The 144,179-nt window shown below is 39.5% G+C and overlaps 8 protein-coding genes across 14 annotated transcripts in view; 2 read left to right on the top strand and 6 right to left on the bottom strand.

Annotated features, from left to right (window-relative positions):
* Nucleotides 1–2,361, bottom strand: part of LOC137817478 (RNA-binding ASCH domain protein) — a 2,944-nt gene extending 583 nt beyond the window's left edge. Inside the window, 6 exon segments of the mRNA XM_068620769.2 lie at nt 452–952; nt 1,030–1,089; nt 1,512–1,562; nt 1,652–1,719; nt 1,802–1,945; nt 2,047–2,361. Coding sequence (XP_068476870.2) covers nt 452–952; nt 1,030–1,089; nt 1,512–1,562; nt 1,652–1,719; nt 1,802–1,945; nt 2,047–2,176 — 954 coding nt within the window. The 5' untranslated portion in view covers nt 2,177–2,361.
* Nucleotides 2,362–5,712: 3,351 nt separating this feature from the next.
* Nucleotides 5,713–13,928, top strand: LOC137817476 (serine/threonine-protein phosphatase PP1). The gene is made up of 4 exons (XM_068620766.1): nt 5,713–6,246; nt 11,684–12,243; nt 12,587–12,802; nt 13,571–13,928. The coding sequence occupies exons 1-4, from the start codon at nt 6,072–6,074 to the stop codon at nt 13,592–13,594; spliced, it is 975 nt and encodes a 324-aa protein (XP_068476867.1). The 5' UTR covers nt 5,713–6,071; the 3' UTR covers nt 13,595–13,928.
* A 58,086-nt stretch (nt 13,929–72,014) lies between these two features.
* Nucleotides 72,015–73,644, bottom strand: LOC137823372 (phosphoenolpyruvate carboxylase kinase 1). Its single transcript, XM_068628476.2, has 2 exons — nt 72,608–73,644; nt 72,015–72,514 (listed from the first exon to the last, which is right to left on the bottom strand). Exons 1-2 carry the CDS (start codon nt 73,383–73,385, stop codon nt 72,468–72,470), a joined length of 825 nt encoding a protein of 274 aa, XP_068484577.1. The 5' UTR covers nt 73,386–73,644; the 3' UTR covers nt 72,015–72,467.
* A 1,948-nt stretch (nt 73,645–75,592) lies between these two features.
* LOC137823373 (putative serine/threonine protein phosphatase 2A regulatory subunit B''delta) lies at nt 75,593–91,849 on the bottom strand. 3 transcript variants are annotated; one of them, XM_068628478.2, is made up of 13 exons: nt 91,308–91,849; nt 90,479–90,712; nt 89,741–89,846; nt 89,400–89,496; nt 84,600–84,705; nt 84,269–84,359; nt 81,353–81,494; nt 81,092–81,239; nt 80,802–80,911; nt 77,084–77,240; nt 76,720–76,845; nt 76,461–76,612; nt 75,593–76,263 (listed from the first exon to the last, which is right to left on the bottom strand). In XM_068628478.2, the coding sequence occupies exons 1-12, from the start codon at nt 91,455–91,457 to the stop codon at nt 76,472–76,474; spliced, it is 1,608 nt and encodes a 535-aa protein (XP_068484579.1). In that variant the 5' UTR covers nt 91,458–91,849; the 3' UTR covers nt 75,593–76,263; nt 76,461–76,471. The 3 variants fall into 3 exon arrangements, with proteins under 3 accessions (XP_068484579.1, XP_068484580.1, XP_068484581.1); XM_068628479.2 differs by having other exon boundaries at nt 75,593–76,258; XM_068628480.2 differs by having other exon boundaries at nt 75,593–76,208.
* Nucleotides 91,850–92,754: 905 nt separating this feature from the next.
* On the top strand, nt 92,755–94,921 carry LOC137824409 (Pentatricopeptide repeat (PPR-like) superfamily protein). Its single transcript, XM_068630046.2, has one exon. The coding sequence runs from the start codon at nt 93,048–93,050 to the stop codon at nt 94,758–94,760; it is 1,713 nt and encodes a 570-aa protein (XP_068486147.2). The 5' UTR covers nt 92,755–93,047; the 3' UTR covers nt 94,761–94,921.
* A 1,382-nt stretch (nt 94,922–96,303) lies between these two features.
* Nucleotides 96,304–100,662, bottom strand: LOC137826151 (Pentatricopeptide repeat (PPR) superfamily protein). The gene is made up of 3 exons (XM_068632018.2): nt 100,421–100,662; nt 97,992–99,935; nt 96,304–96,619 (listed from the first exon to the last, which is right to left on the bottom strand). Exon 2 carries the CDS (start codon nt 99,829–99,831, stop codon nt 98,062–98,064), a length of 1,770 nt encoding a protein of 589 aa, XP_068488119.1. The 5' UTR covers nt 99,832–99,935; nt 100,421–100,662; the 3' UTR covers nt 96,304–96,619; nt 97,992–98,061.
* A 2,551-nt stretch (nt 100,663–103,213) lies between these two features.
* Nucleotides 103,214–106,340, bottom strand: LOC137824261 (RNA-binding (RRM/RBD/RNP motifs) family protein). Of its 5 annotated transcripts, XR_011083226.2 has the most exons (9): nt 106,021–106,340; nt 105,735–105,912; nt 105,518–105,615; nt 105,383–105,429; nt 105,248–105,305; nt 104,013–104,109; nt 103,632–103,717; nt 103,461–103,540; nt 103,214–103,310 (listed from the first exon to the last, which is right to left on the bottom strand). XR_011083226.2 is itself a non-coding variant. In XM_068629819.2 (7 exons), the coding sequence occupies exons 1-6, from the start codon at nt 106,240–106,242 to the stop codon at nt 103,487–103,489; spliced, it is 735 nt and encodes a 244-aa protein (XP_068485920.1). In that variant the 5' UTR covers nt 106,243–106,340; the 3' UTR covers nt 103,214–103,310; nt 103,461–103,486. The 5 variants fall into 5 exon arrangements, 1 of the variants encoding a protein (XP_068485920.1); XR_011083224.2 differs by having other exon boundaries at nt 103,214–103,540; XR_011083227.2 differs by lacking the exon at nt 105,248–105,305.
* A 9,092-nt stretch (nt 106,341–115,432) lies between these two features.
* Nucleotides 115,433–116,869, bottom strand: LOC137825141 (uncharacterized). Its single transcript, XM_090304774.1, has 2 exons — nt 115,823–116,869; nt 115,433–115,720 (listed from the first exon to the last, which is right to left on the bottom strand). Exons 1-2 carry the CDS (start codon nt 116,867–116,869, stop codon nt 115,433–115,435), a joined length of 1,335 nt encoding a protein of 444 aa, XP_090160900.1.
* Nucleotides 116,870–144,179: the final 27,310 nt, after the last annotated feature.

Genomic DNA, 144,179 nt, shown 5'->3' with positions numbered 1-144,179 from the left:
AACTTTGCATTCAGACACAAAACAAAGTAATGAATGCACAAATGAGCAGATTTAGTTTGACTATTCCATAAGATGATTCAAAATTAGATACACAATGATGCAAGAAACAAAATGGAAGGTGCTAAAAAATTAAATATAAACTGTGTACATTAGCATAATAAAGGCAGAGCCTCAATAAAGATGGCTCTAATGGGGTAGATGACAAAGGCACCACAAAGCCACCCAGCCTTATAATTTAAGTATTGGATAATCTATCAATCTATCATATGATGTAAGTGAGTGTTACACCAAATGAAAAATTCCCTCTTTTCTCTTTTTCTTGAGTATTTATTTCCACTGTGCTTGCTTTAGTTATTATATTATATAATAATAATAACTACAAAATGGAGCTGAATTTTCTAACATTAAGTTATAGAACATATATATTGACACCACTTCCAGAAAGAGATACCTTAGACGGAGCTTGGGGATACTGTCTCAAATCTGCTTCTGCACCGGTAGAACGATTCTGCCTACTGCTCCCCTCACTATAGTTACTACTTCTTTTCTTTTCACGATATAATGGGAAGGTCGTATCGTCAAATTTCATATCTAACTCGGTGGATGATATATTGTCATTTTCCATAGACCTGCCATCTGATCGTAGATTATAAGATCTTGCAGTATCTGTGACCTCATTATCAGCATTCATTGTAGCAGGTGCATTGTTTCGAGCAGTAGTACTATGGAAATTTTGATCTTTCTTTGAGAACTGAATGGCTGCTGCCTGTGCCCCAGCTATGGCCAGACTTATACTGGATGATCTGCCCACTTCAGTTGCTTTTGATTTAGGAGTAAATGCAGAGATGGAACCTGGCTTCAAGGAAAATGGATCTCGTGGATCTGGAAGTGGAAATTTCACTGGCAAGGGACTATTAACTGGGGACAGCCCTCTAACTGCAGCGTCATAAATCTTCAAAAGAAGTAGAAAAATCAGCCTTCATTCCCAGAAAAAACAGAAAGCAAGACAACAATTTAGAACCACAATACCTTTCTTTCCAGGTTATAAACACCTTGGTACCCCCGCATCTCAAATGGAATCAACAATTTCTGGATTAACCACAGAAAAACACTTAATACTTGTTCAGCATACACACAAACAGTATAAGGCTCGGATACACCTCTTTATCGTATGACATATATCGATGAAGTGTCCAATTCAAAAAATATTTATTAGATTTCTAACAATTCTAGCACCCAATTTTAAAAAAGAGAAATACTTTAATTTTCTAAAAACTCAAATTTATCATATAAATTGTTATTATAATTATAAAAATAAGGAACAAAAACTTAAAGATATTTGTACACATAAATCTTTATTGTCAATTTATATAATTCATAATTATATAATATATAGATTGTGTCATAATTATACCTATCTCTGTATCCGTGTCATAGAAGTATATGTGTCTATGCTACAAAGTGTCTAGCTACAAAGGGAAAATAACACAACAGGAGAAAGACATACAAACCTGAGGCCGTTCACACAGCCAGCAATAATTAGTCTGTGCTTCCAACCTTACCTAAGGAAAACAAAAAAATGGGCTTAAGTCAAGATAATGTGCACAACTACGAAACAAAAGTTAACAAAAAATAGTAATTGGTATATTACCCCTTCAGGAACCATCTCCCAGCATGCTAGCTCATCACGAGTTAAGCAGCCAACGACTTCAACACAGCCTGTGTATGAATCAATCATTCAAATGAAGTGAATTGACAAAGGAGAAGGTTGTGAATTGTGATATTATACTGTAATTCATACCCAAAAGCCTAGAAACGGGGTAGTGTTGAGGAAATTGGATATCAGTGACGCCATTGAGCGCATAAATCTCCCTGTAGAAATATTCCATTGCTTTGATAGTAGACTCATCCGGAACTTTACTGGCGGCATGAATCCAAAGACGACCTTAACAAGCAAAAGAAATAAAGAACATCAAACATAGGACATGGGACATGGGATGTGATTGTTTGATACATAAAGATTGAAACGAAGGAAAAAAGAGAAACCTTTGATTGGAGAGGGCCATGACCTGCCCTCGACGCGCTTGATCCCATAAACAAGAAGAGAAGCCCAAGGCTGGTGCATCGTTAAACATGGATTCCGGTAATTGCCGGAGTTAGAATGGTTTCGTCGCATCCTAAGGCTTCACCTCGATCTTCCTTGCTTCTCCCACACCAACAAGATTCTGTCCTGCGTATGCGCAAATACCTCACTACAACGATTCCCTTCTCTTTCTGCCTTCTTCAAATCTAATCAAGTTTTAATAAATCTTTTATATTATCTTCTAATGTTTAAGAATTTTTACAAAATTATGAAATTTTGTAATCGCTGTTATGCTAAACTCATAATCTAATTTATAACGTCAAAGATGATAAGTTAGACTACAAGCTTCTCATAAAAATATTTGATAGACTAAAAATATATCAAATAAGATAATTACATAAATATTATTATATAAATATTTTGTATTTTATAAAAAAAATATTATAATGTGATTAAAATTTTAGATTTGTTGAAATAATTAATTTTTTATTTAACTTTTTAGTGATTTTATTTATTTTTTAAAAGTTATATATGTTTTTTTAATATGTACTAATTTGATTTTTCATTATTTAAAAAAATTATTTCTCAAGTTAAATTAATTTATGTTCATTTTTTTTACGATTTTCACTTATATTATATAATTAAATATTATTTATTTTAATTTTTAATATTCTTTTTTATTCAAACTACATGGAAAAATAAAAAATAATTCAAGAAATGTTATAAGTAGTGTAATTGGTAACTTTTTAATTGGTTGATACGGGAGAAAACAAGTTTCTGTTGGTATAAAATTAAAAATAGATAATAATAGGTAAAAAAAATTACAAATTTATTAAAAACATAATATACAGGTATTTATTTTAAAATGATAGAGAATGTCCAAATAAAATAAAATAACTTAAAAATATAAAATATTTTAATGTTTTCCGTTTGTTTAAATATTTAAAAGATACGATGAAATCTAATCAGTTATTTTAAATGAAAATCTTCAAAAATATGTTTAAATTAATGTCCTATTATTTAGGGATTTCCCGATATACATGATAAGTTATATTATTTATTACATCATGAATTATTTCCAGCACTTAAAAAAGTACTTTACATAAAAATGTAAGTTTATTTAACTATTTAAATGATAAATTTTATCATAAATATCTATTTATGTAAGATATTATCACTATTATCTTTTGTTATTTTCTCATTCGAAATTGTAAAATGTTAATGTTTGGATTATTTTACTGCTATTGATAATTTGACATAATATATTCTATATTTGTAATGTAAATATAATTAAATGGCATGATTATTGTAAAGTTTATTAAAGAAACATTACTTTTTATTTAGCTCTCCAGTTAAAAAAAATTCAATTGTTAGTCCTCCAATTTTAAGAAAGACTATTTTTTTATCTCCAAGTTTGATAATTTTATGCCCTGGTGACATCTTCTATGTCATTAGAGATCTCAATATTAATAAAAAAAAATTATTAAATTTAAATTCAATTTCATTAGGTCAGGAACTTCCTCAACAATGCTTTTTGTTATTGAGATGTTTTAATGACAAATGAAGCTTTTTCAAAAATTTTAAACAAATTATCACTTCAGCAAAGACTATGATTGAGAGGAAGATCAAGATAATAACTTTTAGAAAATTGAAATCAAGGATACCAAAACTACTTCTACATTTTTTTTCTACACCCTACAACTTTTAAAATACCAAAACTCTTACTAGTTTTGTTTGAAAGGATAACTTGAATGACTTCCATGGCAGGGGTGGATTTGCTATAGTGATCGTCCGCGTTAGTACAGGGAATGTTGAGGTCAGCGGAACTATGGTGGAAGTGGTGGTGTGTTTTCTTAGGCTTTGTTGGTGGTTGGAGGTAAGAAATGAGTTGAGTTGAAGTGTTTTGGGTGGTTATGGGGTATGAAGATTTTTATAATTTGGTTTTCAGGAATGATTTTTGGAATAGGTAATTTGGAAGAGAAAAAAATAATTTTGAAATGAGTAATCCGTATGGTAGCAAAATGAATTATGAAAGGAGGTTGTTAAGCCAATCTTTTGTCATAATAGAAAATTCAGAAGACAAATAAAACCATTCTAGGATGTCCCTTTTAGAACACTTTTTAACTATCGAAATTCAAAAAATGTGTTTTGAAAAAGGCATCCTATAATGTTTTTGTTTGGCTTCTTGATTTTTTATTCCGTAAAAAAGTTTGTTTTGTTTCTCATAATGTTTTGTTGGAATTTTGTGGTAACATGTTATTTTGTAGGAGTGGAGAATATTGAAGGATTTGACCAAGGGTTATATCATAAGATTGATGTGTGTGAGGGTGTAGATGATGCTGATATTTTTTAGTCAATATCTTGTAAAATATTAGACAATATATGGAAGCCACATGAATGTAATGATACGTTTATCACAAATAAAGTAAAGGTTAAGGTTGAAAAATATGTTTAGATTGTGTATTATTTAGTAAATTAAATATGAAGTTGTGATAACTTTTTGTAGATTTTTCTTACTCAATATGAGCTTTTGACGTGGACTAAAAAAATTATGTTTCATTTTGTCTTTGTTATTGTCATATTGAAATCGAATACTTCAAATGACAAACGAGAAATGAAGACATATGCATTATTAGGTTGTGAGATATGAGGTAATTACAGACGATATAAAAAGGAATTACAAGTGACTAAGAGTGAAAGTAGAAAATGTGATTGTCTTTTTAGATTACTAGGAAATTCAATAAAAGGTGGTGAAAGATGGATGTAGAAATTACCCTATAATAAAACTTTATTTTTACATATTTAAAAAAAACATAATTTTAATACATATAAATTAGGTGTTAAATATTTTTATTGTAAGATATACTTTTTTTTATAGAAAGACATTCCAATAATATAATTTACGTGTGAGATTTACATAAAATTAACAATTACAAAAATTAATCGTGTATAAATAATATACTTGCATACTTGTGAATTTTTTAAACCAATTCATAAACACCTTTCTCGTATTATACTTAATATTCATTGCAATTGATCTTCTTAAGACATTATAGGTTGACTTCTTTATGTTTCGTGGCGAATTCAATCGTCTCACAAATCCAAAAATTTGACAAATCCTCATTCAAATGAATGCCTCTAACCTCTCTAATGTCAACATTAAATTTTTTTTCAATTACTTATCTTTTTTACTTCACTCATTCGTCTATTTTTGGTACTAATGTAAAAAAACATTGAAAAAATATATTTTTTTCAACCATCTTTTGAATGAAAGAATCACACGACATCTATATTTAACAACAAAATAAAACAATTAATTAAATTATAAGTTAAATTATTAAAAAATAAAATTGTAAAGTGGTAGTATAAAATTATATGGTCGACAACAAATCATCACTTAAAAATATTTGTGAGATCATTTAATTTTGAATATGTCACTAATTAGAATTAAAATTTAAATAAAATACATATACTTGTTACTCGTTTGAAAGTTCAAGCGATAAAAATCAGAAATATGAATAAAATAAAAGCAAAATGACTAATTTGACCGTTTTTAACGTTGGCATTTTAAAATTATTTTTGACACAAGTTACATTGTTTTTATTAACTAAAGTTGGTTTTGTATATTTGAAAAGCAATTTGATTTTTCCGGTGGATGAGCGGAGTAATTAATTTGGTAGGTCAGCGAAGGAAGCTTATTATGAAATGAAATGTGTCTGTCTTTCTCTCTCTTCCCATAACCTAATCAAATTAATCCCTCTGCCCTCTTCCCAATTTCGCCCTCACCAAGCTCAAACCAATGTCTGTAAACATCCCACGGCGGCACCCTAAAAGCACACCCTTTCTCTAGTAAAACGACTGCGCTCCGGTCGTCTTCTCCACCGAGGCATGTTATTCGCTCACTGCCTCTACTCTTCTCATATCACTCACCATCGTATTAGCATCAAATAGAGACGTTGACTTCGTGCTTCTTCTGGAAGTGGAACAAATGGACCAAACACTTCTTGACGACATAATCAATCGCCTTCTCGAAGTTCGCGGCCGACCGGGGAAGCAGGTGCAGTTATCGGAGTCCGAGATCCGCCAGCTCTGTGCCGCTTCCAGAGAGATTTTCTTGCAACAACCTAATTTGTTGGAGCTCGAAGCACCAATTAAGATTTGCGGTAACTTCTTTCTTCTTCTCTTCCAACTCGCTGTTGTCGCTTTCTTCTTTTTTTTAACCCTTGCATCACCCTCCCGAAACCGCGCCCTTTCGTGTTTCGGCAAAGGAATACCTGTACTAGAACACGGTATCTGGCTTGGTCAACTGCGAGGGTTTTATGCTTGCGCTTTTCTTATGATCCAAGTGCTTCGGGTCTGTTTTAGTTCCTTGCCGACTGATTTGCTGTCTGTGTGCTTGGTTGCAAATTCGTCGCATGCGTCATTATGTTTTTCTGTTATGTTGTGCTAGGTTATTGGTAATGGTAGTATGTTATAGAGGGGATTAGTGGTGAAATGTATGGAAGATAAATTTGGTCAAAGTTTTCCTTGTGTGGTCCTAGTGTTGTATATGTGTCTATTAAGATTGTAGATTAGTCCAATGTTAGTACTGATAACCTATTAATGGACATGTAGTGTTAGCTCATGTGTAGTGGAAAAAGAAATGGACATAACTTCATATACCATTCCTTGACCAAATGCAGTTGTTGTCTTGTGTTCTCATCCCTGTTAAAAGTTGAGGTATTGGTGGCCTATCTTCTTTTCATTCTTTTTCTGTTTAAATAAAAATGATCAAATAATTTAATCCTTTTTTTATGTTCCTCTATCAAGGCTTATTGGATCAAGATCTGCGTGTGTCATCCCTAAGATAGTTCTTTGCTCAGTCTGTTACCATGGGATAATGGTTGGTGGTTGATGCTGCGAGAGTGTATAATGCATGAAAATAAACCCAAACCTTAAACTCAACATTTTTGCTCAAATAGCTTACTACCTTAAAAGAGTTCTGCTGTTTTGTTTTAACATAATATTGGAAACAAAGGCATATCAACAATGCTCAAAACTATAATTTCTAACCTAAACAAATGGTTTATACTGAAATGTCATGAAGAGAAAGAGCAATGATACTGTGATAGGGAATTGTTATTATTAGGTGCATAAGCCTCACATTGAGTAGTAAGGGATGTTTGATGGAGTATTGAAGTGTTTGGTTCTCTACCCTTTTTGCTAGTATTTGAGAGAGTTCTCTAACTGCTACTGCCTCTTAGTTTCTAGTTCCTAAGTCACTATTCTTGTATATGAGTAGCTCTTATTATAACCCTTCCTCTATTACTCCAATTAACCCTTTTACCGAGATAGAAATTTTCTCTCAAATTCTTTGTACATACCCCACATCTATTTGGGTAAAGTCTTCAATGGATGCAACTTCAATTCAGCCCATACCAAACATTCGGTCAATTCAAGATAATCTCTTTAAGATACTCGGGTCCTACTCCCTTGAGTGGCCCGTCATACAGTTCAAATGGCTCCCTTTCAGTGATATCAATGATCGGTTATGGCGGCGCCATGGTAGAGAGCGGTGGCATGTTTTTTTATCATTGCCTTAACATGGCAGTGGCGATACGAGTTTTCCACGGCAATCGCTTTTTGCATCACAGAATGCTAACGATGAACAGAGATAGGCAAAAAAGGCGGAAAGAATGAGGCTTGTTGCGGCGGCGCAAGGTCTGATGATAGTGATGTGCAAATCTGATGATAAATTGCGGTGGCGGCTGACAGTGTGCGGCGATGACAGTGATGTTGTTTGTGAGTGAGGAACCCTAACAATAGCTGACCTAAAATGAATTGGGCCACATAATACCCGACCCAATTGAAAATATTAACAATAATCCATACAACTGGCAGCATGACTTATGGTCTACTAAAAAACAAAATCTGCAACAACAAAAATCTAAAAAGAATTGGGCCATATCATACTCCATCCAAATAAAATGGTATAATGCTAACTTAATAACAACACTCAATTGTTGTGACTGAACCTAATAATTGCAGAAAACCCTAAATTAAATTGGGCCATGTTATACTCGACCCAATTAAAATATTATAAGTTAACCTAGTAATATTCTATACACAACACAACAACCTAGTAATATTCTAAACATAATATTATTAGTTATGGTTTCACAATGCTTCTGCCATAACCCGTTATGTTTTTCGTTATAACTTTATAAAGGATTTTTAGGGTCTTCGATATTTTCCATTATCCGATATTGATAACACTGCTCCCTTTAATGCTCCACCGAACTGGTTTGCTTGAGGCTCATCAATAACTCATGTGTTTTGGGTCGTGGATGGTTGACATCGCCCATTGAGTGTAGTACGAAAATCCTCCCACAGGGAATCTAGAGTAGAGCACAAAACTTGTGACATTGGTACTATGCCAACACCTTACCATCCACTGTGACGACCATTGTGGCTTGAAGTTTTCTGCATCGAATACCTTTAAATCGAAATATCTTTCAATCTTGCTCGCCCAACCATAAGCGTCTTCACCTGAAAACAAGGGAATCTTGAGCTGACACCATTTATCCCCTCAAAGAATCAAACCCTCAAATTGACCTTCATTGTTGGTGTTACTCCCCACTAGTGGTGTGGACATGATGACCTCTTCTCTTCAATGGTTTGTTGAGGCTTTGTGGTACTTCCTTAAATTGCGTATGACTTTTTTCCCTTTCCTCTTGAAGAACACACCTCATTTCTTGTTTGCTTTCCTCACGAGACTTAACTAAATTCTCATGCCTACATTCCAAAAATTATAGTCTTGTCTCCATCCTTTGAGTATGAACCATGAAAGTCTCTCGGGATTAATAGCTCAAATACCCATTGTTAGAATTGAATATATATGTACAAATATTGTGTTAAAGATAGCCAATTTATTAATTATCTCAAGGAAATGTTCCAACAAAGAGAGAAAAACATAAAAAGAGAGTATGAGATCGATAGGAGTTCAAATGCCTAGTCTCTCCCAACCAATTACCCACTGGTTAAATGTCCTGCCTTTCATTTTATTTTCCTAGTTATTAGTTGCATAGAGTCTAAACCTATGAGAAGTAGAGACATGGATATGATACGCACATGGAGATATGGTTAAATTGAAAATTAGAGGACACATGACACGACATACATACATATATATATATATTATGTTATTTAAGGTTATTTTATATTTTATAGTATAATATATTCTATTTATTTTAGTATAACATATTATATTTATTTAAGGTTATTTTATATTTTTTTCATTTTAATATGATTATTATTAAAAATATTATCTTTAATATCTTTTTCTTAAGTAAAAGTTTAATATTATCTTAAAATATTAAAATTTTAATGAAACTTTAATTTACTATTTAAAAATAGATTTAAGTTATTAAAAATAATTTTATGTTTGTAATTTAAAAATAAAGTAAAATAAAAATATAATATTTAAATTATAAAAAATACAGAATATTATATAATTATATAATAAATCGTATTTTAATTTAAATTGAAAAATATAAATTAAATAATAATATTTAACTCAAAATAAAAAGTCACTGTCCTCTTGTCCCTCTCTACCTCACCTCTAGCCACTGCCGCCACCACCACAAAACTTCCCTCCCTTGCAGTCTTCTCATCGCCCATCTCCAAGAAATTTCTGGAGATCGTTGATGTTGCCCTGTGCAAAACGACATAGTCACTGCAGGGGTACATCATGATACTGGAGATTGTGGAGTCTTCTCATCGCCCATCTCCAAACAAAATTCTGGAGATTGTTTAACCCTTTTTTTAATCAAGAGAGCTTTAGATAAATGAGCATTAAAAGTAGTTAATTTTAGGAGCTTTTGACTTCTACATCTCCTTTACCTTTTTTATTTCAAGTCCCAAAATCCAAGAAATTTGACTTAAAAAGTAATTTTAAGTTTAAAAAATTATCAAATTACCAAATATCTTTAACTTTAATTTTGAAGCTATTATTTTTAACTTAGCATTTAAGTCTAAAAGAATGGGTCAAATGCTGTCTAATGTCTCAATTTTCCAGTGTGATCATACTTGAATGAGAGTTGTCTTTGGGACCTAGGAAGTCCTTGTGTTGCAGCTTAAATTGGCCAATGTTTTTGTCTTAGGCCCTCAGCAAGTAAAACTCGACAATATATCAAATTTCTTAATGAGATAATAAAATATATTATATGAGAAGTTGTTTCAATTGTCCTTTAGTCGCAGTCTTGTTAGAATCTACATTTAAAATGAATGCATCATAATCCTTTCTTTCATTGTCCTAAGTTACCAATTTTACTGTCTCATAATCAAGGTACACCTTCGTAAGATTGTCAAAATTCCACTTGTCAAATTTTTTTTACACAATTTATTTCTTCTCTACAAGAGATCTGAATTTCATAATCAAGGTACACCTTCGTAAGATTGTCAAAATTCCACTTGTCAAATTTTTTTTACACAATTTATTTCTTCTCTACAAGAGATCTGAATTTGTTACCTCAAACCATCTATATATCATCTATGATTGGCCAGTAAAGCCAGGGTTGTTAATTTATAAGCATAAAACAATATTAGAGATTCGTTCTCAAATAGAGCTTCAGCTCAAATTCTGTATGCTTGTACTTTTTAAAGGTTCACATGAGCAAGAACATCATCTGTTTGATGAATCCCAACTACTAACGAGTTCCTAGACATGAATAATAGGGTAAAATTAAACTGAAAAAGCTATTTTGTTTGCAGCTGTAAAACTTACACTTAATAAGTGAGTTTATGCCTAATTCAACCTCACAAAACCGGCTTTAAGGTTAGAATTGCATTTCACTTATATATTACAATAAGGCCTAATTCTTAGTGGATGTGGGATCTCCAACACTCTCTCTCACGTTGATAATGAACATCTCAAGCGGGGATTAGATTGTGGATGGTCTAACAGGAGTTCGATAATGGTGACATAATAGCCCTAAAGAAGTTGACTAGGATAGACTTTGAATGACTTTGGTACCATCTTAGTAAGTGAGTTTATGTCTAACTCAACCTCACAAAATTGTTTTGTAAGGTGAGGATTGCACCTCGCTAATGTATTATAATCTGACTTTATTCCGACGGGGATCTCCTACACTTACCTTCAAAGTAGTATAGATATCCGGTATCCATGTCAAACCAATTGATGCAGCATTAATGATTGATGACTTTATATTCAATTATTTGTACACTATAATAATAATTCTGCTTGAAGCAGTTATTTGAATTGAATTTTTTTTAACAAAGACATTCAGTATTCATGTAAAATAAATTACTTGGCATATGGTGAGGGAAGAATAGAATCCATGAATCAGAATAATAATTCTGCTTGAAGCAATTATTTGAAATGATGAAATTTAACCAATGTCAAATAGGTCTTAGCAATATCAAATGTTCCTTTTTTGGCTTGACATTGTCTGGTATACAAATTTGCAAAGATCTTTGTTCTGGTAGACATGATTCATTTATTGCTGTCCTTAGTATTGCTATTGCCACATAGTGCTTTATTATGGTTTACAGAAAAAAAAAGTTCAATGATTTCTTATTATCCTTTTTTTGATCTCGCAGGTGATGTACACGGTCAATATTCTGATCTATTAAGGCTTTTCGAGTATGGTGGACTGCCTCCTGAGGCTAACTACTTATTTTTGGGGGATTATGTGGATCGAGGGAAGCAGAGCTTGGAAACAATATGCCTTCTCCTAGCTTATAAAATAAAATATCCTGAGAACTTTTTTCTTTTGAGGGGTAACCATGAATGTGCATCTATTAACCGTATATATGGATTTTATGACGAGTGTAAAAGAAGATTCAATGTAAGGTTATGGAAGACATTTACTGAATGCTTCAATTGCCTGCCTGTGGCAGCACTGATTGATGAAAAGATATTGTGCATGCATGGCGGCCTTTCTCCTGATTTACATAATTTGGATCAAATTAGAAATCTACAGCGGCCCACTGATGTGCCTGATACAGGTTTGCTTTGTGATCTCCTCTGGTCAGATCCAAGCAAAGAGGTTCAAGGTTGGGGAATGAATGATAGGGGAGTTTCATATACATTTGGTGCTGATAAGGTCTCTGAGTTTCTTCAGAAACATGATTTGGATCTTATTTGTCGTGCTCATCAGGTTAAACTCCAGCCTATAGTGTTCAATGTGTTATACCAAGTCGGGTTGAGTTTGTATCTCCATTTTAGTTTTTTTTACTAAAAGTATTGAGACATTTCCAGCAATATTTATCTATCTATCAGGATTATTACATTTGCTTTACTTCATACAAACTTGGAACTACTATTTTCCATGTAAATTCTTACACAGATTATTCATTGAGGCAAAACTTTTCCCTTTCAAATGCCATTCATTAGTTTGAGACTTCTTTTTTACATTTCTGCGTTTACATTGAAGGATATTATCCATCAAGCAGACATGGTATTAAATTTAAATTTGGATTGATGTCTTGAGTTTTGACCAGGTGGTGGAGGATGGGTACGAGTTCTTTGCTAACCGACAGCTTGTAACAATATTTTCGGCACCTAATTATTGTGGGGAGTTTGACAATGCTGGTGCTATGATGAGTGTTGATGAGACACTAATGTGCTCTTTCCAAATATTGAAGCCAGCTGATAAAAAAATAAAGCTCAATAGTACTACAACTACTAAGCCAGGAAACTCCCCAGCAGGTGTAAAGGTATGATATTTTAATATCTGTTGATGCAATACGTACACGAAATCAAGTGGTAAAGATTTTATGGCATGTGTGGGGAATATATGATATTTATGGAATTTTAACTTTTACAGTGAAAATTGGCAATTTCGTGGAAGCAGTTTTTTTTTATCTGTCTCAGACTTGGTTTGTGAATCTTTTGCAGAAATTCACAAATAAGATTATGGTAGTAATTGCCAAAATCTGCTTTACTTGTCTTCTATTCTTGAAATAGCTGCTTGTCATGAATAGAATTTGTAGGGAAGGTGTCTTGTTTGTTGGAGCAGAACTTCAATGTGTTCTTTTTCTTTTTTCTAATAAATATTGTCCGGGTGCACACTTTTGGTAGTTTTGTGGATTTTATAGATTTAAACCATTCAGGTGTAATTTAAGATTGTTGAAAACCTGGAATGATCTGATTTTATGTGATAATCATTTAGGAAATATTTGGGAGATTGAATTAACTTTAACAATGGACATAGAGTGCAGTTTTTCAATTGAAACATCACTATGTCAATCTTTTGTACTGTTTTGTTGTTCAGGTGTAATTTAAGATTGTTGAAAACCTGGAATGATCTGATTTTATATGTGATAATCATTTAGGAAATATTTGGGAGATTGAATTAACTTTAACAATGGACATAGAGTGCAGCTTTTCAATTGAAACATCACTGTGAATCTTTTGTACTGTTTTGTTGTTCACACTCGATGCATTCTACCAATATTTTCTAAATTTCTCTTGTTTCCTTTCAGTCTTTCATGGGTAGAAGAGTATGAAATTAATTTGGGTGAAATTGGTGCCGCAATCGGTCAGCCAGGAAAGAAAAGAGTTCCATTTGGTATCCTATGATATTTTGGAAATGTAAAAACAAAGGGAAACACATCATGAACTATGTAGACCGTTGTTTTCCTCTGGTACAAATTTGCATTTTGAGGTGGACAGCCATAATTTCCTCCCTGTTTTCTTTTGTACACTAATAGCCGCCATATGTTGTTCTGAGTTGTAAGGTTCTCAAGCATTGATGTGTTCTGAAAACTAATTAAAATGTTTTACAGTCGGTGTATGAATGACAGTGAAACCGCTAAAAATGGTCTTGTTAATTTTTGTTAATTTTTGGGTTGCCATTTTCACTCTGGTGAAAATCCTGTTAGCATGTGCAGGTATTTTATGATTCGTTGGTGCTCAGAGACAACGACACAGCATACTTCTCACGCTAAATAATTCGCATATGGTTTCATTACCATGTGCTGGGTAGTTTCTACCATGCGTTTTTCTGTTGATGTCCTCCGAGAATTTCTGAAGCATTTATACGTCGTACAATCGAAAATCTTGAAATAAAAAATGAATTGCTGGATGTATTACTTTCTTAAAATTTTAAAATCTGTTTCAAAAAATAGTTTTTGAAAAAAATTCCAAGAAAATATGTATTAATAAACTTGAGAGATTTATTTTAGGTAAATTCTTCCTGCACCTCCTTTACTTACTTTACTGATTGGTCCTTGGGCGTTGATTGATCACTGAGAATGTTGGTACCACGTAAGCAGGTCCCACGGGCAGCATAGGTCAGTATCTTGCAAAGTATGTGCATCAAAAAGCCAAGAGTGGTCAGACATCAGTCATTAGGATGTATTAACGTGCCACTAGACAATGTGGAGAGATCGGTCATCGAAAAGCCAAACATTAGAGCTGGGCCATGAGAGGTGGATCCCAGATCACACGTCCCTTGTCAGTAAGGGAGAAGCCTAGATCACGAGGGTCCATGCATGTAGAGTGGATGACGCGTTCAGGCGTAACACAAAGTGTAGAGCCATTGGAAAGATATGACTCATAATGGTCGTGTTTCACGGGTGAGCTGCATGCATGGCACATGAACAGCTAGGGCAGTCCCAGAGGCGGGCGACCCCAGAGATCAGGTGCACGAGGAGGCACCCAAGTGACCACCCGCCAGAGGTCGCACTCCAGTTAGGGACCCCACGCGCTACGTTATCCTAAGAATAAGGTAACAACAGTGTTGGGTTCGTCCCATCAGAAAAAGCCCATTTCGGTAACAACAGTGTTGGGTAACGAACTTGACAAGAGAGAATTCTCTTGCGCAGCTAAACACAGTAGCAAGATTATATAGTTTCGGTGTTTCCTAGCACTAATACTGACTTGAGCGTCGGAGTGCAAACGGTCGCTAGGGCGCCCTTTGTCTTTGTGTTTTCAGGTGTTCATCACAGGAAAGGCACATACGAATGCAAGGACTCTGAGCGTGAGAGTGACGTAGGCGCATGAAGGAGTTTCGGGTCAACCAGTAGGAACACTTACAATAAAATTACACCTTTTTATCCTTTATAAACCATGAAGTATGAAAACCCTATTACTTACAATAAATATCCTTTACTAAACCCTAAAATATTAAAACCCATTTCTCTATTTCCATCCCTTCTCTTCTTATTGTGTGGCACCTCAGTTTGTCCATTTCTCTTCATATAGTATCCAATGGTCCATTGCATTTTCGAGTGGTAGTACCTATGGTCCAAGACAAGTTGCATTTTTTAGTGGTAGGCGAGGCTTGCAATGTTGAAAGAAGTCTAGTAAACGTAAATTCTTCTCTTCTGAATATGCACTCACCATTTTTGTATTTTCTGCCTTTTTTTCGTTTTGTTTAAGTGCTAGAATGTATAGACCGGTGTACAATTTTTATTAATATACTGCATTTCTGGTATATATTAATAGAAAATATATACTGGCTTGAATCGATATATTAATAGAAAATGTATACTGATTCATATATTTCGCTATGTATCATGAAAAAAAAAAAAACTGGGATAAAAGCACATAGGATTCACCACAGGTCACCTTCACCACCTACAGCCACAAACACCAGCAGTGAAGGAGGGAGCTCAAAGGAAGAAGTGACCCTAAAGTCCAAAGGATCAAGGGTATATTTGCTATTTTCAAATTATGGGGAGGTGCAGGAAGAAGACATTAAGGTGCACGGAGAATTGGCCAAGCGGGCCTGAGGAACTTGAACCCAATCCCAAATTGTCAAAACAAACTTTAACTGGTTATCATGATTTTGTTAAAGTTCATCGTTTGCTAGGCTTGATCTGATTTTTTGTAATAAAATATAATAAGGTTTATTCAATGAAGTATGTTGTAAGGAAATCCTAAATAATTATACAATCAAACTTCCCCATCTTTTTTTCTCCCATTTATTTATATAAATACTTCCAATCATAATAAAACATGATGCCTTTATTTCTTGTTTTTAAGTCTCTCCACGCTCAATACAACTTTTACTTTGGTTTCTGATTTTTTAGACAAAGTTAAGCCTCTTAGCCTAAAATCGAATTCGACATTTATTTTTTTAAATTACTTTCACAAAAATTTCCAACATCTTAAAGTATTAGTATAAACAGGGATATATATATCACTTGATATGAATCTTTCGTATGCTATCTTTAGTTCGAGTATTCAATATATAACTGTTTTAAATACTAAGAACAAGATTTATCTTCAGAGATGATAATCACAAGAACTAAGAACATCACAACTAAATGTGGCTTCAGTGAACTCCTTTCTGTTAAGCAATCTTATTAACCATAATTGAAAAAGGTTATCCATGCTTAAACATTCTACATGTCTCCAAATAGTAGAATTAATTTTTTTTTTTTTTTATATCTCACATTCACTAGAGATACGAACATTTTATAATATATAAGTGAGTGCAAATCTCCCCTTATAAATCGATTATTTAAGATTAAATCAGGTTTAAAGTTCATCGGTGGTGTGTGCAAATGAGAGTTTTGTTTGATTATCATGAGTTATGGGATATCGTTGATAGTGGAGTGTATGCATTAGCTGCTAATGCAACCGAGGCGCAACGAGTAGCGCATTGTGATCAGAAGAAGAAGGACAATAAGGCTTTGTATCTCATCCATCAAGGGATGAATGACGAGACGTTTGAGCAGATAGAAGGAGCAACAACTGCCAGTGAGGTTTGGACAATTTTGTCAACCAATTATAAAGGTGATGACAAGATCAAGAGGGTGCGTCTTCAAACCCTAAGACACCAATATGAACTGTTGCAGATGGAAACCACAGAGACTATTGATGTCTATATAAATAAAGTTCTTGCCTTGACAAATCAGATGAAGACCAATGGTGAAACACATTCGGAGCAGGCAAAGGAGGAAAAGATTTTGAGATCTTTAACTCCCAGATTTGAATATGTTGTTGTCGCAATTGAAGAGGCCAATGACATTTCAAAAATGACAGTAAGGTTATTGTTTGGTTCTCTACGAACGCATGAGCAGCGGATGAATGATAATAAGATTGAAAAACCAATTGAACAAGATTTACAAGCACAAGCCTCAATTGGTAGCTCCTATCATAAACATGGTAGCAATTTCAACAAAGGTTGTGGTGGCCAGAATCATGGAGGCGCTTGGCGCGGGGAACGTGGTCGCGGAGGACGAGGAGACATTTATAATAAATTAAATGTTGAGTGTTATAATTGCCATAAACGTGGCCATTATGCAAATGAGTGCAGATCAAAAGGTGATAATCATGCTGCCAATTGTGCTCAAGAAGAGAGTAATCACGTATAAGATGAATAGGATCATACAATACTAATGGCAACCACATCAAATGAAACCCCAAACAATCAGACTTGGTATTTGGATAGAGGTTGCACGAATCATATGTGTGGTAAGAAGGAGTTGTTTGCAGATTTGGATGACTCATTTCGCACAAAAGTGAAATTCGATGATGACTGGTTCATTCCGGTGACTGGAAAAGGGCGAATTCTTATCGCATCGAAGAATGGTGATCACAGGTACATCTATGATGTTTTCTATGTACCTGATATGAAAAGTAATTTGTTGAGTATGAATCAGCTGGTCGGGAAGGGTTATATGATGCACATAGTTGAAAATAAATTATCAATTTTTGATAAAAAAAAGGTAGTTTGATTCTTAAATCCTTTTTATCAAAAAACCGCATGTTTCTAGTAGATATTCATATGGGTGATTTCAAGTGCTTGAATGCAATAGTGAATAATGAATCGTGCTTATGGCATTTACGCTTTGGGCACTTAAATTTCCAGAGTTTGGAAAATCTCTCCAAACGAAATTTAGTAAGTGGTTTATCCCATATTCATCATCCTGATCAATTGTGTGAGGCTTGCATTTTTGGAAAGAATCACAGGATACCATTTGTTAAGGAGTCTTGGCGTGCAAAATTTCCTTTGGAGCTTGTTCATACAGATGTTTGTGGCCCAATGAACATATCATCAATTGGAGGTAATAAGTATTTTTTTAACCTTTATTGATGATTTTTCAAGGAAAACTTGGATTTATGTATTGAAAAGCAAGGATGAGGTATTCCACTGCTTTAAAATATTTAAAGCATTTGTTGAAAGAGAGAGTGACAGACAAATTAAGATGGTGCGTAGTGATGGAGGATGTGAGTACAAGTCTAATGAATTCAAGAGGCACTGTGAAGAACTTGGGTTGCAACATAACATAACTTGTCCCTACACACCTCAACACAATGGAGTTGCCGAGAGAAAGAATATAACAATCATGGACATGGCGAGGAGCATGCTTAAAGCGAAAGGTATGCCAAATTATTTTTGGGCTGAGGCCGTAACATGTGTGGTATATTTGATAAACATATCACCCACTCGGAGTGTTCCTAACATAACTCCGATGGAGGCATGGAGTGGATTCAAACCCAATGTGCAACACTTGAAGGTATTTGGGTCAATTACTTATGCTCATGTCCCTAAGGCAGCAAGATCGAAGTTGGATGATAAGGCAGTGAAGACCATTTTCATTGGATATAAGCATGGGGGATACAAACTGTGTACAATCCAATGACAAAGAAAGTGATTATCAGTCGTGATGTTACATTTGCCGAAGATGAGGAATGGCAATGGAATGCAACAACTGAAATGGATTAAAAAAAAGATATATTTATGTTTTGAACGATGATGTGGAAGATGGAGTCACTGTTGAAGCACCTGCAGTTCAACCTGAAGCACCTACAGTTCAACCTAGAGCTGTAATTCAACCTGAAGTTGCAACTACAATTGCAACTATGATGGAGCGACCAAGAAGGCAGCAACGACAACCTGTACATCTTCAAGATTGCGAAGTAAATCTTGATGATGAAGTTGATGACAAAAGAGATTTGATTCACTTTGCTTTTCTTGCAGAATCAGAACCTGTGAGACTTACCGATGTCATTCAACACCCCAAATGGCAAAAGGCTATGAATGAAGAATTGATGGCGATTGAGAAAAACAATATCATGACTCAAATTGGGAAGATTGTTCCAAATCAGAACTAAGGGAGGATGTTGGTTATTAATTCAGATTTTATTATTATTAATTCTGATTTTATTACCTTTAAACTACAGGGGCATGTTAGTATTCCTATTTTATAGAGTTTCAGTAATTGTAATTATATATATGATTGAGTAAATCAAAATGAATAAGAGATCAGTTTTGCAATTTTGTGCAATTACGTTCAATTAGTTGCTACAACTTTTTGCCTTCTCTTATTTCCTTCAATTAGTTCCTACAAAGATGATATCAAAGTAATTTAGAGTATATCATAGTAAGAGTTTGTTAGACTTATCTTTCTTAGACTTATCGTGTGATCACTCATAGATATATAGTCTCAAACACAAGTTTATATGTCTCGGCACAAAATTACATATTAACTGAAAATAAAAATATTTAATAGTATATAAGTAGTTACAAACCTCACTTTATGAACTGATTTTGTAAGGTTGAGTTAGGTTTAAAAGATTATTTAGTTATAATTAACTTTAGGGTTTAGGGTTTAGGGTTTAGGGTTTATAGTTCACTTTTTAATACTCTTTTTCAATTAGATACTCAAACTTTATTTCTTTTTCTTTGAAAATACGTTTGCCTTTTGGAAAAGTTATTTTAACATTTTATCAGTTATAAACTTTCAGATCAATAACGGATATTTAAAATATAATAAATTGAAATAAATTACTTATATTTATATTTGAGTCCAAAAGCAAAGCATCAAACAGATTTCACATTTGTAATACCTTAATTATTCTCCATATTTCAAAGAGTTCTGAAAAGGCAATTAAGAAGATACTATTCTACGGTTATATTTTTTCCTACTCAAGAAATTTATTAATTCATTTATCTCTTTAAAAGTTAAAAATATAATTATAATATTTATAATTATGTTTTGCTACATGTTAGAAATAATAATGAAGGGCATGCTAAAGGAGTGAAATTAGTTTAACATTAACATAAAATATAAAGATACATATTTGTAATTTCAGAGGTGAAACAGAATAAAGAAAAAGAGAAAGTGACCGAAAGCGTTGTGAATGAGACGGTGGACAGTACTAAATTTAAAATTAGAAAAAAAGTGCATGGTTTTCTGAAGCCCATGGTTTCTGTGACGTAATTTATATTCTTATGATGACTAACGACTATTTGTTTAATATTCTGTATGTTGTCAATGATGCACTGAAATTGAAATTGAAATTAAAATTAAAGTTGAAATTGACGAGAATGAACAATGTGTCTTCTCTCTGCTACGTTGGAGGTTTTAGGAGAGTACATATATGCAACAATTTGAGTAATGAGTGGGAAAATGATAGGTGTTTGTGTAGTTTGGAGAATATTAAAAGGTTGATGATGAATGAATGAATATTATTTATTAGCAAGAAACGTGGAGACATTAGCAACTTGATGAAATAGCTATAATCCAAAGCATGTGAGGTTTTCACAGTCTTACTTGTTGGTCACGAGAAGAACAAAGCATTTCAGAAATAGTAGCCAAACCTAAGATGTTGAGTGTCAGGTTTGTTAGGGACCCATAAAACTGTTCTGGTGTTCTTCTTATTAATCCTATCCACTTTGGTTGGACTCAGATACTTCTCTCATTACAACCACATGGGTAGGACCAATGTTAGTGGTTGCGACATGTGGTGGGTTTTGCTGCAATTATTGCTACAACACCTAATATTTCTTTAAACATTCTTTAATACTAATAACTGCCACATCGAATCTTGCACACCAGCCCAAACAATCAGATAAAAAATTGGTTCAATTACTTTCAGTTTGAGGCACCCGATGTGCTCACACCTGTTTAGGTTTCCAAGATTCGCATCTTTTTGTCTTCCTACAACTGATTTTTATTTTCTTTTAGATTTTAAGTGAAAAGAAGAGAGAACTAAAATATAGTTCATGTGCATATATGGCCTACAGGTCATATGGGCCAACACTATTTTAAAAATCTAAAACGAAAATTAAATGAATAATATTAAATTAACTAGATACTTTAATTATTTAATACTGTCAGAATAATCTAGAAAGTTGTGATACTTCAAGTTTATGTTGAATAGTAATCTCACTTATCTTTACAAATAGAACAATATTAAAAAATTTGATAGTATCTACAAGAAACATGACTAATAGACACAAGAGTAATCAAGACTAAACACATGACTTTACTTTTGACTCTTCAAAAATAGATGGTTGAGATGAAATAAATGAATACTAAAAAAATTTATGTCCTCAAACAAGAGAATGAGAAAATAAAAAGGAGACTGAAAGAGACTCATTCGTCCCAACATCAAGAAGAAGAATATCAAGAACCAATGATAAAACTAATCATCGACAGACACTTCAATAACATTGGAGAATACTCACTGACACCCCTTTATTGACAATATAATGATCATCGAGCTCCCTTCCAATTAGAAGGTATTAAGTATAAATCAATATGATGGGATGATTGACATTGATGAACATGTTGATGTTTATGTTTACATCTCTGACGATGCAACACTATCGTGTTTTCCCTACATTCCCGAAAGGAGCAACATTATGTTGGTTTACCCGCCTTTCATCATTCTCTATCGACTACTTTGAAACCTTGGTAACAAAATTCAGAATGCAGTTCACAACAAGTCAACCACGCCACATGACATCAATCATCCTTGTTAATATCTAATAAGAGAAGGGATTATCATTAAGGCTTTTCATGGAGAGGATTGGAAAAGTAGCCTTGAATATCTGAAACTTCAACCCAGAGGTGACCTTCCATAATATGATGACAACATGGAGACCAAGGTCATTCGTAGATAGTTTATGCAAAAAGACTAGTTGTCGACCGCAATAAGCTGAGAAGAAGACCTGTGAAATTCATATAGCTGGAAGAACTCCGCAAGTTCTAGAGTCAGGTTTGAGCTGAAAGCAGGACCGAGAAACCTAAGGAAAAAAAGAGATTGTCATACCACAACCATCAAATAAACCTAGGGAAAATCAATTACCTAGGTTTTCTCATTAGACCCCTTGAATGCTGAAAAAAGCTAGATTCTAGAAGAGGCTATAAGTGTCAATCCAACCCCTCAAAAGGTGCCAACGCCACAAAATGCCAACACAAGCAAGCGATAAAGATATCACTGCAACTTTGGCCACACATTCGAGGAATGTTTGACGTTAAAAGACAAAATTGAGGAGCTAATCTAGATAGGACACCTTCAAAGGTTCATCAGACAAGAATCTCATTCACCCAGAAGAAGAGAGGAACAACCCTACCAAGATTATGAAAGACAAGACACTCGAGTAGAATCCTGTCAAGATGATGAGAAGTCAAGGCCGACTTAACGCGCTCGCACTGACCGAGAAGGATAGGCTAGAGAAGCTCTACTAAGGGGAGTCATTAATACGATGGTCGAAGGTTTTGTCAAGGGAGGGAAATCGACCTCAACGAGAAAATGACACCTCCATGTAATACAATCAATAAATATGGTCGCATCCCTAATTCAGCAAAACATGTCCCCTTATCACCTTTACCAATGCCGAATTTAAAACATTGATCCCTTACAAGATGACCTCATGGTTATAACTGTCAAAATAGAAAATTTTGCAATGATAAAAAAACTCTAGTTGATTAGGGAGAACTTTAAGAAGCTTCAGGTACCTCAAACCAAGATTCAATCTTACAATGATCAGGTTGTAGGATTCTCTAGAGAGCGAGTTAATACTAAAGGGTATATAGATCTCTTCAAAAATTTGGAGAAGGAAGAATACAAAGTTGAACCATCAAGATACTGTACATCTTTGTCGATGCCAACACGTCATACACTATCTTTTTAGGGAAGTCATATGTTAACCTGTTGGGGGCAATAGTTTCTACCTGACATTTGGTGATTAAGTTCCCTTCGTCATTAGGCCACATCATCACCATACACGTAAAGTAAAGGACGACATGCGACTAGCTTGAAAATTGAACCACTAAAGCCTGTTTGGGATCATTTGGTCTACCAAGATCAACCAAGTCCAAGAAGGGATTGTACTATCGCATTAACAGACCTGGATTCGGGGATAAAGAAGGTCCAAGTAGAACCTAGAGAAGAAATTACCTCGTTGAAATTATGGGACAGGAGCAATTACACCTAAATTAGGACTTCACTAAGCACATAAGACATCAAGAAGATACACAAAGTCCTTACACAAAACACCGACCTATTCGCCTAGATTGTGGCCTATATACTGGGAGTGAGTCCCAAAATCATTACATATCAGCTTTTGGTCTACGAAGAAGCTATAATAGTATCCTACAAAAAGAGAAAGTCGAGAGATGAAAAAAGAAGCACAACCAAGGCAAAAACTAATAAGCTACTCGGAGTCAAATTCATCCGAGAAGCTCAATACATAACATGGTTCAAAAATGTAATCATATGGTAAAAATAACCAAATGGAAAATGGTTAATGTTCATGGACTACATTGACCCTAATAAAGTGTGTCCAAAGGATGTTTATCCTTTATCGAGCATAGATCGACTTGTCGGTGGGGCAGTCAGGCACAAGATGTTAATCTTTCTTGATGCATATTCTATATATAATCAGATTCACATGCATCTAAAAGATAAGAAGAAGACGACTTTTATGATGGATGATGAAATTTATTATTACGAGATCATGTTCTTCGACCTCAAGAACGTCAAAGGCACTTACCAGAGACTAATGATAAGGTTTTCAAAGGTCTTATCGAATGAAATGATGAAGTATACATAGACGACATGGTTATTAAGCCTAAATCATGCGATCAATATGTGTAGGATCTCGATAAAGTTTTTTTCACGCTTTGAAAAAAGAATGAGATTGAACCTCGAGAAGTGTGTTTCGAGGTGGAAGACGAAAAATTTATTGACTTCATGCTAACTCATAAAGGAATAGATAGAGGTCAATCCTGACAAATTTCAAGCCATTATCAAGATGAGAAACCCCAAAAACTTGAAAGGGTTCAAAGACTGGGAAGACTCATTGCATTATCTCAGCTTTTGCCAAAGCTTGTCAAGAAGATAAAATCGATCATCCAGTTGCTAAAGAAGGCCTTTAGGTTTCATTGGAGCCCTAGAAGGATGGGAGCTTCCAAGATGAGTGGTGAAGAGTCGTCACTTGGAGTATGCTCTCACAAGATAAGACCCAAGAAATTTAGGAGAACCAAGCTCACTAAACACTCAAGTAGAGTTTATTTTCTATATTCAAATTCAAGTTCCTTTACAAGAGAGGAGACACCCTATTTATAGATATGAGTGCCTTGGAGAGGAAGAGAGGGAAAGGTATGGGTGTAAATGACTACAAGCTTCTAGAATTTAGGTCAAATGTGAGCACATGGGGGAGTCTTCTAGAATCTAGGTCAAAGGTGAGCACATGGGTGACACATGGGTGTGTTTCTAGAAGCTAGGTTAAGGTGTGTTTGGCACAAGCCCAATATACTAAGTACATTATATTCTAACTTATTCTTCTAATTGAAACCCAAAATGAACCCAATTTATTTACTTAACTTGTCTTGTAAGAAGACTAGAAGGAAGAACAATTGGTATTTTGGTTTATGTCCGGTTCTCCCTCTACTAAGGTTCTTTTGAGGTTTGGTGGGGCCTTGTCTTGTATGTTGAGATTACTGACCTAGTTGTGAAGAGTTTGTGGTGTCCTTAGCCATTTGTTTGTCGAGTTGGGTTGTATCATGCCCCCCAAATTGGAAAGAATTCAACATCGAATTTAGAACTCCTGTAAATAACATAGTTAGTTTGTTCACAGGAAAGATAGAAACATTTCTAGACTTGATATGTGAAGCCAACTTATGTTCATTAAGTTTTGGGAGTTCGTATGGGTGAGTTCTACATACAAGGCATGTTTGAAAAGAATATTTGGGGATGAAATTATTTGTTTGTGAAAATCCTCTTAGAAGGTGAAAACCTTTAAGACGTTTTTGAATGTCATCCCCAAACTTCTTTGTCAAAGATGTCAAGTGGTTAGAATGATTAGGAGATGAGAAAGATAAGATAGAAAAATACATATGAGGTGCATTATGTATATTTGTACAGGTCAACATTATTGTTTTTACTGCGTGAGGTGAGATGATGATACATGTTTTGTCTTTTATTTCTTCATCTTTTTCATTTTCTCTTTGGGTTTTCATTTTTACTTGGTCCTCATTAACTTCTTTAGGAATGAGGGGTTTTAATATAATCTTATGCCCTTGGAAGTTGAAAGAAATCTTATTGGTATGACCATCACGTAAAATTCTTCTATCATATTGTCAAGGCCTTTCCAATAGAATATGTGTTGCTTCCATTGGCACAACATCACATAAAACTTCATCTTCATATTTTCCTATGGAAAAAGTTATGAGAACTTGTTTATTAACCATAATTTCACCCTTTTCACTAAGCTATTGTAGTTTATAGGGTTTTGTATGAGAGATAATGGGTAATCCAAGCTTCTCCACTACTCTTGTATTTGCCACATTAGCACAACTACCCTCATCTATGATCATGGAACATAGCTTGTTGACAAGGCATCACGTGTGAAAAGTATTTTCTCTTTGAGTTTCATTCGCCTTACCACCAATAAGTCACCTTCACAAGGTATCTCACATTCATTGTCACTAGGGGTTTTGGAATGGGTAGGGGAGGTAGACCTAAAAGATTGATCACTATGGTCACTTACTACTATCCCCCCTTTTACCATCATGGTTCTTTTGTTAGGGAAACTTGTTGCGATATGACCAAAACCTAAACATTTGAAACATTATCTTCTTAATCCACTCACAAATCTATCAATCTTTGACTCTTGACTTTCACGCATATTAATCTTAATCAAAGTTACTTCTAAATCTTTGAAGTATTCATCTACACTCCTAGGTCCTTGATGAAACCGTTGAAGCTTCAACAAGAGTTTCTTCCTATAGTGAGGAGAAACAAACTGCACGCACATGTATAACTGTCAATCACTCCAAGAGACCACAATTGGCCTCTTGTTTAGCCCAATGTCCTTTACAATTTGATGCCACCATTTCATGGCATAATCCTCAAATTCTAGGGAAGCTAACTAAACCTTTAGGTCATTTTCGACCTCATACACATTAAAAATTTGTTCTACCTTAGCTTCCCATCCTAGATATAAATTTGGGTCACTATCTCCATTAAAACTAGGTAATTTTTTAAAATGTAGGGTCTTCTTTGGTTCTTGATGTTGGTGAAGATGGCGCCTAGCTTCAAAATTTTGTACTCTCCAATCTTCTTCTTCTTCTTGGCTTCCATAGTGCATGTAATGTCTTGTAGCTCTTTTAGGCTCTCATCTTCTTTCTTGATTCTGTCTCTTTTGAGTATCCTCTAGCCTTTGCATTCTTTCCACTAATTGACGCATTTCCTCTTCTTTTTTAACCAAGTTCCTCTTGGTCTCTTAAAGTTCCACCAAAAAGTGTGCCTTTTGAGGAGATGATGGTTTGGAAGATTCTCCCAAAGACAAATGAGGCATAATTTGCACAAATAAAAGCAAACAATTTGAAAACACAATTAATGAACCCCTTATGTGTATCACTTAACCTTTCAGAATAAACAAAGATGAGAAGATAAGTTCACCCAAGAAAGGTTTTATCAACACTCCAAAGGGTCTACAGTTGGTAGCAACAGTTCAAGTGAAAAAGGTCAAAACGTTTAAGAAAAAAATTAAGGACAAGCAAGAAAGGTTGAAAGAAAGAAAGCTAAACCAAAATAGAATTTAGATGATAATAAAACTTAAGCAAGGCAAACAAGAAAAGCGTGTTTAAGACTCAAAGAAACTTACTTGACTTTTGACTATGAAGTTTGATTTTCTTAGGAATTGTAAAAGTAAGAAGGATAAAATTCCACAAATATGAAAACAATTTTCCATATAAAAAGAATCCATTTAGCAATGTAAACTTGAAATGTTAATTGCATTTGTACCGCCCTGGTAGTCGGGAGTGATGACGTGGCATCCTGCTACAGTATAGGCGTGTTGACAAGGCGCCAGGTTGGCAGAAGGGAAGGAAGTCGGGGGGCTCATGTAGTCGCCAGTTGTTAAATTGGCGTGTTCCGATCTCCAGCTTACCAGAATCGGCGATCACCAGGTTAAAGATGAAGTCGCCAGATGTAGATTCAGGCGACCTAGTCATTGGAGATCGCCAGAGCAAGCGCATCGCCAAAGATGAAGGAGAAGCAGATTATGAAGGCGGCCGGCGAGACCACAGGGAAGGTGTATGAAGGCCCCTAACTCGCCAGTTCCAGTAGAGATCGCACTCCCAAGTTAGCTATGCACTGGGCAGTACCATGCATAAGTAACTTAGCCAAAATGAGAGTAGAAGCAGCGCCAAGTCAAGGAGGCTCCAGATGATGGCACGTGTACGACTGGATGCGAGCCACGTGTCCAGGACTGTAACTGCCAGGAGAGAGAAAACGACCAGGTATATAAGGGTTCTCAACGAACTTTCTGAGGTACGCACGTTCAGATTATACTCTTTACGCTTGCGAGTTATAGAGCTTACTGTGAGAGAGGATTTGCACGGTTCTTGTTCTCTTAGTATTTGGTGATAGCGTCACTCACTTGGGCGTTGGAGTGCGATCGGCCGCAGCGGCGCCGCTCTATTTCTTTGCAGGTTCTTGAGGTGGATCTCGAAGAGGAACGGAGGTTTGAAGCGGTGCACACGTCGATCCTTTGACGAGGCAGTTTCCAGCGTTCCGGTCAACAGGCAGGATCATCAGGCGCCTACCGTGGGGCCGTGTAAAACTTGCTCCCATCCACAGCGTGAGTTCTTGGAGGTTTTCGAAGTTTTCTGCGTGGTTGTGTGCTGGTGCAACCATCGCTCGCTGTTTGCTTGAGTTTCGTTCGGTGAGTTCGCGTTTTATACCGTTCGTTTGGATTTTCGATCGGTGAAGTGAGGTTTTACTGCTGTTTGCGCGTAATTTGTTCGGTGGAGTTCGAAGTTCTTTCGCTCGTTTGGTTGTCCGTGGGGAAGCGCTGGTTTCTGGTGAAGTTGTGGTTTTCTTTGAAGGTTTACGGTGTTCTTGAGTTTTCTTGCGCGGTTTCGCACAGTTTTCTCCGACTGATCGCTGAATCGATCGTGGTTGAGGGGTCGTTCGCTGCATTCTGTGATTCGCTGAGTTTCATGAGAAAAATGAGAAGCAATCGCTCAAGTCCAGTTGCGCCCGTCGCTGCCGAAGGCGCCGCTGCCATGACCATGGCGCAGATGGCAGAGATGATGCGTTCGTTGCAGGCAACTGTGGAAGCCAACGCGTAGAGCAGGCGAGAATGCATGAGGACCTGGTCGCCTCTCGCGCCAGGAACGAGGAGCTCAGCAAGGTGACTGAGGAGCTGCGTCAAGCTCTTCAGGAGCAGCAAGGGCGTTCTTCTGCTGAAGAGGTGGCGCCGTCATCGCCACCTCGTGTTTTCCCTATGCCTTTTGTTCAGGCGATTACCGACACGCCCATTCCCACGAGCGTGGTTCCGGTTAAGGCTGTCTTTACCGGCGTGGAGGATCCAGAGGCTCATCTAACCACGTTCCATACGTAGATGATGCTGTCAGGAGGGTCAGACGCCGTCTACTGCAAGATGTTCGTGAGTACGCTCCAGGGGACGGCGATGGAGTGGTTTGTGAGCCTGCCTAACGGCCACATAACCAATTTTCAACAGTTCTCGAAGATTTTTGTCGAGCAGTACATCGTGAATAAGGCACCGCCTAGGGTGTCTTATGATCTGTTCGATATAAGGCAGTACCAGGGAGAGTCCCTCAGAGACTACCTGAATCGCTTTGGGGCGCAGATGGTCAGATCGCCGGCCAAGGATGAAGAAATGCTGGTCTATGCCTTCAAGAAGGGCGTGCTGCCAGGACCATTCTGCGAGGCCTTGATCAGGGCTCACCCCGCGACGTTTGCTGAAGTCAGGCGACTTGCGGTGGCTCACATTGCCGATGAAAGTGAGGTCGCTGAGAAGAGAGGGAGCATGGCTCCCGCTAGGCCACGCGCCCAGACCAGAATCCAGCCGCAAAGGGTGCTGGAAACAGCGGCGGCGGCCAGGAAGGACCAGAGGACTCGCCATCCTTACGATAGGAGGAACAAGGGAAGGAGCCAAGCACGCCAGCAACCAGCACGCCGCGAATACAATCGCCCGCCTAAGCACAAGTTTGTCATGGGACTGGCGGATCTGATCGCCATTCCTAACATATCTGCTAGGTTGAAAGCGCCTGAGAAGGTGGGCGACAAGGTGCTGGGGTCAAAGCCAGATGCCTGGTGTGAGTTTCACCAAGGCTTTGGCCACACTTTGGACTCGTGTTTGTCTTTGGGATATCAGCTCGACGATCTGGTTAAGAGCGGGTTCCTAAATGACTATCTGCTGGACAGGTGGACGGGGGGAGCGTCGAGTTCCCAGCCAGCAGGTGGAGAAGCCCAGCAACACGAGATGCCTATCCACGGGGAGATCCACACCATTGCAGGGGGCTTCTCAGGTGGTGGATGCACCGCATCGCAGAGAAAGAAGTACGCGCGATCGGTGATGACATTGGATATGTTTGAAGATCACTCGCCGAAAGTGGACATTACGTTCACCAAGCAGGATCTTCGGGACGTTGTGCCTCATGACAACGATCCCATAGTCATTTTGTTGGTTACGGCGGGAAGGAAGGTCCACAGAGTTCTGGTGGACCAAGGAAGCTCGGCAGACATGATGTTCTGGCCGACTTTCACGCAGCTGGAGTTGCCCCTTGACCAGCTAAGGCCCTATGGAGGGTGCCTATATGGGCTGGTGACCAGGTGGAGGTCAGGGGGTACATAGAGCTGAGAACCACGTTTACAGATGAGGCTGGGTCGAGGACGGAGAAAATCAAGTACCTCATTGTGAACGCTCCTTCAGCATACAACATCCTGTTGGGAAGGCCCACGCTTAACAGGATAGGCGCAATCCCGTCGACCCGGCACATGAAGGTAAAGTTGCCGTCTATGGAGGGGGTGGTGATCACGATCAAGTCTGATCAGAAAGAAGCGAAAAAGTGCTATGAGAATAGCCTGAAAAACAAGAGGTCGGTGAGTTATGTAACAACCACCCCACCTCCCGGTGTGAAGCCCAGATCGACGGTAACAGAGGAGGTCGCCGGAAGAGATGTGGAGATGGTGGACGCTGAGCTGGGCGAGAGGAATGCTGGTCTGGAGGAGGAAGAGGCGCGGAATCGCCCTGAGGAAGCGAGGGGGCAGGGAATTGCCAGGGCGGTGATCGCCAGAGAATCCAGGCCAAAACCTGTCGAGCAGTGGCTCGAAAAGGAGATCGGAGGAAAGATCTTCAAGCTGGGAAGCTCTCTAGAGGTCGAGCTCCAGGACCAGATCGCCAAGGTGATTGAGCGGCATCTGGACGCGTTTGCATGGTCCGCTTCGGACATGCCCGGGATTGATCCCGACTTCTTGTGCCATCATCTGGCGATGGACAATTTGGTGAAACCAGTGCGACAAAGGAGAAGAAAGTTCAACGAGGAGAGGAGGCAGGCGATCAGGGACGAAACACAGAAACTCCTCGCTGCAGGCCACATCAGGGAAGTCCAGTACCCTGAATGGCTGGCAAATGTCGTGCTGGTAAAGAAGAGTAATGGGAAATGGCGCATGTGCGTCGATTTCACCGACCTGAACAAAGCTTGCCCAAAGGATTCGTATCCTTTACCAAGCATTGATGCCCTGGTCGATAGTGCTGCAGGGTGCAAGTTGCTGAGTTTCCTGGATGCCTTCTCGGGATACAATCAGATCAAGATGCATCCCATGGATGAAGAGAAGACAGCCTTCATGACGGAGAGATCGTGCTACTGCTATAAGGTGATGCCGTTTGGGCTGAAGAACGCGGGGGCCACGTACCAGAGGCTGATGGATCGAGTACTTGCACCAATGCTGGGAAGGAACGTGCAAGCTTACGTCGATGACATGGTCGTGACCTCGCCGGAAAAAAGCAAGCACGTTGCAGACTTGGAAGAGTTGTTCCCGACGATCGCCAAGTTCAGATTGAAGCTGAATCCGGAGAAATGTATTTTCGGCGTGGAGGCTGGAAAGTTTTTGGGTTTCCTCTTGACTGAAAGAGGAATAGAAGCCAACCCAGACAAGTGTACCGCCATCTTGGCGATGAGGAGCCCAGCTATGGTGAAAGAAGTCCAGCAGCTAACAGGTCGGATGGCAGCCCTATCTCGCTTCGTGTCAGCTAGCTGAGAAAAGGGGCATCCCTATTTTCAGTGTCTGCGGCGCAATAATAAGTTCGTTTGGACGAAAGAGTGCGAGGAAGCTTTCGTCAAACTGAAGGAGTATCTGGCGAGCCCGCCGGTCCTGTGCAAACCGCTGGTGGGAATCCCTCTCAGGTTGTATTTTGCTGTAACTGAGAGGGCGGTGAGTGCGGTGCTCGCCCAGGATCAAGATCAGGCTCAGAAGCCTATTTATTTTGTGAGCAAGGTGTTGCAGGGCCCAGAAACGAGATATCAGGCCCTGGAGAAGGCTGCGCTGGCTGTGGTATTTTCGGCGAGGAGGTTGCGCCACTACTTCCATAGTTTCACAATACTGGTGATGACTGACCTGCCCATCCAGAAGGCCTTGAAGAAACCTGACGTTGCGGGAAGGATGGTGAAGTGGGCAGTAGAGTTGTCAGAGTTTGATATTAAATATGAGCCCCGAGGCCCGATCAAGGGGCAAATCTTTGCAGATTTCATGGTCGAGCTCTCATCTGAGGCAACGCGAGTTGAAGGGGACGATTTCCGTTGGGTACTCTCGGTGGATGGATCGTCGAACCAGCAGGGTAGCGGTGCTGGAGTCATTTTGGAAGGACCCAACAGCGTGCTGATCGAACAATCTCTGAGATTTGCCTTCAAAGCCAGTAAAAATCAAGCAGAGTATGAGGCGCTGATCGCCGGAATTTTGCTGGCCAAGGAGATGGGAGCTAGGGTGCTGATGGCTAAGAGTGACTCGCTGCTGGTCACGGGGCAAGTAACAGGCGAGTTCCAGGCTAAAGATCCACAAATGGCGGCTTACTTGGCGTATGTGCAGGAATTGAAGAGTTCCTTTGCCTCCTTTGAAGTAGTACATGTGCCCAGAGAGCAGAATGCCCGAGCTGACTTGCTTGCTAAGCTCGCCAGCTCAGGCAAGGGGGGTAGGCAGAGGACGGTGATTCAAGAAACTCTGAAGACGCCAAGGGCATTTGTAGCAGATCACCTGGTCCTTCAGATAAGCAAGTCGACGAAGAAAGCAGCGAGAAGCCATAAGTCCTTGACGCAAGAAACTCTGAGATCGCCGAGAATTAGAGCATGTCGAGGAGAGAAGGTGAATATGGCGCAGGTATGTGCCATCCATGAGCCAGACACCTGGATAACCCAGTACAAGCGGTGCCTGGCAGATGGCCTCCTCCCACTGGATCCGACAGAAGCTAGGAAGGTAAAGAAAAATTCCAGCAAGTACACATTGATTGATGGCGATCTGTACAGGTTTGGGTTCACTCACCCACTCCTGGAATGCGTACACGGCGAGAAGTGCACGAGGATCATGGCAGAGCTCCATGAGGGTATATGCGGAAGCCACGTTGGGGGTCGAGCTCTGGCCGCGAGGACTCTCCGTGCAGGCTACTACTGGCCATCGATGAGAGAAGATTGCAAGAAGTATGCCCAGTGTTGCAAACAATGCCAACAGCACGCCGATTGGCACAAGGCACCTCCCGAGGAGTTGAAGTCGATCTATAGCCCTTGGCCGTTTCATACTTGGGGAATCGACATCCTGGGACCTTTCCCGCTGGCGATCAGGCAGATGAAGTACTTGGTGGTGGCGATTGAGTATTTCACCAAGTGGATTGAAGCAGAACCAGTGGCCCAGATCACCGCACACAAGATCGAAGGTTTCGTGTGGAAGAACATCGTGTGCCGGTTTGGAGTGCCTAAACGCCTGGTGTCGGATAATGGGACGCAGTTTGCAAGCTACCTGTTGAAGAAGCTTTGCGAAGGAGTGAGAATTCAACAAGTGTTTGCATCCGTCGAGCACCCTCAGACAAATGGCCAGGTGGAGTCAGCTAATCGGGTGTTGTTGAGAGGTTTGAAGAGAAGGCTTGAGAAAGCCAAGGGAAGTTGGGCTGAGGAGGTGCCCCGTATAGTCTGGGCGTACCACACCACCGAGCAGTCAGGAACCCATGAGACCCCGTTCAGCTTGGTCTATGGGTGTGATGCCATGATTCCAGTGGAGATCCAGGAGAGCTCGCCGAGATTCCAGAACTTCGTAGAGGAAGACTCGAATGAAGAGAGAAGGCTGAACCTGGATCTACTGGATGAGGTCAGGGAAGAGGCGAGGTTGAAGGCTGAAGCCGTGAAGAGAAGGATTGAACGAAGATACAACTCGAAGGTGATGCCAAGGCAGTTTAGAGAAGGCGACTTGGTGATGAGGAAGGCCCACCAGTACGAGATGGAGAATAAACTGTCACCCAAGTGGACTGGACCGTTCAGAATAACCGAGGCGCTCGGGAACGGCGCCTACCGCTTAGAGACGCTGGAAGGAGGGGCGATTCCTCGCACCTGGAACGCCACACACCTGAAGTTGTACTATAGTTAAGAGCTTTGTAAGTAAAGACAAACACAAAGTCATATTACAATGTCTCTGATGAAACAGTTTGAAGGGGGCACTCTTTTTTCCCTAAGGAGGGTTTTTAACGAGGCCACCCAATAAAAGAAGAGTTTTCGAAGTATAAGGCGTTTTCAGATTGCATGTGTGCTATTTTCCAAAAGTTTTGAAGAAAGACCTTGTCACTTGTACGTGATTTAAGGCAAGTAAAGATATATCGCGTGCTTTCTAAAAAGTTTTAAGTCCTCATCGTTTTTCGGCGATTGGAGGCATCAGTTAAAGTTTTTAAGTCCTCATCGTTTTTCGGCGATTGGAGGCATCAGTAAAAGTTGTTAAGTCCTCATCGTTTTTCGGCGATGGAGGCACCAGTTAAAGTTTTTAAGTCCTCATCGTTTTTCGGCGATTGGAGGCACCAGTTAAAGTTTTTAAGTCCTCATCGTTTTTCGGCGATTGGAGGCATCAGTTAAAGTTTTTAAGTCCTCATCGTTTTTCGGCGATCGGAGGCACCAGTTAAAAGACCTCAACGCCCTCGCGCGTTCTGAGGCAAGAAACAGACCTCCTCGCCGTCGAGCGAGTGCAGGCGAGGAAGAGTGAAAAGTCCTCAGTGTTTCTAGGGGCGAGAAGATGTAACCCCTGGGGCAATGTAGAGGCACCAGTAAAAAGTCCTCCGTGTTTCTGGGGGCGAGAAGATGTAACCCCTGGGGCAATGTAGAGGCGAGTTTAAAGACCTTCTCGCCGATGAGCGAGTTCAGGCAAGTTAAAGACCTTCTCGCCGATGAGCGAGTTCAGGCGAGTTCAAAGACCTTCTCGCCGATGAGCGAGTTCAGGCGAGTTCAAAGACCTTCTCGCCTACATGCGAGCTTAGGCAAGATAAAATCCTTCTCGTCTCGAACGAGTTCAGGTATGGTGCAGAGGGTGGAAGAAGTTTGGAAGGTGGCTAAGGTAGGTTCGAAGAGAACGCCTAGTCACCCGGTCTTTCGTTTTGAAGTTCAGGGAGGCAAAGAAGGATCCCAAAAGGCGTTTCTACCCCCAGATAAAGAAACAATGGCCAAAGCATGAGGCTAGAAAGAGGCTGATATCACCAAGAGTCTTTGGCGATCAGGAAGAGTTCGAACAGCGGCGGGAAGGTTAAAAGACCTGTTTGATGAAGCAGGTCGAGTGGAGCGGTGTTTAAGCCAGCAACTGAGTTACAGTTCATTGCTTGAGGGATATTTTTACGATAAGGTTAATTGCCTTAAGATTACGAATTGTTAAGTGTTTGTTGCTTAGGGCTGAAGTGATCCGAAGCAGTTAAGTCAAAGGTTGTACCTACAGTTTTCCTAAGTCATTTCTTTGAAATTAAACAAGCAAGGAAAGTTGAAGCGAGTGAAGAAGTTATAAAAGGAAAGACGTAAACCTTTGTCATTAACAGATAGCAGTGAATAACAGTTCAGAACATATATACGAGGGGACATAAAAGTTTGTTACAAGTTATAATACAAGGGAAAGCACGAAGGTAGTAGATGAAGAAGAGTTGATTAATCTTCAGCAGGAACGACTTCCATCCACCACTTCATTGTTTAGCGACACCATGCTGAGATCCAGGTCGGGGAATAGGCAAGCAAATTGTTCCCGCGCAGCTTCGAATCCAGCAGCCAGAATTTGAGCAGAGTTTAGCTTGAGTTCTTCAATTTGCTTCTGAAGTCCCTCAATCCGCTTCTTGAGGTCTTCAGTTTGCTATTTCAGCTCTTTATTCTGTTGCTCCAGCTCTTCAACCTGTTTTTTGAGTTGTTCGTTGGTCTCTTGAGCCTGGAGAAGGTCTTCAGTAACCTTCTTGGATTCCGCTTGTGCTTGGGCCAATTCAGCAGCCACCTTTCCCTTCTCTTTGTTGGCCTCGGCAAGATCAGCTATGGCGTCGTCCCTCGCCTTTTCCACTTGCCCAAGGAATTTCTCTCGGTCGACTGACCTCTGCTCCAATTTTTGCACCTTAGCGACGTCAGCTTTCATGAGAGCCTCCAGGTCAACCACCCTGACGCGAAGAGGCACAATCTTGCTCTCCAGTTCGACCTTCTCTTGAGCAAGTTGATGCACCTTGTGGCGAAGGTCAGTGGCCTCCTTGCGCGCCAGCCTGAGCTCGGTGTTCATTGCATCCTCCACTCGGGAGTGTTCGATTTCTGCGAGCGTCAGGTTGAAAGACAACTTCTCCACCTCGACCCTCATGGTGCTGTTCTCGGTTTTGAGGTTGAAGAGGTCGTCTTGGAGCCTCCTGGTTGAGCTCTCCACAGCTCTGGTTATGATCGCCGGGATATCTTCTGCTATGGTCTTCAGCTTAGCAGATAGAGGCTCCCACATCCTTGTGACCTCCAAAGAGAGGTTTGCTGCTTGGAGAGGCACCAGGTGAGCCTGTTGTTGGTTCTCGTCGCCACTTTCCTTAGCGGGTTCTTCAGTAGGCGCTTCTTGGCATGGCGACGGAATCGGGGATTCGGTGATCAGAATCGGAGAGGTGTGAGCAACCTCATCCCCGATTGGAGCAACTTCTGCAGCTGAGGCGTTTGAAGGGGGACCCTCTCCAGCCGACACATATGGTGTAGAGGCGCTTGGGGGGTCCTCCATGAAGTTTGGCTCTTGGGCCTCAGCTGCAGGTGGCGCAGTGGCCAGTGGGACCGCTTGGACTGGAGAGGCAGGAGCCTGTGGGGGTGGCGATGATGGAGGAGGAGCAGGCGTCGATGGAGGTGTTGAGGTTGGAAGAGGGGGTGGAGCAGGCGGTGAAGAAGGTGCCACCCTCTTCCTCTTTGAGACCAAACCGTCTTCGGTGGCCTCGTCATCTTCTTCCTCTTCCTCGGGGATCACCTGAGGGGCTTTCCCTTTAGGTCTCTTGAGGACCAATTTCTTGCGTTGGGCAGGTTCCTTGGGTGGCGATCGCCCGTGGACGATGGCTGTCTCCACCACCGAGTTGGGCACCGTTTGAGAACCCGTCGCCAACCCGTGGTTTCGGGCGAGCGCCTTCAGTTCAGCGAGCATGCCTTTGCCCAACATGTTGTCTGCATGGAACGAAAATGCATGGGTTAACTCGGGGAAAAAACAAATGCATAAGGTAGTACACAGCAAAGCAGATGATATGTGCAGGAAAGATAAAACCAAAGTCTTGCGCATAACGCGCAAGACGCCCAGAAACAGCTAAACAGAAGCAGTATTAAAACAACAGTTTTTAATGTTCTAACCTATTCGAATTTCTAGCTGGTCTTCGTAGAATTCGAAGCAGATCAAGGTGGTGGTAAGGAAAGTAATGTTGGCGTCCGCCACCCTTTTCCAGAAGAGACAGAGATCTCTGTCCAACGCTCCCATGCTGTCAGGACTTCTGGCTCTCCTGAAGCAGCTCTTGGATTCTTTCTTCCCCTTATCCACCCAGTATAAGGGGAAGCCGTCGAGAAGGGAGGCGTCCTTGTCATTCGCGCGCACTTGAACGAATCTCCCTTTCCAGTCTTTATAGGACTGCTGGAAGATGGCAAAGATGGACCTCCCAGCGATCGCGTTCAAGCGTTAACCACAGGCGGTCTCCTGGGTGCTTGGCTTCGAAGAGGAATAGGAACACGTCCACCGATGCGGGCAACCCCAGATGGTCGCACATCACTTCGAATGCTCGCACAAACGCCCAGCTGTTGGGATGGAGCTGGGCGGCGGCGATGTTGAGCTCGGTAAGGAGCTCCCTTTCGAAACGGGTGAAAGGGAACTTGAGCTTCACCTTCTTGAATAAGGTTGTGTAGACGAAGCAGAAGGGCCCGTCAGCACTCACCTTGTCATCGGCACAAACGGGCAGATCGGGGGGGCAAGGTAGCACTATCATTTTCTCATCGTGCTCCTTATGAAACGTCTGGTTAGGCTCATCCCCCTTTGTCAGCCGCAAAGCTGCTCCAGCAGTGTTCACAGAAGATGTCTCCTTCAGAAGGGTCGAGTTGGCCCAAGGATACAGGGTTTTGAAGTCTGGAAAGGGAACAGGGGCTCCTCCGGCGATAGGTGGAGTCGCCTGGGCCAGGTTAGGGCGGGAAGACGCAGGCCTCTCAGCCTGCGAAGATGAAGCGCCACGAACTCGTGGTGGGTCGTGTGCTTGTGAAGGGGGGTTTCGTGATGAAGGAGGAGGATTCGGGGTGATCTTTGTGCGAGTCATGGTAGCAGCTGCAAAGGAAGAAGAAAGGAAAAATGATCAGGGGTTACAGAGGCTGACTCAATCATAGAAGGAAGGTGAAAAACGAACGAATGTAGGTTCGTTGCGACGATTGACGAAGCCCTAAGTTACGCAGAAGGAGAAATGGAAAAACAACCCACAGCGTATGCACCAGGCAGTTACAGGATGATGCGAATCGGTTAAAATGCAAGGAAAACCAGCAGAAGAAGGAAAGTAGGTACCTTTTGATGATCAGGAAGACGATGAAGGTTGATGGTGATTCAGAATGCTGGAGAGCGCTGAGAGTTTTTCGCAGAAGAAAGTTAGAGCGTTCGTGAATGCGAGGGAAAGTGATGGAACAGTGTTGAGTGAAAATGGGTTTAAGGGTTTTTTCGAAATGGGTTTAGGAAGCGCAAACGGCAACTGAAGAGAGTCGTTGATGAAGCCACGTGTCGAGCGATGAGTGAGGAGTTTGGTGGAGCGTCAGAGCAGCAAAAGGTACAACCGCTTGGAATTCTGCGTTAGTGCCACGTAGATCGGTGTTGACGTGGCTCTTTCAGTCTTTTCGCTAGACAAGTCTTCGCTTAAGACTGGGGGGCTTGTGTACCGCCCTGGTAGTCGGGAGTGATGACGTGGCATCCTGCTACAGTATAGGCGTGTTGACAAGGCGCCAGGTTGGCAGAAGGGAAGGAAGTCGGGGGGCTCATGTAGTCGCCAGTTGTTAAATTGGCGTGTTCCGATCTCCAGCTTACCAGAATCGGCGATCACCAGGTTAAAGATGAAGTCGCCAGATGTAGATTCAGGCGACCTAGTCATTGGAGATCGCCAGAGCAAGCGCATCGCCAAAGATGAAGGAGAAGCAGATTATGAAGGCGGCCGGCGAGACCACAGGGAAGGTGTATGAAGGCCCCTAACTCGCCAGTTCCAGTAGAGATCGCACTCCCAAGTTAGCTATGCACTGGGCAGTACCATGCATAAGTAACTTAGCCAAAATGAGAGTAGAAGCAGCGCCAAGTCAAGGAGGCTCCAGATGATGGCACGTGTACGACTGGATGCGAGCCACGTGTCCAGGACTGTAACTGCCAGGAGAGAGAAAACGACCAGGTATATAAGGGTTCTCAACGAACTTTCTGAGGTACGCACGTTCAGATTATACTCTTTACGCTTGCGAGTTATAGAGCTTACTGTGAGAGAGGATTTGCACGGTTCTTGTTCTCTTAGTATTTGGTGATACCGTCACTGACTTGGGCGTTGGAGTGCGATCGGCCGCAGCGGCGCCGCTCTATTTCTTTGCAGGTTCTTGAGGTGGATCTCGAAGAGGAACGAAGGTTTGAAGCGGTGCACACGTCGATCCTTTGACGAGGCAGTTTCCAGCGTTCCGGTCAACAGGCAGGATCAACATTCAAATTATTTTTGTATTTGTTTTGGTTTTTATGGATTTAAAATGTCCACATTCTTGACATGCATGTTTTTAATTCAGTTTCAATTTTCGGAAATGATTGGGATTCAATTCATACAATCACTTGAATTCTTTGTTTATAACTAAATCAACTACTATTTAAACAAATTCTACTTCTTTTAGCTCTTTACAAGTAAAAGAAAAAATAATCATAATGGATTTAAAGACTCCTTGAACACTAAAACATAAGACTCAAGCAAAATACGCAAGGAAAGAAAAAAATTGACACAAATAATTCAAAAGCAAAATTTAAATGCTTAATGAATATAAATGCAGAATTGTAAATGACAAGAATTTTAAGGCAAAATTGAAAGGTGATGAATTATAAAGCATAATTGAAATGTCCTGAAATTGTAAGGCAAAAATCAACTTAAAAGCAATTAAGCACAATATGACCATGCTCTGATACCACATGATGTGAGTTGATTTTAGAATTGCACATTTTAGGTGTTTCACTTTTGTTTATGGTTTTTGGATTAGCAGAGAATATGGTGAGAAGATAAAAGAAGATTGTCACTAGACATGAACCTAACCAAATGGTTAAGTAAGTGTGAAGGTTCTCTTTTAAAGAGCAAAAAGTGAAACCACAATTTTATGGTGATGATGATGAGGTGCGAAATTTAAGAAGAGGAAGATAAAACACAATATAGACTGAAATGGAAACGAAGAGAAAACAAGCAATAGATAAATGAAGATGGGTGTAAAGGAATGGAAGAATAAAAGAAAGAAGAGAAGAAGAAAGCTTATGGAAAGAGGAGGGGGTCACCCCACTTGGAGGGATGAAAGACTCCAAGATGAGTGGTGTGTTGAACCAAGTGGTGTTCAATGTTTTGAAGAATCCAATCCTTTGAAGGATGATGAAGCCTCTACTTTGCTTGATGCTGCTGTGCTGGTTTAAGCTTTGTTCTGGGGTAGTTCAATGTTGTAATCAACCCTTAGATTAAATCTCAAAGCAATTAGCATCTCAATTTTATCAAAGCAAAATATTTTTCAAACTAAGTTGAAACAACCGATTGTTTTGTCGAAACAACCGATTGTTTACACTTAGGTGTTCTGAGAAAGTTTGAAAACTGTTTTTAAATGGTAATTTTGTTAAGTAACAAAACAACTGATTGATTCGAGGAAACAATCGATTGTTTGTTTTGAAACCATAACAGAAAAACTGTTTTCTTTGACTGAGCTTTAAATGCTTTAACTGAATACGCTCCAGTCATTAAATGCTTTGACCAATCTGTTTTAAATGCAATTGAGAGTTTGTTAAGATTTGATAACAAAGTATATTCTTAGATATATTCTGAAAAACTGTTTTTATGTTTTAAGAATCTTGAAACAAAGTTTTGATCTAAGAGTTTTTTAAAGAGTTCTGAGATTGCTTAAGAGTTGAGAGATTGATCAAGGTGCTGAATAGGATTCTGCTTGTATTGATTTCAGATATTCATCTGTAACAAGTGTAATCTTTGTAAACTGCTGAACAATTCGTGTGTGTGTTTTGCTGAGATTGACTGTGTGTTCTTGAGGTGTTCAAGATCAACAATCTTAGTGTTGGCCAAGGAGAGTTTGTTTCTTGAGGTGTTCAAGGTCATTCTCTTGGTTGTGGTGTAAGTGATCAAGTGGTGATTGCTTAGTGGATATCCTCAGGGTTTCTGAGAAGACTGGATGTAGCTCTAGTTTGGAGTGAACCAGTATAAACAACTGTGTACAATCTCTCTATCCCTAACTCTTTAATTTCAGTTTGTTTGTTGTTTGCTGATATAAACAACCGATTGTTTTGAAGAAACAACCGATTGTTTTTTTCTAGTATTACAGTTTTGCTTGCTGTTTTGGCTAACTGAATTGCTGAATCAATTGGTTTCTGAAATAAGTTCATTCTAGCTTTGAAAAGTTTGCGAAAACCCCTTTAAACAATTCACCCCCCCCCCTCTAGTTTAAAGCCATCTTTTCTAACATGGTGAAGAACCGCCACTTGAAGTGCATTACACTCAAGATAAGACTCAATATTGAGAGAACTCAAAACTCACTAAACACTCTGACAAAGTTTCTTTTCTATTCAATATTCAATGTGATTTACAAGAGGGGAGGCACCTTATTTATAGATAAGAGTGTTTTGGAGAGGAAGAGAAGAAGGGTAGGGGTGTAAATGGCTATGAGCTTTTAGAAACTAGGTCGAATGTGAGCACATGAGGGAATCTTCTAGAATCTAGGTCAAAGGTGAGCACATGGGTGACACATGAGTGTGTTTCTATAAGCTAGGTTAAGGTGTGTTTGGCACAAGCCCAATATACTAAGTACACATCTTCTAACTTATTCTTCTAATTAAAGCTCAAAGTGAACCCAATTTATTTACTTAACTTGTCTTGTAAGAAGACTAGAAGGAAAAACAATTGGTATTCTGGTTTATGTCTGATTCTCCCTCTACTGAGTTTCTTCTAAGGTTTGGTGGAGTCTTGTCTTGTATGTTGAGATGACTGACCTAGCTGTGAAGAGTTTGTGGTGTCCTTAGTCATTTGTTTGTTGAGTTGGATTGTATCACAACTTCACAACCGAGTTGAGACTAAAACCATAGTCGAAACAAGAGCAATGAACTCGTCATGTAAACGAATATTCTAACACACAAGGGTGTGGATTTAAGGTAGTTCTTAAAGGGCCTAGAGGACTCCTCCTTGAAGAATCACTTCGATTTGACTTCAAAACATCGAATAACTACATGAGTAAGAAGTTCTTATTATCGAATTAACCTTCGCCCGAGATATAGGTGTGTAAAGTGTAGTTTGCAAAAGTAATTTTCAACTAACAATCAACCACATGCCATGAGTGTTCCAACTTAAAGACCCTTTGTTACTACAATATTATTCAAAGAAAAATGTAAAAATTTCTTTAAACAAAGACTCTTAAAGTCAATCCTATCAAGTATGAGAAGCTAGTTTGCTATACATAATTGAGACAATTGACGAAGATGTGTATGTGATTTTTACAATCTAAAACAACAAATAAGTAAATAATAATTAAAATTAACTAGATAATCTAATCAGTCTGTATTAAGATATGGTGATAATGAAAATAATGTTTAAGTGTCCTTATTAATATGTTGACGTTAATTAATAAAAGGTAAGCTCTTGATAACATATTATCAAGTATTTCGACCAAATAGTAACTTAAGTGTTAAAATTTTTATAGGTACCCTGAACTTCAACTAAAATTAAAAAAGAAAACGACAAACAAGATTTCAATAATAAGAGAAAGTGGAAGACAGCTTTCTAATTTGTGTAATAACAAATAAATTAAAACAAATTAATAGAAATTGGAATAGGATAGAATTGTTTATTAGGTAGAAAATTTAGTGATAGATTTGTTGGTGAGTAAATTGTAGGGAGTGGAGGAAACAGTATGCAGTGTTGGGTTGGGTAGATAATTTGAGTTGTTGTGGGGTCCTACGTTGGAGGGTAGTACTATTGTTTATTCTGCTATTTGAACGAAGCAAAGATAAGTTATCAAATCAAACACTAAATGTGGTGGGGTCCATTATGTGCCTTAACAAAACAAAATAGGTAACAACTGCCAAACGTGGGTTGCTGCAATACAATCAAACATAAAACTGACTGTGTCCCCACTTCTTCAACTCAAATGTGTAGCTTTATGTAATTTTTGTCATTTATCACAAATATGTGTACCTTTTGCTTATATGCTTTACATAGGAGTTTGATGGTCATCATGTGTTTTCACTCTCAGCTATAATAACAAATCTCCACTTGTAATATTTACAGGAAATTTATTATTACATTCATAATATCAAAACTTTCTTTGCTAATTCTTTGTCTGGTTGGTGGTGAGGGAAGTTAATAATTGATTTGGGACAAAAAGAATGAGATAGTATGATTTAATTAAAAGAGTATATTTAAATAATTTTTTTAATATTGAATCATTGAAGATTAATTAGTTGTTTTCTACTTAAGGTTATTCTTAGATAATTTTTTAAAATATAAACAATTTTTAATTAAAAAAGTAGTTCAGAAACTGCAAATAAATTATTTTTAAAATATTAATTATTTAAAAGTTTATTTATTATTTGTCAAGAATAATTATGAAAATTTATAAAAAAAACTCAATAAATAGAAATATTAAAAAAAAATGTTGAATATAAAGATAATTTTATAATTTAATAATTTATCAAACTTTTTTCTTATTTCACATTTAATTTTCTCTTCTAAATTGTTTTCCTATTACAAAACGTCACAAACCATTTTTGCCTACAGTTCTCATAAACCATTTAATATCAATCTCCTAAAGTACCTATAAATAGTAAATAACTTACCAAAAAAAATCTACAAAAATGTTTATTTAACCAAAAGAAGTACATATGTAAAAAAAAAAAGTTATTGTCATCAACCAAAAACAGTTGAATGGTACTATAAAATATAAATATTTCAGCCGAAAGTTATGAGTACTCAAATGTTTATTTTTTTAAGAAAAAGTAAATAAAATATAAATGTAAGATTAAATCAATATAACTATTTAAGAAACCCTACCTACTTCTATGTGATAAAAATAATAAAATTAAAGAGGTTTAGTTTAATTTGTTTTTTAATTAGATAATATTTTTTAATATATATTTATCTTGTGATAAATTTTTAGGCTATCATCTAATTTAATTTTATAAAATTTATTTATAAAATAATATTAGTTACTATTTTTAGTTAATGTAAAACTTGAATATATTTCAACATTTTTTCTATGTTCAACTATATTCAGTTTGATATTAGGATAACATGACTAACTGTCTTTTAAAAAATTTATGATCACTTTTTTTATAATGTTTTAGATTATTTTGAATTAGTCATTATTCTTTTAAAATATTAAAATTTAATTTGAAATATAAATGAAAAATTTATGTTGAAAAAGATAAAATTTTCTAAGTCTCGTTAAATAAAAACTTCTAAAAACACTTTTGAAAAAAAAATTCTAATAATTCATTTCATTTTTACCTATATTAAATATTACATTTATTATGTTTCTTACTCTATCAGTCTCCTTTCTTCTCCAAAAAAAATTAATTATAATTTTTTAATTTGTACATAGCGAATAATTTAAATAGTAAATTTTATATTAAATTCAATAAAAAAATTACTTTTATTTATTATCAATATAAAAACTTTTGCACGCGAATACAACAGGAAATGTTATCAAAGTGACTTTTAAACGTAAAAATAAGAAACTATAATACACATGATAATTTATATTAGACATAATTGTAGTAGTGTGTATATAATTGGTACAGACTACTAAATCAAGTGCATCTAATTTTTATATTTGTTCAGTCTCTAAGATTGAAGGCTACAATTAAAAATGAGTGAATTTTAATTTTAATCTTTATAGAATATATTTTTTATTTAATTTAATTAGAATTTAAGAGAATTATTTTTTTGTAAAATTCATTTTAAAGTAAATAAAAGCATTTATTTGAAATATTCCTCAAAGATGTAGGATATGTTGGCATTAAATTATAAAGTTTGGGAATATTAGTTGGAATAAAGAGGAGTTTTATTTGTTTAAAATTTGATTATAATAGGATGGTGAAATGCATGGAGAAAGAGAAAGAGAAAGAGAAAGAGAAAGAGAAAGAGAAAGAGAAAGAGAGAGAAAAGACATGGATCACGTGGTGTGGGGACAAGTAGCGTGGACCAGTCTAAAAGGGTAGAGTTAGTTACTTTATATTTGAAAACCAAACACATTGGAACACCTACCTTTACCAAACTAATTCTTATTTGATAAGTCATGCGGTTCAACACTTCACACACCTTATCACTTTCACGCAGAGTTAACGTGAGATTTAAGAACTCTGTTGCGACTGTGACTGCGTGAATGATGGGACAAGCACGACCGTGTTGTACGGAACGGAATTTAGAATTCGAAGAAGCTAGAGACCGGACACATCACACGTCTCACATGTGAAATAGGCAAAAGAGCATATGCTCATGCATGCCCATATATGCCATGCGCATCCATTCTTTCTCTTCTAGAACCTCCGCTTCAACTTTCAACATTCCTACTTCTTTCGCCGACTCTTTACCCTTTTTTTTAATATCTTCTCACTAAAAGGAAGTTGGATGAGTTATTGCTGTCAAAATTTTCTATTTAAATCAAAGGGAAAAATAATAAATAAAACAGATTCCATTTTAATTCTTAATTTTAACCAGTGAAAGTCATATACAAAATTTAATATTGTAGTCGCGGTTTAATATATGGAGGAAAATAACTCCTTTGTAAAACCAAATAATTAATAGCTTTCAGCTCAAAATATGATTTCTACCTTCTTCCTAACTTCTCAAACCATTCTAATAGTTTTATACCAATGGTTTATTATGGTACATAGGTTTGATGCTACATGCCTTTCCCCTGCCATTAATATTTCTCTTGTTATTTTTTTAAAGTTCAAGTTTTTAACTCATTTAATTTTCACTTTTTTATTTATTTTTAGGTTAATGTTATAATTTTTTTTTATAGGCAATAATAAATTAATAAATACGAGTCACTTCAGGGGTGATTCAACTCTTATACAAAAGAAACAAGAGATACCAAACCAACTACTAGCTAAAACCTCCAAACTAATAAACACAAACATTAACCGGACATAGACTTAAACTACATCAAGCAATCATTCTCATACACTCCCAAGGGACCATATACCAACTAGAAAAGGGAAACGAAGTGGACTGAGATCTAACATTAATCCAAGACCAAACCTTTCCTTTCACTCGTGCACACACTTCAAACGCATCAGCCACTCCCCTGTTGAAGATAATAGAATTCATGTGGATCCAAAAATTTCACTCACCACCCCAACCCAGATTGTGCGCCACACTTCATTAACCGACTGAAGACTGACTCATCCTAAAATGTGCAAAGTTTAACACAGGATCAATATGGGACACAAACGCCACCCCCAACCACTTTAGGCAGAGGCACCAAACCCGCCAAGCAAATCTGCAATCGAAAAACAAATGGCGGTAAGACTCTTCCTCCTTCCCACACAAACAACACAAAAGGCTACCAACCAACACACCTCGCCTTTCCAAATTGGTCTTAGTAGCGATCTTATTCTCCAACACCCTCCAGACAGTGACTAAAGCAGAAGGTACGACTTTACAACTCCATAACTTACTGTAAGTCGGAGAGAAAACCACCTCACCATCCCTCATAAGAAAAGAATAAGCAGAACTAACTGAAAACGTCTGAAGACCCCCTGCCTTCCAAACCCACCTATCCGCTTCTCCCAGGACCAACCTAACCTCAAGTAAAGCCTGATATAACTGATCCACCAAAGGTTTCTCCCATTCAAACAAAGGTCTACGCCATGCTAAAAGCCAAACCCAAACACCATCAGACCAAGACCCAATCTCAGCCACCTTCGCATCTTTGATCAGACACAGGGAGAACAATCTTGGAAATACTCTCTTCAGCGCATCTTGACCAAGCCAGCAGTCCTCCCAAAAAAGAACATCGTTTCCATCACCAACTTTCCAACTAATCCCGTCTTCAAAACTACTACCCCACCCCTCCGAAACCCACACATTTTTTAAGTCTTTCCACCAAAGAGAGAACCTACTACTTTTCTCTTCCTCTCTCAAACTTCTCCAACCACCATATTTGGAGACAAGAATCTCCTTCCAAAGACCATCCTTATCTGAACTCAACCTCCATATCCACTGGCCTAACAGAGCCACATTAAAAGTCTTTAGATCAATGATACCAAGGCCCCCAAGTTCGCAAGGTTTACAAACCTTTTCCTAGGAGGCCCAAGCGATCTTCCTTCCTTCAAATCCCCAACCCCAAAGAAAATCCCTTTGAATCCTGACCAACTTGTCTGTCACCCCGGAAGGCAATTTAAATAGTGACATAAAGAATAACGGGATGGAAGAAAGAACAGACTTGATCAAACAAACTCTCCCTGCCCACAACAAGCACTTACCTTTCCACCTACTAAGCCTAGTCTTAACCTTCTTGATCACCCCATTCCAAAAGTCATCGCGCTTATGACTCCCACCAATAGGCAAACCCAAGTAAACAAAAGGAGAACCCATTACATCACACTTAAGGATATCTGCAAAACTCCAAAGCGAACCATGACTCAACCCCGTTGCGCCAATCCTACTTTTCACAAAATTAACCCTAAGTCCAGAGGCAAGTTCAAAGCATTGCAAAATCGCCTTAATATTGAAAATGTTTTTGGTGTTAGCTTCACAGAAAAACAAAGTATCGTCAGCGTACTGTAACATATTAACCTTCACTCTATCCCTGCCAACCTCCAAACTATCAATCAAATTCTTTTCTTCAGCCATCCTAACATAATTAATTTTTTTTATGTAAGTTGTTAAAGAGTTTTAGTATCTCTTATACCATTCCTATTAATATATATCATTTCTGGATATTGATTTTTTTTTTTATAATTGGTAGGTTTTTCTACAATCTCAAATAGCTTATTAATCACTAAAAGAAACATTACTTACTTTACACATAGCTTATTAATCACTAAAAGAAACATTACTTACTTTACACATGTATAATTATGAAATTGTGTATCATAACTCTGTTAATATTGATAATATGAATAAAAGAACATGTTGGTTATGTCAATTGAAGTTGTAAAAATTGTGACAATATATAATATTTTTATTTTTTTTACCTATGAACTATAATATATATAATATTTAATTAAATATTTATATATTCACATCTTTATTATTGTAAAATCATTTGTTTTTGTGTAAAATAATTTGTTTTTGTGTAAAAACATGATCATTACATATTGATCCTGCCTGTTGACCGGAGCGCTGGAGAATGCCTCGTCAAAGGATCGACGTGCGCGCCGCTTCTCACTTCCGTTCCTCCTCTGGATCTATCTCAAGAACCTGCAAAGAAACGATACGGCGCCGCTGCGGCCGATCGCACTCCGACGCTCAAGTCAGTGACGGTATCACCAAATACTAAGAACTGGAGCCGTGCAAATCTCTCTCACAAACAGCTCTGTCACTCGCAAGCGTAAAGTGTATGAACTGAACGTGCGTACCTTAGGAAAACTGTTAGGAACTCTTATATACCTGGTGATTTTCTCTCTCCTGGCAGTTACAGGCTATGACACGTGGCCTGCATCCAACCGTACACGTGCCATCATCTGGAGGCTCACTGACTTGGCGCTGTTTCTACTCTCATTTTGGCTAAGTTACCTATGCATGGTGCTGCCCAGTGCATAGCTAACTCAGGAGTGCGATCCCTACTGAAACTGGCGAGGTAGGGCCTTCATACACCTTCCCTGTGGTCTCGCCGGCCGCCTTCATAATCTGCTTCTCCTTTAACTTCGGCGATGTGCTCGTTCTGGCGATCTCCGACTGCCTGGTCGCCTGAGTCCGCATTTGGCGACTTCATCCCCAAACTGGCGATCGCCTATGCTGGAGACCGGAACACGCCAACTTAACTATCGGCGACTACACGTGCCTCCTGACTTCTTTCTCAACTACCAATCTGGCGCCTTGTCAACACGCCTACACTGTAACAGGATGCCACGTCACCGCACCCGACCACCAGGGCGGTACACAAGCCCCCCAGTCTTAAGCGAAGACTTGTCTAGCGAAAAGACTGAAAAAGCCTTCGTTAATACCGGTCTACGTGGCATGGGCGCAGAATTCCAAGCGTTAGTACTTTCTGCTGCCCTGACGCTCCACCAAACTCTTTGCGCATCCTTCGACACGTGGCTCTCATCAACGGCCATCTTCATCTGCCGTTAGCGCTTCCCAAAACCGTTCGAAAACCCCTAAACCCCTTACGCTCCTACTGTTCCATCACTTTCTTCACACTTGCATACACTCTCCCTCTCTTCTGCGAAAGCTCTCAACGTTCCTCGACGCTTCAGATCATCAACTCCCCTCAACATTCTCCCGATCATCGAAAGGTAACTACTTTCCTTCATCTGCTGGGTTTTCTTGCATTTTCACCGATTTGCATCATCCTATAACTGCCTGGTGCATACGTTGTGGGCTGTTTTCCATTTCTCCATCTCGTAACTTAGGGCTCTGCCGATCGTCGCAACGAACTTACATTCGTTCGTCTTTCACCTTCCCTCCCTGATCGAGTCAGCCTTTGTAACCCTCCTGATTATTTTTCCCTTCTTCTTCGTTTGCAGTTTGCTACCATGACCCGCACGAAGATCACCCCGAACCCCCCTCCGTCAGCACGAAACCCCCCTTCACAAGCACACGACTCTTCGCAAGTGCGTGGTGCTCCCTCATCGCAGGCTGTGAGGCCCGCGCCTTCTCAAACCACTCTGGCCCAGGCGACTCCACCAATCGCTGGAGGAGCCCCCACCCCACTGCCAGACTTCAAGACGTTATACTCATGGGCTAACTCAACCCTCTTAAAGGAAACGTCGTCGGTGAACACCGCGGGAGCGGTTCTGCGATTGACCAATGGGGACGAGGCCCATCAATCTTTCCACAAGGAGCACGATGAGAGAATGATGGTGTTACCTTGCCCAGCCACTCTGCCAGTGTGTGTAGACGATAAAGTGAGCGCCGACGGGCCCTTCTGCTTCGTCTACACCACCCTCTTCAAGAAGGTTAAACTCAGGTTCCCTCTCACTCGATTTGAGAGGGAACTCTTAACCGAGCTCAATATCGCCGCCGCCCAGCTTCACCCCAACAGCTGGGCGTTCGTCTGAGCCTTTGAGGTAACGTGCGCCCACCTGGGGTTGCCTGCGTCAGTGGACGTATTTTTATTTCTGTTTGAGGCCAAACACCCAGGCGATCGCCTTTGGGTCAGTCTGAACGCCATTGCTGGGAGATCCATCTTCACCATCTTCCAGCAATCATACAAGGATTGGAAGGGGAAGTTCATCCAGGTCCGTGCAAACGACAAAGACCCTTCCCTTCTCGACGGTTTCCCCTTGTACTGGGTGGACAAGGGGAAAAAAGAGTCCAAGAGCTGCTTCAGGAGGCCCAGAAGTCCTGATAGCATGGGAGCTTTGGACAGAGACCTTTGTCTCTTCTGGAAGAGGGTGGCGGATGCCCACGTAACATTCTTGACCCCCACCCTGATTTCCTTCGAGTTCTTTGAGGACCAGTTGGAATTCCAAATAGGTTAGGACGCTGCATCCTTGTCTTGTTATTGCTTCTGATATTGTTTCTGGGCGTCTTGTGCAATATACACAAGACTTTGGTTTTATCTTTTCTGCATATACCTGCTTTGCTGTCTTATTATCTTGTGTACTTACCCCTTTCTCCTTTGAGCTAACACATGCACTTTTATTTCATGCAGACACCATGTTGGGTAAGAACATGCTCGCCGATTTAAAGGCCCTCGCCCGCAGTCATGGGTTGGCGACCGGCTCCCAGACGGTTCCCAACTCAGCGGTCGAGCAGGCCATCATCCAGGGGCGATCACCGCCTAAGGCGCCCGCCCAACGGAAGAAACTGGTCCTTAAGAGGCCAAAGCGGAAGGCCCCCCAAGTTGTCCAAGAGGATGAGGAAGAGGACGACGAGGTCACGGAGGACGGCCTTGTCACAAAAAGGAAGAGGGTGGCACCACCTTCTCCACCTGCCCCACCCCCTCTTCCAGCTTCAACACCACCATCAACACCTGCCCCTCCTCCCTCATCGCCAACGCCAAGAGCCCCTTCACCACCAGTCCAAGCGGTTCCATTGGCCACTGCGCCACCTGCAACTGAGGCCCAAGAGCCAAACTTCTTAGAGGACCCCCCCGAGCGCTTCTACTCCCCATATATCAGCAGGAGGGGGCCCTCCTTCCAACACCTCAGCTGCAGGAGTCATTCCAATCGGGGATGAGGTCGCTCATACCTCTCCAATCCTAATCACCGAGTCCCCGATTGCGTCGCCGCGCCAAGAAGCAAACACCGAAAATATTGCTAAGGAAGGCGGCGACGAGAACCCTCAACAAGCCCCCCTGGCGCCTCTCCAAGCTGCAAATCTTTCCCTCGAGGTGACGAGGATGTGGGAACCTCTGACTGCGAAACTCAAAACTATTGCAGAGGATATCCCATCAATCATAACGAGAGCTGTGGAGAGCTCCACCAGGCGGCTACAGGATGACATCTACAACCTCAAGACCGAGAACAGCACAATGAAGGTCGAGGTGGAAAAGGTGTCATTCAGCCTGACGCTCGCGGAAATGGAACATTCTCGAGTAGAGGATGCTCTAAACACCGAGCTCAGGCTTGCGCGCAAGGAAGCTGTCGACCTGCGCCGCAAAGTCCACGAACTTGCCCAAGAAAAGGTCGAACTTGAAAGCAGAATCGTGCCTCTGCGTACCAAGGCGAGCAACCTGGAGGCTCAAATTCAAGCCAATGCCGACAAGGTACAGAAGCTGGAGCAGAGGTCGATCGACCGCGAGAAGCTGCTTGGGCAAGTAGAGAAAGCAAGAGACGACGCCATGGCTAATCTCTCCGAGGCCAACAAAGAGAAGGTGAAGATGGTTGCCGAGTTGGCCCAGGCTCAAACAGAATCTAAGAAGGTGGCTGATGACCTTCTCCAAGCTCAAGAGACCAACAAACAACTCCAAAAACAGGTCGAAGAGCTGGAGCAGCAGAACAAGGAGCTTAAACAGCAGGTTGAAGGATTTCAAAAGCAAATCGAAGAACTCAAGCTAAGCTCTGCTCAGATTCTGGTTGCTGGGTTTGATGCCGCACGAGAACAGTTTGCATGCCTCTTCCCTGATCTTGACCTTAGCATGGTGTCGTTAGACAACGAAGTGGTAGATGGGAAAGTCGTTCCCGCCGAAGGCTCAACCAACTCTACCCCATCTGCCTCTTTATGAATTCGCTTGTACTTATCTTGTAAAAACTCTTGCACATGTATTTTGAACAGCCATTCACTTCAATAGCAAAATTTGGATATGTCTTCTGACTTCTCTTGGGCGCTTTACTTTCTTTGTATGTTAACTCTGCTGCGTTTAACTTAGCGATTTTGCAAACATGACCTTTGGCGTAACCGCTTCGAGCCAATTCAAACTTAAGCAATAATCGCTTTAAACAACTTGTACCCCTGAGGCACTAAACTGATCGTGAGGAAAGTTCCAAGCAATGAACTGTGGTTCGATCATTGGTTCAAACAACGTCCCACTTGACCCGCTTTATCAAACAGGTCTTTCAATCTTCTCGCCATGTTTGAACTTTCGCGATCACCTAGAGCTCTTGGCAACACCAGCTTTCCTTAGCCTCAGGCTTTGGCAGTCACCTCTTTATCTGAGGCAGAAATGCCCTTTCGGACCCTCCTTACCTCCCCTGAACCTCAGAGCTAAAGACAGGCTGGCTAGGCGTTCTCTTCGAACCTACCTTAGCCACCTTTCAAGCTTCTTCCACCCTCTTCGCCATACCTGAACTCGTTCAAGACGAGAAGGATTTTATCTTGCCTACACTCGCGCACAGGCGAGAAGGTCTTTTAACGCGCCTGAACTCGCTCGACGAGAAGGACTTTTACTCGCCTGAACTCGCTCATCGGCGAGAAGGACTTTAAACGGCCTTAACTCGCTCGACGGCGAGAAGGACTTTGTCAGGTGCCTCAACTTGCCCAGGGTGTACATCTCCTCCCCCCCTGGATGCACTGAGGACCTTTTCTTTCTCACGCCTGCGCTCGCTCGACGGCGAGGAGGTCTTTGATGGGCCTTAGTTCGCACAACGGCGATAAGGGCTTTATCCGGTGCCTCAACTTGCCCAGGGCGTACATCTCCTCCCCCCCCGGATGCACTGAGGACCTTTCTCGCCTGCGCCCGCTCAACGGCGAGGAGGTCTTTAACTTGCCTCTACGTTGCCCCGGGAGTTACATCTTCTCGCTCCCAGAAACACGGAGGACTTTTTCTCTTTCTCGCCTGCACTCGCTCGACGGCGAGGAGGTCTTTGATGGGCCTTAGTTCGCACAACGGCGATAAGGGCTTTATCCGGTGCCTCAACTTGCCCAGGGCGTACATCTCCTCCCCCCCCGGATGCACTGAGGACCTTTCTCGCCTGCGCCCGCTCAACGGCGAGGAGGTCTTTAACTTGCCTCAAAACGCGCGAGGGCGTTGAGGTCTTCCATCTGGTGCCTCCGATCGCCGAAAAACGATGAGGACTTTAAAACTTAACTGGTGCCTCTAATCGCCGAAAAACGATGAGGACTTTAAAACTTTAGAAAACATGCGACATATCTTGTCATGCCTTAAATCATGTACGAATGACAAGGTCTTTCTTCGAAACTTTTTTTTGGAAATAACACATATGCAATCTGAAAACACCTTATACTTCGAAAACTCTTCTTTTATTGGGTGGCCTCATTAAAAACCCTCCTTAGGGAAAAAAGAGTGCCCCCTTAAAACTGTTTTTACAGAGACATTGCAATGTAGTATTTGTGTTTGTCTTTACTTACAAAGCTCTTAGCTATAGTACAACTTCAGGTGTGTGGCGTTCCAGGTACGAGGAATCGCCCCCCCCTCCAACGTCTCCAAGCGATAGGCTCCGTTCCCGAGTGCCTCGGTGATTCTGAACGGTCCAGTCCACTTGGGTGATAGCTTGTTCTCTATCTCGTACTGGTGGGCCTTTCTCATCACCAGATTGCCTTCTCTAAACTGCCTTGGCATCACCTTTGAGTTGTACCTTCGCTCGACCCTTCTCTTCACCGCCTCAGCCTTCAGCCTTGCCTCCTCCCTGACTTCATCCAGCAGATCCAGGTTCAGTCTTCGCTCTTCATTCGAGTCTTCCTCCACAAAGTTCTGGAATCTCGGCGAGCTCTCCTGAATCTCGACTGGGATCATGGCATCACACCCATAGACCAAGCTAAACGGGGTCTCATGGGTTCCTGACTGCTCGGTGGTGTGGTACGCCCAAACTATTCGGGGTACCTCCTCAGCCCAACTTCCCTTGGCTTTCTCGAGCCATCTCTTCAAACCTCTCAGCAATACCCGATTAGCCGATTCCACCTGGCCATTAGTCTGAGGGTGCTCGACGGATGCAAACACTTGCTGAATTCCGACCCCTTCGCAAAGCTTCTTCAACAGGTGGCTCGCAAACTGAGTCCCATTATCTGATACCAGGCGCTTAGGCACTCCAAACCGGCACACAATATTCTTCCATACGAAGCCTTCGATCTTGTGCGCGGTGATCTGGGCCACTGGTTCTGCTTCAATCCACTTGGTGAAATACTCAATCGCCACCACCAAGTACTTCATCTGCCTGATCGCCAGTGGAAAAGGCCCCAGGATGTCGATTCCCCAAGTATGAAACGGCCAAGGGCTGTAGATCGACTTCAACTCCTCGGGAGGTGCCTTGTGCCAATCGGCGTGCTGCTGGCATTGTTTGCAGCACTGGGCGTACTTCTTGCAATCTTCTCTCATGGATGGCCAATAGTAGCCTGCACGGAGAGTCCTCGCGGCCAGAGCTCGACCCCCGACGTGACTTCCACATATTCCTTCGTGGAGCTCTGCCATAATCCTCGTGCACTTCTCGCCGTGTATGCATTCCAGGAGTGGGTGAGTGAATCCAAACCTGTACAGATCGCCATCAATCAATGTATACTTGCTGGAATTCTTCTTTACCTTCCTAGCTTCTGTTGGATCTAGCGGGAGGAGGCCATCCGCCAGGCACCGCTTGTACTGTGTTATCCACGTGTCTGGCTCATGGGTGGCGCAGACCTGCATCACGTCCACCTTCTCTCCTCGACATGCTCTAATCCTTGGCGATCTCAGAGTTTCTTGTGTCAAAGACTTATGGCTTCTCGCTGCTCTCTCCGTCGACCTGCTTATCTGAAGGACCAGGTGATCTGCTACAAATGCCCTCGGCGTCTTCAAAGTTTCTTGAATCACCGTCCTCTGCCTACCCCCCTTGCCTGAGCTGGCGAGCTTAGCAAGCAAGTCAGCTCGGGCATTCTGCTCTCGGGGCACATGCACCACTTCAAAAGAGGCAAAGGAACTCTTCAATTCCTGCACATACGCCAAGTAAGCCGCCATTTGTGGATCTTTAGCCTGGAACTCGCCTGTTACTTGCCCCGTGACTAGCAGCGAGTCACTCTTAGCCAACAGCACTCTGGCTCCCATTTCTTTAGCCAGCAGAATCCCGGCGATCAGCGCCTCATACTCTGCTTGATTGTTGCTGGCTTTGAAGGCGAATCTCAACGATTGTTCGATCAGCACGCCGTTGGGTCCTTCCAATATGACTCCAGCACCGCTGCCCTGCTGGTTTGACGACCCATCCACCGAGAGTACCCAACGGAAATCATCTCCTTCAACCCGCGTCGCTTCTGAAGAGAGCTCGACTACAAAATCTGCAAAGATTTGCCCTTTGATCGGTCCTCGAGGCTCATATTTAATGTCAAACTCTGACAGCTCGACTGCCCACTTCACCATTCTTCCTGCAACGTCAGGTTTCTTCAAGACATTCTGGATGTGTAGGTCAGTCATCACCAGTATTGTGAAACTGTGGAAATAGTGGCGCAACCTCCTCGCCGAAAACACCACCGCCAAAGCAGCCTTCTCCAGGGCCTGATATCTCGTTTCTAGGCCCTGCAACACCTTGCTCACGAAATAAATAGGCTTCTGAGCCTGATCCTGGTCTTGGGCGAGCACCGCACTCACCGCCCTCTCAGTCACAGCGAAATACAACCTGAGAGGGATTCCCGCCAGTGGCTTGCACAAAACCGGCGGGCTCGCCAAATATTCTTTCAGCTTGACGAAAGCTTCCTCGCACTCTTTCGTCCAAGCGAACTTGTTATTGCGCCGCAGACACTGGAAATAGGGATGTCCCTTCTCTCCGCTCGCTGACACGAAGCGGGATAGGGCCGCCATCCGACCAGTCAGCTGCTGGACTTCTTTTACTGTAGTCGGGCTCCTCATTGCCAAGATGGCGGCACACTTGTCCGGGTTGGCCTCTATCCCCCTTTCAGTCAAGAGAAAACCCAAAAATTTTCCAGCCTCCACGCCGAAAATGCATTTCTCCGGGTTGAGCTTCAACTTGAACTTGGCGATCGTCGTGAACAATTCTTCCAAATCTGCAACGTGCCTGCTTTTCTCCTGCGAGGTCACGACCATGTCATCGACGTAAGCTTGCACGTTCCTTCCCAGCATCGGTGCAAGTACTCGATCCATCAGCCTCTGGTACGTGGCCCCCGCGTTCTTCAGCCCGAACGGCATCACCTTATAGCAGTAGCACGACCTCTCCGTCATGAAGGCTGTTTTTTCTTCATCCATGGGATGCATCTTGATCTGATTATAGCCCGAGAAGGCGTCCAAGAAACTCAGCAGCTTGCACCCTGCAGCACTATCAACCAGGGCATCAATGCTTGGTAAAGGATACGAATCCTTTGGGCAAGCCTTATTCAGGTCGGTGAAATCGACGCACATGCGCCATTTCCCGTTGCTCTTCTTTACCAGCACAACATTTGCCAGCCACTCAGGGTACTGGACTTCTCTGATGTGGCCTGCAGCGAGGAGTTTCTGGGTTTCATCCTTGATCGCCTGCCTCCTTTCTTCATTAAACTTCCTCCTTCTTTGCCGCACCGGTCTCACCATGCTGTCCATCGCCAGATGATGGCACAAGAAGTCGGGATCGATCCCGGGCATGTCCGAAGCAGACCAGGCAAACGCGTCCAGATGCCGTTCAATCACCTTGGCGATCTGGTCCTGGAGATCGACCTCCAGAGATCTTCCGAGCTTGAAAACCTTTCCCCCGATCTCCTTCTCGAGCCACTGCTCGACGGGTTTGGGCCTGGACTCTCTGGCGATCACCGCCTTGGTGATTCCAAGTTCCCTTGCTTCCTCCGGGCGATTCCGCGCCTCTTCCTCCTCCAGGGCAGCATTCCTCTCCCCCAGCTCAGCATCTACCATCTCCACGTCCCTTCCAGCGGTCTCCTCCATTATCGGCGGTCTGGGCTTCACACCGGGAGGTGGGGTGGTTGTGACATAGCTCACTGATCTTTTATTTTTCAGGCTATTTTCATAGCACTTTTTCGCTTCCTTCTGATCAGACTTTATCGTGATTACCACCCCTTCCATGGACGGCAGCTTCACCTTCATGTGCCGGGTCGATGGAATTGCGCCTATCCTGTTGAGAGTGGGCCTTCCCAGCAGGATGTTATATGCTGAAGGGGCGTTTACGATGAGGTACTTGATTTTCTCCGTCCTCGACCCAGCCTCATCGGTAAACGTGGTTCTCAGCTCAATGTACCCCCTGACCTCCACCTGGTCGCCAGCGAACCCATACAAGCACCCTCCATAGGGCCTTAGCTGGTCAAGGGGCAACTCCAACTGCGTGAAAGTCGGCCAGAACATCACGTCTGCCGAACTTCCTTGGTCCACCAGAACTCGGTGGACCTTCCTCCCCGCCGTGATTAACGAAATAACAATGGGATCGTTGTCATGAGGCACAACGTCCCGAAGATCCTGCTTGGTGAACGTAATGTCCACTTCGGGCGAGTGATCTTCAAACATGTCTAATGACATCACCGATCGCGCGTACTTTTTCCTCTGCGACGCGGTGCATCCACCACCTGAGAAACCCCCTGCAATGGTGTGGATCTCCCCATGGATGGGCATTTCGTGTTGCTGGGCTTCTCCCCCTGCCGGCTGGGAACTCGACGCTCCTCCGGTCCTTCTGTCCAGCAGATAATCGTTTAGGAACCCGCTCTTAACCAGATCGTCGAGCTGGTACCCTAAAGACAAACACGAGTCCAGGTTGTGGCCAAAGCACTGGTGGAACTCGCACCAGACATCCGGCTTCGACCCCAACACCTTGTCACCCACCTTCTCGGGCGCCTTCAACCTAGCAGATATGTTAGGGATAGCGATCAGGTCCGCTAGTCCCATGACAAATTTGTGCTTAGGTGGGCGATTGTAGTCCCGGCGTGCTGGTTGTTGGCGTGCTGGCGGTTGGCGCGCTTGGCTTCTTCCCTTGTTTCTCCTATCGTAAGGATAGCGAGTCCTTTGATCCTTTCTGGCCGCCGCTGCCGTTTCCAGCACCCTTTGTGGCTGGATCCTGGTCTGGGCGCGTGGCCTGACGGGAGCCACACTGCCTCTCTTCTCGGCGACCTCACTCTCGTCAGCGATGTGAGCCACCGCAAGTCGCCTGACTTCAGCAAATGTCGCTGGATGTGCCCTGATCAAGGCTTCACAGAATGGCCCTGGCTGCACGCCCTTCTTGAAGGCATAAACCAGCATTTCTTCATCCTTGGCCGGCGACCTGACCATCTGCGCTCCGAAGCGATTGAGGTAGTCTCTGAGGGACTCCCCGTGGTACTGCCTTATATCAAACAGATCATAGGACACTCTGGGCGGTGCCTTGTTCACAATATACTGCTCGACGAAGATTTTCGAGAACTGCTGAAAATCAGTTATGTGGCCATTAGGCAGGCTCACAAACCACTCCATCGTCGTTCCCTGGAGCGTGCTCACGAACATCTTACAATAGACAGCATCCGACCCCCCTGACAGCATCATCTGTGTGTGGAACGTGGTCAGATGAGCCTCTGGATCTTCCACGCCAGTAAAAACAGCTTTAACCGGGACCACGCTCGTGGGAATTGGCGTATCGGTAATCGCCTGAATGAAAGGCATTGGGAAAACACGAGGCGGCGTCGACGGTGTCACCTCTTCAGCGGAAGAACGAACCTGCTGCTCCTGAAGAGCTCGACGTAGCTCTTCAGCTACTTTGCTGAGCTCCTCGTTCCTGGCGCGAGAGGCGACCAGGTCTTCATGTATCCTGGCCTGCTCGACGCGCGAGGCTTCTACAGTAGCCTGCAATGAGCGCATCATTTCTGCCATCTGCGCCATGGTCATGGCGGCGTCGCCTTCAGCTGCGACGGGAGCCACGGGACTGGAACGATTGCTCCTCATTTTTCTCATCAACTTCAGCGAACCACAGAAATACAGCAAATAACACTTCAACCACGAACGAACTAGCGACCGATCGGAGAAGATTCAAGAAACTGCGCGAGAACTTCAAGAACACCGCGAGCCTTCGAAGAAAATCGCAGCTTCACTAACAACCACCGTTTCCCCGCAAACCAAACAACCTCCCGAAAGAACTCGAATGCACCGATCGAAAAACCAAACGAACGGTTTAAAACACAAACTCCACCGAACGAAACTCAAAGAAACCAAGAACGACGGTTGCTCCAGCACACAACCGCGCAGAAAACCTCAAAACCTCCACGAGCTCACGCTGTGGATGGGAGCACGTTTTACACGGCCCCACGGTGGGCGCCTGATGATCCTGCCTGTTGACCGGAGCGCTGGAGAATGCCTCGTCAAAGGATCGACGTGCGCGCCGCTTCTCACTTCCGTTCCTCCTCTGGATCTATCTCAAGAACCTGCAAAGAAACGATACGGCGCCGCTGCGGCCGATCGCACTCCGACGCTCAAGTCAGTGACGGTATCACCAAATACTAAGAACTGGAGCCGTGCAAATCTCTCTCACAAACAGCTCTGTCACTCGCAAGCGTAAAGTGTATGAACTGAACGTGCGTACCTTAGGAAAACTGTTAGGAACTCTTATATACCTGGTGATTTTCTCTCTCCTGGCAGTTACAGGCTATGACACGTGGCCTGCATCCAACCGTACACGTGCCATCATCTGGAGGCTCACTGACTTGGCGCTGTTTCTACTCTCATTTTGGCTAAGTTACCTATGCATGGTGCTGCCCAGTGCATAGCTAACTCAGGAGTGCGATCCCTACTGAAACTGGCGAGGTAGGGCCTTCATACACCTTCCCTGTGGTCTCGCCGGCCGCCTTCATAATCTGCTTCTCCTTTAACTTCGGCGATGTGCTCGTTCTGGCGATCTCCGACTGCCTGGTCGCCTGAGTCCGCATTTGGCGACTTCATCCCCAAACTGGCGATCGCCTATGCTGGAGACCGGAACACGCCAACTTAACTATCGGCGACTACACGTGCCTCCTGACTTCTTTCTCAACTGCCAATCTGGCGCCTTGTCAACACGCCTACACTGTAACAGGATGCCACGTCACCGCACCCGACCACCAGGGCAGTACACATATGATTAAAACAAAAAAAATGCAAACAAGAAGATAAATTAACTATTTTTAAAACTTCTAATATAAATATAACTTCAATCAATACTCATATATGTATACACACAGAAATCAAGTGTCTATAAAATTTCATAATCAATATGTCTGATGTCAGACTTCTACTAACCCATATACTTAGACACTTAATTATACTTTAATAAGACTTATGCATTGACTTAGACACATAATTTTGTACTTGTCATACTACCTCACTGTGAATCTACATAGTTATGCACATAATAATTTCAATATCTCGAATCACCTATGATAAGGTTAATTCATATAAATTTGAAAGATCATATTCTTTTTCACATCTAGACATAATCACATGAAGCTCTTTCAACTTTCACCACCTGACTAACTTCTTCTATATGATTCCAATATATCAGTAGAGTCAATATACCCCCTTCTAGATGCATCACTAGCCAATGCATGTCCTAACAATCTTAACACTGTATTTTCTTTCCTGAAAATACTATGTCTCGGGAAAAAATTTCATATCTTATATCTTATATCATACCATAAATTAAACCAAAAAGTTAAAAATTCAATCAAAACAATTTTTTTTTCTAAAATCACATAAAATACATAAACTAAAGATTTTCAATTAAATATATAATTAAAATTTACATAAAATTTAATTAAAAACAATAAACAATAATAAAACACAAACACAAACAAATCCTAAAATTTAAGTTTTTTTTAGCTTGAGCAACAATAATCTCGCTTGTGCGAAAATCCTCTCATTTGAGTGAAAATCAACCCATGAGCACCCCAAAATTCATCCAATTTTTGCTTGAGTGAGATCCTCTTTTGCTTGAGCGAGAATTGACTCGAGAACATCCTTTTTTTTTTTTACTTTATGAGCTTGAGTGAGAATTTTCTCGCTTGAGCGAAAGTTGTAGATTCAAAGTGCATAATTTGGCTGTATTTCCAATTTTAAACCATTTTCATCAAACATGTTAGACCCACAATGACAATTCTCTTCTCATAGTTGGATAATTACTCTAATAAAGCTACTATGTCAATCTATAATACTATTTATATATTCAACATCTCTCAATTAAATTCATTCATAATCAACAACCAATACTCACAATTTCTTAATTTCAATTATATCATAGTATAATTCAACTCCTTTATACTACCCTACAAACACTTTCAATCTCAATTGTAACATCCCTATATTTTCCCATATCTAATAACCATAATCTGTATGAAATATTAAAATAAATATATAAAAATAATACAAATATATTTGCAATTCTTTCGTATAATGTTTCAAATTATCTCTCTCTTTATAAGACTTGAAACATTTACATAAAATTAAAAACAAAATTTCAAAAGAAAATAAACATTTTCCATCATCCATCTTCTCACCGAGAAACTTTATCACCTGTAATATCATCTGCTCCCGTGTAAAATACACAATCATCACATATCAAAGGAAAACAACCACAAAACAAAACAAAGGGTAAGCTAGGTATTTTTAAAACTTATAACATAATATAACTTTAAACATCCACATAAATCCATCCTTTCTCATGCATTCCACATAACCATCGAGTGTCTATCAACAATTTCAATATTCATCTTTCTCATGTCAGACTTCTACTGACTCATAACACATAGACACTTGACTCATACTTCCGGAAGACTCGTGCGTTGACTTAGACTCAAAGATCTGCACCTGTCATACTACATCACTGTGAAATCCACACAGCTATGCGCATAATTAATCTCAATATCATCTCTCTCCCAGTATGACAGGGTTAACTCATATAACAGGTCAAGTTAGTTATCTTTCAAACAACTTACCCATTCATATGAACCTCCTTCGACTCTCACCACCTGAATAACTTCATCTATATGATTCCATTATCTCAATAGAGTCAAGATATCTCCTTCTAGACGAATCCCTAGTCAATGCACATCCTAAACAATCTTAACACGGTATTTTCTTTCCTGAAAATACTATGTCTTGATTAAAACTCATATTTTGAACCTCATAATATCCAACATCAAACAATCAAATCATACCAATGTTTACAATATCCAAAATGCACAACAATTCATTGACTAATCATATAAATGTCTAATTAAAGAGATTTTCAATTAACTATACATGAAATAAAAGTTTACATACTTTATAAGAAAAACTATATAGAAATAAATAAATCAATCTTTTAAAAGCAAATAAAAATTAGTTTAATATTTTTATTTTCATTTATTTATTTATTATTATTATTTTTTTAAACTCTAGCTTGAGCTAGAAATTGCTAGCTTGAGCTAGAAATTCGCCAAAGAGCAACTAGAATTTTAGCTTGAGCTAAAATTCGCTAGCTTGAGCTAAAATCCACCAGAGAGCACCCATAATTTTAGTTTGAGCTAAAATTCGCTAGCTTGGGCTAAAATCCTCTAGAGAGCACCTAGAATTTTAGCTTGAGCTAGAATTCGCTAGCTTGAGCTAAAATCCTCTAGAGAGCATCCAAAATTTTAGCTTGAGCTAAAATTCGCTAGCTTGAGCTAAAATCCTCCAGAGAGCACCCATAATTTTTTTGCTTGAGCTAGAACTTGCTAGCTTGAGCGAAATCTGCAGAAAAATTCTACATAACTTAATATACTTATTAGATTATAAATTAATATCTCATTCAATTCATAAATTATAAATCTACACATGACATTGACAGTTCCTGTTCACCATGATACAATCACTCTCATTGAATCATTGAGCTATTATGTCCATCTATACACACACACACACACACACACATATATATATATGTGATTTCTAATTCCAAAACCATTTAAATCAAACAACCAATTCTCAATCACAACACTTTCAATTTCAATCAAACTACAATCTACACAAAACCAGAAATCTTGCAACAAAATTTGGAATTGGTGACCACGTCACACTCACATTCAAATCTTCTAACCTGGGGTTCTATTGAAAATTTAAATTAGCTTCCCTTACCTGGACTTTAGCAAATGCTCACTAAGAGCTTCAAACTCACCAAAAGCTTAAGGATACCCTAACCTGCACCACAGAGTCCTGATCACAAATCCAACTATATCACTAAGACCCTGAGCTAACAGAGACTAATTCTGAAGATAAAAATCTCACATGCAAACTTAAACTAAAAGGCAACCTAACCAGATCAAAACTAACTCAAAGGAAAAGGAGCCAATAAAGAACTTACTCTATCTAAGATTTTGATCGGTCAATCTTGTAGAGTTCACTGCCAGGAGTCCAATGGCAGACTCCGATCATTGATTTGATGAGCGAGGAGGTCGAAATTTTAGAGAGAAGGTAGAGGAAAGGAAAATGAGTTTTTAGAGAGATGATGATTCTTTTAAAATGAAACTTGAATAACCAAATTTCTATTTATATAGCCTTTTCACTTTAATAATAAAATATTCAGGTGTCATTTTAACTGTACCATTTATATTCTAAGACTATTTTTCTCGGTCCTTACATCAATCAAAACAAATCACTCATTCACATCAAAATGAACATATATTATACAAAATAGACAAAATCAACCATTTCACAATTTAATTTCAATCAAAACACTACTTTACTCAAAAATCAAACAATCGTGCAAGAAAATTTTAGACTACTGACCACATCAGCCCCACATATAGATCTTCTGACCTAGGGTTCTATTGAAAATTAAAACTAGCTTCCCTTACCCAAGTTTGAGCAGGTCTTCACTAAGAGCTCCAATCCTACAAAAGTTCAATGGTAGCTTAACTTGCACCACAGAGTCCTGATAAAAAATCTAACTATATCACTAGGACTCTGAGCTAATAGAGACTACTCCTGAAACTCTAAACGTCACATGCAAAGTCTATACCAAAGATAATCAAACAAGTTCAAAACTGAATTAGAGAAAAAATGAGCAAAAATGATCTTACTCTATCTAAAACTTTGGTAGAGCAGTCTTGTATTTGCTGTCAAGAATCCAATGACGAACTTTGATCGTCATTCTAATGACAGAGAGGTTCAAAAAGTTAGAAAGAAGACAAATAAAAGAAAAAAGAAAATTTTATGAAAAATGACAATTATTTTAAAATAAAACCTAAATAACTTATTTTTCTATTTATATAATCTTTTTATTTTAATAAAAAATATCCCGATGTCATTTAAAATATACTCTAAAACTATTTTCTAGGTTCTTACATAATGTGTTGGTGTTTTTTTCTGGATGTTGGAGATGTTTTTTTGTAATGCAAGTTACTTTACAACTTGATTAAGTATTTTTATAAATTAGATGTGTTGAAATGTATCATTATTTGTATAAGTATTACTTCTCAAATATTAATATTGTGATAGTCATTCAAGTAATAATGTTATTTACTTAAGTTACTAATAGAGAAAGTTGTCAAAGTAGTTTTCTCTTATGTAACTTCTAATATTATGATAAATAATTAATTAAGTGATATAATAATTTATTAACGGTATTATTTATGGAAAATAGATACATTTACTTAAGATAAATGTAATTGTTATAAATAATAATAATTTTAGTCCAATATCACATTGATTAATGGATGTGGTTTTAGTAAGATTTTTTTAAATCTTCCATTTATTGTTTTGTTTGGATTGAGTGTGTAGGGAACAAAAAGGGAAGTATGAAAAAGAAAGATAAAGAAAAAAATAAAGTTGTCCTAATTAAGCCAAGATAATGTGAATGAACAAAAATTGATGAAAAAATTATACTTGAATTGATTGATGTGGCAAAACATAAAATTAAATTAATTAGAAAATATAATAAATGATCAAAATACACTTAATTAAAATTTAATAAAGATGAATACGAATCAAAATAAAAATAGATAATTATTAATATTATTCTATAAAACTGAAAATAATATTGAAATTATTTAAAAAAGTAAAATTTAATTTATTTAATAATTAAATATTAATCATGCATTTTCATAAAATTAATTACTAAATATTAAAATAATTAACTTCAAAAAATATAAAAATTAAGTGAATTTATTTTATTTTATTTCTTATTGTGATATTATTTATTTTAATTATATGTTTATTATACTGAGGTAGAAAACGTAAATATTTTATTATTTGCGTATACATGATAGAAATGAAGTTATTAAGTGGGGCACACGTGATTTCAATATACAATTATTGCTTATTTTTCATAGTGGAAAATATTTTAGCATTTTAGTATTAAATTTTGTGAAACATAATATGTAAGTAGGATTGTAGTTACCCCATTATACAAAGCAGCCATTATTTGAACACAAGGTACTATTGTAGGAATAAGGTACTATTTTCAGAGAAGTACATTGTACACTTTTAAAAATGTTGTTTTCTTCATCAATTAATCAAAATTTAAAATCAAAGATCACACATATTAAATTTCTTAAAATCCAAATCGAAATTAGAGATATTTACTTATAATTTGTGAAATTGTTATATGCCAAAAAAGGTAGATGAAAGAGTAAATAATTTATAAAGAGTAATAAATTAGTTAGTAATTTAAGTGATGTGAAAAGGATAAAAAGGTGTTTTGAAGTTAAATAAAAGAGAAGAGTGTGAAAATGAAGAATGGTCCCAAACCGAAAAAGTGGTCATACACAGTGGGCCCCACTCTGATAAGTGCATCGATATATATACACACCATTGCTTATCTTCAAATTAATTCTACATTTTCAACTTACTTATGACGTCACTGCTTACGCTTATCACTTCATCCCCTTCTTATGTTTCAACACTTTTGGTTAAATCATTAAATACTTTCAAAAATTATCATTTATTTCATTACACTAAATTATATATTTAAAAGAAGAGAAGTTGTGTTCTATAAAAAGATTATTAAAAAAAATCTAACTAGTTATCTTCACAGATTTATCTTCCCATTAAATATGATTAAATAGATTTGTTTTTTTTTATATAAAAATTAAGATTTGACTAGTTGTGTGGCATGAGGTATGAAGCATGGCCAATTTCGTGCCTTCCAAATTACCCCATCAAATCGTAGACAAAATTTTAATCAATTTTCGTTTTCCAATGAGAAATAAGATGGATCATGCCTCCACTTAAATTAAACCATTTAATCCAATGAAATATTAAACATAGTATAAAAACAATCGAATGTTCAAATAAAAAAAATCTTAACCTTACTAGTGAAACGGAATGCAACTAGTATCTAATAGTAGAACTAATTTACTTTTCCATTCAAAAAAAGTATATCTTTTCAGACATTTCTAGAATATGTATTTGTTTGAGAAAAAGTAAAATATTCACTCCATAATTTATTCGATGTATATGAAAATAAAAGAATGATGAGTTTGATGTTTGAAGTGCATGCATCCTGAGATTTAAAATATTATAAAAAATAGGGTTGAATTTAAAAGTGAAGAGGATTAAAATCCGGAACATATTCACACGTTCATCGTAGTCAATGAATATAAACCTAACGTTCATAAGCAGATCTGCTTTTCTATCAACTTATACTACTCCCTTAGAAGATGAAATATTCACACCATCTAACATTCTAATAAATTAATATTTTTATTATTCTTATTTTATTTTTAATTTAAAATATTATTATATTATTAGAAGAAGCTGTCAAGTATGTGTTTTTTACTGTTTAGAATGTGAAAGAAAAGTTTTCACTGTATGTATTCAGTGTAAATGGTATCAATATATCAACTTTTATTTTAGTTACCTGCATCTCTTTATAGTTACAATTATAATGTTTTTGCTCAACATTTTTTAATATAATGCTTTATCGTGTCATTTAATAATCGGATAATGATATATTAATATTCAAAACCATTTGTAATCTTTAATTGCATAAAAAATGCTGATATTTAAGTTTTTTTATTATTAAAAATTTGTCCAATTCAATATGATTTTGATGATAATTGTTGTAATATATATTTATAGTAAGGAGTCCCAGAGAGAAGTTTTAGAGAAAAGAAAAAGATGAATTGTAGATGATAGTGAAACCTAACATAATAAATAGACTTCACATGGTCTTGGTTAGTAGTGGATACATGTCACACCAATACTCCAGAAAAGGGACAAAGACAAGAAACCCACTTTTTCTTTTCATAATTGTTTTCCTTCCTAAACCAATTTTTCCTAACATCTTATTTTTTTTTATATACATGTTCCAAAATATCAATCATTTTTATTTTCTATATGACCTACTATATTACTTTCAAGTGATGTTCAGCTTTTAAAAAAAGCAAAAGAAAAAAAATAAAGTTAATTGTAGAGTTATTACCTTATTTAGAAGTTATTAAGATTAGTTCATTATTTGAGTGCCTTCATTAAAATTTGAAGCTGGAGTAAATAATTACAAATGAGTTGTTTTCCAAGAATTAATTAAATGTGAAAAAAAATAATCTTAAATGCTTCCTAGTTAAAAGGAGAGGGCATCCTATCTAATATTCCACCAAAATTATTATTAAGATAATAGTGGAATAAAATTATAATATCATTTGAATGTAAAAGTCTCAAAAAATAATTTATACATTATAAAAAATCTATTTAATTATTTAATGATTAGTGTATCATCCATCATACTTCCATATTAAGTAAGATCATTTAGTAATGTTCACAAACATGCAACTAATAAACTAATTAAATTTAACCAAAAATAACACATATCATCATCACTATCAATCATAATATCATTATAAATATAAATACAATGAACTAATATGTAGCCACACATCATGTCATGATTAGATATAGGAAATTTCACTCAAAAGGTTATACATTTATGATAAATAAGTCTCAATAGAGGTTAATACTTCACATATTTTGAACTCACTAGACTTTAGTTGGCCTATGTACCCAATATTAGGGTAGCAAGAAGCATGTCACCAAGTCATGTACACCTACAAACAAGTCAAATGTAAGTCTCCCTCAATTTCTCACCATTTGAAATTCTTACCAGACACTAATACTTGACATATCTTGAACCGAATAGACCTTAGTTGACCTATGTGTCTTGATGTCATGGTGACAGGAAGCACTTGCTACCAAGTCAAATGCACACCTACTAACAAATAAGATTTAAATCTCTCTCAACTCCTTACCACCTAAGATTTTGTATATGTGACTAGACTATAGTAAAGTCGAAATACCTTTGTTAATATGAATTTTGTGTTTATAACCTCCACTCAAGGAATAATACTTCTCTGGTATGTTTACATCACACACGAGGGTCATGCAACCACCCAATTAGGACTACCCATCCAAGATCAAATTTTATATACATATATATCACTCCATATACATATATATAAATGATCCAACATGATTAATCACCCCACGAATGATCACCTAAAATGACATATATCATGCCATGCATCTTAAATCTTAGCTTTTATACATCAATCCATCCATAAAGCATGCATAAAATTATTAAATAAACACCACATAATGGGATTTTCAAGAGAAAGTGCATTGGGAAGATTAGACACCAATGAGTCATGATCAACCCATATAAGAGACTATGACACCCACTTTCAACTCAAAATCTTAAAACCAATAAGTTTGTGGGTCTTCTTCCTTACATGTTGCTCAATGTTTTTTACTTAATGTGAGATTTAAACTCACAATTAAATTCCTATAATATATCAACATCATCTCAACATATTATTATTGGAGTAAGCTCTTCTCGCTTGAGCAACTTCATCATCATAAAAGAGATAACATCCATTTCACTTGAGTGTCACACCTACCGCTTAAGTGAAATGCAACTCAAGAACAATACCCTCTCACGTCCCTCCTCACTCCAATGACAACCTCATTATTTGAGTGGTGATCGCTTGAGTGTTACAACTAGTGACATCCACTTGTTAGAATAAATCTAAGAAGTTCCAAAAATTCATCCATTGTAATAGGATGCTTGAGCATCCAACTAGTTCATGAGCACCAGTAACATGTGTCATACATCGCTACGTGTTGTGATCACATGTACATCACCTCACCTCTCGCTAAAATGTTAAAAAACAACACTTAAGTCACCAAACATATTGCTTTAGTGTCTTGTCAAATACTTGAAAGATATGCTTATAAGGGAGATATAATTGTCTTGGTCTCTCACACTCAAACTACAAGCCAACGTTTGAGGTATATAGCACACCACTTGAGCACTCAAGCTATCACTTAAGTTACCAGCTCATCGCTTGAGTGATGTAAGACAATTAGTACAATTATTGCATATCGCTTAACCTCACTTTAGCGATAATACATTTATCAATACTTAACTGGAGAGAAACACAACAATTTCATTAACATTATATAGATTCTCCCTCTTTCTATAATCATTCCCCATGATTAATCTTATGTTGACACTAACATATGCAATAATAAAATCAACAATCATAATATAAAAAATCACATTATTCACTTATCTACATTTTTCATATATTCAATACAACTAAAATAACTCTCACTTTTATAAAAGGGATATTATTACCTTACTTTGTTTGAATTGAAGTTTTTTTACAACAAATCCTTAGGAATCACCTCCACAATCAAAAGTATGTTTTCAAAATTTAACCCACTCACATTATTTCTTCTTAATTAACTCGCCTAGAAAAAAAAGAAAATAATTAAAATATTTGTAAAAATGAGTATACTTAATAATACTAAATTTTGTTAGTCTAAACTTAGGGATGACAATGCGGGGAGGGTCATGCGGGTCGGTCTGCAGCTCGTTACCAAAAAGTGCAGGGCAGGTTCACTAATCTAGCATGTTGACTCGTTTTGTCCCGCCGCGCATAACCCACAGCCTGTGCGGGTCGGTCTGCAGCTCATTACCAAAAAGTGCGGGCGCGCGTTCTCTAATCTAGCCTGTTGACTCGCTTTGGCCCGTCGCGCATAACCCACAGCTTGTGCGGGCAGGTCTGCAGCTCGTTACCAAAAAGTGCGGGGCAGGTTGACTAATCTAGCTTGTTGACTCGCTTTGGCCCGCTGCGCATAACCCACAGCCTGTGCGGGCCAAAGTGGGGCGAGACGCGTTGACCCACTTGCCCGCATAAATAAAAAAAATAATTATTTTTTTGTGAAAAAAAAATTATACCCATTCACCTATTATTGCAGTGTGACTTTTATTTTATTTTATTTAAAAAAAATATTGAATTTAATGTACTAAAAAAAGGAATGTTTTGTTTTAATCATCTAAAGGAGTCAATATTAAGAGTGATAATAGATTTAATTTTAAGTAAAGTCTTATATCTAAAATTTGTTAATAAAAAATAATATAAAGAAGAGATTTCAATAGAATAGTTAAAAAATTAGTTATCTACATTAAAATATTTTGTAACAAAACTTTTATAAGATACTCTTATACATTTACATGCATATATAAGAAAAATAGATGCAAAACAAAACTTTAATTATTTTTAATCAAGCCTTCTAAAATCCTTATACTTGAATTTATATTTTTATTTTAATTGAATGAATTGAAACACGGATAAAATTTTAATTTTTAAGTAGTAGAAATAAGTTTTTTTATAATTAATAAAATTTTAATTTTTGAAAAAAAAATATTTTTCTTATATGGCCTGATCGGATTACATTTTATGTAGGCAGACTAGTGAAATGAGCCCACACAATGAGTTGGACCAACCTAACCTACATTTTACGGAGCAAATGCGAAATGGGACCGACCAGTGAAATGAGCTCACATTTATTGTAAGGGATAGACCAACCTAACCTACATTTTGTCGGCCAAATGCAAAATGGTACAACCCGGATTACCACCCCTATCTAAGCTAAATCACTTAACTAATTTTTCAAGATCTCTATCTAAATGAAAAATTATAATTTTACATAAAAAAAAACATGTAAACATAATATTATAAGAAAGTAATTAAATAATAATTAATTTTAAAAACAAAAATGACTAATTATTATATTGACTAAGTTATAAATTATCTTATAAACTTAAATAATTATTAATATTTAAAGTAATTTTTAAATAAGTATTTAATATTAACTGGTTTTACCTATCTAAATTAAAAAATATTAATATATAAAATAATTTATATTATTAATAAATTTATAAACTAATTTTATTAATATATAACATTACTTATTTATATATTGATTAGATTCGGATATAAGTCAGAAAAATTATTTTACAAATCCAAGGATCATACGTAGACACTAGTTATTTTTTTTCTTTTATTTTACTTTAATATGTTAGTTTTTACGGAAAATTTCTGAATTGCAAATTTTCTGAATCGACATGGTGGTATTAAGTATAGTAGTGGGTTGGGTTGGGAGTGCATAGAGTTTAATTTAGTGGTGCAGAAGACTCTCTATGGTAGGGTTAGCTTGTGGCTTCAAATTTCAGCAAGTCTAAATTGTTGCAGAATCTACACATTAAATTTTTTATGTCTCTGTATCTCAAATACACACTACTTCCTGTGTAAAATGATCTCAGATTTAAAGTTCCAACTTAATGAATTTTAAAATCATCATTAAAATAACCACAATAAATGTACATTTAAAACTTCATCAAATTTCACCTACCAAAACAACCACCATCACTGAATCTCTTTCAAAATTGATTATTTTTGCAGCAGAATCTGTATTCAACTTGATGACGAAATCAAAACCACAAAATAACAAGAGATTGAGAAGCCAGTAACATATTATTCACTCAAAATTATGATTATCATTGTGGTTATTACATTTACAAGAACTCAGACACAGTTTCAAGTCTGGGAGACAACCCACTTTCTCACTTTCTATACAGAGAAAATCATCGAGAGTGGAAGAAAACAAGATTCTCTGGACTCATATACATACATAAGAGTCTCAGATTCCACTATGAAAAACAAAAAGGGAAAAAAATCTACTCGCAACCACCAGAATTTACAGAAGCTTCCTCTGTTCCGTTCCTTCCTCTGCCACCACGAATAGACCACCTTATTGTCATAGTAGAAGAGAACAAAGACAAGGGGCAAAATCAGCTACACCAACCAACCGTGTAAAGTAGCTTAGGTCGTCTCTCTCTCTCTCTCTCTCTCTCTCTCTCTATTTATATATATGTAAATACATGTAGCTCCATTGCATTCATCTGAAGTCAAGTCATATGAGCTGTGTCACCCGCACTCAAGATCCAAGGGTGTCCTACAAATAACAAAGCAACAATCAACACAAAATCCCCAAAATTAAAGACAAAGACGAACATGAAACTAAAAACAGAAGAGAGTGGTAACTTACTCAAGGCTTGTTCTGCAGAGAACCTTCTAGAAGGGTCTCGACAAATCAATTTTCTGAGGAGATCCTTGGCGGCGGGGGAGACAGTCCGGAAGATTCTAGAAGGGAAGCGAAGGTTAGCCCTAACCACAGCCTCGAAGATCTCAGCAGCAGACTCTCCATAAAATGGAGGAACCCCTGCCAACATTATGTACAAAATAACACCACAGCTCCATAGATCAACTTTCTCATCATATTCCCTTCCCATTACAACCTCCGGCGCGACGTAGTACGGCGTCCCCACCACGCCACTCATGGTGCTTCCGTCGCCGAACCAGTCCGCGGAGCCGAAGTCCGCCAGCTTGAGATTACCCGCCGAGTCGAAGAGAAGATTGTCGGGCTTGATGTCGCGGTGAGCGACGCCGAGGCGGTGGCAGTGGGCGACGGCTTCGAGAAGGCTCTTGATGAGGTGAGCCGCCTGGGGCTCGGAGATAGGGCCGTTAACGATGCGGTCGAAGAGCGTGTGGGGCTGGCAGAGGTCCATGACGATGGAGAGATAATCGTCGTCCTCGAAGACATCGAAGATTTGGAGGATGTTGGGGTGAGGAGAGAGGAGGGTCATGAATTTTGGTTCATTTTGGAGGCACTCGCGGTCCGTGGAATCGGCGAGAAGAGACTTGTCGATGACCTTGCAGGCGTAGGGTTCGTTGGAGAGAGGATGGAAACACCGGAAGATGGTTCCGAACCGACCACGACCGATCTCCTCGTTTACCTGGTACTGCGTCTTCAGCGTTTCGCACATTCTTCTTTCCTTCCTTTCTTTTTCTGTTCTTCTTCCCGTGTTCTCTTTCTCTTAACTTGTGGGGCTTTATAGAAAAAGGGAACCCCCAAAGATGGGGAAAGAAAGGGACCCATTTTCTCGCGGAATATTGAAAACGAATATTCCTTCCTCGATACCATACCCTTCTTCACTCTCCTCTCAACTCAACTCAACTCCCCCCACCCTACTTCACGCTCAAATAATACTATTATTCATTTCACTTTTTTACAATAACCACACTGCATACTACATGCATCTATACTTCAATAATTATTTCTTTTTTTATTTAACCTACACTTTTTAAACTGCTACAATTTTAAATATTTACGAATTAATTCAATCAACACCTTCGCGGTTAGAATACAAGGTTGCATTGCCAATATTTTATGGTGACAGTAAAATTATTTGTTTCAAGCATCTATAAGTCTCTATAATTAGCCATGAATTATAGAAATCAATTTCGTTTCTTGTTCTACAAGTTGAATCTCTTTCCTTTCTCTTGTTGCTTTGCAACGGCTTATTTTAATGCTTTTCTAAAGGAGGATTCTCTTTTATGCCTTATTTTTTTCTTTGCATCTGAACACGAGGAGTAAACGAATTGGAACAACATATGCTATCCTTAGAATATACCTCCTCGGAACCAAAAGTCGTAATTTCTTTCTTTAATAGTCCAAATTTCACAAGACTTTTCTATTTAGAAACTAATATCTGTAAAACGAAGCATGTTCATCATCATTCCTTCTCCTCTCTCAACTACTGACACCTAGAGTTTGACTAGAAGCTCACAACCTAACTTCTTATATGACACCATCTTTTCTTTTTCCACTCCATATACCACACCATCTTATTCAGACTAAATATTATAAACATTTTTTCAATCATACTTTAGCTTTAAATTGTATCTCTACTTACTGTAAAATTGATTTTTATTATCTTACGAGTATTCATTGGTTGGACTTACTAATTAGACTATCCAAACTAAATCAATTAAGTTTTCTTTTCTAATTGGATTTGGTCACGAAAACAGTAACCGAATTATTATTATTATTCCATCTCCTTTATATCTCCTTTTTTTTTCTTATACTTTCATATGCCATAAGCTATATAATTATATTTTATATATTTGTTCTAGATTGGATTTAAGTTATTAGAAAAATAGAATAAAAATATGATTTTCTTAACTTATTTTAAAAAGGATTACAAATATTTGGCTGGATGCTTGATAGACCCTATACAGGCTAAACAGGTTTAACATTCTAAAAAAATAAATAAAAAAATGAATAACATTTATTGTTGAAAAGATAGTGGTGAAAGTAATTTATGTAACTAAAGGGTGTGAAGGCGTATCTAATGTATGAAGTGGAAAGATGTAACGGCCACAAAATATAAATTGGAATTTAAAAAATAGGAGGATATTTTGTTAGAAATAAACAAGTAGAAGATTTGTGGGGTAGTAAGTTGGTGTTGCCTCCACCAAGAGTAGAAGTGGATGGGTTCCTTCTGTGTACTGCAAAAGTAGACAAAAGTTACTGAGTTGGGGTCCATCCAAAATGATGATAAGGATATGCTTTCCCGGATATGTAGCCATTAAGAAAGGAGCACCTTGGGATTTTTATTTTTTTTTCTTTTTCTAAAAGGCCAGGCACCGTATCACTTACCGGACACTGCAACGTACAACACAGGACAACCATCCAGACATTGGAGAGCCACCACGTTGCATATCTTTATGCCACTCCATTTTCCTCTTTTAACCAACGGCTACGATGAAAAACTCCATGCTTTAATTCAACTGCTCTTCACTCAACATTTCCCCTTTCTAAAAAACACACTACAACTTTACGTTAATTTATTTTATTTTAACAAATTAATAGTTTGTTCTTGTATAGTATAGCCAGATGCACATGTGATTCAAAATGAATCAATAAAACCTGCACCACTCCAGTCAAACAATTAATAAGTAACTAAGACTCTGTCCAAAAATACTGACTCTACATGGTGTCAATAAATTACCAATCCAACAAATTAATCCCAAACCTATCATTAATTGACCTTTAAACAGTCAACTGACTTCTTACTTAGGCTCCATTTTTTAAAAAGTCAATCTCAAATCTTAAAGCACCTTTAAACTTCATCTGGATTTTAGCAATAATGATGGAGATCCCTATATCTACATATTTCTTCAAGAAAAATACCAGACAAAAGTAGGATTGATTGAAAAGAAATATATGCAATGTACAAAGCGACTGGATGGAAAATACACTTTCCTCAGCCCACCGTCCTCCAAGAGAAAAAAAAAAACACAGTCAAGTAGTATCTATACGGAAGAATCAATATCATCCTGCATACATCTTGAAAAAAAAAAATGTGACATTACTCGTTAAATTCTTCGATGCCTAACAAAAAAAATTCAGTGAAAGACGGCAGCCAGAGGCGCAGATGATGAAACAAATGCACTCTTCAACAGATCTGGGGCAAAAGGGAGTCGATCACTGATGCAAACTACTAAAAGTTCCAAAGCTGAGAAAATATTGCTACTTATGTTCCTTAACAACTTGAGTTCCCCAAAATAACATACTCACTGATGTTAATAATATTCAACCTTCTCAGAAAACGTCCTCATTTTGCACGGATAGCAACAGAAGGCAACAAAACTTCCATGATTAATGGTTTTATCACTACCAGCAAATCAGAATATTGTTGGAACTTGCCCACCAAAAACACATTTTCTAAGCTTCGGAATTTCCCACTCGTTGAAGCAAAGTTGACACAGTCCCCACTTAAAAGCTGATCCTGTGCCCAGTGTCTCTGAATAATGGCCAGTCTATCAGTTATGGGGCATTAATTTCTTTTCATCCCTGTACTAATACACACACACTCATATATAATGCCCAAAATAAGAGAAATTCAGAAGTTTAAAAAAAGACAGAAGAGGGAATAGACACTGCACTGAACAAAGACCTCAAGTTCCTGATTTCATCTTTCAAGTAACATAAATCAAACTTAAGCATGTAGCATGGTCAGAAGACAAAAGAAAAGTCTTATTTCAAAAACACTCACCTAAAATATCTTTAGAACGGAGCCTCTAGTGATTCATCCCAGACTTCTGCACTTCCGTTAGAGACATCTTCCACGTCTTCTTCCATTGAAAGCCTGATGTATTCTCTATGAGCAAATCGATCCCACTCTGTCAATGTTGGATTCTCACGTTCCTATTCACACAATACATGCATACCATTTAATAACGAAGTCACTAACAGTAGCCAAGCCTACATACTAACTCAACAATGCAATAAACTTTATGAAATATTCCATGCACCTGACGGATCAAAAATGGGTCACGAGTTTCAAAGGCTATGAACTTATTGAGATTGAACAGGATGTTGAAAACACTTCCTGAAAGTTTACCACCTTTCAGATCACGCAGAGTTACAAGACTCTCATCCTGCAGAGCCAAAAATTTCAACTGATTAAAACACATCAAAATAATAAATCAGCACTGACATGACATGACACCAACCAAAAAATAGAGGACAAGAAAAGGGGACAATATGTTTGGGATAAGCTTTATTCCAGGAAAAAGAAAATTAAACTGCTCCTACATCTACCCTCACTTTTCCAGGTAATGTTACCTCACAGTAAAAGATCAAACAATCAGCAAAAGAAAGTTGGAAAGGGCAAACCTCAGGTTTAATCATGTCAATTAACTGACATAATATGTCCTCAAAAAGCACGGGCTCTTGGGCCATGCACTCCATCCGATGCAATTGCTCCTCATAAAAAAATTGCAGTTCATTTCTAGTCAGAACTCCATTTCCATCCAAATCTATGCACTTGAACCTATTAGTGACATTTTCAAGTCAGCCCAGACGATGATGGTTAAGAAGTTGGGAAACCAAGTTAACCACAATGTCAAATATCCACTGTTTGTCAAATAGCATGCTTTCTTGTGAAGACAGATATAAGTATAAAAGAGCAGTGACAATGTAAAGCATATCATTTTGCTCAGACACTAACAAAGGATGAAAAGTATACTGATAATACGTAGCCCAAACAGATGGAGAACACGCAAACAAAAGCTAGCTATTAAAAGGGGAGAAAAAACATTTAAATACTCCACCAAGCACTACAACTCAATGTGGGGCTTGGGCACACTGCATAATACCTATGTTCCTAGCACCGCCTAAGAGGCGACGTATCGGCAACTTTTACTCAACAACACACTTCACTCAACTTTCTCGTTGGTCAGAGAATCAGAACCCTTTGCAGGTAGCTTTTTCCATTAACAGCCACCCTTTGATAACTCAATGTGGGGCTTGGGCACCACACTGCATAATACCTATGTTCCTAGCACCTCCCTAAGAGGCGACGTCTCGGCAACTTTTACTCAACAACACTGTTAGGAACCAAGAATTATAAAGAGAAGAAAAGAAAGGTTTTTATTAAATAGACAGAAAAGAACAAGAAATAGGAGAGCACTCACTCCTTCAAAGGCTTCCCCTTCACAAAGAGCTAAAGCTCAATCTACAAAATTATTACACACTACCCCTCCCCCTCTCCTTCTTTCTTATTTATATCTAACTAGCAAATCAAATAACAACTCATGACTATTCTAATTCTAACTAACTCCTCCTCTATGTGTAACCTAACAATACACTCTTCCAAAAAACAACCTTGTCCTCAAGGTTGGAACAGTGGAACCTTGACTTCGTGGCTCATCTTCAACACCATGATCTTTATCTTCTCTCCTGAAAGTATTGTGATATTGTCTATCATAGGGAGGGAACCCATTGGCTACTGCATGCAAATTCAGGTCTAGAGGCTTAGGTGGTGGTCGGAATGAGAGGGGGTTTTGTATAAAAGTCTCTGCATCCAGTATGTTGAAATTCCAAGATTCTAATGTCATCGATGTTCAAGCCACCTTCATTATCAAATCTTGATCCCACAATGATTTCTTATGCATAGGAAGTAAATCTGAATTTGGGAAAAAATGATGCTTGGTTGCATCTCCACCTTCAACTTTCTTACTGGTTAGCTCTATAATTGGCCTATCAAGAAAAAGATCCTTATAGCACATAGTCTTCACTTTCTTTATTGATGCATGCTCTTCTGCCCTTATGATAGAGATCAAGTAAGAGAGGATTTTACTAATGGAGGAAAAGGCCATCCACCCAAACATTTAAAGTTCTTCCTTCTAGTCTTCTCAAAAAGTAAAGAAGAATTAAAATAAAGAGAGGACCAAGCCTAAAGCCAAAAGAAGACTACAAACATTCAAGAATGGACTCCAATTAATATCTCTCTTTATAGTTTCTTTTGTATAAATTTGTAAATAATATAGAATAGTGTTTAGGAAGGTGATAAAGAGGGAAACCTAAGACACCTCTTTTGTATAGCACCTATAGGCATTAGTTTTAGGAAAAGTCTAGAAGGTGTCTCTTCACTCTCCATTTAGGCGCTAGAAAATGAAGAGTTTAGAAGGCTACCTTAGAAAGCTTCTCTTGTAAGCTTCTTTTGTAATAGGTGACCGGTCTTCCTCCCTATAAAAGGAAGGCTTAGGTCTTTGAAATAATAGAATTGATTTTGAGTAAAGAACGTCTCCCAAATTGGTGAGTGAATTGAGAGAGACTTGTGTCTTCTTCTCTTCTAGTCTTATCTTGAGTGCATTCTTGGACTCTCAAGTGGCGGCAACTACACTCATCTTGAAGCTTTTCATCCTTCAAGTGGCGTGCACATCTCCAAGAGCTCCAACCACATAAGTTTCCTAGTTCTTTTCATCTTCTTCATCCATTTCCATTCTAAAACAAACTTTAAAACATGTCTTTGATGTTTCTAGTCATTTCAATCGGTAGAACTTGCTTGTTTTGTGTTTTTATTCGGTAGTTCCTTTTAGTTTGCTGTTCTTGAGACTTTAATTGAGTTTTCTTGAGTTTTAATCGGTTCATATGCCATGTTATGGGTTTCTGTATGAGTTTGGCTTGGTTACTTGTGTTTTGGTGAGTTTTTGAATGTTAAGAACATTGATCCAATTCTTAAAAAGTGCCTAATCATATTCCAACTCTTGTTGAATCCATAACATGTTCATTTCATATCTCTATCAAGTTTTTGGAATCATATCACCTTATCATTTCAGTTTCTCTTGCAAATCTCACTTCATTTTTGGTTTTTTCTTCGCTACAGAGGGTGTGATTCTTCATATCTAAACTTTCTCTCACATCTTGGGTCTTCTTGTCTTCATCATTAACAAATTTCTCTCCTCCCTCTGACATTCTGTCCCTTTTCTTGATGTCCTGCAACAATTCTTTAATTTCTTTCAAGTCTAGAAGGCTTTCCTTCAAGAACTTTGTGTCCATTCTAACAGAGTTCTCTCCTCCCTCAGATATTCTTTCCCCTTTCTTGAAATCCTGCAACATTTCTTTCAACTCCAGCATGAAAGGTTTTTATTGAATAGACAGAAAAGAACAAGAAATAGGAAAGCGCTCTCTCCTTCAAGGGTTTCCCCTTCACAAAGAGCTAAAGTTCAATCTACAAAAATATTACACATTGTCCCTCCCCCTCTCCTTTCTTATTTATATCTAACTAGCAAATCAAATAACAAACTCATGACTATTATAATTCTAACTAACTCCTCTATGTGTAACCAAACAACACTTCACTCAACTTTCACATTGGTTAGAATCAGAACCCTTGGCAGGTAGCTTTTTCCGAGATATTAACAGCCACCCTTTGATAATAATTGATAAGTACCAAAGCAATTGGGGGACCCACCCTCAAAAGCTAGCTAGCTATTAAGGGGGAGAACGAAACACTCAAGTACTCCTCTCAGCATTTCATACTACTCGATGCGGGACTTGGACACCCCATAATACCCAAATTCCTATCATATATAAAACTCCAGACATAAAAGTTAGACAGATGGAAAAATGTAGAGGATCATCTCATTATCAATTTTCCTTCAATTGTTCTGCACAATATACCCTAAATTTTCAATAGTTCAGTTTTCACTGTCCAATTTTCTGATGTGCCAAGCATCCTTCGGTAACTCTCTAGTATGCTAAAATCTTTTGACACTACACTTGCCCAGAGCATAGAATGCAGTTAACCAAACTTACAATAACATATTCGCGGTCTCAAGCACATGGGTTACTTGGCACAAATAGAACTGTTCTCTTTTGCACGATGCCATTGATTAATGTACATAACATTCCAGACGTCCAGCAACAGATAAAGTTTCATAAGCATGGACTCCAGAACAAGGATGTGCACAATTCAAAATCCAATCAAATAAAGCACATTTCAACCATATGCCTAATCTAGCAAAGCACCATCCCGAGAAACTAATCTGGTAACTCCTTTCAAAAAAAGAAAGCAACAAATGAATAGATATGAATGAGAAACAAATACCAATACTCAAGACTTGGTTCAGACGATTTATCCTCTTCTGCCAGTATGAAATAAACAAAATCTTCATATCCCATCTTTCCCTGAACCTTACTGGTAAACTTTCTTGGGACCTGAGAGATAATATCGAAGCAAGTCAAAATCTGTATCTTCAATAAATGATTTGATTAATAAAAGTGGATGCACACTGGACTAAACATATTGCATTCCTAAGAGAAGGGGTGTAGGGTCTGTTGCAGAAGTCAGAAACAATTAAATCTTAATGACAGAAGAAACATGTAATCCACACAAACCTGACAAAATATTCTATCAACAATTCGGTAGGTAAGCGCATGGTTACCATATCTGATAAGATTCTCTTTGTCTATCAGAAAATCATGATCTGTATCCAGCTCCCAAAACTTACAGTATATAACATAAAAATGCTCATAAGAGAAGTACCTACAGACAATTATCAGGTAAAGTAAAAACAGTCAGTTTATTTTGGAATGAAAATGTTTTGGCACCTAAACAGAGACATTGTGTAAAGTTAACGATAATCATAGTTTATCTACCTCAAAACCTTATTGATATCCTCTTCTTCATCGGCATGTAGCATTGCATCAATTATGTTTCCACGTTTCAGCTCCCTCAAAGTGAGAGAACCATTTCCAGATCTATTAATGTAATAATAGATTCTGTATATTACAGTTTCAGCTGGGACATTGAAAAAATAAATTAAGATTATCGAACTCAATACATACAAAATATTGCACCAGAAATCATGACCAGTTAAAATCAAAATAGCATAGATTTCAAGTTTCAACAATCACCATTAGGAGGCCACTGGAAAAGCTTCTAAAGAATTCATTTGGATTTAAGGGGAAGCATTTAGAAGGAAGCGAGAACATGGAGAAGGAATCTATAATTTCAGATCACTGGAATTAGGGTTGAAACACGACATAAAGTAGAAGTTGCCAAAAAGTTTGTTACAGATTTCACCTGAAAAATGTTTAAAATCAAATTGGTTCCATAGTTCAATAAGGAGTGTGGCAATGGAATTGTGTCAGGACAGGTCACATTGAATGGCACTGCTCTAAAATCTAATACCATATTAGAATGGACTGGGCTTGTTCACCCTCATAATCAAAAGTAGGCTCAAGGTAGGAAGGTTCCCAAAGTAACAAGGCAACAAGGTACATGTTGCATAATCACGCGAATTATGTTATAATTAAGTACAGATTCCATTTTATATTTATTAGGACAAATTTGTTAGTGATTTGATTTTATTTGATTTGTACAGCTTTAAACACCCATTATTTCTGGCTTTCATTACCTATTATTTCTTTCCTTAATTAGGTTGTAAAACAGTCTATAAATAAAGACTGTAATCACATTTGTAAGATATCTCAGAAATATATTTCATCTATTTCTTTCCACTTAGTATCAGAGTCATTTCGAACCTATTCTAGCGAGTGTTTGTGTTAGGCCTATCGTGCCACCCGCTATCGGACCACCCATAATATATAGTCTCACGCACGAGTTGGCAGTCTCGGCGTGAAGGGGTGTGTTGGAGATCCCACATCAACTAGAGATTAGAGTCTTTCATAGTATATAAGTGGGTGCAAACCTCACCTCATTGAGCCGGTTTTATGGGGTTGAGTTAGGTTTAAAGTCCACTTTGTAATAGTACATTCTAGCCATATTTTTTACTTTAAGCAAAGTCGGACACCTTTACACACGCCATTTATGATTTACGCTAAAGATTTTAGGATGTTTGTGTTTAGAAATTTGTAGGTAACCCCACATTAATGTTAGATAGACTCTAAGACCACATTGAATTCAAAGAGAAACAGGAAACAACTTATTTGGTAAAATGTGCATTACATAAGGCATACACATCATCCATATATATAGTAATAGACTTGGTGATGACTATTACCTAGGCTATTACTTTCTATGTTCCTTTCACGAGTCAGGTTTTTTGAAATCTTTTATTTCTCTTTATCTTTTGTATTCAAATTTAAGATAACATTAATAACCTTTTTTGTCAATTATATCTACTAATTATTTATTTATTTACACATGTAATGAAAGTGAAAAAGGAAAATTAATACGATTTTATTATGAAGTAGAAATGAATAAGGGTAAACTAGGAAACTTCATAACTATTTTATTAAGATCAACAAAAATTATTACATTTATTCATGTCTACATAAGAACCTTGAAAGATAGTTAAAAAGGGACAGGGGTAGTATTTGTTGAAGATCAGAATAATATATTTAGTATTTATTTGTAATAATAGTGGCCTATAAGAATGGAATATTTGATTTTTAGGAAACAGAATATACTCCATATATGCATAATTAATGCAATAATAACACTATAAACTTGCATCCGTTGTTTATTCAGACACACCCTTTCAGTCAAATGTCTCTGTTTTCTCTTTCTTAACTGTGTTAATTAAGTGCAATTACCTAGACAATAATTACCAATGAAACAGTAAATGCATATAAACATGGGATACATGAATGGAGTCTGAAATATAAGAATGCTCTTTCAACTAGAAAATCAGAAACACTGAAACACATCACGTAAATCCAACTTGAGCTCAAAAGCTTACACATTGCTTTCAGCCTTTAGGATTTACGGCCCCCCACCCCAAACTTATGAAGCTCATTTTTATCCAATCATCTTTATAACAAAGAGATGCACTCCAACCCAGTATTATTGTCGTATTTACTTTGGATAACTGATACACGATGGCAAAAAAATTAAGAATATGCACATTTTTAGTACAATTTATGCCTTTATCTTAACCATTCTTACTTTCTACTACAGATAAATTTATGCTTCATATATGCATGTTCTTACTCTGTTGATCCTACTTGTTTTAATGCCTGCAGCTATCTTTATTTCTAATCATATAATTAACTTGGTATTATTATCAGGAACTAGGAATGCATCACAAAGATACAAAAGGAACCAGAAAAACATGATAGAACAACCAACTCCAGTTGTATTAATAACAGAGGTTCCAGCCAGAATCAATTACATTCAGAACATAGAAATAGCAGAAAAACAAATCATAACAGGGAAAATTTTGACAGAGCCCAATTCTCTCCCAAGTTCCATATAATTCCAGCCTACTTTCCCTCTCCTACGAACCTCCTATTTATACTTTCTCTCTCTTTAACTACTTGTGGGCAGCCCACACCACTAATGCCAAGTCAGTAGTTAGTTATGCCCCCAATTCTCTAGCCTTATTCTGATCAAGTGTGGTGCCTCTCTTCTGTATCCTAATGTACACCTTAAACATAGGGGTCTTATTAGATACCATGTCAAGTCACAAAAGGACCAAACCTGAGTATATCTGATGGAAATTGAATAGTAAATGAATCAAAATTTCCTCACGATTGAAATAATAAAGTTTCAAGGAACTAACTACATGTGCTACAAACCATATGCTTATAAAAAACACAATTACAAACCATATCTCTCTTGAAACTCAGGCGTGCTCTGCAGGAACTCCAGCCCTGGATGAGTTGCTAAAAGCTCACGTAGCACAGGCTTAAAATCATCCTGAATGTAATAGAATATTGCTCTAATATAAGAAAGATGGATATGAACGAAATATGAAAGCCAAAGAAATCAACAAGCAAGATCCTTAAAAAAGATAAATCCGCCCAGAATGAAACTGAAATTAAAATATGAAATGACATACTTTAAGAGTCTAAGACTTAATGTACCTTTAGGATGAATGGAAGGAATTTAAAAGAAATAAAAAGCAAAAGGAAAGAAAAATAAATTAGAGAAAAAAACCTGAGTAATGTAACTCAGCTGTGGTTGCTTTAATATTTTGAATATTACCGTAGCTATATCCATTGTCAACATGTTGCCATTAATCCAATATTCAATAAATGCGTTCCTGTAGGAACATTAAATCACAAACTTAAGAATATGTACAAGGAAATAATAATTACAAGGCACAAGACCATTCATCAATAATTGCCTGCATTAGGCTAAAGGAGAGAATCAAATTAACCAATATACCTTTCTAAATAATACAAAAAATTTCACCCAATAATTCAAACAGCATAGCATATGGTGACAAAAGACAGAAAGTTATATTCAGAAAAAGTAAAAGGATTTGCACAAAAAGCATTTCAGCAGTATGCCTAGAAACATATTTCCTTACTAAAATGGCAATTTACTAAGGAGATTTCCCATATAGTGCCATCCATGACCACAATGTCTTTGTTGTTGTATTTGTCCAAGTTGCATCTTTGTCTGACATTCTCTTTGATTTCCCATCATCAAATATCTGAACTTTGAAACTTGGGTGGTATCTTCTCCTAGTTGTACTTCCAATTGATTTCCCCTAATTGCTTGATGTAATAGTAATAAAAATGGTAGTCAAAAATTGAGATCCAAGTCATAAGATTGTACGACTCTACGATCCTCTTCTCCATCTCCAATCTCCAATAACTTGGAATGTGCAATTCCGACGGATAGCATCGAATCGACATTGCAAATCGCAACTAGCGTGAGAGCGGGGAGTCTCGCGTTGTTGCAAATCACCTCTCTCAACAGTTCTCGCAGCGGTGCCTCTATTGACGTTCTTCTCGTGCCTTCTTTCCATACCTTGTGACGACGCTTCGCAGCAATGCTTCTAATATGCGACGCTTCTCACTCGTTGATGTTAATCATGGCAGCATGGTGGCGCCTCTGGCGGCCTCATTGTACTTGTTGTGGCTGCTCCTCTTGCAAGCCAACACTCCTCCCTTGCAATGCCTGCGCATCCTTTCTTTTTAGGTCTTTATAATTTTATTGGGTTGAGATGGGAAGCATGACTTCCAAAGCCCAATTAAATACTTCTTCCAAAGCCCAATTGACACAGCTTCCATAAGCTTCCAGTGTGACTCCTCTCTTCCACGGCACTGTGACTGGATTCACAGCTGATTCATCACGATTCACGAGTCCCTCTCTTCCATAATTGTGACTCAATCTTTTCCCCATAAGCTCTTAAGAAACTGGGATGACTTCCGCTCTCCCCTCCCTCATCTATACAATTTCATTGCACTGCACTCCAAAGTACAGTTTTCTTTCTTCCTTTGTTTTTTCCACTGCACCCAAAGTGCAGTTTTCTTCCTCTATTTTTTCCACTCCACTGCACCCAATCTCCACTCACAAATTCCCAATCATTAAAATGACTTCAAACTCTTCTATATCCCTAACGGTGACTCCCAACAATACTCCAGGAAATAGGAGTGATATAGCTTGGAAGCATTGTATCTCAGTTGCTGGAGATACTAGAAAACTTCAAAGCAAATACTTTCAAAAGGTAATAACAGGGGAAATTGATCAGTTGAAGCATCACTTGGTTGATATGCAAATGGATGTTGGAGCTTGCAAGGATGTTATTGATGAAGTGAAAAAGGAAATGTGGGAAATTGTTGTTCGTTTGCAAAATTAAGCAAGAAATCAAGCTTTAATATGGAGGAGGGAATGACAGAAGTTGGTGAGAAAAGAAAAAACACTAAGGAATCGAGCAACAGTCCTAGTCATAAAAATATTTATAAGAAAAGAATATTTAGTACACAAGCTACCATCAACAAAATGTTTAATAAAGGTCTGAGAGAGGAAGCATGTAAAGCAATTGTCAGGTTCTTCTGTAACAATGTTATACCTTTCAATGTGGAAAAGGCTAAAGAGTTCACTACTATGTTTGATTTGGTTTCAAGATATGTCCTTGGATTTAAACCTCCATCCTATCATGAGATTATAGTCAAATATTTGAAGGAGGAAGTTACAAATACATCACTTGTTTTAAAAGCACACAGGGATGAATGGAAGAAAACAAGAGGTACGATTATGACTAACGGTTGGACTAATAACAAAAGAAGGACAATAATAAACTTCTTGGTGAATATCTCAGAGGAAATTGTATTTCTAAAGTTCATAGATGCATCTATTATATCTAAAACAGCTGAGAAAGTGTTTGAGATGATGGATAACATTGTTGAAGAGGTGGGAGAAGACAATATCGTTTAAGTTGTGATTGATAATGCAACAATAAAGTTGCTCGTCAAATGTTGATGGCAAAGAGGAAAAGACTATTTGGGACACCTTGTGTTGCACATTATGTTGACTTAATGTTGGAGGATTATGAGAAGAAGATCCCAATTCATGAGTAGACAATTCCAAAAGGTATAAAAATTACTACCTTTATCTATTAAAAAACTCCTCTAATTTCTCTACAATATTTCACATAAGGAAAAAATTTGGTAAGTTCAGGTATTACTCGCTTGGCTACATCTTCTTGACATTAGGGTGTCTTCATGAGAATAAATGAGCTTTAATTAGAATGTTTACAAGTAATGAATGGAAGTCTGACAGGTTTGCTAAAACAAATGATGGTAAAATAGTTGAAGATGTGGTTTTAGATAAGGATTTTTTAAAGAATACCATAACTGGTTTGAAGGGTGCATTGCCTCTAATTGAAGTTCTTCAATTGGTTGATCCGGATCAAAAGCCAGTCATGGGTTTCATTTATAAAGCAATGGACCAAGCCAAGGTGAAGATACAAAAGACTTTCAATGTTGTCAAAGAAAGGTATTTTATTTTGGTTAACTAATTGTCTATGTATTTGTTTGTTAGAATGGTGATTTTGAAATTCAAAACAAAAAAACTAAGTCAATGTAATATATTTTGGTTAGTTATTTGCCTTTATGGAACATCATTGATGAAAGGCAGGACAAGCAACTCCATAGGCCTTTGCATGTTGTAGGCTATTTTCTTAACCCTTAAATGCATTATCGTCCCGAATTTAAAGCAGATTTGGAAGTGAAACAAGGTCTAATGAAATGTATAACTAGGATGGTGGAGTATGAGGATGAACAAACTCTCATTGATAATTTCAAAAAACAAGCAAAATATTTTGGTAGTTCCTTGGCTACTAGGTCAATTAATTTAAAGACTCTAACAAATTGGTAGGAGTCTTATGGTGATGAGTATCCTGAACTCCAAAAACGTGTCAATCATGTATTGAGCTTGATAGCTCCTCCATATGTGAGCGTAATTGGAGTTCCTTTGAGATGGTAAGTTAATATTAAAATATATCTCTAGAATAAAATTAGTAGTCTACTACTCCACTACTTGCTTATCATATTTGTCTTTGCATTTGTTTAGGTCCACACAAAGAGAAGAAATAAGCAAAGCACAATGAATGATGTTATTGTTTTTGTTATGGCGAATTTAAAGTTAACTAAGAAGAAGCAAACAAGAAAACCAACTCAAATTAATATTGATGACTATTCATCTGATGAAGAGTGGATTGTGGAAGATGAGCATGAGCATAATGAAACATTTGATTTGGATGAAAACTTGGTTCCAGTTGTTAAGGAGGATGAAACTTTACACAGTCATGATTTACTCGTGACTGATTTGAATGGTGAAGAAGATGGAAATGGAGTTGAATATGAATTTAACTTACAAGATTATTTGGTTTAGATAAATCATTATTTTGCACTGTTTTGTAACTAGAAAAGAGTTACTCCTATGTAACTAGGATGTGGTGTTTACACCTAATTATGTACTCTTTTATTTATTATGAGGTTCAATTATGAATTTTGAGTGAGATATAATGATTTTATGTGTGTATATAAATTTTCATAAAATTTGTACGATCTTACTATTTGTGTTACAATCTCCTGATCTACGATTCATACTTCTCTTTTCGATCTTGAGTAAGATCTCGATTTTGACTACCATGGCAATACATATACTTTCCACTTACTTCTATTCAGGCAAAAACCCTTTGATTCCAAAGGTTGTTTCCAAAGCTCAAGTTTAGACTTCACTTCTTTCCTTGATTTCTCAATCAAAACTATACCATTAAAAAACAGGCAGTCAGGAGTAATCTAACGTAAATCTTTGGAAAGCACATCCAAGACTAGCTTAAACAGGTACAGACTCAAGACTATACTGGATGTAATCCTATCCTACATTTTATATTGTGGGCTGCTTCCTCATTCACTTTGGCCTCTCCTATTTACTGTCTGGCTTCCCTTCTTTTGAGCCTTGGACAGTTCAATGCCAGAAAATGTGTTATAAAAATTGGTGCAAAGAATAAAAAACCCTCAATATTAAACAGAAGATTTAGAAAATGAAACATAAGGTAGATCTGTTAAAATAAACTTATTACCAAAACTGAAATCAAGAAGCAATAAAACAGTGAGGTATTGAGGAACCCATAGGCTTAAGATAATCTACCAGTGATGATGGAGATTTCCTCAAGCATAATAAACATGATGCTGGCAACTATTTTCAACACAATAGAAAAAGGAAAAGAGAAAAGAAGTAGAACAAGATAGAGAAAACGGATAGTGTAGATAGCAAGTCAGGTAAAGGGTCAAACTTCAAAACATGATGCTCTTACAAAAATAAATAATTCAATAAACGGGAGCAGAGCTGTTAAAAAAATTTATGAATGACTTATGATAACTGTAATGCTAGCCCAATACCTAACCTAAAACTTTGAAATTCTCAACAGCTCAAACAAGAATCACAATCCATGACACAAAAAAGTTAACAAGTTCCAGAAAAAAATAAATTACACACCTTGTCACAACACCAGTTCCATTGTCAATCTTTTTGAAAAGAGTAGTGGAAAAAAAAGATGGCAGCTTGCAAACTTCCTTAGTAATTGACTTGAATTCTGACATTTCAAGAAAACAAGTAAAATGATTCTCAGAACTGGCTGTTACAACTCTATTAAATTAGAAAGTGAGTTTATATAGAACATCCCTTTTAGATCTCTGGCAATATTTAAAATAAGCTATTTTTAATCAACTTAAAGAAGGTGGTGTGAATGTCTGATTACTTAGAAACCTAGAATAAGAAACTTATTTAAAATCACTTTCCCCAGTTGCAACAAAATGGCCCTTCAGACTATATCTCACCATGCATCTGCAGGCCATCCATATGTTGATGAAATAATCGATCAATTTTATACAAGCACTGTTCTTTCAGTTCATTTGGAGGTGGACGCCCATTTTGAAAGTAGAACTGCGAGTGAGCCAAAATTTGTTATGACATAAAAACGGCAGGAAACGAGAGAGAAAAAATATGATATACACACACAAGGCAAACCCAGTACAATAGAAAAGTATCATCGAACAAAACCTCAGCTAAGAGAACTAGACAGCAGTTCTTAATAGGATTGGTATAAATTATTTGCTACAAATTCATGGGGGGTTTGCCAGCAGGCGTTGGGTTGTCCTTCTACTCTGGAACAACTTCTTAAGATTAAGTAACAAGATTAGGAAAAACCACAATGTAAGTGTTTTGTGATAATATGCAGTACTTTCATTTCTTTGGAACATATGGTTGTTGTGCAAAGTCACATTTAAGGATGTCTTTGTCCGTTGACTGGCTATAAATATATGGGATAGAATGGTTTACGGCCTTTCTTTGGTGTTCTGCAAGAGACTGTCTGGGTAAAATTTGTCATTTCACATATAATATTGAGCATCTTGGCTGAATTTGTTCTTCTTCTCTGAGAGGTATTTTTCTTTTTCTGTTTTGGAGGATATCTTATCCGCCTTTTAGATATGCTTTGTTGAGTTTTTAAATTCTTTCCTTCTTCTATAATACATTTAACAAATTAGAAAAAAAAAGGCATACCAGACTGCCCTAACCTGTGGTATCACTTCTTTAACTGGCTCACTGACAACTTTCAAAGGGGAACCCAAATTGGAAAGGCCAACTCTCTGTTTCAGAATGCGAGGGGAACCAGATGTACTTCTTGGTGAAAGAGGCGGAGCAGTGCCAGCAGGAAACATGGAAGGCACACTGCTAGCATTTGGACTAGAGCAATTCCCGGCAACATTCAAGGGATTACCTGACTTTGCTTCATTGAGTAACAATGTTACCTGCTTAATTAAAAAGGGAGATGTTAAAACAATATCACCAACTTTGCAGGTGATTTTTTGTTGAGTGTTCACGAGAACAGCAAAACAGTTTCATCCCAAAATAAAATACCAAAGCTATAGCATTGTCAACCAGCATTTCATACATTTCAAAATTACCAAGAGCCTATCTATTTATATTGTTCTGGAGTAGATAGGATTTACAAAAAATTGGCCATGGTCATTTGTCGTAAGGGATAGAGCTATAACAGTTGAAGCTGATTACTACACAATAATATGGTGCGTTAGAACCACTCATGCATCCTTGAAAAGTGATAATTCTCACAACTGTGCGGAACCGGTATCAACAACTCAACGACGTAATATAAGACCGATGCATCTTTCCCCCGAGCATTAATTATCTAAATAATCATTGCCTTGTAACCACGGATTCTATCTCACCCTTTCAACACCACCACTGATTTATTTCAATCACTTCATTCTTCATGCACACGTATATACATACAAATATATCAACGAAGGGAACAAATGAAAACTCAAGAGACTCTCAAATTAGCAATGTAGCAATGTTAAGATTCCGAAACGGAAGGGAGCGTACCAATCGATGACTTTCCGGCAGCGAAAACCACTGGTCGAAGAGCTTCTGGATGAAATTGTTGTTAGCCTTGAGTGCCAAAGCGGGAAAGTCTGGGAGCTGCAACAATTCGACGTCCAACGACGCCGCATCAGTGACGACCTCCATGTTCATCTAAAACAATCTCTTTACCGTATCTCTCACTCACAAACCAAATCACTGCGCACAGAGATCAACGCTAATCCTATGTTTGATTTTTCTTTTCTCCTTAAAAAAAATGCACTAAGTTGAATTTCAATGCCTCATCGAAATCAATACTGTATCGAAATGGAACAAATGCGGTTGACATATATTCAGATTGGAAATTTGAGGGGCAGAACCCTAGATCTCTTCGGAATTAAAATTTGGAATCAATCAACGAACAACATATAATATGCACGGTGACGGTGATGGTGGTGATGGTGATGTGATGAAATATGTGGAATGGATAGAAAGTGAAAGAAAACGAATTAGAGGGAGAAGGAAAAATAATTGTGCATAAAAAAAAGTAAAAAAGGGGAAGAGATGGAGAATTTGTTGCATGTAATTTTTTTATTAAGCAAGAGAAAGAAAATATTAGACTTTATTATTTTTCGTATTATTTATTGATCATTCAGTTAATAAAGTTTAAAATTACAATACTTTTAAATTCTTGAAGAATATAATCATATAATTAAAGTTAGATAGTTGTAAATGGTATGTATCATTATATAAAAAGATAACATCCCATCTTTTAATTCCACAATTTTATTTATTTATTTAATAAAATAATTAATTAAATATATATTTTTAAAATAATTAATTTTTTTAAATGATAACCATATAAATTTTTAATACTATTTTTTACAAAATTATATATATACATATTAAATTGTATTGATATTTTAATTAATTATCCAAAAAAATAATAAAAAACTATAAAAAATTATAAAATGATAAAAATGTATATATATATATATATATATTATTTTTTAATTAATACTCATAAAATTGTAAAAATAAGAAAATTATATATATTCTAATACAATAAAATTGTGAATACTCAAACCTATTTTCACTGGTGATGTATAGTATTTATTTATAACTAACAGAAACACATAACATTTCGTACCTGTGTATTACATTTTTTTTAATTTAAATAATGTAATTTTACAAAAAAAAAATTAAAAGAATGATTTAAAAAATAAAAATATATATTTATGTTATTTTAAGTAGAGAGCAACAAAATATTTATTAAAAACTAAAATTATCAAATAAAAAGACGATACTCACAAAATATAATTATATAGATAATTTACTAAATTTCTAAAAGTTGAGAAAAATGAGTAACTATGTATTTTATATATGAAGAAATAGTTAAAGTTGAAAAAAAAAATTGTATAATTATATGGTCATATAAATGTGTAAGTTGTAAACATAATGTAGGCTGAAGACATGCTAATTCAGTAATTTTGTATTATTAAAGTTACCTTGAGTATTTTCGGGTGCCTCTGGTCTCTTCCATAAACTAAAAAAGATAGGATAAAACAAATTTAATGAAACATAAAATAATAATTGCGGTCTCCAATCCATTTCCTTGGTGTTGGATTTCCTCATTCTTTCAATCCCTTATCCACAAACCAACCCCTAAATTTTCCTCTGCAACTTCCTTCCCCTGTGATTCTGTCTGGGTACCCATTTGTCGATGAGCAGAGAAACCAGCAACTTCAACCCACGGCCTCGTCAATGACAACAGTTTCAACCGAATTCCTGTCGCATACCCTCTCACTTCGAACAAACTCGAAGGGGGCGTGGCATCCAAAACCCAACACTGTCATCACATGCAGAATCCCGGTTCTAAATGAAGACAACCCCAGCAAGCGAAAGAACAACTACAATAAGGGAAACGGCAGGGTTAGTTCTTCAGACACAAGGCCCCGACATTACGACTTTCGAGACACCCATCACATGAGAGCCCTCAACAGGTTGTGCAGAACGGGCAAATACACCGAAGCCCTCTATTTTCTGGAGCAAATGGTGAAGAGGGGTTACAAACCCGACGTCATTCTTTGCACCAAGCTCATCAAGGGCTTGTTCACTTCCAAGAAAACAGAGAAAGCGGTGCAAGTCATGGAGATTCTGGAACAGCATGGTGACCCTGATGCTTTTGCTTACAATGCAGTGATTAGTGGGTTCTGCAGGAGCGATAGATTTGATGCTGCAAATGGGGTGCTTCTAAGAATGAAGAATAGAGGATTCTCCCCTGATGTTGTCACCTACAACATTCTCATTGGGAGCCTCTGTGCAAGGGGAAAGCTTGATTTGGCTATGAAGGTTATGGATCAGTTGATGAAAGATAACTGCAACCCCACTGTGATCACTTACACTATCTTGATAGAAGCGACTATCATACACGGTGTCATTGACAAGGCAATGAAGCTTCTTGATGAGATGGTGTCAAGAGGACTTCAACCGGACATGTACACTTACAATGTGATTGTGAGGGGTATGTGCAAACGAGGATTGGTGGATCGAGCGTTTGAGTTTGTTTGTAATTTGAGCACCACCCCGAGTTTGAACCTCTACAACTTGGTTTTGAAGGGTCTTTTGAATGAGGGAAGATGGAAAACCGGGGAGAGGTTGATGTCTGATATGATGGTGAAGGGTTGTGAGCCGAACGTTGTGACTTACAGCGTTTTGATTAATTCGCTTTGCCGTGATGGCAAAACTGGGGAGGCTGTAGATTTGTTGAAGGTTATGAAGGAGAAGGGGTTGAGCCCTGATGCTTACTGCTATGATCCGTTGATTTCTGCGTTCTGCAAAGAGGGGAAAGTGGATTTGGCTATAGGGTTTGTGGATGATATGGTATCTGCTGGATGGTTGCCTGACATTATCAACTACAACACCATCATGGGGTCTCTGTGTAAGAAGGGAAGAGGTGATGAGGCTTTGAGCATCTTTAAGAAGCTTGATGAAGTGGGCTGTCCTCCAAATGTGAGTTCATATAACACAATGTTGGGAGCACTGTGGAGTAGTGGGGACAAAATTAGAGCATTGAGGATGGTTTTGGAGATGCTGAACAACGGTCTTGATCCTGATAGGATCACTTATAATTCACTCATATCTTGTTTGTGCAGAGATGGGATGGTGGATGAGGCCATTGGGTTGTTGGTGGACATGGAAAGGAGCGAGTGGCAACCTACTGTTATTAGTTACAACATTGTTCTTCTTGGATTGTGCAAAGCACACAGAATAGTGGATGCCATTGAGGTGCTAGCTGTTATGGTTGACAATGGATGCCAGCCAAATCAAACAACTTACACGTTGTTGGTCGAAGGGATTAGCTATGCTGGATGGCCAAGTGATGCTGTGGAGCTGGCAAAATCCCTTTCTAGTATGAAGGCTATTTCTCAAGATTTATTCAGACGTTTAAACAAACAAAGCCTTTTCCGTGCCTGATGTGTGCAAATACAAGGAGCTCGCTTTATCAGATTACACTAAATTCTAGGGCACAAAGCTGATTTATTTGGGTCTTCTAATTGAGAGTTTGTTCAAATCATTTTAATGTGTCATCTGCTAATTTGCTAATTTACCAAGTCTCTGTTGTTTAAAGTGCCTAATTTTTGCCTCATTGTTTTCATGACTTGTGCAGAGAATTGAAATCTGTCAAAATCTATAGCTTCTGCAAGTATCCTTTCGTGAACACATTAGATCTTGATAACAATGATTAGCAAATCAAAAAGAAAAAAAAAGGTTTTTTAAAATTATCCAGGAATTATTAAAAAATCACTAGAGAACATATTTCTTTATCATTCAAAAACCCTTTTTAATTCCTTAAAAGTAACAATTAGCAATTGCCAACCTATATGATATGATTTATGCAGTAAATAAAATAATGTAATGAAGTTTTATAAATAACTTGTTACTTGACAACGATCATGATATGAAGAATAGGTAACTTCTTACTTGAGAGATTTCAAAAATTCTACTCTATTAATGATTACATACTATTAGTTAAAACTTTTATAAATGATATTGTTTTTGGATCACCTAATAGATACATTTGGCAAGAATTTGCAAATGTTAATGTAGGAGTTTGAGATGTTCATAATTGTCAACCAATTTACGATAAGAAAAGTTGTCCAACAAAAGTATAAGTAGTAGTAACCTTCTTTCTTGGACTTCAAGAATGATTATTACAAGAGGCTATCTTAATGTTAATGAAAATGAAATGGGAAATGAGTAGATCAAGTCAATAAAGAGGTACGATAGATTATTTACTTTACCTTACCAATAGAAGACCTAATATCATGCAAAGTGTATGTTATGAAGATAAATCAACAACACCCATGATTACTACATGCTATCTTAATATTAATGAAAAGGGAAAATGAGTAGATAAAGTCAAATAAAGAGGTATGATAGATTATTAATTCTATCTCACTACTAGAAGACCTAATATCATGCAAAGTGTACGTTAAGACGATTTTAATATACTTTAGGATAACTAAGTAGTTCTTTAAATTAAAAGGAAAAATGTTATACATCCTACAAATCAATGCAAAAAAGGAATGTGCTTGGCCAACCAAAATCAAATCCATATTATTATTGCTGAGTTGATAATAATGCACTCTAATTACTAAAAGTTGAGCACTAAAGACACCAAAAATATAGAATGCATTAATTTTTTTATGACAAATGCCACTTTTGCACTCTTTCCCTTGCTCTTTATATATCTAACAGGATTCTAAGCTCGATTCCTATAAAAGGAAATAGTATCATAAGACCTTTACTGAACATTTATTTTGCATATCACGATTGATGTTTTTCTCACAACCTTTGGGCAATTGAACAAAAATCTTGAGACCAAAAAATAAAATATATAATTTAGTCCTAATTAAAATGAAAATTCCAAACAAGTTCAAGGGCTAAGTTATATGATTAACTTAAAAAATATATGATTAACCTAAAATAACTCGCAAGATCGCATGGATGTGTGCAATAATGACAAACTTTAATCCCTAAAATTGCATGATAAAAACTAAAAAATGCTCTTAAATTGTATTATACAAGCCAATGGAACGAACTTAAAACTACCAAACTTAACACATGGATAAAACTTATTGTTCAACAATCGAGTTATCTAAAATCTACAAACTTGAAGATTAGATTTACTTTAAAAATAACTTAACACGAGCACATGTTCATGTCAACTTCAACTACCGAAATTCTAGTTCATGCTGAGGACAGTACTAGCCAATACTGTCGGATCTTGCAGCCCCACGAAACTATTCGTCAAAACTTCCCAGCATGCTTTCCTACATTGGCAAATACCCACAGTAAAAATTAGCGACTCTTAGGCACACATGTTACTTCCAGTTTTAGGGAGCAACCATGATTCATCACATAAGACTAGCACCGGAAAAAACTACATAACTGAATAACAAGGTAAGACTATGGAGAATAAAAGTTTAGTAAATCTCTGTTTTGGTCTTGAGATTGTATGCGTTTTTCACTTTAATCCCTGTTTTTCAAGTTTAACTACAAATCCTTGAATTCGCAAATGTAACAAAGTCTCGTTCATTTATTTGAAGTCCTATTCCACTACCTTTTTTCAGTGACATTAAGGTGAAAATTAAGTAAAGACTAATTCACTGATGTTTACAGTCTCAAGTACAAGAACAGAGGTTTACTAAATAAAAATCTAGTAAAATGCCTTCCAACTTGATCTAAAGTTCTGATATCAAAAGCTAAGCTAACAGCAGAGAATGAAATTAAAATTCAAGGATATGCTAGAATTAACAAAAAATAATGGAATGGAATTATATTAGACTCCATTATATGGATAGTGTACAGTGAAATCAGATGGAACGCAATCCCTTCCATAAGATACAACACCCCTCTTTTTCACCATCTAATTTGAGAGTATAATATGGAATTTGTCATCTTTTTTTACATTTCATCATAAAAAAATCCAAATAATAGAATAGTAAGTTTACCCCATCTTAGTCTATTCTATTTCCATTTCATTTACCAGTAGATATCCAAACATAAACATATTACAAGAAACTCAATTCTCTAGTAGCCTTATGACCTATATAACACGGACATTTCATTTTATTAATGTCAACAACATACAATGTAATTTTAGCTCAAGATTAATGGTAGTAAGTTGTGCTTAATTTAGTAAAATATAATAGCACCAAGGGTGGTTGCAAATTGTCATTATAGACATGAAAGAAAGAGGCAAGTTGTAAATTAACAGAAAAAAGGAACTAAGGCAATGACATTGTAACACGTATTTGTTAGAACAATTACAAAATTAGCTGCATCAAAATTTGGAAAAAAAAAACAGCACAATCTAGAAACAAAAAACTTATGGAGTTAGCCATCATTACATTCAACCAATTATTAACAATTATTAACAGATCTCAGAATGAAGGATTTGGATCCTCTTTTGTTCAGGGGAAGATTTGTTCCCCAAATTCTTTATCTCGCTATAGCCTCTACCACGAATAGGGAGAAATAGAAATAGAGAGAACTTAGGGTGTGTAACACCCTTATCTCACTCTAGTCTCTACCGTGATTAGAGAGAAATATAAATAGAGAGAACTTAGGGAGTGTGACACTAATCCTAATAGGCACGATCAAAGCCCCACAACCACAAGCAAAGGGGATCAAAAGAATTACCTGAGAGAACGTATAATCTGTACATGGTCATAAGCATGAAATTTTGCCTATCTTTACACACAAACTCCAATTAATTCAACATGATTTCTTCTTTCAGAATATTCCATTTGATCAACGTCTGATGCAAATCATTAGCCTCTCTTTGCATACCCCCATCAGCAACAGATTTGATTAAAGCAGAATATATCCTCTTATCTGGATTGTATTGACTTTTCACCATCAAATCTAGAACTTGAATTGCAATATCAACCTTCTTTTTTCTGCATAATCCAAGGATTACACATTTATACGCAGTACTTTTAATCCTTTGTTCTTTCTTACACATCTTCTTTAGCAGCTCTGTAGCTTCCTCAAATTGATCAGCCCCGCATAACCCCCAAGTCAAACTAGTGTGAGTAATTTCATCAGGAATTATTCCCTTTTCCACCATTTCATCATACAATTTTTTTGCTGACTCCATGAAACCCAATCTAGCCAGCCCATCAATTAAAATATTATAGGTGACTAACCCAGGAGAATAGTTAGTACCTGCCAATAGGTTAAGTAACTGGATGCCCTCCTCTACAAACCCCTCCTTACATAGACCACTTAGAAGAGTATTGTATGTTATAATATCTGGCGAACAGTTCTTAATAACCATTGTGCTGTAGAGGCTTAAGGCACGGTCCAAAAGTCCAGATTTACAAAAGCCATTTAGAAGAATATTGTACGTAACCTGTGTAGGAGGATGGGAGGTCTCATTCATAATCCTCACAACATCATCAACTTCATCCCAATATTGATGGTTAATAAGAGAGTGGATAAGGGTATTGTATGTCACAACATTGGGCTGCATTCCATGGGATAGAAGATTTGATATAACCAAATCCGTATCCTTGTATTTCCCTTGTTTAGAAGTCAAATTTACAAGAGAGTTATATGTAACAATATCAGGATAACAGCCTTCCATTACCATATCTTCCAGTAGTTCTAGGGCTTGAGCAGCCCCACAATATTTGCAAACCAGCTCAATAAGCACGGTATAGGTAATCAGATAAGGAGGGCAGCCTTTTCTCAATTGGTCTCTCCAAAAACTAATTGCCTGATGATAATCCCCCATATCAAATAGGCAGCGAATTATTGTATTATAAGTAACTGCATCTGGGGAGCAACCACTCAGGCTCATATCTTCTACCAGATCAAGGGCAGATCTTAAATGACCTTTTTTACACAGGCCACCAATAACTATGTTGTATGTAATTGTGTCAGGAATTCCACCAGACATGACCATTTTGTTCATTATTTTGCAAGCTTCACCTATAATACCTTTTCTAATAAAACCTCGGATCAAATTCGTGCAAGAAAGGAAATGCGGTATTTGACTTTTCCGTGTCATGACATCAATCAACCTTGCCGCAACTGTTAACTTTCCTAGACTGCAGAGCCTCTGAAGAATTTTATTGTTGGTGGTTTCATCGTTTTCAACAAATGGTGCCTCTGGTGACAGACTCGGAGAGTTTCTAGAATTGTTTGAATCCATTAGTTCCCTGGAATTTCTCCTTACACCAACAAAATCACTTTCAGAGCCACGACCTTCATGGTCAGCTTCAATAACTCTATCAATTAAAACACTTCCCTGAAAACTTCTACACCGCAATCCTTTCCAAGGAAAAGAATATTTAGTTGAACAAAAGTAATCACCAAAATAAATTCGGTGTAGGGTAGGCGGTTTTTTCCTTGAACTGTGAACCAAAGCAGAACTAGCACATAAAATACAGCTCTCTTCTTTGTTGCAACCAAGCAGACCATTCAAAGAATGGGAGCTGAAAACATTGTTTTGCAGAGTAGCTATATGTCCCATTGTAGTTGTTCAGTCAAGTATATTGATTGGACAGTCTCAAGCTATAAACGGCCGGCGCACTTCTCATTCACCAACCCTCTTTTCCCTATAAAGTTGGGACTCAGCTGTAAAAGTTCAAAACACTAAGATGTATCTTTGTTACAATAAACACATACGAAAAACAAAAGAAGAAGCACACAGCACCACTAATGAGAGACGGAAATAACATAACGGAAATTCCAATAACCATCACAATAATCTTGTAACAATATAATAACATCATTTGCTAGCATCCTACAATAGTATAGATTAAAACAGCTGTAAAGATGAAATATCGAAAGCTGCACTGCTTCTCCGTACATTAGAGAGCAAAAAAAATATAGATATTTAGGTGTTGGGCAGGGAAAGGATAAGATAACGTAACATTATCTAGAGGAGAGAGATTGAAGAAGGAGAATTTTGATTAGAGTAATAACAAGAATCAGTGGTTAGAGATTCTAAAGGGGCCATAGTTGGCGTAAAACAATTGTAGAGAATAGAAATTGAAATTATGGTTGAAAGTTTGTCCTTGAATGTTATCTAAAAGTACAAAAATTGCGACCAGACTCACCAGTAGAAGTGACAGTGAGCAGTAGAAGCAAAGGCGTGAGGAAGAACCGTCGAGAAATGCAGCAGCTTCGGAGGGTCGATAGCTGTGGCGGCAATGGAGAAAACGAAGTAGTTGGGGTTTACGACTTTTTATATCTAAAACCCACAACAAGCCTACCCCTGCAACACCCCAAGCCGCGGAATTTGTATTATTTTAAATCTTTATTTCTATCAACTTGGCTTTAATATTTCACTTCTGTGAATGAAAATATACAATATCAGATAGAATTTATTAAGAAAATCAGTCAGATTTCTTAAATATAATACTTCTACCAACGTTTATTTGGTTATAAAAATAATATACTTTAAAGAAATACAATTATTTTTTAAAATGATAGTTAATTACTATGTGATTTATTATATATTTTCATTTTCAATGAAATTACGATTCAAAGTAAATAGTAATTATTAAATAATTCATTAAGAATATATATATATATATAAACAATTTAAATGTTTTTTTATATTTTACAAAATAATAAAATGTGATATCTCTGATATTCTATTTTGCTGTTAGATCTCATGATTCATTTCTCAAACTATCTTAAATTATTTTCATTTTTTAAATCTAGAATTTAGGTCCAAAACTCCAAATATTAAATTAAGAAAATTACATGATTAAACACCATTACATAACCCATTGTTTAATGAGGTCGATACTTTCATTTTCTTAATGAAATATCATTAAGATCCATGACACATAAAAGTTAATGTACTAAAAGTACTCGTTTAATCTTTTTTGAGAAGTAGTAGTCTCATTTCATTTGTTAGATTGTAAGTGATTTATCCTCCTCAACTTATTTGTGAAAATACAATTTATTGAGAGTAATATTTAATGGTATAAATTAAAGATCAATTATTATATTTATATAAATATGGTATTAATAAATTTATTTAGTAAAATATATTTTACCTTTGAAATGCAAGCGCTTTAAAATGTTATTAATAATGATGTACACTAACACTTCTTTAAATAAATTATCAAATTGAAAAAAAAATATGATTTATATGTGAACTGGATCAGAGCGTTTAGAGTTCAGCGCTTGGTCGAACCTCAGCACTTGTCATAGGTAGGTCAGTTCGACTCGTGGGCCAAGTTGGTGGGCCAGGTGATTAGGCCCCAAATGTATGTGTAGTCCCTTTCTTATATAACCCTTCGTGCATAAGTCCTAGAATGCTAGCGAGGGGTTTGGACCTAGGGGTGTGCTTAGTGCACATGAGGTCTAGTTTAAGTAAATGTTTTCCTTTAAACCTAAGCTCATGTGTGCTAGGGCACATAGATGTTAGGTTGCATGCATTCAAAAGATAGCGTAGTGCCACGTTAAGGGTGGCTACGTGAACAAATTGAACCCCTGATGCTGGTACATGAGTTGGTACCCTGGTAGTAATTCTGTTATTATTTTATGCACTCCATGAAGAAAAGATTTTGTGTTGTTGCAACACCATGAGGGTGTGCCATTGAGCAAAATATTTTCCTGTTGAGTATGCTTTCAGTTGAGATTATATTCTCGTGATAGATTTACAAGAGGTAAACTATAAAAGGGACATGAGATCTCAGGTTAAGGTTTAATGTTTCTAAGACTGAAACTTACTACTTCTTATATCTTATAAGCTCTGTACTGACTTAATCATCAGAGTGCAATCAACAGGTAGGACCCCTATGTTTCAACGAAACTACATTCCAGAACACCAAAAGATAAGACGGGTTCGTAAAAAAATAGACAGAGTTAAAGCTTGTCATCAAAGTCAACCGACGAGCAAGTCAACCAATAAGAATAATATGTAATATTTAACAATAAATTATAGGTTCATGCTATGTTGGAATTTTGTTAAAGAAAATCCGTAAGGTTATGCGTTGGTAGTTTTGTGAAATGTCAAAAATGTTATATGCACCTTTATTCAAGATAAAACTTATAGTGACAAATTTCTATTTATACCGCAATTCAAGGTTAAACTTATAAAGGGACTATGTTTATCATTACTCACTTGACAAATGTAATTTCATTATTTGGTTTAATTTGACTATCATTTGTACCTCCATTTGAATTTAAATGCTGGATGTATCATATGTAGCTTAATTATTATTACGTATCATTTCACACATAATTTATCGGTATTATCGATTTTATCTCTATTAACATAACTTATTTTATTATTTTACTTTTTAAGTTCTGTAATTAATCTAAGCTTAATTAACGATGTATAATAGTAAAAGACTACTTATAATACAATTATAAAAATTAATTATTTTATGATTATTTTTATGAATATACATTTTATAAGTTTAATAATATTTTTAATTTTAATAATAACGATCAATTTTTTTTATATTTTTTATTATTATAAAAAATAGACAAACATGTGTTTTCACTTCTAGAAATAATCGAAACACTGATTGGAAAAATTTGAAAATAAATTAGGTCAAACAAGATTTTACTTAAAAAGATTTGTCCTCTTTAAAAAAAATGGTAAATATAGACATTACTTAAGTTAAAAGTAAATTTTTCATGGGACCTAAAAATATACCTTCCTCTAGTTATTAATGTTCATAATTTTCAATGAAAATCTGTTTTTAACTTCTTAACCAAAGAGCGTGCGTTAAACAAATTTCTTAAAAAAAAATTGTAACCAGTGTTTTGTTAGGTACTTGGCACTAATTTTTGTATAGACAGACATTTAAAAGTTTAGCCTGACTTGTCAATCCATTTTTCCATGGCTTATTTCATGTAAAAACATATCACCCCAAAGCACCAACTTGAGTACTCAATCTAAGATTTTTCATTAATTAAAATACGCAGAAGTCAAATTCAATACATTTTCTGAGTTTTACTTCCTCGTCCTACTGTATAATCCTGAAATATAAACATCAGAAATAAGGTACAGCAAGCAGTTCCTTGGAAATAAATATCTGAAGGGGAGGGAGGCCCTTAAGTCGGCTAAATTTCATATGAAAAGAGAAGTAGCCTTTTGTAAACACCGTTTTACTTAGCCAAGTAGGTAACCTGATTTACACAAATTCTGGCCCTTTTTACTTGTGCAGCACACCTTTCCTGGACAATTTTGGTTTCTTTTGAATGTGATTCTGTCATGTAAACAATAAAAGAATGAAGTTGGACATATAGGAGGATACATTAACGGAACAATTTCAAATCATTGACAAAGAAAATTGCAACCTTCTGTTTCTCCAGTGCTTCATAATCAGTCCTCTCCTTCCAGTTACTCTTGCGTAGTTTTATTGGTCGATTTCCAACATATTTACCTGAAATGGAGACATCAAAGTCAAAATACACATTTCATTGCATTTGCTAAAGTATTGTCTCTTTATGTTGAACGGATTTAGTGACTTGGGATAAGCCCTAAATAAATTCAATAGTAAAAGAAAAAATAATCCATCATGAAGTTTTGGATTGTCAAGCTATCATTTTATCTCCACTTAAATATTTATACCGAATCAAAGCACTAGTCGGCAAAGTAACATATTAAAGAGAAGAGTCAATATATACTTAGACATTACAGAGTAATGCTTAAAGAGAGGCCCATCTTAACTTACTAACCATTCATTTCTTTAAGAGCAGCAGCAAGGTCAGAAGGATTGGCAAAGCTCACAAATCCATAACCTTTTGTTTTACCAGTACGCTTATCTCTGACAACCTAAACAAGATAAAAAAAATACCTTAATCACCCCGCATTACAATGCACCACAAATTTGTAAATTATTGTTTAGTTTGCTTACAGACAAGGAAAAGAAGGCAATTACAAATTACAAACAGATGACTATAATAAACCTTACGTTCTTTAGATGGAACTAAATGTCTCCACCATTAAATAGCATGCCCTCATATTTCCATCAACATAATATGCATGCAAAAATGCTGATTTAACTTCCAATTTCCACCAACTTAATATATTATTCACATTATTCATTATGCACAAAAAACCTAGTTCATAGAGAATGAATAATTAGTTGATAACTAATAGACACAACTATTACTAATTTTACAGTTCATATTTTCACTAACATTATTTTACCAATTTTCTCGTTCCAACTGATATAAAAATACACCAATGTTTCCTGCCGACACGCAAAAACAACAACTCTCAGCTGCTCTCTGATAGGCCATTGACCCAAGAAGCCCATTTACAACTACTAACAGACCCAAATGCCAGTTATGCCATTGCCAGCCCATTTGGCTCAAGTATTTCAACCATTAGTCAATGATTCCAAGTGCTGATTATTTTACCCTGTTTTATCTTTCAGTAATTAGAAGCTTCTGGTAGCTTGTGGATCATGCCACCTGCAGGGCTACCCTCAGCACTAGGGTTTCCTTCTCTGTATTTATTGATCAAATCCTAATAAAAAATAACAGAATTTTCACCCTTATTATTGCTAATAATAGTAGTATAGTTTTAGATAGCCTCCGTCAAGGATAGGAACTTTCCCAGGCAAATTTCAAAGTCCTTTTAATGGTCCATTATTTTCATCCACACCTAAACTTAACTTCGTATATTGTTGAAACAATTGCATACTAGTAACATTACCCAAAAAATACAATGGTCGAAATAATTCTGAATAGTTAGAATGCTATGTAGGTTAAACAGAGCAAAACCCGCTAGGAAAAACAATCATCTGCGAATCAACCTGATGCCAGATCTAACAAATTTCAAAATACTCAAAGGACACCTGACTCCATCTATTTCTGATATCAAGATCTCACAACACTACAAAATAATAATCACAACGCTAATTTTAAAATGAATCGATTGTTAAAATTCAGGTTCATTAGGTCACCAGTATATAATTTCAATGGCCCTTGAATTGTGAATAACGAGCAACAACAAGAGGAAACCTGAGATGACAAAATAACACATCAATTTTATCATTAAAAAATGTCTAATCAAATGTGAAGTATAAAATAAGACCTACCTTAAGATACACAAATCATTAACAACTCCACCCCTTCAAACAAAAATCTGAACAGGAAATAAAAAATGCTCACACTAGCACGACAATCATGGCTAAACATAAAGAGAATTCGAGTTAGATGGGAAATCTTCTTACTCGTGCCATGTTAAAGGAAGGAAATCGGGAAAAAGCTTTTGAAAGAACATCATCATTCACTTCATTACCAAGATCACCACAGAAGAGCCGATAGTCATCTAATCATAAAAAAAATAAAAATAGTTCGTGATTTCTTATCTAACTTCAATATACATAAAATTAAATTTACGATATAGTAATGACTACATAATAGTCATAACCATCACCATCATTATACCTTCTGGCCACTCAGCGAGGATAGGATCCTCCCATGATTGGCCAGCAGCTTTGCGAGGAACTGCTTTCCTTTTGGCATCGGTTTTGTGTTCCACATCGCTGCTCGCAATTGCTGCCTTAACATTCTCAAGAGCCTCCGGCGTTATTATTTGAGCATCCCTCTCAAATAGCTGCTGCGCCTGGTCAATCACATAAAATTCAATCACGTTATTCATCCAATAAATTAAATCAATTTACGCCACATTTTTCCTCCTCTTCTTATTCTAAGAAGGAAGAACACGACTGACCTGGTATTGAGGCACGGCGGAGTATACAGCGGGAACTGGTGCCGGCGCAACCGGACCCACGACGGGAGGAGCGGGGATTTGCACGGAAGGGGCGGCGACGTAGGGTGCAGCGTAGTGAGTAGTTGCTGGTTGCTGCAGATGAAAGGGGACGGGGAAATAGGAAGGGTTTGAATAGGAAAACTGCGATTCCGAAGCTGAGGAGGAAGACGGCGGTGTCGTCATGGATCGCAACTCTGATGGAATTCGACAGTGCAAAAGGAAGGAGAAATTGGACTCAAAAACAGCGTTTGGAGTTTTTAGGGTTCATTTTCAGTTATCCCAATTTAATTGATTTGAAAGATTCCGGATAACAACATTTTGGCAGTTTCTTCCTGCACCCCTACATTTTTCTTCCTGCACCCCACAATATTATGCAAAAACCAAATTGTCCTTATTATTTTTTAAAAACCCTAAAATGCATTTGAACTGTATTTATTTTTTTGCATTCTGGATTATGGAATTCAGCAAAATTTTGGATTGACACTTCCAGTAAAATTTCAGATCCACCAATCCGTAATTCAAAATATGCATTTCACATTCAAAACTCCATCATTCAAAAAAAAGCATTCCAAATCCACCATTCCATAACAAAAATATGGATTATGGATTAAGAAATCCATAATTCAAAAAAAAGCATTCTTGTTCCTGCCGGTTGACCAAATTGACCTTCGTGCGTAACTAAGACCTGCGTATCAAGGACTCATTCTTCCTCGTTCCAAACCTTCACCCTTCGTCCCCGTGAATACCTAAAACACAGAGCACAAAGGGCGGCCTCGCGACCGTTTGCACTCCGACGCTCAAGTCAGTAATGGCAGAAAACACCGTGCACCTTCGTATCGGAACACCGCAACTACAATGTTCAGAAGGTGCGTAACTGAATTCTAACTGATTTCTCTCTCGTTCTCAAATCACTCGTGCGTATAGTGTGTAAGCGTCAAATGAATTGAACGCACCTTAAACTCCTGACAACGAGAGCTTTTATACCTCGTCAGTGCTTCTGCCACATGTCTCTTTCTAACTTAAGAGCAACTCTGTGTGGGAGGCCTTACGACGTTGTAACCCAACTTAAGAAAATCCCAGCGTGTAAGTCTCCCTTCCTCGAAGTGCATCTGGCGCAGGGGGTGACTACCTGGGTGCCAACTCATGCACCCCAGCCTCTAGTCACTTGCCCTCGGAGTATTTCTGCTCTTCTCACGTACCATGCATGCATATTACCCCCTGGGACGTGGCCCTCTCCTGGGTAGTATCTGTCCTAGTGGTTCTCCAAAGGTGGCGCGTACTGTCGCGTCTCCACGCCTCATGCATAGGTACTTCGCGAGTCGGGTCTCTCCCTACTGGTACTAGGAGTATGGCTTTGGAGCCACCTTTCTCTTCTATTGTTACTCTTCTGAGGTACCGAGGCCCGAGGCCTCCACGCCCCTACCGTACCGCCTCCTACTGTGCCGCCCCCTCCACGGTCACTCCTACCGGTGGGTATCGGGGGGTGACACCACCCAATTGTAAATGCTTCTTGGTCCGAGCCTAGTCAACACCCGAGGCCGGTCAACGCCCGAGACCTGGTCGTCTCCCTTCTCATCTCACTGTGCCCCTGATGGGTCCCACCAAGTGTTGACTTTGGTCAACGCCCGAGGACGGGTCGGTACACAAGTCCCCCAGTCTTGAGCTGACAACGCCATTTTCAGCGAAAAGACTAAGGCCTCGCCCTACCGTCCTACGTGGCATTCTAGTGATGGGACGTTCCTGCGCCATGACGTGACACTTTGAGTCATGCGATAATCTTCCAACACGTGGCCCAATCACACGGTCACGACTTAACGTCGTTTGCGCTTCTCAAGTTTACGTTATAGCTTTCAAAAACGTGTGCTTCAGACACTGTTCCATCACCTACGCTCTCATTTGCTCTTTCATCTTCCTTCACCAAGCCTTCTCTGATCTCTCTCCTCAAACCCAAGACCCTCGCTTCTTCGATCACCCAAAGGTATGGTTTTTCTGCGTTGATGGCTTTTACTCTTGATTTTTCATATTGATATTACTGCCTGGGACTGTTTACATTCTTGCATTCACTCTTCCCTTCTCATTCTCCTCGTTCCCCTGTTCTCTGAACTTCTCGCGTGGGTAAGGTTTTTCTGGGTTTTCTTTCGCCTTTGACGCCATAACCTTTGTTTGCTAAACCTTTGCTCTTCTTCTTCTCCGCGTACAAAAACCACCGCTAACCCTCCACCTCCCAGTGTAAACTACAAACCACTTTACCCTTGGGCCTCTGACGAGTTGCTCGCAGAAACTTCAACCCTAACCTCCTTTTTCGATTGGAGGGACCATCTGAATAGCGAACCGGGGTGCAAGGGTAGTGCCTTTGGGAGGAGGCACGATGCTTATATTTTCGTTCGTCCCTGCACCGTGGGTGAACCCGTATGTGTAGACAATCGCTCGAATGGTGGGGAACCATTCTTCTTCTTCTACCAAACTGTTTTCCAACGCGTCGGAATGCGCCTCCCTTTCACAAGCTTCGAAAGGGAGCTTCTAACAGAGGTGAACGTGACTCCAGCCCAGCTATATCCCAACAGTTGGGCTTTCATCAAAGCTTTTGGAATCCTCTTCAGCTACTTTGGGTGCTATCCCCTAGTGGACGTCTTCCTCCATTTTTTCTAGGCAAAGAGCCCTGAGAAGAATTTATGGGTTAGCTTCAGCGGCATTGCCGGGAGGATAATCTTGTCCTTCTACCAGCAGTCTTACAAGGGCTTCCGAGGGAAATTCTTCAGGGTGTGCAGCTCCCAAGCTGACCCCATTTCCTTAGATGGGTTCCCCTTGTACTGGGTAAAGGAACCTAAACTGAAGAAAGCCAAGACTCTGGACGAGCTAAACTCGACTGATCGCGAGATATGCCAAGTCTTGGCTGGCTTAGGGGTAGTATTCAACACCGCTGAACTGATTAAGCACGAATACGACCCCGCTGCATTGACCAAACATATCGGTATGGGAGTAATCCCTTCTTTACTAACTTTAATTCTCTGTCTTTGTTTATGCCGTTTCCTTTGCACATTTTATAAACTGTTCTCACACTGCTTTCATGGCATGCTTGACCCATAACTATTTCTTTCTGGTGTAGACATGATGCTAGGAAAGGAGAAACGGAAAAGGTTTGCTAAGGTCTTGACCGCCCGTGGCAAGGCCAATTCTGGTGGGGCTGGTGCCTCTAGACCCCCAGCCCCCGAGGCTTTGGCTACCATAACTCCAACCTCCCCTGCCCCAACCTTGTCAATGCCTGCACCTGCTCAAACCACTCCAAACCCCCCTTCACCTCAAACCGTTCCAACTCCCACCTCCACACTTCCAATCGAAGCTATCCCATTGGCCATGGTTGGGACTTCATCTCCACCAGCCCTCCTTGACAAAGGAAAAGGGGTGGTGATCGTTCCCTCCAGCGACAAGGAGGATACCGCTGAGGGCCCAGTCTTCAAGAGGAGGAGGACTACCACAGTGGCTACATCCCACTCCACCTCTAATAAAGATGCTGAACCTCTGAGGGATCACCCTCCCAGTGCCCTCACACCTCCTAACTACACGGCGCTGGGGGAAGGAGCTGAAACCATCCCTGAGCCCACTCCTGCACCAGCTCCAGAGCTTTCTCGAGCCATCCAATACTTACTGAAGGGCTTCCAACAGGTACCCCCGGAAGACCCATCTTGCAAGGCCATGAAGGAGAATGCTCTTCGTTCCTTTGGGGAATACCTTTCAGTTGCCAGCTCTTGGCGGAAGGAAACTGAAGCTAAGGCTAGGGAGTTGGCCTTGCTGAAAGAACAAATGATCGACCAAGCTCGCCGCTGGTTCAATCAAGAAGCCGCTATCAAAGAGGCCCTAAAAGTGGCACAAAAGGCTGAAGAGGCAACCAACAAAAGACTTCATGTAGCGGGCCAAACATATACTGAACTTGTGGCCAAGGTAGTGTCCCTTCATGAACAAATAGTTGAGCTAAAAGTCACCGAGGCCTCCAAAACCAAAGTGACCAACCTTGAGGCACGCTGCGCCTCTCAAGAGGTAAACTTAGGCAAGGTGGAAGCTAACCTCACTGCCAAAAATGAAGCTTTTGATCTGCTGAAAGCTGAGCTGGCTGCCAAGAACGAAGCCTTTGACCTGATGAAGGCGGACCTCACCAAACAACTTGCTGAGAAGGCTGAGGTCTTGGCAGCCATGGAGAAAGAACTGGCCTCCCAGGCTGCACGTTCCCAAAAGGTCGAGAAGGAGCTCCTCGACGATGCTACCAACGCCTTTGCTACCGGATTTGAAGAGGCCCTATCTCAGGTGGTCTGCGAACACCCTGAGATGGACGTCTCCAATTACGGCCCTACAAAACACGTTGTCGAAGGAAATGTCGTGCCCATAGAATTTTCTGAAGATGATTGACTTTCCTTCTCGTTGTAAAGTTTGAACACTGTTCTTTGTTTTGTACACTTTAAAGCTTTACCTTTGCTTACTCTTATTCGCTGCTTTCAAGATGTTTATGTTATTTATCTTTGCTTTCCTTTGCTTAGCTTTGCTACTTCCTCGACAATAGGTAGCACGCGCTCTTCCTTTTTATCTTTCTTGCTAAGTCAAAGTGTATGTCTCTCACTTGCTCCCAATCTCTTTCCTTTCTTAACTCGCAAGAAACTCTTAGCTTGATCTTTGCTTAACCTTCGTGGCCCTGAGGCGTTTGCTGCTGAAAGTGTTACTGGCCTCGACATCGCTTAAAGGCGAAGGAGGACTTATCTTCCCTGGCCTCAACATCGCTCAAAGGTGAAGGAGGACTTATCTTGGCCGAAGCCTACTCACTCGTACTGGTGCCCACACTCGAGGAGAGACCTGCTGAAAGCAAGGTCGTTTTGTCCTCAGTGTGTCTAGACACTGGGACAAAGTTGAGCTTGGTGCCCACGCCCGAGGAGAGGCCTGCTAGGAGCAGTGCCGTATCATCCCCGGTGTGTCTAAACACTAAGGCAACTAGTCCTTATCTCTTCGCACTTGGTGCCCACGCCCGAGGAGAGGCTTGCTAGGAAGCAGTGTCGTTTCGTCCTCGGTGTGTCTAAAACACCAAGGCGGTCAGTGTACTTGGTGCCCACGCCCGAGGAGAGGCCTGTTGAAAGCAGTGTCGTTTTGTCCCCGGTGTGTCCAAACACCAAGGTGGCCAAGGACTTGGTGTTTACGCCCAAGTTGAAGGTTTTCCGAAGGATGGCGCTTCTCCTATCTGGCGTGTATCTGCACCAAGTCGCCTGGCTCCCCACTGCTCCGAACTTCCTTTCTACCTGATGCCCACGCTCGAAGGAGGCGCCCCCCGCCACTTCCTTGCGAGGGGTCTAAACATCAGGGCAACTAGGGCTAGTCGTTCTCACCTAGGGAGGAGGCGTCCCGAAGGAATCCATTAACTCCTGCCCAGGGACAAGACGCCTGAATTTTAACTAGGTTATGCTTACCTTTCGCACTCGACGTCCACGCCCGAAGAGTGCGCCCCCCGCCACTCCCTTCGGGGTGTCTAAACGTCCGAAGCGGTTTGCACGCTTGGTGTCCACGCCTAGAGGATATATCCGCGTCCCTCCTGCTGAGGTGTCTAAACACCATGGTGGTGGGTTTGTTTCTTACCGAACCGCGTCACTTCTTTTTAGCGTTTCTTTACATTGTAATGAGGAAAACTTAAGACAATGTATGCTCAAACTGATTTTTACTTGGGTGACCTCATTAAAACACCCCCGAAAGGGAAAAAAAGTGTCCCCTTAAACTGTATTCTACATAGAGTTTTTTAACTGAAATAAAACTTCAAGTTTGCCGCGTTCCAAGTGCGCGGGATGGGGCCTCCTTCCAGAGTCTCAAGCTTGTATGACTTGTTCCCTCGAGCCTCGGTCACCCTGAAGGGTCCAATCCACTTGGGAGACAACTTGTTTTCCAACTCATATGGATGAGCCTTCCGCATGACCAAGTCAGCCACTTGGAACTGCCGCGGCTTCACCTTGGAGTTGTACTGATGCTCTACCCTTCTCTTCACAGCCTCAACCTTGATTCTTGCCTTTTCTCTGGCTTCGTCCAACAGGTCTAAGTTCACCCTCCTCTCCTCATTGGACTCCTCAGCCACAAAGCTCTGGAAACGTGGTGAGCTCTCGTGGATCTCTACCGGGATCATCGCGTCCGATCCGTATACAAGGCTGAATGGCGTCTCCATGGTGGAAGACTGGGGCGTGGTGTGATAAGCCCATACTATCCTGGGCACCTCCTCCGCCCAAGTTCCTTTGGCCTTCTTGATCCTCCTCTTCAACCCCCTCAGTAGGATTCTGTTGGCAGACTCCACCTGCCCGTTCGACAGAGGGTGCTCGACAGATGCGAACACCTGCTTGATGCCCACATCTGCGCATAGCTTTCTCAGTTGCTGGCTTGCGAACTGAGTACCGTTATCTGAGACAAGGCGCCTCGGTACGCCGAAATGACACACAATATTTTTCGAAACAAAGTGTTGTACCTTGTGTGCGGTGATTTGCGCCACCGACTCTGCTTCTATCCACTTCGTGAAGTACTCGATGGCAACTATCAAGTACTTCATCTGCCTTATTGCTAACGGGAAGGGCCCCAGAATGTCAATTCCCCACGTGTGGAAAGGCCATGGGCTGTAAATTGACCTCAGCTCTTCTGGTGGCGCCTTGTGCTAGTCGGCATGCAGTTGGCATTGCTTGCACCGCTGGGCGTACCTTACACAGTCCTCCTTCACAGTCGACCAGTAGAAGCCTGCACGGACCACCTTGGCCACCAAAGACCTTCCTCCTACGTGGCTTCCGCAAATTCCTTCATGGAGCTCAGATATTATCCTTGTACACTCTTCTCCACTCACGCATGTCAAGATCGGGTGCGTGAACCTGTGTCTGAATAGTGCCCCATCCACGAGAGTGTACCTCGTGGAATTTCTCTTTATCTTCTTGCCTTCTTCAGGCTCTGCTGGGAGTATCCCATCCGCGATGTAGCGCCTATAGGGCATCATCCACGTGTCCCCTTCTTCCAGGACGCACACTTGCATGGGGTCCTCCTCTTCTGGCGAGGCCGGGTAAACACTTATGCTGGGTGCCCTCGCCGTGTCCTGAATCAAGGACCGATGACTCCTCGACCTTCCTTTGAACGCGTTGATCTGAAGGACGTCCACCCTGTTATTCGCCACAAACGTTCGTGGCATCTTGAGGGTCTCTTGGATGATCGTCCTCTGCCTTCCCCCCTTGCCAGAGCTGGCCAGCTTGGTGAGCAGGTCAGCTCGGGCATTCTGCTCTCTTGGGACGTGGACCAACTCGAACGCCACGAATGCCCCTTTCAACACTTGAACATATCTCAAATATGCCGCCATCTGCGGATCTTTAGCTTGGTACTCCCCGGTCACCTGCCCCGTGACCAGTTGTGAATCACTCTTCGCCAGCAGGCTCCGCGCACCCATCTCCTTGGCTAGGAGCATCCCAGCTATTAGGGCCTCGTATTCTGCTTGGTTATTGCTTGCTTTGAGCGCAAACTTCAGGGCCTGCTTGATCAACAAACCGTTTGGCCTCTCCAGGATCACGCTGGCTCCACTCTCTTGCTGATTGGAGGACCCATCCACCGAGAGCACCCACTAGGAGCCCACCTCTTCCTCTTGCTGTGTGCTTCCTGGCAAGAGCTCCGCCAAGAAGTCTGTGTATACTTGTCCCTTGATGGACCCCCTGGGCTCGTACAGGATATCAAACTCTGATAGCTCTACCGCCCAGCGGACCATCCTCCCTGCGACATCTAGCTTTTGCAACACCTTCTGGATGGGGAGGTCCGTCAGTACTACTACCGTGAAGCTTTGGAAGTAGTGACGGAGCCTCTTGGCCGAGAACACCATCGCCAGAGCCGCCTTCTCTAAAGACTGATACCTCGCCTCCAGTCCCTGCAAGACCTTACTTACGAAGTATATAAGTTTCTGGGTCTGGTCCTACTCCTGAACCAGCACAGCGCTGATCACCCACTCGGTCACCGCAAAATACAACCGGAGGGGCACACCTGTCCGTGGCTTACAAAGCACGGGAGGAGCCGCCAAATACTCCTTGAGCTTGAGGAATGCCGCCTCGCACTTCTCGGTCCATACGAACCTACTGTTTCTTTTTAAGCACTGGAAGTAAGGATGCCCCTTGTCTCCTCCAGTCGATACGAATCTGGACAGAGCGGCCATCTGCCCTGTCAACTGCTGCACCTCTTTCACCGAGGCGGGACTCCTCATTGCTAGAATCGCCGCACACTTGTCTGGGTTCGCTTCTATCCCCCGCTCGGTGAGTAGAAAACCCAAAAACTTACCCGCCTCGATCCCGAAGACACACTTCTCGGGGTTCAGCTTGAGGCGGTACTTAGCTATTGTGGCGAACAGCTGTTCCAGGTCAGCTATGAGCTGCCCTCTCTCTTGGGAGGTCACCACCATATTGTCTACATAGGCTGCACATTCCTACCCAGCATAGGTGCAAGGATCCTAATCATCAATCTTTGGTAGGTGGCGCCTGCATTCTTCAACCCGAACGGCATGACCTTGTAGCAATAACAACACGTTTCGGTCATGAATGCCGTTTTGCACTCGTCGCGGGGATGCATCTTGATCTGGTTGTACCCCGAGAACGCATCCAAAAAGCTTAACATCTTACAGACCGAGGCGCTGTCCACCAACGCGTCGATGCTGGGCAGGGGATACGAATCCTTAGAGCACGCCTTATTCAGGTCAGTGAAGTCCGCACACATCCTCCACTTCCCGTTCGCCTTCTTCACTAACACCACGTTGGCCAACCACTCAGGGTACTGGATCTCCCTGATGTGGCCAACGCTCAGCAGTTTCTTGGTCTCTTCCTGTACGACGAGGCGCCTTTCGTCATTGAACATCCTCCTCCTCTGCCGCACAGGATGAACCTTGGGGTCCATGGTGAGATGGTGGCATAAAAAATCCGGGTCGATGCCGGACATGTCCGAGGCGGACCACGCAAAGGCATCCAGATGACGTGAGATTACTGCCGCCACCTGGTCCTGCTCTTCCTGACTCAACAGTCGTCTCAGCTTGAAAGTCTTACCACCGATCTGCCTCTCGACCATGTTCTCGGCTGGCTTGGGTCGCCTATCTCGGGCGCTCTCTGCGCAAAACACGCCCCCGCGCCCCTCCCTTCTAGGCGTCGCCTCAACATGCGCTTCCTCCATGGGCGATGCCGCCTCGGGCGTCTCCTCCATGGAGACCGCCTCCTCGGGCGCCTCCTCCATGAGCACTGCCTCAACGGGCGTCTCCCCCACGGGTACCGTCTCCTCCACGGGCTCTACCTCCATGGGCGTACTCGTGCTGGGTGGGCGCTCCACCACCATAAACACGCCTCTCTTTGTTTTTAGGCTATTTTCATAGTACTTCTTTGCTTCCTGTTGATTGGACTTGATCACGATCAGGCAGCTTCAGCTTCATGTGCCATGTCGACGACACCCCCCTCAGCCTGTTCAGAGCTGGCCTCCCTAGCAAAATGTTGTACACCGAATTGGCGTTCACAACTAGATACCATATATTGTCAATACGCGACGCCGTACCATCCATGAACTTCGTCCTCAGCTCTAGGTAGCCATGTACCTCCACTTGGTCCCCTGCGAAGCCATACAAGCACTCTGTATATGGCCTCAGCAGATCAGGGGACAACTGCAGCTTGTTGAATGTGGACCAAAACATCACATCCGCGGAACGACCCTGGTCCACGAGCACCCGATGCACCTTCCTCCCTACGGTCACGACCGAAATAACCACAGGGTCATTGTCGTGGGGGACGACATCGCGGAGATCAGCCTTCGTAAATGCAAGGTTGATGTCCAGCGAGTCGTCCGCCGCCTGCTCGGCCATCGAGTTCACTGATCGCACGTACCTCTTACGCTGAGAGGCAGTGCATCCAACTCCTGAAAAACCACCAGATATGGTGTGCACCTCCCCATGGATTGGCATCTCATGGGCCTGATCCTCTTCTAGTACTGCCAAGGCCGTGGCTGCGGATGACCCCGCCATATAATCTTTCAAAAACCCACTCTTTACTAGCTCGTCCAACTGATGGCCCAGAGCCAAGCAGTTGGTGATCTGATGCCCGAACGCCTGGTGGAATTCGCACCACGCATCCTTGTGTGGTCCCAACACTTTATCTGTCTTCGCGAAGACCCTCAGCCTATCTGCGATGTTAGGCACTACGATAAGGTCCTTCAGTTCTACCATGAAGTTATGCCTAACCGACCTGTTCTCCCCTGTACGCCCCCTCGCCTGGGGCTTCCTCGCCTCGTAGGGGTGCTTCCTTTCTTGACCTATCCTCCCTGTCGCGACTTCATTCACCCTGGCGGGCTGTGAACGCGACTGTGCTCTAAGGCGGGCGGGTGCAACACTCGCGCGCTTCTCGCACACTTCCCCTTCCGTCGCGATGTGCTCCACCGCGCGACGCCTTATCTTTGCGAAAGTTCTAGGCGATTCCTGATGATCGACTCGCAGAATGGCCCAGGGCAGATCCCTTTCCTGAATGCATACACAATCATCGGCTCTTCTGTGGTGCCAACCTTCACCACCTGTGCCCCGAAACGGTTGATGTACTCTTTCAACGTCTCCCCCCTGATACTGCTTCACATCGAAGAGATCATACGACACTGACGGGGGAGCCCGGTTTGCGATGTACTGCTCACTGAACAGCTGCGAGAGTTGCGCAAAGGAGGTCACGTGACCGTCTGGAAGGCTAATGAACCAGTCCATGGCCATACCTGTCAACGTGCTCATCAAGAGCTTGCACCTCACAACGTCAAAACCGTCAACTAGCATCATCTGCGTATGAAACGCAGTGAGGTGTGCCTCTGGATCCTCCATCCCCGTGAACGTCACCTTCGGACCCACGAAAGTGTGCGGGATCACTGCCTCCATGATAGATTGCGAGAATGGCATAGGAAACTCCCTAGGTGGCGTAAAACACTCGCGATCCTCTGTTTCACGATTCCCAGGGTGGTTGTGCAACCCACGACGCAACTCTTCGTTCGCGCGGCACAACTCCTCATTCCTTGCTTGCGACGCCGCAAGATCCACCTGAATGCACTCTTGCTCTACCTTCGACACCGCCATCGCCTCTTGAAGGCCTTGTATCATCTCCATGACCTGCTGCAAGGTCATGTCATCACTTTCTGCGCGCGTCGTCGAACTTTGCCTCGTTGTCCTCATTCTTCGAACTGTTACTGTGAATCTTTGAACTTCCTTTGGTAGAACTGAACGAAACTTGAGGATTACTTGTAAATCTTGCAAGAATCTTGAAAGACCTCCATGAACCTCGCTGCTGAACCTCCAACTACTTGCGGTGGGACTACCGTTTTAAATCGGCCCCACGGTGGGCGCCAAATGTTCCTGCCGGTTGACCAGATTGACCTTCGTGCGTAGCTAAGACCTGCGTATCAAGGACTCCTTCTTCCTCGTTCCAAACCTTCACCCTTCACCGCTGTGAATACTTGAAACAGAGAGAACAAAGGGCGCCCTCGCACCCGTTTGCACTCCGGCGCTCAAGTCAGTAATGGCAGAAAACACCGTGCACCTCTGTATCGGAACACCGCAACTACAATGTTCAGAAGGTGCGTAACTGAATTCTAACTGATTTCTCTCTCGTTCTCAAATCACTCGTGCGTATAGTGTGTAAGCGTCAAATGAATTGAACGTACCTTAAACTCCTGACAACGAGAGCTTTTATACCTCGTCAATGCTTCTGCCACGTGTCTTTTTCTAACTTAAGCGCAACTCTGTGTGGGAGGCCTTACGACGCTGTAACCCAACTTAGGGAAATCCCAGCGTGTAAGTCTCCCTTCCTCGAAGTGCATCTGGCGCGGGGGGTGACTACCTGGGTGCCAACTCATGCACCCCGGCCTCTAGTCACTCGCCCTGGGAGTATTTCTACCCTTCTCACATACCATGCATGCAAATTACCGCCTGGGACGTGGCCCTCTCCTGGGTCGTATCTGTCCCAGTGGTTCTCCAAAGGTGGCGCGTACTGCCGCGTCTCCACGCCTCATGCATAGGTACTTCGCGAGCCGGGTCTCTCCTTACTGGTATTAGGAGTATGGCTTTAGAGCCACCTTTCTCTTCTATTGTTACTCTTCTGAGGTACCGAGGCCCGAGGCCTCCACGCCCCTACCATACCGCCTCCTACTGTGCCGCCCCCTCCACGGTCACTCCTACCCGTGGGTATCGGGGGGTGACACCACCCAACTGTAAGCGCTTCTTGGTCCGAGCCTAGTCAACGCCCGAGACCTGGTCGTCTCCCTTCTCATCTCACTGTGCCCCTAATGGGTCCCACCAAGTGTTGACTTTGGTCAACGCTCGAGGACGGGTCGGTACAATTCTGGATCCACCAATCCATAACAGAATTAGGCTTTTGAATTCAGCATTATGAAAATCAATAATTTATGCAAAATTTGTTTCCAAAATACCCCCTTATCCAGAAAAAAATGATTCAATTCTAGATTGATGAATCCGTAGCACACTCCCAGATCTTGATTTCCAGTAATCACAGTGCCCATTTTCAAATAAAAGGTCAAGGTCAGTTTCAGGATTTAGAAAATTGTGGGGATGTAGGTAGAAAAACGTAGGGGTGCAGGAAGATGAAGCCCAACATTTTTGCAGGTTCCTTCCTGATGGGCTCACTTTAACACTGAATTAGAAAAAGTTACGATAGATTGTTCTTGCACCCCTACGTTTTTCTTTTGCACCCCCACAATGTTATGCAAAGATAATTCTATTCCTAATATTTTCTAAAAACCCTAAATGCACACAACATCCACACTCTACTTTTTCTTTTCCTTTGCACACAGACTGCACACAAACTGATTGCATTGCTCTTTCTACGGCAGTGTTGCTCCATCTCTTGACATAGGAAGGTGTTTCTCTTGGTGGTGGTCGGTGGTGTCCCAAGCGACTTGGTGGTGGTTCGGTGGGTGGTTCTCTATTCGGAGAAGAATGTAAGTATTTTATTTTTAGATCAATAATTCCATTTTTTTTTGGATTTTTGTTTTCGCATTACATATGTTGTGATTCCAGACAATGCAGTTCGCTAGGTTGACGGAACAGGGAATCTGCACTTTGTTTTTCGTCTTCTAGAATATTGAATCCACAAAAATTCCAAATTGGTGCATCCATAAATCTTCTTGATTGATGAGTTCGATAATCTTCCAGATTTGCGGATTTGTAGTATGTTTTCAAATTTCAGAATCCATAATGCAAATAATGCATTATGGATTCACAAATCCATAATTCGAAACATGCATTCCAAATCACAAATCCATATGTCAAAATAACTTCCGGACCAACAAATTTGTAACAAAAATTAGGCTTCCAGATTTAGCAATTCGTAAGTCAATAATTTATTAAAAATTTGCTTCTGGAATACCCCCTCATTCATAAAACAAAATGATTTACTTACGGATCGGGGAATCAGGAAATCATATTTTCACTTCCAGATTGATCAATCCGTAGCACAATCCCAGATCCCGATTTTCAAGAACCACAAAAACTTCATAACCACCCAAGTTCTTAAAAAAACTTAATTCTTACATCTAAAACCCAACCAATACTTCGACAACGCAACCCGCTCCTTCACCTTTCTTTGAACCCTCCACCAACGCCTCAGATGAATGAAGAAGAAGATTAGTGCCAAACCAACTCATCCACGGTACCGTTTTTTAAATAAAAGGTCAAGGCTAGTTTTGAAATTTTAAAAATTGTGAGGGTGTAGGAAGAAAAACGTAGGGATGCAGAAAGAAACTTCCAAAAGTTACCTATGACAATGGGCCTCAGGTTGAAGAAAAGATAATTTAAGCCAGGTTGTTTCTTCTTGCAACTCCGTAACATCCATAGTTCACGGAAAAAGATCAATTTATCTTCAAAAAATACATTTTAAAATTTGGAAATGTATTTTTTCTATTTACACCTTCCAAATTATAAAATCTGAAAGATATTTATGGATTTAGAAATACCTTCCTGATAATACCTTTCATGAGGTATTTCTAGAATCTGAAAGGTATTTCTAGATGCATAAATACCTTTATGGATCATCCATTCCAAAATTAAAAACATTAATAAAATAAAAGATACTTTTAGTATTTTAACAAGTATGGGATGCCACAAGAAACTATGTAGGTGCATGAAGAAAACAACATTTAAGCCACTCAAAATGTTTCTAGCCAACTAGTATGGGTCTTGTATTATTATGAGGGTTTTTACTTTTGTAGTTTCAACTTGCACCTCATAAGTTCAAAATACTTTTTTACCCTTTGGAGTTTTATATGAAATTGTCTCCTCTTGAAAGAGCTTGTGTTGTGTTGCTGCTTCAAATTTGGAATTGAAGAATTTCGACGTAGCGTGGTGGTGTTTGGGATGGTGTTTTAAAGTCGCTTTTGTCAAGGTAAAGTGGATAAGGCCTGGAAGGTGATTATGTTTCGTTTTGTTGGTTGTAATGGTGAAGGTCCATTGAAAAAAATTCAGAACACATATTTCAAAATGTGTTTTGGCAATAAATATTGGCTTTTGTATTGGTGTTTCTAGAAAGTGTGGATGTATATTTCAAAAAAGCACATTCCATTATAATGGGGTTGGGAGGTGAGAATTGTATTCCGGAGTCATATTTCTATAAACAAATTTTGTAGTGAAATCTACAATTATGGAAAAAATAAGGATTCTAAAAGTGTATGTTGAGAAAGTAATCTAGAAAGCATATTCTAGAATAGTTAACGTTCCACAAAGATCTTTTAAAATAGTATTTTTTTTTTAGTTTAGGAAAGGTCAATCTGATATTTTAAATTTACATTTCAGAATACTCTTTTCATAATTATTCCGAACAAAATATTTTGGAATATAAATTTACTATTTCGATTTCAACTTTCTATGAGACATATTTTGAGTTATGGATTGACATTCCGAAAAGTAAAAAATTATGTTTTTTTTTTAGTTTTGTATGGACAACTACATTTCATTTTTGCAAAATTATTATGAATGAAGACTTTTATACGAGGATATCAGATGAGGTTCACATGTGTTCGAGTGTAGATGATGTTAATGTGGAGTATGTTGTATCTTGCAATGTATTGGATAATGAATGTAAGTGATGTGAGTTGATTTTAAGATTCATTAATTTGTGACACTTTAAGAATATGATGAGGAATTGACTAAAAGAAGACAAGGTGCAATACAATAAGGAGGCTTAAGGAAACATCAATGGAGTTCAATGCCTTCCAGATGATGAACCAAACTCATAGAACATGAGTGTCATATCCTTACACAACAATATAATGTGGAAATTGAAAGGAAAGCAAGATCAACACATTTAACCGAATATAAACACAATATAAAGCAAATGAACCGATTGGAATGAAGAAATAAGTGCAGAATTGAAAAGGAAACACAAGAACAACAAGAACAATCGGTAGAATTGAAGAACAAGACAACATAACCGTATAAAAATTGAAGTATGGAACGAAAATGGAAATGGAAGATGAAAGCAAGAAGAACTTATATGAATGAAGCCATGGAAGGGAAGAGCACGCCACTTGGATGGTGATTGATTCAAGATAAGTGCAAGATGCCGCCACTTGAGAGCTTCCTAAACTCACAAGATAGGACTACTAGAAGGAGAACAATTCTCATAACTCACACAATTTGTGTATAGTAACTTTTCTTCAAATTCCAAATCTGAATTTACATGAGCATAACACCTCTATTTATAGTGTGAGAGGGATGAAATTAAAGTGGGAAAATTCAAATAAGAAGCATTTGAATTTGGCGCCTATTTACATGTCACAAGGGAGGTGTGACTTGGTTTCTTTCTTTGACACCTCCTAAAACTACACCTACACCTTCTTTTTATGTCACATGGAAGGTGTGACTTATCTTTGTACATTGACACCCCTTATATCTATATCTACACCTTCCTTTTATGTTCTACTAAAAAAACTATTCAAAAGAATTTACAAAAGGAGACATCCAATGATGCTCATCTCCCAAAGCCTTGGCCTTGCTCCTAGTAATCCTTTGAGCTCATGGTTTGGGCTTGGGCCCCCACTAATAGGAAGAACTTCAAATGTTTTGGTCCTTGACCATTCCTCCTATTGATGGCATCTTTATTTGCTTGTTGAGATGACCCTTCAAGTATAGCATCCTTGGTAATCTTTATGTGTTTTTGAATCACATCATGCCCCCTAAGTTGGAGAGAATTCGTCCACGAATTCAACACTCCTGCATAAGACAAAGTCAATTTGCATTTAGATAAGAGAATGCAAGAAGAGATAGGCAAACTTGACTTAACATTTAGAAACGTTGGAAGTTCAGAAAAAGAGGTCCTATAGATAGACCATGTTGGAAAAGATTGTTTGGGAATGATGACATTCTTTGGAAAAAATCCTCTTAAATGGTGAAAACCATTAGGAGGTATGTAAAAATCATCCTTAACAATCTTTAACCAATATGGTGTGGAAGTAGGCACCTTAGGTAATGAAAAATACAAAGAAGAAGAATACCTTGGAGGCGTAGCACGAGTCAACAAAATTGATTTAGTTGATAAGGTATTGTGACTCTGTTTATCATGTACTTTATTTGCTTTTTCATTTTCTCTTTTAGTTTTCATTTTTATTTGGTCCTCATTGTTAGAATATATGACCTTAAACGAGAGGGGGGTGAATTGTTTAAGAGAGGTTTTTGAAAACTTTTTGAGGTTTAACAAAATTCTTTGTGTGAATCTAGAACAAGAATCAAGTTAGCTAAGAATATAAGCAATTAAACTGCAAAGCAATAAAAAAACAATCGGTTGTTATACTAGTAAAGCTTAAAAACAAAATTAAATGAGTTTAGAGTGAGGGAGAGATACACCAACAATTTATTCTGGTTCACTCTTAAGCCAAGAGCTACATCCAGTCCCCAAAAAACCACTAGGTAATCCACTAAGCAATCAAACCAGATTACAACACACAAACCACCAAAGTAGTGACCTTGAACCCTTCAAGAAACACACCCCCTTTGGCAAAACACACCAAAAGTATTGATCTTGATCACCTCTAGAACACACAACACTCATTGGCAACACAACACCAGAAATACAGTAGGTTGATAATGGATTACACTTGTTCACAGTACAAACCAAAATCAATACAATTGCAATCCTTTTCCACTCTCTTTGGAAACACAAAGCTTGATGTGAATGTTCAAATCTTAGAAACAACTTTGTCACAACTGAAAAAATCAAATATGTTTTCACTTCCCTGTTTGAAAACATAAACAAACCATTTATATTTTCCAAAGATTGGTCAAAGCAATTAATGAAGGAGCGTATTCAGTTGAAAAACATTTAAAGCACATTCAACAACCAAAACTGAATTCTGTTAGGATTTTCAAAAGAAACAATCGGTTGAAACCACGAAACAATCGATTGTTTGGCTTGACAGTTAAGTCAACCAAACTAAAATAATTTTCAACCTTTTCAAAACTCCTAAGAGTAAAACAACCGGTTGATTCGACAAAACAACAGGTTGTTTTTCACTTAGTTAGAAAAACACTCGATTTCATGTAAAACATGTCTATCATATTTCCAAGGCCTTCCTAAAAGAACATGAGTTGCTTCCATGGGCGCAACATCACATAAAACCTCATCTTTATACTTTCCTATGAAAAAGTTTATGAGGACTTGTTTGTTAACCATGATTTCACCCTTGGCACTAAGCCATTGTAATTTATAAGGCTTGGTATGAGAGATAGTGGGTAAGGATAACTTCTCCACAACTCTTGTACTAACCACATTAGTGCAACTACCCCCATCAATAATCAAGGAACATAACTTGTTGGTGATAAGACAGCGGGTGTGGAAAATATTTTCTCTTTGGGTATCATCAAAAGGTTTTGGAATTGTTCCCAACATTCGCCTTATCATCAATAAGTCACCTTCACAAGGTATGTCACATTCATATTCAATAAGGGCTTTGGAAGGGGAAGGGGAGTTAGATCTAGATGAGTTATCACTATGTTCACTAACTACTTGATCTCCTTTAACCATCATGGTTCTCTTTGTTGGAAAATTTAGGCTATATGGCCAAAACCTAAACATTTAAAACATTTTTTACTTGAGGTTTTGGTAGGTGATATAGGAGTAGAAGGTGAGGGTTTTGAATCCTTTGATTTGTAAGTGGACTCCTTTTTAAAATTGGAGGGAAAAGTTGAAGTAGATTTTTGTTGAGTTGTCCAAGATGTGTGGTAAAAGCCATCATTATGAGAATTTTTAAAAGAGTTTTTCTTGGAAAGTTGAGATTCTACCTTGATGGCAAGGTGAAACAATTTTTTTAAAGAAGAATACTCATAAAGTTCCACCAAATCTTGGATATCCCTTCTAAGACCACTAACAAATCTAGCCATTTTAGCTTCATCACTTTCTTGCATATCAACTTTAATTAAAAGCGTGTCAAGTTCTTTAAAATACCCATCCACACTAAGCGTGCCTTAATGAAGCTGTTGGAGCTTCAACAAAAGGTCTTTCCTAAAATGTGGAGGTACAAATCTAGCGCGCATGTAAACTTTTAAATCATCCCAAGAGACCACAAGCGACCTCTTGTTTAGGCCAATGTCCATAAGAGTTTTGTGCCACCATTGCATGGCATAGTCCATGAACTCTAAAGAAGCTAACCTAAACCTTTGGTCTTCTAGGACCTCATGTCCATGAAATATTTGCTTAACTTTGGCCTCCCATCTCAAATACACATTAGGATCCCCTTCACCACTAAAACTAGGTAATTTTACATAAGGCAAATAAGGCTTAGCCACATTTTGGCGCCTATCTTCAAAATTATGGTGCATCCTCCATTCGACTTCTTCATGATGTCCATAAGAACTTTGAGAAGTCCGTAAGGCATGCCTATGATGATGATGATGTCTTTTCTCTCGGTATTGGTGATTACTTGTGTTATCCAACTCCAATTTTTGGAGTCTTGCCTCTATTTGTCTTATCACCTCATCTCTTTGTGCAATAGTTCTTTTAGCATCCTTTAATTCATCAATGAGGATTGTTTTTTGAGGAGAATGAGGTTTAGAGGATTCTCCACTAGAAAAATTAGCCATTATAGCAAAGAAATACAAAAATAACACAAAGAGCAAACAATTAAAGAAAACTTGTTAGAAAAGAAAGAAAGCACTTGTGGTAACATGATAAAGAGCACTCAAACCACTCCAATAAAATTTTTCTTTCCTTAACCAAGCCTCTCTTGTGGATTGGATGAGCCTCAAGTGAAATATGCCAATGCAAAATACACTTACGCAAAGAACAAATCACCACAAAACTTGAGGAAACAAGAAAAGACAAGCAAGAAAAGGTGTAAACAAGAAATAGCTAAACCAAAATAGAAATAAAAGAGATGACAAAACAGTGAATAGAATATTGAATGAAAAAGACAATCAAGAAAATAAGGCACTCAAGAAAAGATATCACACAAATGGAACCTAGAGAATAGTACTAGAATTGGATGAAGAAAACTAAAAAACAGTACTACTGGAATTTGTAAAAAAAATTTGCGTGACTTTAAAGATTTATGCTAAACTGAATAATGCAAACTGAAAGTTGAAATTTAAACCACTGAAAGTTCAAGATCTTATCTCAAATTAGGCACTAAAATCACAGAAAAAAGTGCGGCAATTAATTGTGATAAATTTTTCAAAATCACTGTCGCTTCACTGTTTTTTTCCGCGCCAGAATTGCACACTGATTGTTTTTGATTTATCATTTTTTTTGTATTTTGAATTTTGATTCACTGTTTTTTCCACTTTTTCTATAACACTTCAAACTACTTAAATCAGAATTTTTCTCCAACAGAATTAATTTTCATAAGCAATTTTAGTCAGCACAAATACTGGAAAAAAAAGGAGACCTATTCTGGAATTAAAAAATAGAATTGAAACTTCAAAGACACAATGAAATTGATGTGTAGGAACTTGTATGGATGTAACAAACAAGCATGAACTCAATTCTAAAAATAAAAATGCATCAAAAGATCAAAAACAAAATTATAAAAACTACACTCTAAGAAAATCAATCAACCAAAATTATGAATAAAAGTACTATATAGAATTGATCACATTTTAGGAGAAACATGACTTTGACAAAACAAATATAGATTCAAAAATCAAAATGACTCAAACACAATTAATTTGTACCAATTAAAACAGCAAGAAAGACTCAATTAAAGCAAAAAAAAAAACAGAATCAACTAACACAAAATCAGAATTAAAGTGCCAATCAACTCAATTTTTTTTTTAACACAACCATAGCTTTAGATACTACAAGATGTGAGTTGATTTTAAGATTCATTAATTTGTGACACTTTAAGAACATGATGAGGAATTGACTAAAGGAAGACAAGGTGCATCACAATAAGAAGGCTTAAGGAAACATCAATGGAGTTCAATGCCTTCCAAATGATGAACCAAACTCATAGAACATGAGTGCCATATCCTTACACAACAATATAATGCGGAAATTGAAAGGAAAGCAATATCAACACATTTAACTGAATATAAACACAATATAAAGCAAATGAGCCGATTGGAATGAAGAAATAAGTGCAGGATTGAAAAGGAAACACAAGAACAACAAGAACAATCGGTAGAATTGAAGAACAAGACAACATAACCGTACAAAAATTGAAGTATGGAACAGAAATGGAAATGGAAGATGAAAGCAAGAAGAACTTCTATGAATGATGCCATGGAAGGGAAGATCACGCCACTTGGATGGTGATTGATTCAAAATAAGTGCAAGATGCCGCCACTTGAGAGCTTCCCAAACTCACAAGATAAGACTACTAGAAGGAGAACAATTCTCACAACTAACACAATTTGTGTATAGTAACTTTTCTTCAAATTCCAAATCTGAATTTACATGAGCATAACACCTCTATTTATAGTGTGAGAGGGCTGAAATTAAAGTGGGAAAATTCAAATGAGAAGCATTTGAATTTGGCGCCTATTTACATGTCACAAGGGAGGTGTGACTTGGTTTCTTTCTTTGGCACCTCCTAAAACTACACCTACACCTTATTTTTATGTCACATGGAAAGTGTGACTTATCTTTGTACATTGACACCCCTTATATCTTGATGAGAATCAAAAAGATGTCTTCAATAGAAGAAATGGACAAGGACCAAAGTATTTAAAGTTCTTCTTATTAGTCTTTGCAAAAGATGAGGCCCAAGCCCAAAGCCCAAGCCCAAGAAGACCCAAGCCCAAGAAGCCCAAGTCCAAACCATGAGGGGCAAGGCCAAGCATTAAATAAAAGAGCATCATTTGAATGACTCTTGTAGGAGGTGTGGATATTAAATAAATAGGTGTGAATGTATTAGAGAGAGTCACATTGTCCATGTGACTTAGTAGGGGGTGTAGGTGTAGTTTTTAGGAGGTGTCATAGTAGAAAAAGGTCACACCTCCCTTGTGACTTGTTTTTTGGTGGGAATTTCAAATGAGTTTCATTTGAATTTTCCCACCTATTTTTCAGCACCTCTTAGGCTATAAATAAGGTGCTTGCCTTTGTAAAATGCAGATTTGGAAATTAGAAGTAGAGAAACTATACTCAAGTTTAGAGAGAAATTGCGAGTCTTGTTGTCTTCTTCTTCCTTTGCCTTATCTTGTGTGCCAATTGTGAGCTTCAAGTGGCGGCAACCTTTCACTTATCTTGGAACAAGAATCCAAGTGGCGTGAATGCAGTTCCAAAGTCTCAAATCCAGCAAGCTTCACTCCATAAGTGTTCATTCTTTCATTTCTTGCAATTTCAATCGGTAGTTTCCAATGTTTAGTGTTTTTCATCCTTTTTCACCATTTAAATTTGTGCTTCCTAGCTTAGTCTTCAATTTGTGTTCGGTGCAGTAGTTATATCTTTCAATTCTGTTCGGTTTTCAATTGTTGTTCTTCAATTCTTGTTGCTTGATTCCATTTGACAATATATGGACTTCCATGTGAGCTTTGGTTCGGTGCAAAGTCTTGGTGAGTTCTTGAATTAGAACATTGATCCAATTCTAAGTAAAGTGCCAATTCATGACCAACTCGAGTTGCTCCTAAGAATATCAAAGAATCATGTATTCTTGTTATTGCATTCATATCATGTGGTATCAGAGCCCTGGCTTTTATATCTATATCTATATCTATATCTACACCTTCCTTTTATGTTCTACTAAAAAAACTATTGAAAAGAAATTACAAAAAGAGACATCCAATGATGCTCATCTCCTAAATCCTTGGCTTTGCTCTTAGTAATCCTTTGAGCTCATGGTTTGGGCTTGGGCTTCTTGGGCTTAGGCCTCCATGTTAAGAATACTAATAGGAAGAACTTCAAATGTTTTGGTCCTTGACCATTCCTCCTATTGATGGCATCTTTATTTGCTTGTTGAGATGACCTTTCAAGTATAACATCCTTGGTTAGATTTATGTGTTTTTGAATCACATCAGTAAGGCACATGTAGTGATATTACAACAAAAGAGGTAAACATTATTGACACATTCATATTTACATAATGTGTAGTTCTCAAGTGTATTTGGTTAATAAAATATGAAGTTGTATTATGTTTTTGTAGGCATTAGCTGTTAGAATTTAAAGCTTTAAACAAGAGGGAGGGTGAATTGTTTAATGAACGATTTCGAAAATACTGGACAAGAATGAAGATTAATGAAGAAGCACAGAAGAAGCAATCAAATTAGCCAAGAAAAAAAACTATTTTTAAATGATTCCAGAAAATCAATCGGTTGTTTATGCGAATCAACCGATTGTTTTTATCAGCAACAGTTTATAAAAACACAGTTCAAACAGTTTTAAAGAGTGAGGGATAGAGAAATTCACACAAGAATTTATACTGGTTCACTCTTAACAAGAGCTACATCCAGTCGTCAGCTAAACACTGAGAATTCACTATGTAATCAACCCTAGATTACAAACACACAAACACCAAAGAGGTGATCTTGAACCTGTTAAGAACACTCACCCTCTTTGATACACAATTCACTACAAGTCAGAACACCCTATGACTGTATACACCAACACCTTACAAGTTTTACAAATATGAAAACAAATACAAGTAAGAACAGAAAAGATCACACCTGATACAAAAGAATTACAACAGTTCCTATTCCACTCTTAACCAAAGCAAAGCTTTAAGCAATCTTGCAATCTTGAAAAACTTATTATTCTTTTTGGTAATTTGATCTCTCTCTATTCAGAGATGTAAACACCAGTTATGTAGTCTCAAAAATAGCTGTTTAAGACTTTTAATCAAGGGCCAAAATAGATTAGAATCATGGAAAAAAGATTTACCAGTCTTAACAAATTCTGTTAAGATTTTTAAAAAATAATCGATTGAAAACTCGATTCAACTGATTGAATTGACCTTGACTGTGAGGTCAACCAATTTCAGCTTTTTCAAATCCTTTTTGAAACCACTAAGTGTAAAACAACTGATTGAAACGATAAATCAACAGGTTGTTTTTCACTACTTTGAAAAACACTTATCTTTTGAAAGAACTTGATTGATTCAGTTTTGGATTAAGATAAGAGTGGATTTACAAATTCTAATCTACCAGAACCCATGCCCACAAGAAAAAACCCAGCCTTTAAGCAATCTTCATGGATTTGGAGACATTAAAGCTTTAAGTTCAATAATTTCCCCCTATTTGATGAAGACAAATCCCTGGTTTGCTTGGGATGTTCTGTTTGAATTTGACAATGCCTGCAAAACACAAAATGTGCATGTACCAGAGGTAATCATTTCCAGATATCATTAGCACCACAAAACCAGGTTTTACTTAGTGATTCCCATAAGGAAAATAAGTAAAATCAGTGTGAAAACTAGTGAAAGCAAGGTGCAAATCAGACTTGATGCAGTAGTTTAATCAAAATAGAGCAACAACTATCTAATCCATATAAACCAGTTTTAAAGCAGGATATGTAGTAGATATTAGCACATTACAAACCATATACTTCTTCCCCTATTTTTCTTCACAAATAGAATAAAAGGAGGAAAAAAAAACAACTTTAAAAAGAGAGGAACAAATGTTCAGATGATAAACCTGAAATAGAAAGAAAGCATAAAATTTCTTCAATCTTCTTGGACATATTGTAGCTCAAATAGCTGATTCTGCACAGCCTCAATCTGCTCATCCAGGTTTTGAAACCTTGCCACGCAGAACTCATGATGAGTTCTTTGATCATGTGAAAGTTGTTCAACCTATTCACCACAAGCCTTTCAAATGGAGACTTGGATGTGATTCGTTCTTCCATGTTTACATCACTTGGACCAGCTTCATAGGCACCAACAGGTTCATTAGTAGTAGTAGCAACTTACCCTTCCTTCTCTTCTGCAATGTGAGCTCCACTTGATGAGCCAACTTGGTCACCATCTTTGCTCACCCATCTTCCACCAACTTGCTTAGGGAGTCATTGCTGATTTCATTTGAGGTTTTGACAAACTTAGATTGTTGTTCTTCCAAATCCACTTCAAAATAGTGCAAAAATTTAGAAATTAAGACAGCATAAGGATAATGGTAGTCACTTAACCTTATTGACTTTTGCATATGCTCCTTGATGATGTGAATCCAATTAGCATTGAATGATTGTTGCCTCTTGGAGTTAGCATCCATGAGATAATGAAGGCAATGAGCCTTTCATTCAAATTTAATCCTCATGTTCCTGTCGGTTGACCAGATTGTGGTTAGTGCGTAGCTGCGACTCGCGTATCAAAGGCTCCCTCGTTCTTGATTCCAGATCTTCACCCTACACCGCCGTGAGTACCTGAAACAGAGAAGAACAAAGGGCACCCTAGCGGCCGTTTGCACTCCGACGCTCAAGTCAGTAGGCAGAAAACACTCTGCACCTCCGTATCGGAACACCGTAACTGTGGTGCTCTGAAGGCGCGCAATTGTATTCTAACAAACTCCTCTCTGGTGCTCAAATCACTCGTGCGTACAGTGTGTAAGCTCGCAAATGATTCAAGTGTGTGTAAGAATGTCAGAACGTACCTCACTAAGCTTTCAAAAAAGCTTATATACCTTGGGTTTCAGTGCTACTGCCACGTGTCACTTATGACTTAAGCGCAATTCCACGTGGAAGGCCTTACAACGCTGTAACCCAACTTAGAGAAATCCCAGCGCGTAAGTCTTCCCTCCTCGAAGTGCATCTGGCGCAAGGGATGACTACCTGGGTGCCAACTCATGCGCCCCAGCCTCTAGCCACTCGCCCTGGGAGTATCTCAGCCTTCCTCTCGTACCATGCACGTAGATTTTCCCTGGGACGTGGCCTTCTCCCGGGTCGTGTCTGTTCCAGGGGTTCTCCAAAGGTGGCGTGGGTACTTCATGAGTCGGGTCACTCCCTACTGGTACTGGAAATATGGCCTTGAAGCCATCTTTCTCTTCTCTTTATTACTGTTCTGAGGTACCGGGGCCTCTCGCTGTGCCTCTCGCTGTGGCCTCTCGCTGTGCCGCTCCCTCCACGGTCTTTCCTACCCGTGGGTATCGGAGGGTGTCACAATCTGGGCCAAGGCACGCTCTTAGGACAACGAGCCACGCCTTTAAAGTGGGAGACGCTTAAACCTGACGATGCCCACGCCAGGCAACTCCCACACCTGGCGACGCCCACACCTGGCGACGCCCACACCTGGCGACGCTCACACCTGGCGACGCCTACACCTGGTAGCGCCCACCCCTGGCGACGCCCACACTTGGTGATGCGAATCAAATAGATGTCATCAATAGAAGAAATGGACAAGGGCTGAAGCATTTAAAGTTCTTCTTATTAGTCTTTGCAAAAGATGAGGCCCAAGCCCAAAACCCAAGCTGATGGAAGAGGGCCCAAGCTCACCACACTATGAAAGCCAAGCTTCCAAGACCAAGACCGTCTACCCTTCCAAAAGGAGCGTCTAGCCTCACAAGGAGCGTCTAGCCTCACAAAGGGAGCGTCTAGCCATGATGAGGAGCGTCTAGGCCAAGGCTACATGAGGAGCATCTATGAAGAGTCCTAGACCGTCTAGCTTCACACACACAAGGGCCAAAGCTACGGTTTGGGAGAGAAGAGGCTTTGTTGCATAAAAGGCCCATTAGGGGTACTTAGTAAGATAGGTAGTGTAGAAAGAACTTTGTGAAGGAAACCTTCTAGAACCTAGGGTTGTGTGGCCGGTCATTGCATGGCACATGGCTTAGAATTTAGATTTAATTTTGGTTTTCTTTTCCTTAGAAATGTAGCTTAACATTTAAGCCCAAATAGCCTATAAATAGGAAGGCTATCTCTTTGTATTTGACAAGTTTTTTTGAGTATTGTTATGCTGCCCATTTTGTGCACTAGCTATACTTCTCCTAGAAATCTAGGCTATAAACTTCACTCCCTTCACCTTTCTTCATAGAGCTGGCCGAACCTCTCTAATTCATACTCATCATGCACCTTCAAAGCCATCACAACTCCTAGGAGGGCTTTGTTTCACTCACCCATTGCTTCCGCATCCATTTTACTACTTTGATTCAAGAAGAACACATGAAATGCCATCATTTGGTATCATGAGCTTTTGGTTCTTCAAGATGAGTAGCTTGTCTTTTTAATTTCAGTTCTTCTTTATTTCATCTTTGTCATTTCAATTCCTTACTTGTCTTGCTGTTTTTATATTTTAATTTGTTCTTGGTGTGCTTTGTGGAAGATCCAACCCAAGCACTCTTGTTCATTTGATCTTGAACAAGTTCTTGTGCAATTTGTGATAGGATTCCATACACCTTTGTGTTGCTATTTTGTTTTAGGCTTTGAGTCTTTATTGCTTTCATTATTTTGCTTCATATTATGCTTTGAGTCTTTAAATTTCTGAATCTATACATGTTTTGTCAAGTCATGTTCATCCATATTGTCATCAATTCTTAGTAGTCCTATTTTTTTTGGCTTGATTGTTTCTTGTTTTGGGTCTCTTTATATTGCTTTAATCTGCTGTTATTTTGATCCTTTGGTGCTTTTTATTTTTAGTTTGAGTTCATAATTGTGTCTTAGTTCATACACAATTTCCATTCTCACATTTCCATTGTGTTAATTTTGGTTATCTTGCTGTTTTCTTCCAGTTTTTCAGATTTCCCCTGTAACACCTCTCTGTTCTGGGCTGTTTTGTTTAACAAAATTTTTCTACCCATAGGAAAATTCTGAATTTCTGGAAAATGAAATTTTAAGGTGTTATAGAAAAGACAAAAAAAGAATGAGGTCAAAAGGAGCAACAGAAAAAAAATGATAAATCTCACAAAATCAGAGTGCAAATCTTGAGCGTTACAGCTGGCCTAACTGCACACCAAATTTGCAAAAATTATTAAAAAAAAATGGTGCATGCGTTTTAGGTGATTCCAAAGCCAAAATTTAGCTAAGATCCTGAATTTTCTTGTATCCAAATTTCAGAAACAAATCTTACAATTACAGCTCAGCATAAATCGGGGAACAAAACTGTTTTCTGGCCCACAACATTTTCCAGTGGTGCTGTTTTTTTTTATTTGGTCATCTAATCTAGTGCTTTTCTTTAGGAATTCCTTTTGTGTGCCAACTTTTATTGAGTACCTTTAATTGTTTGCTTTAATTCCTTGAATCTCTTTCTAAGTTGTCATATTATAAATCCTTTTGGTGGTACTGTTTTCTTTCAATTAAATTTGTTTCTTGCTTTTGTTTCTTGACCTCTCTTTTGTGGGTGCTGGAAATTAATTCTCTCTTGGTGCTTATGTGCATGGAAATTGACTTGGTTTAAGGTTAAGCCTTTGTGAATAGGTGCTGGAAATTGGAGAATTAAAGCCAACTTTCTAAGGAGGAGTCAAGCTAAGGCCGAAACAAGCTTCTTGAAACAAACACTACAAACACCTAGAAGATCAACAAAAAAGACAACAAAGAAAGTGCACTAACCAAAAAGAGGAACAACAAAGGGGGTTTTCTTATCTCCTTTACAACTTGGATTATTGTTAATTACCTCTTTTAAATTACGTTTTAGACGGTGAGTGTGTCTTCAAGGGCTCAAAGTGTCCAAGAAGCCTCACCTAGGGCCGAATAACATAGTTATTTTGCTTAGTAATTTGTTGCTTGTTTGAACTTGTATTTCTTTTGTTTTGGTAGAAACGTTTTGTATGTTTAGTATTGTTTAATTTTGTGCTATACCGACTAGTTTGCTGCATATCTAGCTTACATAGTTTTCTTGCTTTTTGATTTCTCAACTTCTTGTGTTCTAAGTGTTCTACTAAGAGAAAATTTTGTGTGAAGTCATTGGAGGAAAAGTTTTTGGCAAGGAAAAGGCTTGGTACTTAAGTAGTCCATTGTGACTCACCTCCCTTACCTGGAAAACTCCCTTCTCTAACTTTCCTAAACTTTCTCCAAGTAAAACACCTATATACACAAAGTTTTAGCCATGTCTGCTTCTCCTCACTCTCCAAAGTCTATAGAAAGTGAAGTAAAATCTTTGAAAACTCTTTTAAAAGAAGTATCCCAAGCGGTACAATTGATCTCTTTTAGACAATTGGAGAATGAGAACAAAATTAATGAGTTGGCTAAAGCTCAAGAAGAGAAATCCCAAAAATCTCAAAAATCCAAAAAAACGCTTACTCATGCATCTCAAAGTATTGAGTCTCTAGGGGAGGGAAGCCGTAGAATCAATGATTATTACCAACCACCCCCTAGAAGAACTAGGCAAAGGGAACAAGAGGTGCCAAGGGAAACTAGAGTAGACCTACCTCATTTTCATGGAAAGGAAAATGTAGAAATATATCTAGATTGGGAGATGAAGGTAGAGCAACTCTTTGCTTGCCATAGGGTAAGTGAGGAACGTAAGGTACCCTTAGCCACCCTTAGTTTCCAAGGAAATGCTATGTATTGGTGGACCTCTTTAGAGAGAGACCGACGTCTTCATAGGGAACCTCCCATAGAATATTGGAATGACCTTAGGGGAGCCCTAAGACGTCGACATATACCTTCTTACTACCATAGGGAGTTGATGGACAAGCTCCAAAGACTCCAACAAAAGAATATGAGCGTAGAAGAGTATAGACAAAAGATGGAGCTCTACATGATGAGAGCCTCCATTAGAGAAGAGGAGGAAACCACCATATCTAGGTTCCTTAGTGGCCTATCACTTGAGATAAGAGATAGAGTAGAACTATTACCCTATCAAGACTTGAATGATTTGGTTCAACTTTGCATTAAAGTTGAACAACAAAATTTGCGCAAAACTTCAAGTCAAAGGGTAGGTTCTTACTCCAACTCTTATCCCAAGAAAGACTTTAAAAGGGAGGGTAGTACACCTAGAGACGAACCCAAAGAGACTACCAAACCCTTAGTGAAAGATGCCTCCACCCCATACATCCGTGCTAGGGACACCAAATGTTTTAAATGTTTTGGAAGAGGGCATGTGCAAGCACAATGTCCAAACCAAAGAATTTTGTTTTTAAAAGGAAAAGATGAATACACAAGTGGTGAAGATGAACCTAGTACCCAAGAAAAAGGGGAAGGAGAAAGGATAAATCCTTTGGAGGGGGACTTATTGATGATTCAAAGAATCCTCCACAATCAACCTAGTGCACCCATTGAGACACAACGAGAGAACATTTTTCATACTAGATGCAATGTTTTAGAAAATATATGCTCTCTTATTGTGGATGGTGGGTCATGCTGCAATTGTTGTAGCACTAGATTGATTGAAAAATTACAACTACAAGTAGTTCCTCATCCACAACCTTACAATTTACAATGGATCAATGAGGATGGAGAACTACGTGTAGACAAACAAGTGGAAATCGAGTTTTCTATAGGCAACTACAAAGACAATGTTTTGTGTGATGTAGTACCTATGGAAGCTTGCCACATCTTATTAGGTAGACCATGGCAATTTGATAAGAAAACCTCACATAATGGTCTAACTAACGAGATTTCTTTTATCCACAAGCATAAAAGGTTTGTACTTAGCCCTTTACCACATTCCCAAGTGGTAAAAGACCAAATACAAATGAAACACAAAAGGGATGAAGAAAAAATAGAAAAAGAAAAAAATTTTGGGAAACAAAAGGCGTGGGAGAATAGTGTTCCTTCCCACAAGGTCATTCAACAAGTCAAGCATATTGAAAATACCTTTACAAACATGCTTCTTGTTGAACAACCTAGCCTTTCCTTTTGTAAAGGAACACTTGCAAGCATGAGCACAAAAGAAAAGTCCTTACAAGAAGCTTGCATAGATCAAGAAGGAGAACTCATGGGACAAAAGAAAGTTGATCAAACGCTAGAGCTTTTAAGAGGAAAACTTTTGTCACCCATGAGAAAAGAGGTTCAAAGACATTACTTTAAGTACAACTCATGTTTTCAAACTACACCTAAAGTAAAGTCTCATGAACTCTATACTCCTTCACCTTTTGCAAATGATCCTTGGGAAGATACAAATTTCATTTTAAAATTCCCTAGGACAACAAAAGGTTTTAATTCAATCTTCATGGTTATGGATAAACTCTTCTCTAGAGAAGTGATACATCTTCATGGTTTATTTTCAAGCATAGTATTGAATAGAGCTCCAACTTTCGCAAACCATGATTTGAGGATTTCCTTTGGAAAACTTGCAACTAAGTTGCACACTTTAAATGCTTATCATCCTCAAACGCATGGTCAAAATATTTTTGAAAATATAGCTCTTTCTATTATGCCTAGAATAATCATGAAGTGCACACACAATTTTAGAGATGAGCAAACATACCATCAAGTAGTTCACAAAACTACTTCTCCTTTTAAAGTTATGTGTGTGCTCAATCATCTTTCTTCTTTTAAGTTGTTACCATCTTCTATAGGATTTATGCCTCAAGAGAAGGTAACCACAAATGACCATTTTAAAATACAAAAGATGATTAGAGGCCACACACAACCCTTAAAAGAGAAATCTTGTCCAAGGTTGCCAACACCAAAAGACAAACAACAATGGCAACCTAGTAAAATTAATTTGCAAACTAACACCTATGCTTTATTTGATTATTTCTATAGGTGGACGTTTGATCCAGGAGGACAAGTTTTGAAGAAACAAGATGCTGCTATCCGAGATCAAGCCTGAAGATCTGAGGATAGATCTTCTCAAAAGAAGGAGGAGATGATGGACACCATCCAGCCACAACCATTCCCCTAAGCAAAAGCATTGGATTTGAGGACAAATCCTTTTCAAGAGGGAGGGGATGATGGAAGAGGGCCCAAGCTCACCACACTATGAAAGCCAAGCTTCCAAGACCAAGACCGTCTACCCTTCCAAAAGGAGCGTCTAGCCTCACAAGGAGCGTCTAGCCTCACAAAGGGAGCGTCTAGCCATGATGAGGAGCGTCTAGGCCAAGGCTACATGAGGAGCATCTATGAAGAGTCCTAGACCGTCTAGCTTCACACACACAAGGGCCAAAGCTACGGTTTGGGAGAGAAGAGGCTTTGTTGCATAAAAGGCCCATTAGGGGTACTTAGTAAGATAGGTAGTGTAGAAAGAAATTTGAAGGAAACCTTCTAGAACCTAGGGTTGTGTGGCCGGTCATTGCATGGCACATGGCTTAGAATTTAGATTTAATTTTGGTTTTCTTTTCCTTAGAAATGTAGCTTAACATTTAAGCCCAAATAGCCTATAAATAGGAAGGCTATCTCTTTGTATTTGACAAGTTTTTTTGAGTATTGTTATGCTGCCCATTTTGTGCACTAGCTATACTTCTCCTAGAAATCTAGGCTATAAACTTCACTCCCTTCACCTTTCTTCATAGAGCTGGCCGAACCTCTCTAATTCATACTCATCATGCACCTTCAAAGCCATCACAACTCCTAGGAGGGCTTTGTTTCACTCACCCATTGCTTCCGCATCCATTTTACTACTTTGATTCAAGAAGAACACATGAAATGCCATCACAAGCCCAAGAAGCCCAAGCCCAAGCCCACTCCAATCAAAGAATCACTAGGAGCATGGCTAGATCTTTGGGAAGAGATTGCCAAATGAAATCTCTCTTTGTAATATCTCTTGTATTAAATTGTAAATAAGATAGGATAGCCTTAGGGAAGTGCCTAAAAAGGAAAATAAAAGAAACTATGCATGTAAAGGCACTTTTAGTCACTAGTTACTTAGAAATGGCTAGGAAGGTCACCTTTTGGCCTAGTTAGGTACCTTTTGTTCATAGAAGGAACTTGAAGGAGCCTTTCCTTCCTTCCTTACCTAGAGGGCTGGTCATATCCCATTCTATAAAAGGAGAACCTTGCCTCATTGTAAAACAGATTTGAAAATTGAGAGTAATGAAACTATAGTGAAATTTAGAGAAAGTTGTGAGCCTTGTCTCTTCTTCTCTTGAAGTCTCATCTTGTGAGCTCTTGGGTCTCTCAAGTGGCGGCACCACCACTCATCTTGGAAGCAACCACCCTCCAAGTGGCGTGAAGATCATCCCAAGATCTACAACCACATAAGTCACCTTTTCCATCTTCCTTTTCTTCTATTTTTGAGTTTTGCTTGTGTTTGTCCTCTTCCTTTCGCTGCATCTTGTGCTTGGATGCTCTTCTATCATTCTTTGCACGTTATTCTTCCTATTTCCAGTGCAGTTTTGCTGTGTTCTTGCTGTTCTTGGTTCGATACATAATGATTTCCAATTACATGTGCTAACCTTGTTGTTTGCAAGTTCTTTTACATGGCTTTTGTTGCCTAGTTCATTCCAATTCGGTGAACTTGTTGCATGCTGCAGTATTTCTGTTCTTGCCACTGTTTTTGTGTTGTTTTATCTGTTCTTGAGCTGTTCTTGGGTTTTACTTGCTGTTTTAGAAGTTACCCACCCATTCTATGTTCATTTCTTGCATTACAAGTCACAAATCTTGCATTTTGAGTGTGAACCTTTGTCTTGTTGTTTTAGAAACTCTTTCAATTGCCTTTAGAACTTGATCCTATTTTTGAAAGTATCTTGAATGCTATGAAACCAATGTCAACTCATCCCAAAATAATCAAAGGTTCAAATGAAATCATATCACCTGGTGACGCCCACATCTGGCGATGCCCAAAGCAGTCAACACACTAACTTTCCTCCTTGGAGCCCCTTGGTGGGTTCCGCCGTATGTTTGACTTTGGTCAACGCCCGAAGACGGGTCGGTACACAAGCCCCCCAGTCTTGAGCTGATAACTGTTGTACCGTCCCGTATCCGGGCGTTGACTAAGTCAAGGTCAAGGTCAACACCAGGAGTCAGAGTCAACACAAGGCGCCTGCCTAGGTGAAGAGACGCCAAGTGCCAGCGTCGTCAAGAAGAGGCGTCGCCAAGGCAAGGCGTCGCCTAGGTGAAGGCATCGCCCAACCAGGGCGACGCCAGATCAAGCATTACTAAAGCAAGGCAATCACAGTGTGGTTCCCCGATACCCATGGGTAGGAAAGACCATGGAGGGAGCGACGCCGTGGGAAGGCCTCAGGTCCCGATGATCCGGGAGAGTGATAAAGAGAAGAGAAAGGTGGCTTCAAGGCCATAGTAACAACACTAGTGTAGGGCAGCCTGACTCGTGAAGTACCCCTGCCGCCCCAGAGACGCCTTTGGGACAGATACGACTCAAGAGGAAGGTCACGTCCAGGGTAGCCGGGTGCAGGGTACGAGAGGAAGGCAGATACGCTCTCAAAGTGAGTGACTAGATGATTGGGGGCATGAGTTGGCACCCAAAAAGTCACCCCTTGCGCAGTAGCACTCCCAGGCAGGAGGACTCACACGTAGAGACGTCCCCAGATGGGCAGAAACGCCCCTAGATGGGGTTATGGCGTCGTGAGGCCCTCCACGTGTACGACAGCCAGGTCAGAATAGAAACACCCTTTAGTCAGGTACCAGGTAATTAAAGTCATTCAATACAGTTTCCGTTTCGAGCATTCAGGTACTATAATGGCTCCCAAGCGTTTCAACGTCTTAAATGCGCTACGTTTTCTAATTAGACACGCTGATTGAGTGCGTTACATTTGTGATTAAAAGCGCTTTAAGGCGCTTTAAATGCTCGGGTAGTTTAAATAGCGCCTTGAATGTTGGGAACGGGGTTCGAACTTTTGGCAAATTTTCCAGAGACACTCTAGTTGCTTGCTCGAGCCTTGAGGTTACGCATAAGGGACTAGGGAAAGATTGTTTGCCAGAACGAGAATATACACACAATACACAGTTCTTTTTACCACCTTCAGAGTGCCATACGTGGTGCTCAGATACGGAGGTGCACAGTTTTGGTGTTTCTTGCTGGCTGACTTGAGCGTCGGAGTGCAAACGACCGCTAGGGCGCCCCTTTTGTCCTCTTTTGCAGGAATCCACAGGTAACCAGTGGGAAGGAGTCCCTAGCTGACGGTTGAGGTCGCGCACAAAGATGTCACAGGTCAACCGGACGGAACATTTGGCGCCCACCGTGGGGCCGATATAAAACATCAGTCCCATCACAAGTTCGAAAAGATCTACCAAGTTACAGTAACGTTTGAGGAAGTTGGAAGAAACCGTGACAATGGCCCCCACCAGACGAAGTACAGCACGCGCAGCCCCAGCAGAACTATCCATGCAACAGGTCCTGGAGATAATGCGGGGGCTGCAGGAGGATATGGAGGAGTCGAAGATGGAACAGGAACGCATGCAGGCAGATCTCGAAGCCTCGCATGAGAGGAATGAAGAGCTCCGCCGCGTAAACGAGGAGTTGCGCCAGGGTCTGAGAAATAATCGGGGGCAACGTGAACATGACGGGATGGAGAACCACTCCCCGCCAAGGGAGTTTTCCACTCCCTTCTCGCAGGAGATTCTGGATGCAGTGATCCCGAACACGTTCGCGGGGCCCAAGGTGATCTTCACCGGGATGGAGGACCCTGAGACGCACCTCGCTACATTTCACACACAGATGGTCCTGGTAGGCGGTTCTGACGTTGCCAAGTGCAAGCTCTTTATGAGCACCTTGACTGGGATGGCTATGGACTGGTTCATCAGCCTCCCGGATGGTCATATCACATCTTTCCGACAACTGTCACGATTGTTCAGGGAGCAATACCTAGCAAACAAAGCCCCGCCGCCGGTCTCCTACGATTTGTTTGATGTGAAACAGTATCAAGCGGAGACCCTCAAGGAATGCATCAACCGCTTCGGGGCTCAGGTGGTCAAGGTTGGTATGACTGAGGAACCTATGATTGTATACGCGTTCGTGAAAGGCGTATGCCCCGGTCCTTTCGGAGAATCCATCATTCGCAACCGCCCTAGGACTTTTTGCAGAACTACGGCGTCGTGCGGTAGAGCATATCGCCTCTGAGGGAGAGGTGTGCGTGAAGCGCACCAGCGTCGTACCCTCACGCCCGAGGGGACCGAGGCGAGCTCAACCCGCCAGGGTCAATGAGACCACGACGGGAAGGAAGAAGCCCTAGGGGAGACGCCCCTACGAGGCCAGAAAGCCCCAGCCCCGGGGTTCAGCAGGAGGCGATCGCCCGGCCAGAGAAAGAACGAGGCCGGCGAGATACAATTTTGTGGTGGAATTGAAGGACCTGATCGCCGTGCCCAATATAGCTGAGAGATTGAGGCGACCAGCGAAGTCCGATAAGGTGTTGGGGCCTCGGAAAGACTCTTGGTGCGAGTTCCACGAGGCTTTCGGTCACCACATTGATAACTGCCTTTCGTTGGGATACCAGCTGGATGAGCTGGTGAGAACCGGGTTTTTGAAGGATTATGTCACGGAGTCCCCAACGACCGCCACTTTGCCGCCGCCAGTGGAAGAACAAGCACACGAGACGCCGGTTCTCGGCGAGGTCCATACCATAGCTGAAGGATTTTCCGGCGGAGGTCCCACCGCCTCCCAGCGGAAGAAATACGCGAGGGGGGTTAACTCGATCGAAGAAAGACTCTCAGGTGCGCCGTGGGAGTCGGACATCGTATTCACGAGAGGGGATCTCAGAGACGGGGTGCCGCACGACAATGACCCCGTGGTCATCTCAGTTGTCACGGCGGGAAGAAAGGTGCACAGAGTACTTATCGACTAGGGGAGTTCAACAGACGTCATGTTCTGGTCGACATTCAATAAGTTGCGATTATCCCCCGACCTACTGAGGCCCTACACAGGGTGCTTGTATGGGTTTGCGGACAACCAGGTGGAAGTCCGAGGCTACCTGGAATTGAGGACTACGTTCACGGACGGAGAGGCCTCGCGTACCGAAAGTATCCGGTACTTGGTCGTGAACGCCAGCTCCGCTTACAACATCTTGTTGGGCAGGCTGGCGTTGAACCGGTTGAACGCAGTGGCCTCCACACGCCACATGAAGATGAAGCTTCCAGACCTCAGTGGCAAGGTGATAGTCATCAAGTCAGATCAGGAGGAAGCAAGAAAATGCTATGAGAACAGCCTGAAAACGAAGAGAGGCGTGTTCATGGTGTACGAACGACCGTCGTGTGCAGATACGACGATGATTGAGGCGACGCCCGCGGCGCCGACTTCAGAAACAAATGCACACATGGAGGAAGGCCCTGACGACGCGACGCCCGTGGAAGAGGCGACGCCCGTCGAGGATGACAGCAGGGAACCATCGGCGGCCAACACCGTAGAGAGGGAGATTGGCGGCAAGACATTCAAGTTAGGAAGTTTTCTGAGCCCGGAAGAACAGGAAGGGGTGGTAGAAGTGATTTCGCGCAATCTGGATGCCTTCGCATGGTTCGCCTCGGACATGCCCGGTATCGACCCTGATTTCCTGTGTCACCACCTCAGCATGGACGCCACGGTCCGCCCCGTGCGCCAGAGAAGGAGAAAGTTCAATGAGGAGCGACAACAGGTGGTGAAGGACGAAACGCAGAAGCTGTTGAGTGCTGGCCACATCAGGGAGATTTAATACCCTGAGTGGCTGGCCAATGTCGTCTTGGTGAAAAAGGCGAATGGAAAGTGGAGGATGTGCGTGGACTTCACGGACTTGAATAAGGCGTGCCCAAAGGACTCGTACCCGCTGCCCAGCATCGATGCCTTGGTGGATAGTGCGTCCAGCAGCAAGGTGCTGAGTTTCCTGGACGCCTTCTCAGGGTACAACCAGATCAAGATGCACCCGAGAGATGAGAATAAAACTGCATTCATGACTGAGACGTGCAGTTACTGCTATAAGGTGATGCCTTTTGGGCTGAAAAACGCGGGCGCCACATACCAAAGGTTAATGGACAAGGTCCTGGCGCCCATGCTCGGGAGGAATGTGTACGCCTATGTAGACGACATGGTGGTGGCGTCGCAGAATAGGGCACAGCACATGGTGGACCTGGAGGAGTTGTTCGTCACAATATCCAAGTACCACCTCAAGTTAAACCCTGAGAAGTGTCTTCGGGGTAGAGGCCGGTAAGTTCTTGGGTTTTATGCTCACAGAGAGGGGGATAGAAGCGAACCCCGACAAATGCGCAGCGATCATCGCCATGCGAAGCCCGACGTCGGTGAAGGAAGTGCAGCAGCTGACGGGGCGAATGGCCGCACTCTCGAGATTTGTCTCTGCCGGGGGACAGAAGGGGCACCCATATTTCCAGTGCCTCAAGAGAAATAGTCGTTTCGCATGGACTGACGAATGCGAAGCGGCTTTCGTTAAGTTGAAGGAATACCTGGCGACGCCACCGGTCCTCTGCAAACCGGTAACAGGCGTGCCCCTCCGGCTGTAGTTCGCAGTAACGGAGCGAGCCATCAGCTCGGTGCTGGTCCAGGAGCAGGACCAAATTCAAAAGCCCATTTATTTTGTAAGCAAGGCCTTACAAGGCGCGGAAACCAGATACCAGGCGTTGGAGAAGGCAGTACTGGCGGTGGTATTTTCAGCCAGGAGGCTCCGTCATTACTTCCACAGCTTTACGGTGGTAGTGATGACAAACCTCCCTATACAGAAGGTGCTGCAGAAGCCTGACGTGGCTGGGAGAATGGTACGCTGGGCGGTGGAGCTGTCAGAATTCGACATCCAATACGAGCCTCGAGGATCCATCAAAGGGCAAGTGTATGCAGATTTTGTAGTAGAACTATCGCCCGGAGGGGAACAGGAGGTGGAGGTGGACTCGCAGTGGTTGCTCTCGGTTGATGGCTCTTCCAACCAGCAAGGGAGTGGTGCGGGAATAGTCTTGGAGGGACCCAACGGTGTGCTGATTGAGCAGGCC

Source organism: Phaseolus vulgaris, chromosome 7 (assembly GCF_051622355.1).
Source record: "Phaseolus vulgaris cultivar YP4 chromosome 7, ASM5162235v1, whole genome shotgun sequence".
NCBI classification, from domain to species: domain Eukaryota; kingdom Viridiplantae; phylum Streptophyta; class Magnoliopsida; order Fabales; family Fabaceae; genus Phaseolus; species Phaseolus vulgaris.
Note: the sequence above shows the minus strand (reverse complement) of the source record. Positions and strands in the feature narration are given on the sequence as shown.

Bases quoted from the DNA above. Each gene is read 5' to 3' on its own strand.
- LOC137824409 (XM_068630046.2), top strand. From the start codon at position 93,048: ATGACAACAGTTTCAACCGAATTCCTGTCGCATACCCTCTCACTTCGA.
- LOC137823373 (XM_068628478.2), bottom strand. From the start codon at position 91,457: ATGAACATGGAGGTCGTCACTGATGCGGCGTCGTTGGACGTCGAATTG. The intron at 80,912-81,091 runs GTTTGTGTGGAT...ATTATCTCTCAG, and splicing joins TTGATAGAATATTTTGTCAG to GTCCCAAGAAAGTTTACCAG. The intron at 76,613-76,719 runs GTGCATGGAATA...TTGTGTGAATAG, and splicing joins ACCCATTTTTGATCCGTCAG to GAACGTGAGAATCCAACATT.
- LOC137825141 (XM_090304774.1), bottom strand. From the start codon at position 116,869: ATGATGCTAGTTGACGGTTTTGACGTTGTGAGGTGCAAGCTCTTGATG. The intron at 115,721-115,822 runs GTTATTTCGGTC...AACAAGCTGCAG, and splicing joins CCCACGACAATGACCCTGTG to TTGTCCCCTGATCTGCTGAG.
- LOC137823372 (XM_068628476.2), bottom strand. From the start codon at position 73,385: ATGTGCGAAACGCTGAAGACGCAGTACCAGGTAAACGAGGAGATCGGT. The intron at 72,515-72,607 runs GTAAGTTACCAC...TGTTATTTGTAG, and splicing joins CTCTGCAGAACAAGCCTTGA to GACACCCTTGGATCTTGAGT.
- LOC137817476 (XM_068620766.1), top strand. From the start codon at position 6,072: ATGGACCAAACACTTCTTGACGACATAATCAATCGCCTTCTCGAAGTT. The intron at 6,247-11,683 runs GTAACTTCTTTC...TTGATCTCGCAG, and splicing joins AGCACCAATTAAGATTTGCG to GTGATGTACACGGTCAATAT. The intron at 12,244-12,586 runs GTTAAACTCCAG...AGTTTTGACCAG, and splicing joins TTATTTGTCGTGCTCATCAG to GTGGTGGAGGATGGGTACGA.
- LOC137824261 (XM_068629819.2), bottom strand. From the start codon at position 106,242: ATGACGACACCGCCGTCTTCCTCCTCAGCTTCGGAATCGCAGTTTTCC. The intron at 104,110-105,517 runs GTAAGAAGATTT...TATCTTGTTTAG, and splicing joins CTTCCTTTAACATGGCACGA to GTTGTCAGAGATAAGCGTAC. The intron at 103,541-103,631 runs GTTGCAATTTTC...TTTACATGACAG, and splicing joins AAGCACTGGAGAAACAGAAG to AATCACATTCAAAAGAAACC.
- LOC137826151 (XM_068632018.2), bottom strand. From the start codon at position 99,831: ATGGGACATATAGCTACTCTGCAAAACAATGTTTTCAGCTCCCATTCT.